This window comes from Danio rerio, chromosome 1 (genome assembly GCF_049306965.1).
Source record: "Danio rerio strain Tuebingen ecotype United States chromosome 1, GRCz12tu, whole genome shotgun sequence".
NCBI classification, from domain to species: domain Eukaryota; kingdom Metazoa; phylum Chordata; class Actinopteri; order Cypriniformes; family Danionidae; genus Danio; species Danio rerio.
The window spans coordinates 29,444,807-29,588,985 of NC_133176.1; the positions used below are offsets into that span (position 1 = coordinate 29,444,807).

Sequence of the window (144,179 nt, forward strand, 5' to 3'; positions counted from 1 at the left end):
TTATTCTAGTGATTGGGCCAGGGAGACAGCCTTCTTAAGGAGAATGGGAGGTACAGTCGAGAGAGAGCTGAACGACCAGCAGCAACCCTTGATGCTGAGCACAACACAACCAGACACAGAACGTTAAATAAAAATTTGTCACTTACATCAACGCCGACCCTGTCTTCTTCTTCCCACCCAAAGAACCTTGTTACAGTGGTGCCGAAACCCGGGAAGAAGAAGAGACCTTGCTGCTAAGATGACCACTCCGTCAACCAGTCCGTTTGCGAAAGTGATCTGGCGCTCGCGGTCCTTTACTGCGAACAGCACCAGGAGATCCTGGATATACAAGCCGAGTAAGAAGAACACTTCAAAGTCCTGGTGGAGGCCCAGTGTGAGGACCGCGAGCTCGTCTGGAGCCTGCTGAAGCGGGAGATCCAGCCTGCAACAACATCAGCCACCCACCCTGCCATCACGCTACACAAAATGGGGCCCCTCGATTTTGTGGACAAGTCTTCCTGGACTTGTTCGAGCAGATGGCAGGGACGTGTGGGTGGTGAGTGGCCGAGTGGCCGGTGAGAATCATCCCGCTGCTGACGGGCGAAGCCCAGACCACCGCACAGCAGCTACCGACAGAGGATCTCCTGAACTAATATTTGCCCAGCAGCTCCGTGACGCCTTCCGCAGATGGCCTTCCTGCCAACGGCATGTTGGCATTGCGGGGGGGAGGATAATGCACCAGAAAACTGCTCCGTGATGGAGGTGGGTGCATTGGTCCGCCTGCCCAATGTGCCAGCAGTCGCCCCCGGTCACGACGGGATATACCGGATACCTGTAAGTATAAAAGGGGGTACATATCAAGGTTTGGTGGATTCGGGGTGTAATTAGACCTCCATACACCAAAGCTTGCTTCAAGACCCGGCTTTGGATACGAGCCGCACGGTCAGGGTAAGGTGTGTGCACAGCGATGTAATTCACTACCAGCTAACGGCAATAGATATTCAATTTCAGGGGAAAAAGGATAGAGTAGAGGTAGCAGTTAACCCGCACCTCAAACTGATTATTCTGGGAACTAATTGGCCTGGATTTAATAGATTATTGGGAGTCTTATGTGCGGGTGTTTCTTGGAAGAAGAAATTGTCGGATAGGGGGCGACACGCACAGCAACATGCTCAGCTGGGGGAATCCCAGGCGGTGACGTCACGCGCTGACTCAGGGGAAGGGCTGGAAATTTCCCAGTGTAAGGACTTTCCCCAGGAGCAGTCGCGTGATGATACGCTAAAACATGCACTCGAAAGTGCAGGTTATTGATGGGAAAATCCTCCAGCCTGATCGACCCCTCTCTTACCTGTATTTTGCGGTTATCAATGATAGGGTGTATCGAGTGACCCAAGACACTCAAACAAAAGAAGATACAACCCAGTTATTAATACCAAAGAGCCGCCGGAAAATGCTTTTTCAGGCGGCTCATTCTAATCCTATGGCCGGACATTTAGGTCAGGCGGCCACACTAAATCGCCTCATGACCCAAAACTTTTGGCCGGGCATTCACGGTGACGTCAGCAGATGGTGCGCTGCGTGCCGTGAATGTCAGCTAGTAAATCCACCGGCCACCCCAAAAGCGTCGTTGGGCCCATTGCCAATTATGGAGATCCCCTTGAGAGAATTGGTATGGATCTCATCGGGCCATTAGAGCAATCCGCACGCGGGCACTGGTTTGCATTAGTTCTGGTGGATTATGCAACCCGATAGCCGGAAGCAGTGGCGATCCGTAACATCTCAGCAAAGAGTGTTGCAGAGGCGCTGTTTTGGATAATCTCGCGAGTGGGAATCCCCAAGGAGATGGTTAGTTCGGACAGGGCTGACTCGTGTCAGATTTATCACATCAATCTGCTTAAGCTGTGGAAGGAACCGGAGGACATGGCGCTGGCTACGCTTGTTACTAATGAGGATGACCTGGGACCAGAGAGCTCTGGCCGGGAACGGCCGAGTGCTCTGGTCACCGGGGGCGATCATCTCTCAGCGAGCCAGCTCCTCGACATCCGGCACCTCCAACGTGAATACTCTGACGTGTTTTCACCCCTGCCCGGTCGTACTAACCTGATTCAGGACCATATCGAGACCGAACCTTGCGTGGTCGTTAGGACCCGGCCGTATCGCCTACCTGAACACAAGAAAAAAGTGATTCAGGCAGAATTGAGTGATATGTTGAAAATGGGGGAAGTAGAAGAATCCCACAGCGACTGGGCCAGCCTGATTGTCTTAGTACCTAAGACAGACGGCTCGGTATGGTTCTGTGTGGATTATCGCAAGGTGAATGCTGTGTCGAAATTCGACGCTTATCCAATGCCGCGTATTGACGAGTTGCTCAACCGGTTAGGTGCTGCTGGATATTACTGGACATTGGATTTAACAAAGGGCTATTGGCAGATCCCCTTATCTCAAATATCCCGCGAAAAAAACAGCCTTCACTACGCCGTTTAGATTGCACCAATTTGTGACGCTTGTGTTCGGGCTGTTCGATGCACCGGCCTAATGGATAAAATACTTGGCCCTCACACAACATATGCAACATCTGAGGGCGGTATTGTCAGCGTTGAGACGGGATGGGCTCACGGCCAACCCACGGAAGTGTGCAATTGGGCGAGGGGAGGTAAGGTATCTGGGCTTCCACTTAGGTCACGGGCAGGTGCAGCCCCAAATTGATAAGACTGCAGCTATTACAACCTGTCCGAGACCTAAGACCAAAAAGGAGGTGAGGCAGGATATTATAGGCGTTTTGTCCCTAATTATTCGGCCCTTGTAGGCCCATTGACCGATCTCACTAAAAAGGAGGGACTGGATACCGTCCAATGGTCAGAGCAGTGCCAACAGGCCTTCTCGAAGGTGAAATCTATACTTTGCGTAGGGCCGCTATTGCGCGCTCCTGATTTTGCTCTCCCCTTTATTTTACAGACTGATGCGTCCGATCGGGGTCTGGGGGCAGTTCTCTCCCAGGCTGGACGGCTCCCCGGCCTTAGGCAGGTGGTGGGGGTATGTGGGGAGGTAAGCATGATCGAACACCCAATAAGGGGGGTGAGCATGCTCAGAGCCCGGCGGCTAATCAGCAGGCCAATCAGAAATAACACCTGTTTATTCTAGTGATTCTAGTGATAACAACTCTTGATGCTAAGCACAACACAACCAGTCACAGAACGTTAAATAAAAATGTCACTTACATCAACGCCGACCCTGTCTTCTTCTTCCCACCTAAAGAACCTTGTTACAGCGGCGTAAATGAAAGAAAGCAGATTTAGTGACAGATTTAATGTGAGACTGAAAAGAGAGTGCGGAGTCGAAGATTACACCTAAATTTGTTTACAGAAGTAGATGTTTTAATGTGCAAGCCAGCAATCTCACAGGAGAAACTGGTGGAAATATTGCTAATAAGTTCTGGGGTGCCAATAAAAATTCTCAGTTTTGTCCATGTTGAGTTTCAGGGAATTTAAGTTAAGCCAATCATTAATATCCTTCACACAAGCAGAGATATTGTAAATTTGGGCGGATGAGGTAGGTGTACATACAGAGTAAAGTTGAATATCATCTGCATAAAAATGATAGTTAAGACCATGACATTGTAGAATCAGACCAAGTGGGATTAGGTATATTGAGAACAATTGTGTGCCTAGAACAGATCCCTGGGGAACACCTCGCTTCAGGGGGACAGTAGGTGACTGAAAATCCATAACAGAGACGAAGAATTGTCTATCTGAGAGATATGAAGAGAACCAAGAGAGAGCAGTACAAGAAATACACAGAATAGAGAGACGTGAGATAAGTAAATCATGAGAGACTGTATCAAAGGCAGAGCTGAGTTCGAGTAGAAGTAATATAGACAAGGAGCCAGAATCACCAGAAAGCAATAGATCATTCACTACTTTTACAATTGCAGTTTTGGTACTATGGAGGGGGTGAAAAACAGATTAAAAAGGGTCCAAGATATTATTATTAACTAGAAAAGACTGGAGTTGGGCAGCAACAGTACTGTCCAGTAATTTAGATATGAAACGTCAATTAGAAATTGTATGATAATTAGATAGAATCGAGGAAACGAGGTTGGGTTTCTTAAGCACAGGTGTGACGGTAGCAGTTTTTAGTGGCAGAGGAAATGAAGCATGGGTGAGAGATGAATTGATAAAGTGAGAGGTGACGGAAGATAACAGAGTGGCAGTGTTTCAGGAGAGAGGTAGGAGCAGGATCAAGGTGACATGATGATGAGCTGGATTTCAATATTAGCTTAGAGACAGAATCAGGGGTCGTCAGTGAAAAGCAGGACAGAGACTGACTGGAAAGACATGATAGATGGCTAAGCCCTGTATCAATAGGAAAGCACTGGATGAGCAGATAATCCAAAAAGGAGCGGCAAAACTGATTTATATGATTTAAGATGATCTTGGAAAGCCAAATAATGAACAGTAAGGCCGGTTCTCTTGTAGAGACGTTCAAGCTGTCTACCAGTGGCCTTAAGAGTACGGAGCTCAGGAGTAAATCAGGGAGAAGAGTAGAGGGGACATATCTGGTCTTAATAGGAGCATGCTGCTGCAAGACTTCAGAAATAATAGAGTGATAGATAGATAGTATCATAGATGGGGAAGAGACATTAATGGCATCAGAGAGGTTCGAAGAGACAATAGAAGTAGAAAATGACACAGTGTCAATAGCTTTTAAATTTCGGTATGAGATAGTAGTCTTCGGGCATTTAGAATGCAAAGGAAGATTAAGGCTAAAGTCAATAAGTTTGTGATCAGAAAGGCCAGTTTCAGAAGAAGAAATGGAAGTGATATCCCCCTTGGATATACAAATTAGATCAAGGGTGTGACCGCGAGTATGAGTTGGAAAGCAGACATGTTGAGTTTAATTAAAACATTCAAACACAGACAGTAACTGGGTGCTATTAGAGCAGGCAGTATCAACATGAATATTGAAGTTACTGAGCAGGAGGATAGGAGATGACAATGAGCAAGCCAGTGTTAGCAGTTCACTGAGTTCAGAAAAAAAGCTGGACAAGGGTTTTGGAGGACGGTAGAGCAGGATAATTGTGAGACAGTCAGCTTTGAGAACCATATATTCAAATGAATTGGTGTTGTGAAAGTCCAGTTGTTGAAGTCGTATATCATGCCGATAAATGATGTCCAGACCACCCCCTTTGCCATGTAGTCTGGGACGGGTGAGATATTTGTAGACATTGGGAGCAAGAAGATTTAACTGGAGAAAATTAGCCGGGGGTTACCAGGTTTTGGTGAGAAGGAAAAAGACGAGCTTATTGTCAGTTATGATTTCATTAAGATAAGAGGCTTTGTCCGATATTGACCGACAGTTCAGAAGTGCAAAGTGATGATGTACGGAATTCAGATTAACGGTATGATGCTGGGTGAGAGTAGGATAAATTAGTGATCGATGAATAGTATGGTCAGCAGGCAGTTATCTGGATGTGGACGGTCTAGGATTAGTCCAGATGCATGGAAGGGCTTCAGGCTGAGAGAAAAAAGTACTCCTGAGCAAACGTCGTGAGCAATGTACATATCGTGGACGCCGGATAATCCCTAAACTGCGACAGTATTCATACGTCATAGAATCAAGACGTGGATGGCAGTTCAATGCCTTTAACAGTGATGGTAAATAACCAATATCCATTACGGAAATGAGGTGCAAAAAAAAGGCAAAAAAAAAAAGGCAAGGCAAGGCAAGTTTATTTATATAGCACATTTCATACACAGTGGCAATTCAAAATGCTTTACATAAACAAGAATAAAAGAAACAAGTAAAATAAAAATAAAAACAAATAATAAAAATGCGTAAAAACAAAACATAAAAACAGGTAAAATGTGATATAAAAGAATGAAGAAGAGAAAAACATGATAGTGCAATCTGTCGGACGCAGCACAGTGCTCATTCAGTAAAGGCAAAGCTAAACAGATGTGTTTTCAGTCTTGATTTGAATGTGCCTAATGTTGGAGCACATCTGATCATTTCTGGAAGCTGATTCCAGCAGCGAGGGGCATAGTGGCTAAAAGCCGATTCACCCTGCTTTGACTGAGCTCTTGGAACTTCTAGTTTATATGATCTTAAAGATCTGAGTGATCTGTTTGTATTCAGTGAGCATATCTGTGATGTATTTAGGTTCTAGGCCATTTAGTGATTTATAGACCAGCAATAATACTTTAAAATCTATTCTGAATGTAACTGGCAGCCAGTGTAAAGACCTGAGGACAGGTATGATGTGCTCTGATTTTCTGGTTCTGGTTAGGATTCTGGCTGCAGCGTTCTGGATGAGCTGTAACTGTCTGATTGTCTTTTTAGGAAGACCAGTGAGGAGGCCATTACAGTAATCCACCCTGCTGCTGATAAAAGCATGAAAAAGTTTTTCTAAATCTTCACTAAAACAAAACATCTGATTCTTGCTATGTTTTTGAGATGATAGTATGCAGATTTACTGACTGCTTTGACATGACTATTGAAATTTAGATCTGACTCCAGAGTCACACCAAGATTCTTGACCTTATTTTTTGTCGTTTGACCTTTAGTGCCAAGGTACGCATTTACCTTGAGAACCTCATCTCTGTTTCCAAACACAATCATTTCTGTTTTCTCTTTGTTTAACTGAAGAAAGTTTTGTCACATCCAATTGCTCATTTCATCAATGCATTGGCAGAGGGTGTCAGTGGGGCTGTAGTCATTAGGCAGTAAGGCTAGGTAGATCTGAGTGTCATCAGCATGGCTGTGGTAGGAGATTTGGTTCTTTCTCAATATTTGGCTTTGAGGGAGCATGTAAAGGTTGAACAGAAGAGGTGCCAGAATCGAGCCTTGTGGGACTCCACACGTCATGGGTGTCCACCTCGACCTATGGTCACCTATACTGACATGGTAACCTCTACCTTCAAGGTAAGATCTAAACCATTTGAGGACCGTGCCAGATAGCCCAACCCAGTTTTCCAGCCTATCCAGAAGTATGCTGTGATCGACAGTGTCAAATGCAGCACTGAGATCTAACAATACCAGCACTGTTATTTTACCTGAATCTGTATTTAGGCATATATCATTAATGATTATCTTTATAAGAGCGCTTTCTGTACTGTGATGTGCTCTGAAACCAGATTGAAAATTGTCTAAACACCCCCTGAAGTTTAAGAACTTGTTAACCTGGTTAAAAACAACTTTTTCAATAATTTTGCCAATGAAAGGGAGATTTGAGATTGGCCTGTAATTGCTCAGTAGGGTGTTATCCAGGTTGCTCTTCTTCAAGAGGGGTTTAACAACTGCAGTTTTAAGTGAGGTTGGAAAAAATCCCTGATAGAAGTGAAGCATTTACCACTTTTAAAAGATCCATTTCTAAACAGGTAAACACCGTTTTGAAGAATGATGTGGGGAGTGTGTCAAGACTGCAGGTTGATGTTTTCATAGCTTGCACAATCTCTTCTAAGATTTTACCATTAATTGCCATGAAATCAGACATAATGTCTGATTTCTTAAGTTGTGGTTGAGCTTGTTTGATATTGACACAAGTTGACTGATTGGATGAGCTGATTGCCTTTTGTGAGGGGGTTTGTGAGTCTCTCTATCGTTGCAAAGACTGTACGAGCATTATTTAAGTTGCTGTTTATAAGGCTTGAAAAGAATGTCTGTCTAGCAGTGTTTAGTTCCATATTAAAGGCATGAAGACTGTCTTTATAGATATTATAATGGACTACTAGTTTCGTCTTTCTCCACATACGCTCAGCTTTTCTGCACTGTCTTTTCATCATTTGTACTCTAGGTGACCTTGTCCAAGATCCCTTTTGCCTGCCAGTCATCTTCTTGACTTTAACAGGAGCGATGCCATTTACGACATTCTCAATTTTAGAATTAAACAAATCAAGGAGAGAATCAACAGAATCTGCAGATATACTAGGTGCTAGTGATATGGCCTTCATAAACTGCTCACTAGTGTTCTCATTTATGCATCTCTTTCTGACAGAGACAGATCTGTCTTTAATAGCTGGAGTGATCAATATATCAAAGAAGATACAGAAATGATCAGATAGTGCCACATCCTTAACAACAGTCGATGAAATGTGTAAACCCTTAGTTATAAGTAGATCAAGGGTGTGTCCACGATTGTGTGTGGGTCCTTGAACATGCTGAGTCAGATCATAAGTGTTAAAAACGGTCATCAGTTCTTTTACAGCATTGATTTCTGGATTATCAATGTGAATATTAAAATCCCCAGCAATACTTAAATAATCAAATTCAGAGGTTACAATTGATAACAGCTCTGTAAAATCCTCAATAAAAGCTGGAGAATATTTTGGAGGTCTGTAGATAAAGATCAGTAAGATGCGTGGAGCACCTTTTAGTGCTATACTCAGATATTCAAAAGACAAATAGTCACCAAATGACACTTGCTTACATTCATACACATCTTTAAACAGGGCAGCGATGCCTCCACCTTTCCTATTAACTTTGCAAACACTCAAAAAGTAAAAGTTTAAAGCATAAAATCAAGCCAATTTGTGTTGATAAAATCATTGACTAAAAGAGACTTATTGTTGAGTGATCTGATGTTTAAAAGCGCTAACTTAACAGTTTTAGCTGTTTTTTTCTATAGTAGTCTCAGATCTACATTTAATAGACACCAGATTTGAATGATTTGCTATACGGCCTGATGAAGTCTTTGGTTTTCTGTCACTTAACACAACACATATCTGCTTAGAGAAAGCTACAGACACACTGGGTTCCTGCTTGTTCTAAAAACATTTGATAAAGACACTGTTATCTAAGCAGGTCCCCGACACACATCACAGAGAGCTCTTGTGTTCACCAGCTGAAGATGGGGCGTTGTTGTTTGGGCCCTGGCGGTGTGGCAAAAATCGGAGGGCTCTTCCAGGTGGGCTCATAGGTGGTTGTGGAGCAGGCCGCTTTTTGGTTGGTAACTGGGGGCTTGCGGCAATGGAGTGTGAAAGTTTAGTTCCAGCATACACCAGTTCCTCCATCTTTTTTGAAAAACCCAAGAGTGGTGAACATTGTGACAATGAGAACATGTCCAGTGACAGAGTCTGTGCATCTGGAGATTCTGTCTGCAGAAATATGTTTTCCTGAGGTGTACTGTTCTCCATATACGTCCAGTGTATACTTTAACAGCAAGCTAAACTCTCCCTCATTAACTTCACAGACACGGAATGTCCTTTTTCTCACTTTAATAAGGGCGGAGTAAAACTAGGAACAAGGAGAAAACAAACAATACAAATTACACTAAACTAATCATTAATAACTGAAATATTATGAACAATAAACATAACACATACCGACGAAGCTTCCAAAGGGCAAGGATGATTGCAGATTTGAACGGATTCACTGCTCTCCAACTTAGCAATGAAACAACCGCATGGCAGACACAAACAACCAAATGGTAGACACTAACTTCTTTGCTAGTCACATGATAATGGCTGTGTAATACTTAAAGCAACCAGCAGAGGGAGGCAAACTACAGCCTAAACATTTATTCTTATTATTGTGAACCTTAACCATTACTGTTACAGAACACTCCCCGTCTGGCACGATTGAGAGCCACCAGTCAATAATTGCCTTGATATATTACTTTAAGTTTGATTCAGGTGGAAGGAGTACAACAGTCTCGGTTACTGGCCTCAGGAACAGCTTGGTACCTTCTCGTTTAGGTATTTTTATTTCCACTTTGCGCACTTTCCCATCTTTACTTGGAAAGACCTGCGTAATGATTCCCATTGGCCATTCATTTCTTTTGCTTTGGCTGTCTTTGAGGAGCACAATGCTGCCTGGTTCAACATTAGGTTGTTCAGATTGCCATTTCCTACGTGTCTGTAATAAGCACAAATACTGTTTTCTCCACTTATCCCAGAATGTGTTTGCTAGATGTTGGACTTGTCTCCACTGACGCTGGAAAAGGTCTTTGGTTCCAAAAGCACCAGCGGGAGCAATTGGAGAACCCACTTTATGTGTGAGTAGTATAGCAGGTGTCAAAAAAAAAGGGGTCACTTGGATCAGTCGACACCGGCACCAGTGGTCTAGCATTGATGATGGCGGTTACTTCAGCCATGAAAGTAGTGAGCACTTCATGAGTTATTTTCATGTGTCCCAATTGGAGGAACATAGAATCTAGTATCTTTCTTGCCATTCCTATCATTCTTTCCCAACAGCCACCCATGTGGGAGGCATGAGGTGGATTGAATATCCAGGAGCAACCATGTTCTGCCAGGTATTTTTGAACACTCTTCTCATCAATGTTTGATGGAATCTGAAGCTCCTTGCATGCACCGATGAAATTTGTCCCTCGATCTGAACGAATTACTTTTACTGGGCCTCGGAGAGCAAAGAAACGCCTGAGGGCATTGATAAAACTGGAGGTGTCCAACGACTCAATTACCTCAATGTGGACTGCCCTGACACTGAGACAAGTGAAGATTACTGCTCATCTTTTATCATGTGTGAGACCTCCTCTTGTCCGACGTGTATAGATGGACCATGGGCCAAACACATCTAGACCTATGTTGGTGAATAGAGGATCTGTACATACCCGGTCTGCAGGAAGTGAAGCCATCTTCTGAGTTTGGAGGTGGCCACGGAGTTTTCGACAAAGGACACAGTGATACAGGATATTATTTACAAGTCTCTTGCCTCCAATGACCCAGAGACCGGCTGCGCGGATAGCACCTTCAGTGATTAATCGTCCTTGATGCTGGGTTTGTTGGTGATAATGCTTTACCAATAGGGCTCCAACATGGTGTTTTCCAGGAACAATCAGAGGATTCTTTTCATCCTGATCCAGTTTTGCGGCTGAAATGCGACCTCCAACTCTTAAAAGGCCTTCATTGTCAATGAATGGATTCAGTGAAATCAATGGACTAGATTTAGGAAGGTTTTTCCCACTCTTAATGCATGCAATTTCTGTTGCATAGGTTTCTTCCTGGACGGCCTGAAGGATGACAGTCTTAGCCTTTGAGAAGTTTTCTGCTGAGCCAGCCTTTGGACAGTAGTGCCAACTTCTGGGACATAGAGTTTCATTAGTTGCTGTTTTATGGAAAACATTGGCAATGTGAATAAGGCTTCCAATAGAACGGATAAGTGATTGCCAAGTGGAAAACCTGGAAAAACGTTCTGATCCCAGCTTCTTGCTCACAGTAGTAGTGCTCATATTCGTCACTTCAGGTCGTATCTCTGCATCAGATGCAGGATTTACGAGCTTGAATGTTTCCTGCTCTAGAGTGCTAGGAGAATCTGCATGGAACTTGGGACCCATAAGCCATGGACTGTTTGCAAGGCACGCTGCAGAAATGGACCTTGTGGCTATGTCCGCTGGGTTTTGGTCAGAGCGTACATAACACCACTGTTCTGGCTGACTGGATCTTCTTATCCTTAAGACTCGGTTGTTGACATAGACATAAAATCGTCTGGTCTGATTATGTATATAACCTAACACCACCTTGCTGTCAGTGTAGAAGGTGATGACGTCTAGATCCATGTCCATCTCAGATGAAATGAGGTCAGCCACTTCCACTGCCAAGACTGCAGCACAGAGTTCTAACATTGGGATGGTATGTTCAGGAAGTGGAGAAAGTTTCACTTTACCCATCACAAAGCTTACGTCATTGCTTCTCTCAGGGTAAGAAAGCTTAAGATAAGCAACTGCTGCGATAGCTTTGATGGATGCGTCTGAAAACACACACAACTCTCTGCACGCAGCTACTGAGGGTGATTGCTTGGAGTAGGTTCTAGGTATCTGAAGGTGTCTTAGCTCTTGTAAGGAATTGTGCCATGCAACCCATGTTTCCTCCATGGTCTGAGGCAGTGGAGAGTCCCAATCAATGCTTCCCAGTGTTAAATCTCGCAAAATAAATTTGTCTTGGATGGTTACTGGAGCCGCAATTCCTAAAGGGTCAAACAGACTGTTGATGGTGGACAAGACTCCTCTACGTGTAAAGGGCTTCACTTCATCAGGTACTGTAAAAACAAAACAGTCTTGTTTGAGGTCCCAGTTTAGTCCTAGGCTGCGTTGCATGGTAAGGTTATCTTTTTCAAGATCAAGATCTTTTAGATCACTTGCATAGTCTTGTGATGGAAACGCCTCCATTACTTCTCTCTTGTTGGAGGCGATCTTGTGCAACCTCACATTTGATCTTGCGAGAACTGTCTGTGTGCGTTTCAGGAGACTCACTGCTGCTTCTACTGTGGGAAGAGACTTTAGCCCGTCGTCTACATAGAAATCCCGTTCTACAAACTGTTGCACTTCAGGATCCTGCTCTTTTCCTTCTTGGTGGGCAGCTTTTCTGAGACCAAAGATGGCTACCGTCGGGCAATGGGCTATTCCCAAAGACATGGACTGTCATACGGTACTCCACAATGTCTTTACTGGGGTCATTGTCCCGGAACCATAAGAATCTCAGAAAGTTTCTGTCTTCTTCTTTAACAAGAAAACAATAAAACATCTGTTGGATGTCTGCAGTTATGGCAACTGACTCTTTGCAGAATCTAAGAAGCACACCCAAGAGAGAATTATTAAGATCAGGGCCTGTTAACAGCACGTCGTTGAGAGAGACACCATTGTATTGGGAACTAGAGTCAAACACTACCCGGATTTGTCCAGGTTTCTTTGGATGATATACACCGAATATAGGGAGATACCACCTTTACTCTTCATCTTTGAGAGGTGGAGCCACCTCTGCGTGACCGTTCTCAAAAACTTTCTCCATGAAGGATACAAAGTGTTCTCTCATCTGTGGTTTCCTCTCAAAGTTGCGCAAGAGGGATGAGAGCCGCTTCATAGCTTGCATTCTATATTCAGGAAGACGCTGTCTGGGATTTTTAAATGGCAGTGGTGCCACCCAACTGTTGTTTTCGTCTTTCTGAAACTCTTTGTTCATAATGTCCAGAAAGTAGTCATCCTCAATGGACAGAGCTACTTTATCATCATCTCTTGTACGTTGAAACACCATATCACCCAAGTGGTCTGATTGGTGTGTGAGTTTTCTGTTGCAACATGGAATGTGGGAACCACTATATCTGTCCTTTACCAGCAGGACATTGGGACATGGTTCAAAGAGTGAAGACCTTCCATTATTCAGAATCTTAGTGTATAGTGCGTTAACTGTTGTTGGCTTATGGACATACCCTAGGCAGACATTGCCTACAATGACCCATCCCAGATCAAGCTTTTGTGCGAATGGCAAGTTATGTGGGCCATTGAGTATTTTACGCACCTTATGCAGTCTGAGGATATCTCGTCCAAGGAGAAGTAGGATGTGAGCATCTGGATCGATTTCCGGGATGAGATGTGCTACTGATTTGAGGTGGGGGTGATGGAAGCAGCAGAAGGTGAAGGAATCTCTAACCGGTTATTGGGAATCTCATTACACTTGATTAGGTCTGGAAGTGGAAGACTAGTCTGTCCATCCATAGATTCAATTTGAAAGCCACTTGCTCTTCTTTCCGTTGTTTCCACAATCCCAGCACAAGTTTTTAATGAATATGGTAAGCTAGGGCTTTGTATGCCAAACATATTAAAGAACTCGGTACGGGCCATTGATCTGTTACTTTGGTCATCAATTATTGCATAAAGTTTCACTGCTTTACTGCGACAACCACTAGGATAGACTTTGGCGATACAGATTTTTGAGCATGATCTGTCAGTCCAATCCCCACCACAGACCTGGGTGCAATGTAATGAGATTGTAGATGCTGATGCTGGATCCCTCTCCCCGCCATACTCTGGATGGGGGGTTATGTCATGAGTCAATGGTACTGGTCCAGGGTGAAGGGCAGTATCGTGATTCTCACTATCACAATCTGTGCATTTAACATAGGCCTTGCAATTTTTCGCAATGTGCAGTGATGGCATACAGCATCTAAAGCAGATTCCATTTTCTTTCAGAAATGCTTTACGCTCTTCCAAAGGCTTCTCCCGAAAAATACGGCACTTGCGAAGAAGATGTGCCTTTTTATGTATAGGACACAACTTGTCACAGTCATTGTTAGGGAGTTTCTCTTTGTTACAGAAGACAGTAGGTGACACGTCTGTTCTGTGAACTGAAACCTCCTTCCGTGTAAACTGTTTCCATGGAGTTATCTTGGCAGGACTATCTACATGAGATGTAAAACTAAAACTTGGGTCATTTCTGATCTTTGCCTGTTGACTAATGAACCCAACAAACACATCAAAGGGAGGGAATGGGACGTTGTTTTTCAGTTTATAATCAGAGCCCACAGATAACCACCTATCCTGAAGTCCGAAAGGAAGTTTTTCAACGACAGGATTTACTCCACGAGCGGTGTCAAGTACCGCAAGTCCAGGCAAATCTCCATCAGCCTTTGCCGACTGCAGCTCCATGAGTAAGTCACTCAACTCTCTTAGTTTTGCATAATCTTTGTTTGTTAGTTTGGGAAAGCTCTCAAGACGTCTGAACAGTGAATTCTCTATCTCTTCCGGTGAGCCATAGCATTCCTCTAACCTGGTCCAAATCATTTCCAATCCTCTCGCTGGGTTATTTGCATTTACAATTCGGATCCGGCTGACATGTTCAGCAGACTCCTTTCCAAGCCACTTGACAAGAAGGTCAATTTCCTCACTAAATGTTAAGTTTAAATCTCTGATAGTATTCTTAAATGAACACCGCCAGGCTCTGTAGCTTTCTGGTTTATCATTGAATTTCAGTAGCCCTGTAGAAATCAGTTCACGGCGAGCTAAGTAACGCACAAAGTCGTTCGTACTGGAATTATTATGAACAGATGCAGCAGCAGATGCGATCCGTAATCAATCGTTGTCTTCTGGACGAAGTATGGGTGTATTGAATGGTGGTGTACGAACCTGCCCTGTTTGGTCATCAGAAAATGGCTCTACAGCGGGCATTGATAGATATTGGCTATTTGTCTTTGCTTGCTCCATGACATAATCTTTAGTGCACTGTGTTGCATCTACTGGTGTATGATCTTGCAAAAGTTTGCAACTTAATCTTTCACCACAGTTTTCAACTGCAGCTTCAAGTGCATTGGCCTTTGCAATAGCTGCAGCAGTTTCTTTCTCCTGCTTTAACATGTCCATAGAAGCTTTTAAATGTGCTTCTTCTATTTTCATTTTCATTTCCTTTTCAGCAAATGATAGCCGTGCCTTTGCAGCCTCTGCTTCTGCACGTGCTAGTGCGGCTGCAGAACTTGTTGAAGAATGGCCTGAATGCTGCGTTGAGCCATGTGATCTGGTCTTTCATGATGACGAGCTTTTCTTCGACATCGTTTATGGGATACAAGATTGCTTGCTTGATGCAGTGTAGAATCAGCTTGAACTGCGATGTCCCGCCTGACAGAGCCGTCGTTTTACTGTACTGTTCTCCATATACGTCCAGTGTATACTTTAACAGCAAGCTAAACTCTCCCTCATTAACTTCACAGACACGGAATGTCCTTTTTCTCACTTTAATAAGGGCGGAGTAAAACTACAAACAAGGAGAAAACAAACAATAAAAAATACACTAAACTAATCATTAATAACTGAAATATTATGAACAATAAACATAACACATACCGACGAAGCTTCCAAAGGGCAAGGATGATTGCAGATTTGAACGGATTCACTGCTCTCCAACTTAGCAATGAAACAACCGCATGGCAGACACAAACAACCAAATGGTAGACACTAACTTCCTTGCTAGTCACATGATAATGGCTGTGTAATACTTAAAGCAACCAGCAGAGGGAGGCAAAGTACAGCCTAAACATTTATTCTTATTATTGTGAACCTTAACCATTACTGTTACAGAACATGAGGATCATTTTTGAGTGACGAGACTTGATGCTGTTCTGATGCGTCACAGTCTGCCTGTGTTGAGCAGAGGGCAACTGATAGTGTCTCTATCAACATTGGGTGTTTTGGCTGCGTGGCATTATCACTGTCCTTGGGTGATTCGTCAGCCACAAGTCCACTCAGGAGCTGATTTGAGGTCCTGTGGTCATCTGGACATTTGCTAGGTGTGTGTGTGCAATTCAGTTCAGTGGCATACACAGCTGATGGATGATTGAGGGAGAAAAAAAATATTGTCCTTTAGCACCTTTGCACCAAGTTTGTTTGAATGAAGGCCGTCTGATGTAAACAGCTGTCTTTGGTTCCAGAAGAGATTGAAGTTGTCGATGAAATTCAGTCCTTTCTTGTTACATGTTTTCTGTAGCCATACATTTAGACCAAGAAGCCGTGAAAACATATTTGTCCCTCTTGCTGGGAGTGGTCCACTTATGAACGGCTGAACCTTCAATCTTTCAACTGTTTCCAAGAGCTCACAGAAATCTTTCTTGAGCAGTTCTGACTGTTCCTTCCGAATATCATTCTTCCCCACATGGATGATAATCCGTTTTGCAATTTCCTCAAGTTCTTTGTTTACATCAGAAACTGTTGCATGAGGAAAGCAGTATGTCATTGTAGATCTGCTCCTGAAATTCTTGATTATTGAATCTCCTACGACTAGTGTTCTTATCTCAGGTGTGATTGGAGCAGAATGCCGCTGTCTAGTCGGCCTTGAGCCTCTGTTCCATGCAGAATTAGTTGCTGAATCATGCGATCTCTGTCTGACTGCATTTGGGGATTCTTCACCCATATTACTCAAAACGTCATATCTGTTCTGAAGCTGTATTTGAGTCCGAGCTGTATTTGGGGTAGAAGACGCTAATGCGGCAGCGTATGATCTGACCCCACGAGTACCCTTTGGTCTCGCACCTTGTTTATGCCAATGCTCATTTTCAACAGTTTTTTTTCTGTTTTTCTGTGCTCAAAACAGTAGCTGGAACAGATTTATGGGACTCACCGGCTGTGTGCTGAGAGAATCCACAATGAAGCTGAAGTTCTGGTCGGATCGCAAGCAACTTCGTTTCAAGAGCTGCAATCTTTTGTAGAAGTTTGTGGCAGTTTGTACAGCAGTGAGAATCTGAATTAATCCGATCCAGAGGCATTTTTACAGCTGTGTTTTCCCGTCTCCGGAATGTAAGCAGCTGGTAGCGGGAGGATTGTTTAGACGGTAATTCCCCTCTTGTTAATAAAGCTATATTCCAGAAAGTTTGTACAATCGATGCTGATCTTCAAGCCGTGTTGTTTGAGCACTGTGCTGATAAGCTCAAGTTAAAATTAGGGTATAAGATATAAAAGCAAGAGTGCGAAGAGCGGAGCAGTGGGCAAAGTTGTCCGAAGTAGCAACAGTAGCAAAGCAGGAAGTAGTAAAAAGAAAGAAAGAAAAAATAAATAACTTTTGCCCAGGGCATGTTAGAGCAAGTGAGAGCCCAACACAAACGAAAACTATGTTAGCCAGACCCAAAGACGCCAATCCACCAAAACAGCAGACTGGCCATACACTGGCCAGAATAAAGGTTTTTAAAGCTGCCATACCCCTCATAGAATAGGCCCTTTTTGCCTCTGATAGAGAATGTTCTAGGGCCTCATAAGTCAGTGAGATAGCCTCAAATATCCACCGGCTCAGCGTCTACTTAGACGCAGATGCTCCCATGTTAGGTGGGTCATAAAAAAATGAACGAAATGCATTCAGCCGTCTGATGTATGTGTCTAACCGCACTGGGCAAAGCAGATTAAGATCTGATCTGTGTCATAAATGGTGGAGAATTAAAGACCTGCAGCACCGTAGGTCGTACCACCTCAGTGGAGACCTTAAAGAAGTACCCTGTTCTGGAGTACAGGAATGCTTACCATGCCAGATGAGAATTTCAAACAAGAGGGAGCTACAGACAGTACTTGTAAATCTCTTCCTCTTTTGAGAAAAAATGGCATGTAAGCGTTCAGCTTCAGACACCTCCTCAATGGGTTCAAAAAAGGGACTGCCAACAGGCCCTCAAGCACAATCAACAAAACCTGAATAGTAACTCTACTGGTGCAATTAGGCCTCAACCTCCTGGATCCATGGAGGAATCGGACCACCAGAAGGTCTCTGCCGAGACCATCAGTACCATATGCGAACATTACTGCTACATATACATAAAGCGTCATATTTAAAATGCTCCTGGATAAAAATTCCAGCACCAACCCCACAGGTGGTGAAACTGGACCCAGGTAGTAATCGGTACACCACAAAGTTAAAAAAATTCACTTGGGGGCATACAATATCCTCATGGAAGGGGCGAGTATGGTTTGAACACGTTTAGTTAAAAACAACAAGATCTATGAGCAGGGTACCCTCAGAGGCCACACCCATAGCTTGCCTGGGACAGAAGAACTCTATGAACAAGAATCTCCCATGGGAGACCATTATGGAAAGACATTAAGCCTGAGAACCTCACTCATGTAGGCCAAGGGGCCACCAATAGTAAGTTGTGCCCCCTAAATGGACTCTCTCCAGAACTCCAAGGAGCAGAGCGATCGAGGGGAAAGCATACAGACAAAGCCTCAGCAATGTCTGCACCATGACATCCAGCCAAAATGGTGCTGAGTGTGTCAGTAAAAAAACACAATGGCCATTGTTCGTTTTGACAGGCGCATATATGCATGTCGGATCTGCCGAATCTCTGTCAAATGGCCGCCACCACTTCTGGGTGCAATCGACAACCCCTGCCTCAACAGGAGGTCTGCTCCTACATTCCTGGGCCTGAGATGTAAGCTGCCTTCAGTGAGTGCAGCTTCACCTGAGCCCACAGAAGGATCTGCTCCAAAAAACCTGCACAGAGGGCGTAGATTCAGACTGCCTAATGGTTGATATAAAAGACCTCCGATGTGTTGTCGGTTTTCACTAACACGTGGTGACCTCTTACTTGAGGGAAACAAGTGTTTCAAAGCCTGAAACATTGATAACATCTCCCAGCAATTGATATGCTTGTGGTGAAGATGGTCCCTCCTTTGCCCCAATGTGGAAAGGCACCTCAGGGTCACTTCCCAACCCTCGCAAGAGGCTTTTGAGGTCAGTGCCATGCGCTGAGAGATTACTCCCAATGTAGGGCTTTGGGACAGAAACCAGGCCTGTCACTATATCGAAAAAAGCTTGTAGATAATGTCACAAGGCTTTGATTATGCAAAATCCCTGGATTTGAGCCACCACTGAAACAATGTCAGGGTAGGGGAACAGACATGTGAACATTTCTGTGGAGTCCCATAATACATCTAAAATGTGTATGCCAACTTCTTTCTCAACAAGAACTGGCACAATAACTTTTCTGTGAGATTAGCCGCAACCACAACTTCTCTTTGTAAGAAAGAACAACACCTCTATGCGGAATTGCTAAATCCTTAAACTGAAATTAAATTAGCTAGCTGTTGAGAAAATTGAGAATACAAACCCTTTGTAGCCAAAGCGAAACCAATGACACGTTAACTACTTTGAACGTGTGGGGTGAGAATGCCAGACCGAATGGAAGAACCCTGTAACCTTGTAAGCCCAAATTGTGGCAAGAAAATATCCCCAGCACCATTACACCACCACCAGTCTGAACCATTGATGGATCCATTCTTTCATGGTGTTGATCCCAATATCTGATCCTACCATCAGAATATCGCAGCAGAAATCGACTCGTCAGACCAGGCAACGTTTTTCCAATCCTCTATTGTTAAATTTTGGTGAGCCTGTGCAAATTGTAGACACAGTTTCCTGTTCTTAGATGACAGGAATGGCACCCAGTGTGGTCTTCTGCTGTTGTTGCCCATCCGCCTCAAGGTTCACATGTTGTGTGTTCAGATGCTTTTCTGCATACCCCAGTTGTAACAAGTGGTCATTTCAGTTACGGTTACTTTTCTATCAAACCAGTCTGGCCATTCTCCTCTGGCATCAAAAAGGCATTTGCACCCATAAACCTGTCACTCATTTTTTTAAAATTTATGCTCATCTTGGCATTTTCATCAACCGTTTTTTAAACACATATACAAAATTCACAAAAAATATAGGTGGATGGAAATATAGCTAATAACACCCATCGTGTCCTTTTTCTAATGGATCTGTTGTGATGAGAAATTAGAACTATATAGACTATACTAACTATACTATATGCCTACAGCGCGCGCGCGATCAGTTCTCTCCGCTCGCTCGCTGGTTCTTCTCTCTGCTCGCGCGAAACATTTCGGATTTTTGTCAGTCCTGGGGCGGGACTTGATTTACTTGTTATCTCTAACGCTATTGGCTACTCTTCCTTTCCGGAAGCTAGCCGGGATTGGACGCAGGTAAGCTAGTTTCCCCATTAAATAAAAATATATAGGATATCTTATCATAATGTCACAATGTGAAACTAATAGACTTACTTTCTCAGTAATAATAGGTGACGACTTACTTTCAATTATGAGATATTTCTTGTAATAATTAATCTCATAATAATGCCTATTCTTACCATCATGACCAAGTCATATAATGAAATATCAAAATAATGAGATATATTCTTGTAACAAACTTTATTACTTGGGAGAGAAAGAGAGAGTTATACCAGGTGGCAAAAGATCTCTCCATTAAACAGAAATTGGGGAAAATATACATGGGCTAATAATTCAGGACGAATAATTTAGACTTTAAATGTGTGTTTTAAACCATTTGATGAAGTTTAGCACCTAAATTTAAACTGAACTCAAGCCAAAAGTTTTAAAGTTTATAAAAATCTTTTTTTTTTCTTAGACTCATTGTCCTTGACTTATTTTCTATGAAAAACAAGTCAGAATAAATTTGATGGACAATATTATACAAAATAGGCTACACATGCATGCAGTGCATAAAGTACAAAGGTTTATAGTAAATATATTGCCATTAGTCTGTTATTCCAGTATACAGTTAAAGTCAGAATTATTAGCCCGCCTGAATTATTAGCCCCCTGTTTATTTTTATCCTAATTTTTATTTAATGGAGAGAAGATTTTTTTCAACACATTTCTAATCATAATAGTTTTAATAACTCATTTCTAATAACTGATTTATTTTATCTTTGCCATGATGACAGTAAATATTATTTGACTAGATATTTTTCAAGACACTTCTATACAGCTTACAGTGACATTTAAAGGCTTAACTAGGTTAATTAGGCAGGTTAGGGTAATTAGGCAAGTTATTGTATAATGATAATTTGTACAGTAGACATTCGAAAAAAATAAATAGCTTAAAGAGGCTAATAATATGGACCTTAAAATGGATTTTAAAAAATTAAAAACTGCTTTTATTCTAGCCGAAATAAAACAAGAAAAAAGTGGGCTAATAATTCTGACTTCAACTGCATATGTGACCTTTAAGATGTTGGCATGTTGTATAGAAAGTGGTATTTGTATGCCTCTGAAGTGGAATAATGTAATGGATACATGCAGTAAGTAAAGCCAAACGAAGATTGTAGAAATTAAATTGTTGCTCAATAGGTGGCGATAAACACCCATCTGAATGTCTGTCACTGTATTCTTTATGTTTGATTGGGCTAATCATTTTTGATTGAAGTCTTTATATGCAGGTTATTCAATCATTAACTAAAAATGAGATTGAAAAAAAATATATATATATATTTTATATATATATATATAAATATATATATTTTTCCACTGATCTATATTACAAACAATGGTAATAATAATAATAATAATAATATACAAAGCTGCACTGCACATATAGTATGCATTGTATGGAAAGATCTAAAAAGCAAATAAACTCTTCTGAAGACAATATTTCCAAGAAAGATCATCCCCAAGTGTAATAATGAGCACTGCTGTTGTGGTTGATAATGGGTCAATAATGAAGTAAAATACAACAAACCAGACAAGTGCTGCACGGGACAAATCAAATGGGTTCAGAAAGTCATGTTACAAGAATGCAAGTCATTATTTTAGAAGATTAATTATTATTATTTGACTGTTTCTCGAGATTGAATCCTCATAAAGTTCTCAGAAAGTTTCTTATGATTATGACTTGCAAATTGTATATATATTTAATGGCGTGATCTTTTAACCTGCGTCCAATCCCGGCTAACTTCCGGAAAGGAAGAGTAGCCAATAGCGCTAGAGATAACAAGTAAACCAAGTCCCGCCCCAGGACTGACAAAAATCCGAAATGTTTCGCGCGAGCAGAGAGAAGAACCAGTGAGCGAGCGGAGAGAACTGATAGGCATGACCTCGCTCGCGAGAGCGTACATCGTGCGCACAGATGATGATGTGCGCGCGCGGGACTTGTTTTCTCGCGCTGGATCAGTTGAGCGCACGCGTGAAGATCCCCTGTGCGCTCGCGAGCTGTAGTTTTCTCGCGTGTGAACCTGTAATCTGCTCACGGTTCACTTCTCCTCGCGCGCAAACATCACCGCTGCGCTCGATTAATATTGGCATTGATATGCCGCCATAGCCCTCTTTCTTGTATTATGCTATAGAAATAAAGGTGACAAATGTACAAGCTATGCTTTGGTAATTTTCTTATACATATGACCTTAGAGCAAATAAGTTGTTTAATTTTGTATATTTACAATGCCAATATGTCAGCATTATATGGAAGTTGAATTTTCCTTATTTCCTAACCCCAATCCTCAAACCTGATAACGACTTAAATCAGGATGGTAGAATAGGGGCAACTTTCTTTGCCTTGTGACAATGCTGTACATGGGAGGAGATTTAGAATGGAGATATGGTGTGCAGGAAAGCAGTCACATAATTTCTGGTTTTTGCAACTATGTTCAAAGATTGCAGCTAAATGCTTGTCTTCTGTGAAGCTGACAGGAAGAAGTGGGCGCTCAGTGAACCATGGCTTGGCTGCCACGAAATGACAGGAATCATTGGCATACATTTCAAACAGCTTGCACGATCCCATTAAAGTGCCACATACTCCACTTCAAAATAGACAAGAAAAAATCCACTTTGATAGATAGAGACTAGAATGGATTATTGATTTTTTTTTCCTTTCAGTGTGAAGAACTTTCCAAGAAAATTCCAACAAAATATAAGGAGAATTATAACAGCAAACTAAGATATCTAAAAAGTTATTAACTATTAAGTGTGTATGTGCTTATATATCTGTGTATGTTTTGATTATTTGTTTTCAGATTTTAAATGAAATAAAGGATACGAGGAAAAGGAATTTTTCATTCGCTCACAAATAACCCTAAAAAAACAGGATTGGCTCTTTTTTTTTTTTTTTTTGGTTTAGGGTAGGAAAACAGATAAACGACTTTAAGATGTATTATCCATATATATAGGCAGTGTCAAAATACACACACACACACACACACACACACACACACACACATATATATATATATATATATATATATGTATTTCGCCACTGTCTATATACCATATTTTCTCATTACGGTAACTTTCAACTTCCATTTGGACTGGTCTCAGCCCAGGATGAGTTCCAATGAAAGATTGACCAAAACTATGAAGCTTTGCATGGAGTTATGGCCATTATTGATGACTTTCTCATTCATGGAATGACCAAAACTGAGCATGACAGAAATTTCTGTGTGATGCTTCTTCGTTCCAGAGAGAGAGATATATGTCAAACTTAATCCAGAAAAATTCATTATCTGTGCCACAGAGGTAAGCTACTTTGGAGATCTCCTCATGTGTAATGTATTCAAGTGAAATTGATATTAAAAACATTTGGTGTTTAAAGTCTGTGTGTGGTCCATTAATCACCTTCCACAACAGAAACAACCTGGGGGCTGTTTCATAAAATTTGTTTAGAAAAGTGTGGATTAAAGTCAAAAGCCTGACTTCAATGAGCCAAACTAAATGTCCACTCTTAAAATGGTTCCATAACAGCAAGTTGAAGATCATTTGATCCAACTAATCTGAGTTCAGTTTAAATAATCTAGATAACTGCTCTTGCACGTTACTGTCGTGAAACCTTAAAGGTCAAGCAATAGATACACCGATTATGTTGTGTGCTGCTAAGGCAACTTCAAGAACTGAAAAGCTCTGAAATGAGACACAGCTATGTTTACAACGAGTAAACAGCATTAGTTTTTGGATTTCAAACATTTGAATATTTAAACATAAAAATCAAATAATACGGCTTGCAAGGCTGACAGGAAATTGCAGATCGTCTCAATAGGCTACATATGTAGCAATATATTTTAAAATATAGGCAATTATTTGGGCCTATTAACATTTAATAAAAAAATTGTCATAATACCTTAAAATTGTGCTTAACTGCGCGCGCAAGAGAGAATATGCACTTACTGCCAATTGTTGCTTGCAAGGAAAAGTTTTAATGCCTTGCAGGCTCTCTGTAACATACAAAATGTGCTAAATGTAAACACATTAGGTTTAAAATAAATAAATAGCCGTGCACGCACAAGCGTTGGGATTTTTAATTTGCTCCTGAAGCTGCTGCAAATTGCTACTTTCTCTTTGACTCATGTGTTTCCTGTGGCCCGTAGGAAAATATCTTTACATTAAAGTGAGACTACTGCTTAACCTGAATCATCTCCCGATTATTCCACTCAGTGTTTACAGCTTTAAAGTCATTATATGAAAAATGTACATAATCTACTTCTTTATATCAGTCAGTGCTTTTTTTTCTCCCGTGTTGGTGCAGGTTTCCTCCGGGTGCTCCCGTTTTCCCTACAAACCCAATGACGTGGTATTGGTGAATTGGGTAAGCTAAATTGTCCGTAGTGTATGACTGTGTATGAATGTTTCCCAGTGATAGGTTGCAGCTGGAAAGGCATCTGCTGCGTAAATCATATGCTGAATAAGGTTCATTCCACTGTGGTGACCCCAGATTAATAAAGGGACTAAGCCAAGAAGGAATATATATATATATATATATATATATATATATATATATATATATATATATATATATATATATATATATATATATTTTATATATATATATATATATATATATATATATATATATATATATATATATATATATATATATAGCTAATAACACCCCTCAATATTTTCTACAGGATGCTTTCCAAAAATATATTTGTGCATATACATTACATTATTCAGTACCAAACAAAAATTGGAACTGATCTAACAAAAAATAAACTAAAAATCAGTCCAAAAATTAGTACAATCAAATCATTTTGTTGGGAATTTTTTTATATAAAATTTTAATCAACAGGGGGAAAAAAATCTACAGAAACATAAAAATATATAAAATTTAGTTGAAGTGTTGTAGTTTGTATTTGTTTCATTTGGAATAACTTATATGAATTTAAATATATTATTGTTTTATTTTTAAATATGCTTGGTGCATATATATATATATATATATATATATATATATATATATATATATATATATATATATATATATATATATATATATATATATATATATATAAGTGACCGTAAAAATTTTATCATTATTAAGAGGTTAAGTGAATTAAAATGGCATCAAGAAATGGCAGGTGAATGTAAACATTACTTTGATTAAGCTTGAACTAGGCTATAATTTAATATCATTAAATATTACGATATATAATTTTTCGATAAACGATAATGACAGTTGGGTAATTGTTATTATTACAATATTGTTATTGTTACAATATTTACGCACTATGCGTAATGCTGCGCAGGCATTTTGCAGCATGCCTTACTGGATGCCACATGCAGTACAAATTTACAGCCATACAGTGTTAGTTGCACTTAGAGGAGTGAGAAAAAAATAAGGTAAAAAAGGTCAGAGTCACAGACTTGAAATGTCACTAGACATCAGTCTGGAGCTACTTAGTTTTTTGCAATCCGACAAATAACAGAGCATAACGTGCACTGCAAACTGTCATCAAAATGTCATCAAAAGCAGGCAACACCACACACCTGTTTCATCATTTAAAACAACATCACCCTTATGAAGATGCTAACAAAATTACAGACCCAAACAAGTGTTTGTAAACTAGTGCAACTACCCGGCAGAGTTTCATTTCGTGTCTTACGAAAAAAAACACCTGAAAAAGACAGAAGATATGACAGACAACACAATCTCAATGAACACTTGATGCTTGCTGTAAACTACAGGCTGCATGTTTAAGGGCATTTGTTATGACATTGATTTTTGTTGTCAAGCTTATGTTTCTTTTTTAATATTGAGATATTTGTTTTGAAAAATCTGCAATACCACTATATCCTCATCGACGGTAAAATAACCTTTATATATTCAAAGGACATAATCACTGAGGAGATATCAGATGCTTACGACATAATCTTTATTACAAATGCAGCAAATATATCACAGACGTTTACAACAGCAGTGGATCATTGATTAAATCCTTATTTTCTACGGAGTGAAACATCATTCACCCGCAGTTTTTTAAGATGGGCACAAACTTAATATATATATATATATTTCTTTGAAAATGTATCTTTTTTCAACAAAATGCGTTTTGTATAATGCGTAATTTAATTTTTATGTATTTTTGTTGGTCAGTTATCTACAGCATAAACAAGAAAAACGAATAACATCTAAGGTGAAGCAATTAGCCCGCTATGTAATATGATTTAGCGCTAAAACAATCCATTAAACTATTTTCATGGTTCCACTTTAAATTCATTCACGAAGCGCGGTTAGAGCAGCATAACAGGGTTTTATGCGTTCCGCAATATGTGATGTCAAGAGGGTGACTCCATAATAAGGTAAACTGCACACACTTGATGATATAATGTGTGGACGCATCTCAAAGCACAAATTAAACCTTTAAATGTCCATGCTTAATCAATCATCAATTAAAGCATTTTGACAATCAATAGATTATCATGGAACCGTTAGCATCCCTAAATGAAATATATTAAAGGATATTTCACCCTAAATTCCCCATACTTATCATTAAAAGGAGAGTTCATCAAAAACAGAAAATTCTGTCACCATTAACTCACAGTTTACTTGTTTCAAACTTATTTTTTTTCTGATGTTCATATCCAATAACTTGTAGGTAATGACTTTGGTTGTTGAAAACTTGAATAGTAAATGCTGAATTAAGATTGTTATTTTGCTTATTATTTTATTTATGTTGTCAGACAGCTAAAACCTTTTACAAAATGTTAAATCAGCTTCACAAAGAGATTTGCATGCTGAAAATCCCATCAAATTGATAGATATAAAGATTTTACATTTATCGTGATTTTTTAATTTATTTTTTTTGCCATATCGCCCAGCTCTAGCTTGAACTTGTAACGACCTGTGTATGGAGCAATATGGATAGTCCTCAACATGAACAAAGTTTGCAAAGATGATTTTCCCTTAGTAGTAGTTTATTGTCCAGAAAATGAGTATATTGTCCTTTACAAACTAAATGCCGCACACAGGGTTACTGAAGAAAAGGGAAAATAAACAGAGTACATTACACTCATATACAAACAGGAGCTCATGTCTAATGCAACTATAGCAACAACATAAAAAAGGGTGCGTGCTCTTAAAGAGCCCATATTATACATGAAATAGGGTCATATCTTGGTTGTAAGGGTCTCCAACAACAGTCTAATATGCATGCAAGGTCAAAAAACACTTTCATGGTCTTATAATCTGCATTTATTTTTACCTAATTATCCCAGCGACTCCTGTATGAATCGTCCAAAAGTTACACACTTTTAACACCCTATACCGACCAGAGAATACAGGGGCAAGCTTGGCTGTAAAGTTTGTTTTTGCATCAGATTTTGGGTGTGTTTTAACCCTCACCAGGTCATTTACAGCAAATGAAACCGAACGGTGCTTCAGGTCAAAGTGCTGTTGCCCTCTGTACTGCTTTTATTTTGACCCACTTAGAAAAGTAATTGACAAATACGAGAATATACTTGTTTTCATTCTGAGTGTGAGGGAGAGGGCCCTCAAAGTCAACACCAGTGTATTCCCATGGTTTCTGTGGTTTAATTGGGACCATCAAACCTGCTGGTTTCTTTTGACTAGGCTTTGTCAGCTGACACACAGTACATGAGGTAACATACCTCTTCACATCCTCAGCCATTTTAGGCCAGAAGAACTTGAACTTAAATCTGATCAAAGTTTTGGTTAATTACTAGGTGTTAATTACTACTTGGTTAATTACTACTTGGTTAAATACTACTTGGTTAATTACTACTAGGTGTCCTGCAATGGGGTTGTCGTGATAGTATTATAACAAGACACCTCTAATGGAGGCCGGCACATAAAATCTAAGCTGTTTCATTGGATGCAGTCCACAAGCCACTTTTTGTTCTTTGACATAAAGCAAACCATCCTTAATGACATACTTATCATCCAAATCTTTTCCATCATTTTCCAAGTCACACAAAATATCACTGATCACTGGACTATTTTTTTGTAGTTATTTTTTTGTGCTTTATCCGTCAGCACGACTGAGGACAGGCATCAGAGGTCCATCCTCCCAATAAATCCATAGTCAGGTAAAATGTCCATTGGTGTAGCCTCACCCTATATTAGGTTACATGACAAAGCATCTGGCACCTTGTTTTGAACACCTGGCCTATGTACAATACTAAAACCAAAGTCTTGCAGGCGTAGGGACCATCTTGCCAGATATCCTGAAGGGTTTAGACGGCCCATCAACCATCTTAGACTGTTAAGGTCTTTGTAAACCATCACATTTAGGCCCTCTACATAGGGTCTGAAGTATTCCAAGGCCAAGATTATTCCTAAACATCCCTTTTAGGTGTTGAATAGGGTTTTTCTGCCTTGTGTAGAGTCCTACTTGCAAAAGCAACAACAACATCCTGGCCCATGTCATCCTTTTGCATTAAGGCTGCCCCAAGATCCAAAGAGAAATCTGGAAAATGCTAGATTGGTGCTGATGTAAGGGACTGTATCAACTAATCCATGGCCGTCTCTCAGTTTTCGTCCCAGCAGAAAGTTGTTTCTTTTCTGATAAGATGGAAAAGGGGCTCGGCTTTACTCGCATAGCCTGAGATAAATCGACGATATTAGCCTGTGAGTCCGAGAAAACTTCTGACATCCTTCACGTGTTCTAAACTCTTTGACAGCCTTTACTTTTTCTAGATTGGTGCTATATTTTCTGCCGTGATACGGTAGCCAAGGAATACAAACTCACTCAGACAGAATTGGCATTTTTTCAATTTCAATTTGAGAACAGCTGATTGCAATCTAGACAGAACCTCTCTAAGGTCATTGAGATGTTGCTCAAAAGTTGGCGAAGCTATTACAATATTGTCTAGATACACTGCACAGCATTTGTAAATCAGGCCAGCAAAGACAGTAGTCATGACCGTTTGAAATGTGGCCGGGGCATTGCAAAGCCCAAATGGAAGGACTTTAAAGTGCATTAGAGAGATACAGAGGGAACGAGAACCCCCAATGAGGTTCTATATGCATCAACAAGTTGAAGCCAATCCCCAGGCAGAACTTTGCCATCTCCTCTGAAAATTGGGGGCTCAAGTTTTGACTTATTTAGAACTGAGGCTAGAGCTTTAGTTGTGCTATTCAGGAGTAAGGATGTTTGAGCTGAGTCTGCTGCGGTTCCAGATGCTAAATTACATTCAACAGCTATTGCTGAACGTTTTGGCTTGTAAACAGGCTGGGCCTGAGCAAAAGGAGTGGAAGATACTACTGATGTTATTGTTTTTAGCCATAGTATTCTAAATCTTCAATTAGCAGACTGCTTTTTATACCAACAATTAATAAAAAGCAGTAGAAAATGCAATACTCAATAAAAGGCAAAAAAACAAACAAGTAGTTATTATAATAAAATATATCCCCACAGATATATTATGACAGCAAAGTTTAACTAAACTGACTGAATCAAAAACAATCTGTCAATCTAAAAAAAATCCCCAAAATAAAATGTATACGAGAGCTTGACTAGTAAAACCTGTTGAACAGTACTAATAGCACTGTGAGACGAAAAAAAAGGTCTAAATCTTGTGAAGATTCAAATGAATCAATCTGTAGTTGAACTGCAAGCTTAACAACGAACAAGTGAACAGAAAACGTGCATATAAACAAAAAAATTTTTTCCAGTTTCTAGCAAAAATCGCAAACCTCCTTTTGTAGTTTATGAAACAAATGTGCATAATCTGTAGTTGAACTGCAAGCTTAACAATGAACAAGTGAACAGAAAACGTGCATATATACAAACATTTTTTTTCCAGTTTCTTGCAAAAATCGCAAACCTCCTTTTGTATTTTATGAAACAAATGTGCATTTTCATTTAGTCCACCGGTTCAAACGACTCCTCAAATGAAACAAAACGAATCCCGCATGCTCAAATGATTCTCACGTGGCAGGGTGCAAACTGTCCAGTTTTTCTCTGAACTTTATTGCATACAAAATCAGTCGATCCAAAACGAAGAGTAATAATGTCCTGAATATTTCAGATGAATTGCTGCTCAATTGATACATTCAAAGTGAATTGCATGTATGCTCATATGAATCACATGTGTCCTTGCACACATCACTCACGTGCATCACGCTGCTTTAGTGCATTGAAAAAAAAAATGTCCTTAAATCCACAAAGGAAAAAAATAATATCCTCAAATGTCACTTATATTGGGTTGATCTGAGATTTAAAGACAAAATGTTTGGGCGCCACTTGTGTGCCACCCTCAAAATGAACAAAGTTTGCAAAGATGATTTTCCCTCAGTAGTAGTTTATTGTCCAGAAAAGGAGTATACTGTGCTTTTCATACTAAATGCCGCACACAGGGTTAATGAAGAAAAGGGAAAATAAACGGAGCAACAGAGTAAATTACCCTTACATACATGCAGGGGCTCCATAGCAACAACATAAAAAAGGGTGCATGCTCTTAAAGGGGCCATACACGTTACTCGTTACAATCTTAAGACGTTTCACACCGCAAGCGTCAGCGACGCGTGAGCAGAGCGTGAGCAGCGCATGTGTTTTCGGCGTCCATGTTAACAGATTAGAGCTTTTATACCTCACGCAGCAGCAGTGCGTCAGAGCGAGGCGTGAGCGTCGCCGAAGCAGCAGTGCAGCGATAGTTTCGGCGCTCGGTCTATTTTTGACGCGTTGCTCACGCTCAATTAAAGTGACAGTGCATTGATAATGACCGAAACACATTGAATGACAGTAAAAAGTAGCAATTTTACCAAATAAATGCGTTAATAATGTCAAATGGTTTATATATAGTCATTCAAATTAACTTAAAACGATTAAAAACGGCAACAAACATTTATTTAGGCCAGAACTACAAAACCAAATGTAAAACAATTTTAGTATCAGTTTTGCTTAAGTTGCACACTAGTGTTGTAGTAGAGGGGAAATAGAATATTTACTGCATTTGTAGCCCATAGCGAAGTGTATTGTGGGTAGTGTAGTTCGACACGCATGCTGGATTATTTGAGCTTGCTGTGTGCTGTGCAGCTGAGCAGAGCAAGAAAGTTTTAATCGGCTTTGTTTTATGTTCACTCGAGTTATTCCTACCGGGAGCTGTTTGCACTGTGAATCTGACAACACGAAAATAAGTAAAAGAATGGCATGCATTGGTTACTTTTGTCCGTCTCATCCTCTGCACGAGCATGAATTAACGAGCTGTTATTCTGCCGCTGGACATCACTGAAGCGGAGAAAGTAACACTAGTTTGATCATGTATAAATATCATTATAACTATATTGTATAAATATTATTATTACTAGGTCTACAGCAACCTGATAATCAAAAAACAAATGACATGATATCACAGGCGATTGTCTTCTGACTGTAGACACTTCTCATATAAGTTAGCTTAAGAAGCATACAGTACTATTAGATCTATAAAATTTGTAAAATAAACATTTGCAGGTTAAAGAAACAGCAAAGGAGGGGCCTTGGTGCAGATGAAAAGATTAAAAAGTGTATTTGTAAATAGACATGGGTAACTAGATAGAATAGACAGAGATAGGTTGATCTCAGCAGCAGCTGCCGAAGAGCTGCGCGCTGCAGACGGAGCTGGTGTGAAAGGCAAACGCCTGCGTGCTGCTACTGCTCGACATATGCGCTGCGCACGCTCTGCTCACGCGCTGCTGACGCTTGCGGTGTGAAACAGGCATTAGAGTAAGCCTGCCCCAGACCAGGCTAGTTTACCGGCATAAGTTGCAAGAGTAACTAAGATTGAACTATTAAAAATTTGATTTATGAAACCGAATCCGCCTTTAATAAACTTGGACTTACCAAAATAAGCCTGGATATTTCTGTAAGCTTGGTTTATGCAACAGCCCCCGGTCTCCTATAGCTTATTACCCGTGTTGTGTACATAATAATTTTAAAGTAAAATTCTCACTAAATGGGAGCTTTCTAATGAATACAGGGAGTCATCACTGTAGTCAGTCAGCTTGAAGTATTAGTGTTGAAAGCAATGTTTGAGTGGTAAATAAAGTGGGAAAGGGCCTTAACCTTTAAAAAGCTGGAGCCCATTAAAAAAATAAAACCAAAATAAAATACAAAAAACATTTAAAACACATAATTACTTGCTGTGTTGCTCCTATCATATATCATTCAGTCCCTTCTAATTAATGTCTGGAAACTCTATGAGAGAAGTGTAGATTATCTACTTAAAGTGGATGCTCAAAAGTGATTGTCTCATTTCCATCTGACAAAATGATGAAAATTAAATTTGAGCCTTAGGAAGATAAATGTGTATTTGAAACAGTAAAATCCATGCACAGACACAGAGCATTATTAAACAAGTGTCACACCAATGTTTTTTTTTTCTTTCCAGCCATTATTTCTACTTACAGCATTATGCATATTCTTTTTTAAAGAAAATCAGCTGATGAATTTTATGACTAAAACTAAAGTCATTATTTCTTAACATTTTACTCTGCTCAATTTGAGTGTTACATTTTGGTCTTTCTCTCTTTACTTGGGTCCAGTGACAGGGTTCTATCTCCCAGCTACACTTGACTGAGTTCCACTGACACTCAACTGTCAGACCGGCAGCCCTCAAACCACGACCCTCACATGCTCTACAGACTCACCCAATTAACTCACTTTAACTTCACACTGTGGCAAAGAGCTTCATAATAGGTGGTCAAGGTGCTGCGTGTCTGCTTCGTCTATAAGACAGCTCACAAACAGTGAAGCGGTCTCTCTCACCTCACAAAAGTCATGGTCTACTTGTAGTGACAGAAAGACTGCATAGACCTAGGCATAGACTTAGAAAATTGGGTCATTGTATGAAACTGTTTTTTTTTTCTAAATGTAAAAGGTGATTTCTGAAAAAGTTTACATTTAAAAAGTGAAAAAAACAGTACTTTTACTGAGATTTTTTTATTAAAGGTTTTAAAGAAAAGCTGTTATTTATATTGTATGCATTTCACTGGGTTAATTACACTACAACATCAATAATGTGACAGCACTAAAAGTTATGTTGAGAAACACTGTTGCATAAATATTCTCTGGCCACTGAATATGAATAATCATTAAAAAAAGTGAGAACGAAATTTTGATTTGAGTGTTGTTAACCCTCAAATGTTTTCTGTATTCCAGGTGATATCAGCTGTCTTTTTTTTAAAGTCAGTGCAAAAGAAACTCATAAAATTACATCTATTTTTGTCATTTAGATAACTATTATACATTTAAAAACTGTTATGTGTTTTTATTACTTGTGTGCACCAATAACAAAAACGCAAAGTTTTTATTATTTTTTTTTTTAAGTTGAGCATTTATTCCTCATTGAAGATCAATCTAAAACAAATCCAAAGATAAACTTAACTCAGTGAATTCTTCTCACACAAACATGAGTGTGCTAAATGCTAGAATGTCTGCTTTTAAACGATGTAACTCAAATATAGCATTTAATATTCTCTGTTTATTTAATGTTGGGGAAAGCAAGGAAACTCACGATTGATAAGCTGCACACAGTCCACCCCTGCTGTTTTCACGTGGAAAAAAGCGCACACATTCTGGACACACAGACCGCAGGTTGAGCAAATAAAAGCACAGCAATGTTATGCCAAATAAAAAAGTCTGCTTAATAAATACCTTATGGCCACATGGTGGCACTATAACATCACAAAAACTCTTTGCAAATAACCAATTTCCTGATTGACTTGGCATGGAGTGTTAGTGTCCAAAGTGGAATGAGGGTCTATGAGGACTTATCTTCAAAATTATGGCCATAGGTTAATGATGATATCGAAACAAAACTCAGTGGGCATGTTTGACAATCACCAGGGGACAAGCTTGAGTGTGTAATTGATTGTGTCCAAGATTGCAGACATAAGTTAAATTAGCATTGATTAAATGTTAAAACATCAACCAAACTGTCATTGAAACAACAATGAAAGGTTTTTTGCACCGTGAAATAATGTTATTTTAATAGTGATAAACAAATCAAAATGATCACAAAATCAGCATTTATTCAACTATAATTAAATCAGTATGTACTATGAGGTGCCCTGTAGGATTTAAATCAAACTTTGCTTATCAACCTATACATAAAACATGTTTATATACACCTATAAATTACTCGCATATACACCTATACTACTGGATGTTCAAAACAAAATAGATGAAACTTGAGTATATACATATAAACTTAATGCATGCACACATCCACATACACACGCGTATACATATAAACTTGATTCTCACATAAACACCCTATTAACACACACACACATACATATAAACTTGCTGCATGCCAACACACCTATACACATTCGCATATACATATAAACTTGCTGCATGCAAACACACCTATACACACTCGCATATACATATACTGTAAACTTGCTGCATGCAAACACACCTATACACACTCGCATATACATATAAACTTGATCTATGCATATGCACCCATAAACTCTCACATAAGAATGTAAATTTGATGTGTGCATAAACACCCAAATAACACTTGTGCAAAAATACAAAACAAAATTCACAAACATATATACAGTTAGTTGTGTATGTACATATATGCAAGTGATTTTATATGTGTGTATGCATGAATTCTCACTATAAAAGGAGGTTATTTCACTTTAAATGGAAGTAGTTTAATTTCAACGTAAATGTCCTTTGAGCATAATGAACAAGATTATTATTTGTCATCAATCAAGTTATTGCAAATCTTAGGAAACAGAAATAATGTGATTAGTAGAGGAATTACATCTGTTGAATTATGAAAATAGATTATGCTAATTCTAAAAAAAGATTTAATAAAATAAAAAGATAATGCTAAGGAATGCTCCTGCAAATTTAATGGTTTGTTATGCAATAAAATTATTGGAAATGTTATTATGGTTTAATAAATATAAGGTTGCTTGAATAAAATTTTGAATAAAATATGTTTGTTTAATATTAGTTTTTAATGTTTGTTTTATTGTCGGTGTCACTATTCGTTAAGGGTTATGTTATGTCCAGCAGGGGGCAGGAATGCACTTAAGTGGGTTTTCCTGTCATCAATAAACAGGTTATTTTACCAAAATGCTGGATGCCAGCTGCTGTAAAAAAGATTAGTAGTTATTAAACACAAAAGGAGTGTCCAGAGGATATAGCTTTTCCATGGGGGGTCAACTTGACCAACATGATAAACACAGACTTTTAATTAGCGTTTTTTTTTTTTTTTTTTTTTTTGTATATGCTGAATAATTACCAATCAAAATGATACCAAAATCTTGCAATTTTGACACCAACATTGTAAAAACCTATAAAAAGCATAATAATTATAAGAATTTAAAAAACAAAACAAGAAGACTATAGGTTTAGTTTAGTTCTAGTTGCTTTTTGAACGTCCTTTAAGGGTTCTATCTGTCCATTTATATTTGTGTATGTAATTACCTAATTAAATTAAAAGGTTTAAAATAGAAATATTTCTTATTTTGAATAGTCTATTTATATAGACTAATATTTTATATAACATATGTTCATAATTTAATATATTTAATCCCTCTATTAATCGCATTCTTTCTATTTCATAAGCTTTGCAATAACCAGATTTGTGATAAACATGTTTGTGAATATTATTATTTTTATTTTTGTATGTTTGCGCAATGTGTTATTTTGGGTGTTTATGCACGCATTGAGTAATATAGGTGTATATGCGAGTAATTTACAGGTGTATATACACATGTTTTATGTATGTGTTGCTAAGCAAAGTTTGATTTAAATCCTACACGGCACCTCATATCATACATAAGTAACATAATGCATTACGCAATTATTTATGTCTTTGGGGGAGTAACTCAATATTGTAATGCACTACTTTCAAAAGTAACTTTCCTCAACACTGTTAAGTATCATGTTTAACAACTATAGTGGAATACAGATTATGAAGGATATTTCTTCAATTTATAATTTTAATATTTGGAATACCTTAAATAAGTGTAGATCATATTTAAGAGACATTTATAGTATTGGTGGTTATTTTTATTTATTTATTTATTTATTTATTGACAAAAAGGAAAGCATTTCTGGACTTATTTACCCAGTTTATTCAATTCTTTTTTAAATAAAATCAATAAAAGCTATAAACCAAGCTAATTTTATTTTACCTGTAAAAGAAAAATGTATATCAGAAAAGGAACATTGGTCAAAGAAAATGAAAAAGAAGGTTAAAGACCTTGACATTGAATGTGTCAATGATACAATTAAAATAAATTGGCTTAAATTCCTAAAAAGATCAAATAAATTAAATCAAATTATATGTATATCCCCAGCCTATTTTTTTATTAATTAAGATGGTATCCATTTTTTTTTCCTTAGATGTGATTATGACCTTAAAACACTGTTAATAACATCTAAGGAAAATAAATGGACGCCTTCAGTGTTTCATTAACAGGTTTTACTTGACTGGAAAATTATCCAAAAGCATAATTTTTGTCTACGTAATATTCCTTTATGGAAATGTAGATACATTGTATATAGGAACAAATCTTGATTTTACAAAAACTGGTGGGAAAAAGGAATATGGTCAGACATGCAAATGTTAGATAATAACAGAAAAAAAAATGTCTTTTTAAAAAGTATTTATTTTCAAATTGTATTTATTTGACAGAAAGCAATATAATAATATCATCAAAGCTATCCCACAATATGTATGTCTTGTAATCTATCTCAAAATAATATAACAACTTGTCTTCCTTAGCTTTTGGTGATTAGAGATTTGATTATTAATAGACATTTATCCAGTACTGTTTTACGGTATGTTTTCTATTAATGTTTAAAAAAATGCACTATTTCTCTAAGGAAAAAAGTTAAATTGTTATGAACTAAATATTTAAAGTTTCCAGTGGCACCAAAAGTATAAAGAAACTCTATTTTAAAATTCAAAATGGAGTATATCCTTCTAAAGAAAGTTTAAAATTTGATTCTGATTCCAACAATTTTGTGATGATCAAATTGAAACCACAGCATCTTTTCTATGATTGTAAATTTGCTTGTGCCTTTTTTGGGAAGGTTTGCGTAATTGGTTATTTACGAAGTTTCAAGATTTACATTGCTTTAACAAAAGAAAATGCACTATTTGTATATTTTTAAACAAAACACATAATTTACCAGTAAACACAGTTATTATTCTTGGGAAGTTATTTTTTTTTACATATTCTTAAGAATCCCTCAAAAATGTTATGTATTTAACTATGTCTTTATTTTCTATCGCTTAAATGAATGAAGAAATAGAATACCTCAATTATCTGTGATTGAATAGAACATAATGAACTTGCTGACAACCTTTAAGAGTTTTTTCTTTCTTTTTTATGATGCTCATCTGTCCTCTGATTAAGGAAGCTTTCATTATGTACCAGTAAATCATATATGTATTGTTGCTTTGTTCAAAGTTGTTCAAAAATAAATTAAAATGCAGAATTTTTTTAAGAGCGTTAAAAGCAACCATATCCACTACAGCATAGAAAGAAAGTGAGCAGATTTTAGTAAATTATTTTCTAGGATATTGCTCCGCACTCCAGTTGGTGGCGGTAATGCGCCAGATGTTGGCTTGCCAACCGCCATTAAGTACCATTAGAAGAAGAACAATGCGGGGACTGGATTCGTCTCTGTATAGGATGTTGAGCTCAGTTAAATGTGGGTTAACATAATAGTAAACAGTGTAATTCACAGTGTCTATTATTAAATTTTATTACAACAAACTAGAAATCGAATTGAGACAGTATTGTAATAGTTACAGTTAGGTCTGCAGCGCAATGGCAAATCCTAACCTAAAACAGGTGAATATTCAAAACAATGCAACATTCCCTCATCAGCAGAATGTTACGCGCTCTACGGAATCTCCGGGAGACCCTAAGGAAACGATGGAGGCAGTTGCTCCATCACCACAAGACCCCAGTTCTGCAAACTCTGAACCTCAAGAGATGACCGTAGACATCAAGAACTTCAGAAGACCAGGTGAAAAAACCTTCACTCAGCGTTGCAGATTATTTGTCGGTAATCTACCTTCAGATATGGCGGATGAAGATTTCAAAAAGCTCTTTTTCAAATATGGCGACGCAAAGGAGGTGTTCATCAACCGAGACAGAGGATTCGGCTTTATACGCCTGGTAAGACACCGTGCTTTGCAAAATACAAATAGCCTGAAAATCAAAACATGGATCATTTTAAAGAACTTAACGTTACGTTAGTAGTGTGTGGAAGGGGGGTCGTTGACTGTTTGAAATGGAAACAAACAAATAAACATTTTAACAAACAAATAAACAAACAAATAAACATTTTAATTGCGTAAAAAGTTTTTTTACGCAATTAGTTATTTTGTTTCTTGAGAAATATATTATTCTGTTAGAATTGTTACAAATATTATAAACTACGTTATTGCTTATTGCGTTGCTTGAAAAATATATTGTTAAAACTGTTATAAAGCTGAATATGTGTGACCAAAGGACAGAAACAATACAGAGGAAAAGAAACAATAAAGAGGAAAAGAGGGTGCATACCATACAGACATTTTCTAAAATTATTATTTTTAATAATACATTACTTATTGCGTGGCTCCAGAAATATATTATTATTCTGTTATAAAATATACTTTATTACTTATTGCGTTGCTTTGAGAAATATATTATTTTATTAAATATATATATATGTATATGTGTATATATATATATATATATATATATATATATATATATATATATATATATATATATATATATATAAAACAGTTTATATATAAATATGTATGTATGTGTGTGACTGTGGGGGACAGAAACAATACAGAGAGGAGTGTGCGTTTCATTCAGATTTTTTTTTTACTGTGTAATTTTGTTAGATCTGATAATTCAGTCACTAGGTGATTCCCATGAAAACCTTGTTTTTAAATCTTGTTCTTGACTTAAAAAAAAAAAAAACAGGCAAGAACGTTGTGGATTTTTTCTGGAAAAGCCCATTCACACATCCATTCCAAAATGCCAGTAAATTCTCACATCATTAATCAGAAATTAGCTCTAAACAGCTGCACTTGTATTTGTAAACATAGATGGGGTTAGGCTTTTGTGTATGATTGATGATACATAATATGTGTGTGTGCTGGCACTCACTCATTCCTGCACTTCATGTGCACACGTGTCAAGCAACTGAAGCAGAGCTTGAAGGTAAACAAACAGCAGTTTATCAGCCTGTATTAGCCGAGAGTGCTTTTTAAGTAGTAGGAGCCTTTCATTTACTCACGGCCCGCACTGACATTACATTCGGGCCTGGGCACGCTTACGTCATCAATGATGCGCTGTTCTGTAGAGAAACGCTTCTGCTCAGCACAGTGGAGATTTCTTCAGTTATTTTGTTTTAGTCGTTTGGTATGCGGTGACACAGTCAAATATTTCACTGAGCAGATCAACCACTTTTGATGCTCATAAACCACTATAAAGTCCTTGTGCTGCAGGAATTAGTAGGTTTGCTAAAGGTACATTGTGCATTGAGCGGTTTGCGTCTTTAATAATCTTTGACAGTTTGCGTTCATTGAACAGTAAGAATGATTGATAAATCCAGATGAAACAATCCCGTAAAAGTCGCATCTCATTTTTAGTTTTGGGCTCAGGCGTGCTTTGCACTAACAAGCGTACTGTGCCAAAGCCCAAGTGAACCGTATTCTGGCACACCTCTTCCAACCAGGCCACGGCAAGCCAAGTGAATCGTACCTGAGCCAGATTCAGAGCACTCACACTTCACAAATGATCCGGGAAACATTTCTGCTGTGAGTTGGGTAGCTGTGGTTTTATTTTTTGTGTACAGTCCGGGTTAGCACTCAGACATTCCTTTCAGACAGCTTACTCTTGTGTCCACCTGCTGTTGGTTGTGGTTCATCCTTTTTGGTAGTATGCTGACAATACCTTGGGTACTGTAACTGTTGATACTAGGGCTGTCGCAGTCACAGAGGAAATTTCTCCTGCGGTAAATCTGGATCAAGGTTATAATAGTTTTGAATTTTTTTGTAGTTTTAGTTTCTATTTCGTTTTGACTTTTTGTTTTTAAATTCAGTTAGTTTTAATTAGTTTTAGAGGTAGATTTCCTAGTTTTTATTAGTTTAAATATTTTAAATGTCTTAATTTTAGTTAAATTTTTATTAGTTCCAGTACTAGTTTCAGTTTTTTTTCTAAATGAGAATATTTGTTAGGTGCAAGATTCAAAATCAACAGGTTAAATAATGTTTAATAAAATTGCAGTCATACATTTTTTGAAAGGTATTCAGAGGACACATGAACACTATCATCTACCACAACCATCTACCCATCCTCAAATTCAAATACAGCAGCCCACAAGATAGCAGCATTAAGTACAATATGTGTGCAAGGTTGTTTTTGAGGTTAGGCACACAGTAGTGATGGGCAGGGCCAGATTAACCAATAGGCATTATGGGCACAGGCCCAGGGGCCCGTTCGCATTTAGATTTTGCCTACTCTTCATAACGAGGAAGACAAGTAGGATTCATTAATAAGATTCCTAGAACTGGATTGGAGAGGTGTTATCCAAATCATGTGCATTATAAGTTTGTAGAAGTTATACATTAAAAATACCCTTAAAAATAAATTTTAGTACTGCTTTAGTGAACTTGAACAAGTATATTAAAATCCATTATTTTCCCCTAGTTGTATTAGTGTTTTTTTTTTCAAAGTGTGCTTTAAATGCTTTAAAACTAAGTTAAATCTTTGTAGACTAGAAATATATGTACTGTATATCATTTATTAAAAAAATGTGGGCAATACATTAAAGATTAATTTTATTTAAAAAATATTATATTAATCTTATTTTTTTATTCAACTACATTTACATTTAGTCATTTAGCAGACGCTTTTATCCAAAGCGACTTACAAATGAGGACAAGGAAGCAATTTACACAACTATAAGAGCAACAATGAATAATGCTATAGGCAAGTTTCAGGTCCGTAAAGTCTAAGAAGAAAAGTATTAGTAAATTTATTTATTTATTTTTTTTTGAGTACAGTTAGTGGTATATCCAGAGAGGCAATTGCAGATTAGGAAGTGAAGTGGAGACTAAATAGTTGAGTTTTTAGTCGTTTCTTGAAAACAGCAAGTGACTGCCATTCTGATGCGGTTAGGGAGTTCATTCCACCAACTGGGCAGATTGAACGCGAGTGTTCGGGAAAGTGATTTCTTCCCTCTTTAGGATGGAACCACGAGGTGACATTCATTCACAGAACGCAAGTTTCTGGAGGGCAAATAGATCTGCAGAAGTGAGAGCAGATAAGGAGCGCAGCCAGAAATCGCTTTGTAAGCAAACATCAGAGCTTTGAATTTGATGCGAGCAGCAACTGGCAGCCAGTGCAAACGGATGAGTAGCGGAGTGACATGTGCTCTTTTAGGTTCATTGAAGACCACTCGTGCTGCTGCGTTCTGGAGCAGCTGAAGAGGCTTGATAGAGTTAGCTGGAAGCCCCGCTAGCAAAGAGTTGCAGTAATCTAGTTCGGAGAGAACAAGAGCTTGAACAAGGAGTTGAGCTGCATGTTCAGATAAGAAGGGTCGGATCTTTCTGATGTTATAGAGTGCGAATCTGCACGATCGAGCAGTTCTAGAAATGTGGTCAGAGAAGTTTAGTTGGTCATCTTTCATTACTCCAAGGCTTTTCACCCTTTTGGATGCAGTAATGGTTGTCCCATCTGTCTGGATTGAAAAGTTATGGTGTAGAGTCAGGTTGGCAGAAACTACAAGCATTTCCGTTTTCGCGAGGTTCAGCTGAAGATGATAATCTTTCATCCAGGCTGAGATGCGAGCTGGAATCGAGGGGTCATCAGGATGAAAAGAGAGGTATAGCTGGGTATCATCAGCATAGCAGTGGAAGGTGAATCCATGTTTCTGGATGACTGGTCCTAGAGATGTCGTGTAGATGGAGAAGAGAAGTGGCCCATGAACAGAGCCTTGAGGTACCCCAGTGACAAATCCAGCAAGATGAGGACTGATGATTTTTTGTCTGCTTTAGCCAGTCTGAGATCCTCCACGACTGAGAGCAGGGCAGTCTCAGTTGAGTGGCCTTTCTTAAAGCCTGATTGCTTGTTGTCCATGAGATTGTTTTGAGTAAGAAAGTCCAGGACTTGATTTAACACTACTTTCTCCAAAATCTTGGCCATGAATGGAAGCAGGGATACCGGTCTGTAGTTTTCAAGTAGCGTATGGTCCAGGTTGGGTTTCTTTAGCAGTGAGGTTACCCTAGCCTGTTTAAATGAAGTGGGGAATAAACCAGAGTCAAGAGATGTGTTAATTATGTGAGTCAGTGTTGGTATGACTGCAGGAGAAATGGCTTGCAAGAGATGAGAGGGAATGGGATCAAGTGGACAGATGGTTGCATGGCTAGATAGCACGAGTTTGGACACCTCAGACTCAGAGAGCTGAGAAAAAGAGGTGAGTGTGTGTGGTGTTGGTGTTGTATCTTGCGTGTTTGTTGTAGGTGCAGCAAATTGAGCACTGATTTTTGCAGTTTTGGTGCAAAAGAATGTAGCAAAGTCATCAGTAGTAAGTGTGGAGGATGCGGGTGAAGGAGGAGGATAGAGAAGGGAGGAAAATGTTTTAAAAAGTAGGCAAGGATTAGTGGCATTGTTGATTTTCTGTCAGAAATAAGTCTGCTTAGCAGAAGTAACCTCAGCCGAGAAAGAAGACAGAAGAGTTTGGTATGGTAAGAGCTTTGCAGGATTTTTAGTTTTCCACCAAATTCTCTCTGCAGCTCGAAGTTTTGAGCATCCGAGAGCCAGGGTGCAGGAGGACTGGCACGGGCTGGCCTGGATACAAGAGGACATATTCTGTCTAGACATGATGCTAGTGTTGAGCAGAGTGTATCAGTGGCACTGTTCTTATCAAGTGCAGAGAGTTTACAAGATGGAGTAAGAGAGTCTGAAACAATGGTGGATAGTCTATTGGGTGAGAGAGAGCGTAGGTTTCTGCGAAAGGCAACCGGAATTGGAGTGTGTGGTGGCTCAGGAATAATGTGGATGTTGAGGGACAGAAGGAAATGATCCGATATTTGTAGTGGAGTTACTAGTGTTTGATCAGCGAAGCAATGTCATGTGTAAATAAGGTCTAGCTGTAACCTGATTTGTGGGTAGCAGAAGTAAGTGCTCTTTTGAGGTCAAAAAAGGCAAGCAGAGTCTGGAAGTCAGCAGCTTGCGGTCTCTCAATGTGAATGTTGAAGTCACCTAACACCAACAAGGGAGTGTCTTAATTAGAAAAAGATGAGAGAAGAACATCCAGTTCATCTAAGAAGTGACCTAATGTACCCGGTGGGTGGTAGATGACAACCACATTTATGTTGAAGGGGTGGATAATGGTGAATGCATGGAATTCAAAGGAGCTCATTGTTGGGAGGGACGGTCTTAGAGTAAATTTCCATTCTTTGGAAATCAGTATTCCAGTCCCACCCCCTCTCCCTGTCTGACGAGGAGTGTGGGAAAAAGAGAAATTAGCAGAAAGAGTAGCATGTGTAGCAGTGTCCTCTGGCCTCAACCAGGTCTCAGTTAGAGCCATGAGATTATAGTCCGAATATGTAGCTTTGGAGGTAATAAAATCTGCCTTGTTAACTGATTGCTGATTGACAATTCCAGAGGCCCACGGAGAGAGAGTTGTGAAATAGCAGATACATGTATTGAACGAAGGTTGTGAAGATTACGCCTGCAGCGTACCTCCCGTGTTTTGCGAGTGTTAGTAACAACAGGAATTAGTAAACACATAATAAAAGTGCAATGAAAACAAAAAATAGGTGTAAAGATAAAGTAAAAAAAGAAAGTTAAGTACTCAAGTGCTTTGTCGGTGTCTTTGCTTGGTGGAGTCGCGCAGGTAGAGTCGATGGCGAAGGTAGAGTCGATGGTCTTTACACTCATCGGTCTTCACACGAGGCGGTCTTCACACGAGGCTGCTGCAGTGAGACTAGTTGCTTATATACACCCCAGAGCACTAGCTGATTGAATTCAGTTGGACACCCAGAGCACTAGCTGATTGAATTCGGCTGGACACGCCTCGAGAGTAAAACAACGGCCGAAACTGCGGCGGACGACGCAAAACCGTCCGCATTCGACTATAGGGGTGCGGCTATAAGGGGCCTACAAGACATTGTCCCCAGGAGCCTCTGAATTATTAATCCGGGCCTGGTGATGGGAAAATCAGATTTCTAACGCAAATATTAGGACTCAACATTATGTAGTCAGCAATAGTAATTTCAGTCAGTTAAAACATGACCATGATCTGAAAAATGTCTTACAGTAAAGTTTTACTAACTGTAAACCCAACTGAATCATGATTGACTTATTTATATTCCATTACGATTTTCTGTCATGAAATAAAGTTACGTTTTTCACCAGTTCCTCGCATTCAAGCCCTCGGTTTACTCACGCTGCAGTTACTTCAAGTTCAGTTCAGACACACAGCTGGTTGTACTTAATGTGTTTGGTTCACTGAATCACGCATACGCAGTATTATTGGTTCACCGCTTCTCAATGTAACGTTACTGTTCTGATAATTGCATGAGAGTATATAGAGTCAGAGAGGGGCTATTAGGCTTGTTATAAAGTAAGCAGTTGGTGGATAAGTGCTTACTGGAGACGCAAATCATTTCAAATGATTCAGTTCGATTTGGTGAATTAGTTCAACAAGTACACTTAGAAAATCCGGTTAAAAAGATTCATTCGCGATCACGATACAGAAATAAAACCCATTATTGCGCACAAATGTGTTAAAGTCTCTGTATTTAATGCTGTCACCGTGCTGCTGTCATGTCCACTCTTTGTATTTATCACGGGATGCAACAGAGAGGACTGACTGGAGGAGAACCGGCTCGATCTGGCCAATGACAGCAGGAGACTCTGATGTGCGAAAGGGTCAAACACAAACACCTGGGGCCTCATGTATCAACGCTGCATACGCATAAAAACTTTGTGTACGCCAGGTTTCACGCTCAGAATTGCTCACGTTTGGATTTACTAACAATGAACTGAACGTGGGAATGTGCGCAGCTTCACGGCAGCTTTCTGGCTGGCGTACGCACATTTTTTGTGCGTGTCTGTTTTATTTCCATTGGCGACTCCTAGAGGCAGTTGTGTTAAATTCCTCTCTACAAAGTGTCTGAGCCTTGCAATGGCAGCTGTATGAGACGGGTTCATCTAGCAGGTATATAAGGTTTCAATACCATATAGTTGACCAGCTAAACATTAAAGCACAATTTGCAGCGGTCGCCTGTTTTCCCAATGTAATCTGAGCGATCTACCGCACGCACATTGCTATAAAGACACTATCTGAAGATGAATTTGCATGCGTGAATCAGAAACATTTCCATTCAATAAATGTGCAAATAAAATATGATGCACAAACTTATTGATGATTCCTACTTGTCTTTCTCGTGATAAATAGTGGGCAAAATCTGATATGTAGCGGGGGAAAAAACAAAAAACAAAAAAGAGTTCATCAGACGCTGAATTCGAGCCGAGTTCATGCTCGAACGTGTCAATACATGATCACATGCGTCTTACGAGGTGCGCCACTGAGACTGTTAAGGGTACTGCAACATTTTACACATATAAACCACACTATTTCTTTTTTTAATGCACTCAGTGCGTTGTTCAGACCCAACTGTGTTAACTGCATCAGCTAAACTCTTCCACTCTATTTTTTTCTTTTGTTGTTAATTCCGGAGAACAAACTTGCAAATAACACCGCTTTTCTCCGGTCTATCTCTGAAAGCAGCACCTCCAATTCACATTCTGTTCAAAGTTTCTCTTTTTGCTTGCTTTTGCCTTTGCTTTTTCATTGGGTTTTGCCATTAGCATAGTCATTAGCATATTCATACGGGGGAGGAGGCAGGGAGGGGTTTTGTGCTCGTGCATGTTGCGCTCAGTTTCACGTTCATTCGGATGTACAAAAGAATATGCGTGAGATTCGGCGTATGCAGTGTTTCATACATCTGAATTTTTTTCTGCGTACGCACATTTACAGCTTTGTGCGTACGCAATGTTTTAGTAAGATTTCCACGCAAGTCTTCGTACATGAGGCCCCTGCAGCGCAGGTTATATTTACTTCTAAAAGGCTTACTTAAGACTTAAGATTATGTATTAAATACATTTACAAATACGAAAACAAAGGAGGTTTTTGCTATAATTTTAGTTTCAGTTAGTTTTCTTTGTACACAATACAGTTTCAGTTCTAGTTTTTGAAAAAACTCTCGTTTTAATTTTTATTTCTGTTAACGACAATTATTTTACATTTCAGTTTTCATTTTTTTGTTTGTTTTCGTTAACTGTAATAACCTTGATCTGGATGCTTATTAGCGCAATGATCGGTATTTCCGCCAGACACACCCGCAAGTAATCTACGCATGCACCAGTGGTGTGCGCTGAGGTACTGACTCTTTCAGAGTCCGATTTACAAATATATGCACCCTATATATTTGCCAACTAAACTGTTTCATATCTCATAACAGCATTCTTTATACTGTATACACATAGCAGGTACACATTGGGCCAAGCAAGAATGTAAAATGTAGAGCGATATATGCTTCCCAAAAAACACCAAGGTGGATGCAACAGGTGCTACCTATAACTAGCGACACACACACAGCACTGCGGGCCATGTGGGCACTCGCTTTCACTCTCACTCATAAATACAGAGGATAATGAAGAATGAAGTATTAAAATGACTTGAATTACTTTGAAATTACTTTAATTACTTTCAAACGATCAAGTTATCTTCTGCTCTGTACTTTGAAGCAAGCCCTTTAGCTCCGACATTGGTTGTCCATTATTTATTCACGTTTTAATTCAAGATCCAATTTTTAGAACTTTTCGAGCTGAGATATAAAATCTGCGATTTTTGCAGTCAGTCAATCAGGACAAAACGAAAAATAATCCTGTTGAACTGTACGTTTGAGATGAGCAACCACTGAACAAAAATGACCGTGAGCTCACACAAGCCCCCTTTATTGTGGGAGAGCTACTACCTGCCCCACCTCATGTCTTTTCAGTGGCTTTATGTCAGATTCTAACTCAAAATTAGAAATGCACTGATATGGATTTTTTGGCCGATACTGATAATTCTTCAGACTTGGAGGCCAATAGCCGATTCAACAATAAAACAATTCAAAATGTTTTATTTTTATACAGCAAACTTCATAAAAGCTGAAACTCCGCTCTTTTGAACTGAATAGCCTATACTCAAAGCAAAAAAGCTATGATTTTAAAATTGCAAGGTGATATAGAGCCCTATATAGACACATATTTACGATTGCACACGAATCAGCTTACAAAAAATACATCATTTCCTTTTATTCATAGCAAATTAACATGCAAATTGACTGGTGCATAAAATTAAAAAGTTTAAATAACAAAATGGGATTTAATCAACAAGCAAGTTAAATATATTTTAAACAAAATGAAAATGAAAGAGCTAAGGACTAAAACCAGCTCATATGTTCTTAAATATAACGTGTTACAATAATGTACATGTTTACAAATATGTCATGTCCGAAAAAGCCTTTTTTAGAGGTGTTTGGACAGTTCATAGCCACAGTTCAAGTGAAAAGCTAGATACTGAATGTATTATTTTAGAAAATGCGACATAAATTCATCGTATTTGGCGTTTTAGATTCTTTTGAACACGTAGCATCAACGTTTCTGTGTTCGTTCTTGATGTCAGTCGCGGGGAAAATGATTGATGAAAATTTTATGATAAACCGCTGTGAGGGCGCAGATTTGCCCTCGGATTTTGATACAAACCTGATCATTGAGCTCAGATGACTTTATGACAAACACAGAGCAGAATATAAAGACAGAACGTGTGGCCCGTATGCTGGATTCAGTGACCGGTGCACCCAGGCTCTCCCCTGTTGATCTGTGAAGGCTCAAGATTTGTGTGTGTGTGAAGGCTGTCAGATCTATGTGTGTGTGCGCGCGCACGGTGAAAGCTCTCACTCGGGCTTGTTATAATCAATATGAATATTCCGATCAAACTGAATACAATCTTACATCAACAACACATGGCAACCAACGCGTTGATAATAACAAACAATTATATTAGATTAAAAACCTTCTGAAAAAGTTTTTGTTTAGCGCGTCACGTGTGCAGGTCAGTTTGGTGCGTGTGTATGATACAAGTGAAGAGGGAGAGACAGAAAAGAGGAGCGCTTTTTTCACAATGAGACCAAGTTACATGGGTCCTCGTTCATTCCCCGGCTGCAACTAAAAGAGTTCACCCCGAAACTAATATTATTCGGCCCTGGAGTAATAAGTAAATCTTCCTGCTATCTCTAACACAACAACAACACACAAGTTATTAACGCACAGCAATACCACGTGAAGAAATGACAGACTTTGAAATAATCGGTGTGGATAATTGGAATAATCAGTGTGTGGAGAGATCCATGAACAAGTCTGAACATGTTCCGCCCACGCTTGCACAGCAACAATTACGTAATTTATCGGCTTAAAGATATCGGCCTAATTTAGACATCGGATCAATAACAATAATCTTAAAAATAGCATTCATCGGCCGATAACGATATGGCCTCCGATATATTGTGCATCCCTACACAAAATAAGTGATAGACATTCATGAAATACATTACCTATCATATGCAAAGTGAGGACACATAGTGGGGTTCAAAAGTTTGGGCACACCAGGTAAACATTTGTATTAATGTACATAAAGCCAAGGAAAGATGGAACAAATTCCAAAAGGCCTCCAATTAGAGAGTAGACGTTCTTATAATATGTCAAAAAAGTCAGATTTTATTTCTGTCATTTACACTTTCAAAACAACAGAAAAAATGGCCTCTGCAAAAGTTTGCAGACACTAACGATTTACTAACGATGAAATGAACGTGGCAATATGCGCAGGTCCACGCCAACTTCATGCCTGGCGTACGCACATTTCTTGTGTGTGTCTGTTTTATTTCCATTGGCGACTCCTAGAGGCAGTTGTGTTAAATTGCACTCTACAAAGTGTCTTTGAGCCGTGCAATGGCAGCTGTATGAGACGGGTTCATCCATATGTCTAGCAGGTATATAAGGTTTCCATAACATTGCAGTTGATCAGCCAAACATTAAAGTGCAATGTGCAGCAGTCGCCATTTTTCCCAATGTAATTGGAGCGATCTACTGCACACACATTACTATAAAGGCACTATCTGAAGATGAATTTGCATACGTGAATCAGAAACATTTCCATTCAATAAATGTGCAAATAAAATATGATGCATACACTTATTAATATTTCCTACTTTTCTTCCTCGTAATGGAGAGTATAGGCAAAATCTGATATGTAGCGGGGGGAAAAAAAGCATGAGTTCATCAGACACTGGATTCAAACCGAGTTCATGCTCTAACGTAGGGGTGCACGATTTGGGAAAAATATCACATTGCGATTATTAAAGGTAAAAATTGCGATTGCGATATGATAAACATGTGGTATGACTCAACTTGCTTGTTATTAAGAAAAATGCACACAAAGATTACTAATAATGCTGAAATTTTTATTTTTCAACTGAGATACAGTATACAGTGCAATCTAGCAACAACTAGAAATGAACAATGTTTTCAAATTAAAACAAAGTTGTACAAAATTAAATAACAGTAACATCTTTACATTACTGAAATAAATTCCATTAAATTAATTTTAAAATAAAATTAAAAAGTCAAATGTACAGATAAATAAAACAAATACCTATTTTTTTAAAATATTTTTTCATTACTACTTTTGGCTTTTATCGTCATGCATTCATTATACTTTTCTCTGTGCTGCTTCAGGTGCTGATATAAATTTGTCGTGTTGCCACGTGATGTAGCAATTTTAGTTTGGCAAATTTTGCACTGTACCTCTTTCTGCTCAGTGTCCGATATCCTGTAGCCAAAATATCACCAAATAACAGAGGTAGCATTTTTTTCCTGGGCACAAGTTCATTGTTGGTCTGTTCTGTATCCATTTTCTCCCGTCTCTACACTGCGTGTATAGTCATAAGAAACTAAATCGCTTTTTGATCAACTACTAAAAGCTGGAAAAACATCTGATAAATAAGCCAATGAAATTAACATTATTGCTGAATAGATTCAATATTTACACATTTGCTTGAGGAAGAATTGATGGGGGAAGTTACATTACTATTACTGTTTTCCATAACGTCTATGCCCTTCCATAACATTAGCTGATGTTAAAACTTACAGATAGCACTATAGCTATTTATTGATTAGCAATCTGTCAATGTTGAGATGTAAAAAATATGGTATAACAAATAGCTTCAAATGATAGAATACATAGCAAACAAAATATTGACAATAAATTAAAAGGTTTAGCCTATTAAAATCAATGGCCTATACAGAAATTAAATAAAGCTATAAAATCTTTGATTGTATTTGCATATTGATTAAAGTTACTATAGTTATTTAGTGAAGAGCAGCAAATGAATCTCTCATTTTGTTTGATAACAGAGGTGTTCATGTGAGAATGCACAGATCTTTAATGAAGCATTCGACTACTTTAGTAACTGTTTGTGCTCATTTAAGAAAAAATTAGTTGTGTTTAAAGTAAAACACGCAGGACGGACATGTTTACATATTTTTAAGTGTATTGTCTGTTTCAACACACACCTGAATCTGAGCGGAGAAAAAAAAAAAAGAAGCACTTTTCCGATGGTCCCTTACTAAGAGCTCCTCTCAGTGCGAGCTCTCCTGGCTACACATAATGCGACTGCTTAAACGGAGCAGTGCTCATTATGTCAAGCGAAAAAAAGAAAAAGACAGCTGTGAAACATAACCAGGTTTGTCTTTTTGTAGGAAACACACTTTAGAAGAGGTTTTTGAGTTATTGCCGTCTAACACTGAATGTGTCAGGAATATCGAAAACAAAACCAATTTAACTGCGCTCATTTCTGGCGACCTCCCCCCCTCCCCCCCCCTCCCCCACTGGATGTACAGTGCCCTTAGCATTTGCCTATACTGCCTATGCAGCGGGCCTTAGTGCAGATAAAACATTTTTTTAAAGGTGTATTTGTATATAGAGAGATATATGTAACTACATAGAATAGACAGAGATAGATTGATCTCTGCAGCAGCTGCCGAAGAGCTGCGCGCTGCTGACGCAGCTACTGTGAAAGGCAAATGCCTGCGTGCTGCTTCTGCTTTCCATACGCGCTGCTTACACACTGCTTTCGCTTTTGTTAATTTAATATAATCGCATGATTTGCTGTAATGTAATTACATAGGCTGACATCGCGATTGTGATATGATTAATCGTGCAGCACTACTCTAACGTGTCAAAACATGTTGCCATGCGTTTTACGAGCTACGCCACTCACGCTGTTTAGGACTCTACAAAATTTTACACCTTTACATCGCACTATATCTTTTTTTAATCCACTCAGTGCGTTGTTCAGACCCAACTGTATTAACCGCATCAGCTAATCTCTCCCACTCATTTTTTCGTTTATTAAATTCCGGAGAACAAACTTGCAAATAACAAAGTTTTTCTCCGGCCTTCCTTCGAAAGCAGCACCTCTAAATCACATTCTGTTTAAAGTTTCTCTTTTTGCTTGCTTTTTCGTTGGGTTTTGCCAAAGTAGAGTCATTAGCATATTCATACGGGGGAGGAGGCAGGGAGGCATGTTGCGCTCAGTTTCACATGATTTGGATGTACAAAGAGAATATGCATGTGATTCAGCGTACGCAGTGTTTCATGCATCTGAATTTTTTACTGCGTACGCACATTTACAGCTTTTTTCATACGCAATGTTTGAGTATGATTTCAACGCAAGTCTTCGTACATGAGGCCCCTGGTCTTTCCAGACAATGATCGAGAATAAAGCCTTACATTGTAGTATACTCTGAATGAGCAAAGGGCACGCACTAAACCCAGTTGCCAGGGGATTGCACTGTCTGACTGAGGCACAGCTCAGTACTACCTCACCTCGCTTCCTACGCTGTAATTAAACAGGAGATGCGCAAAATACAGCAATTATGGTCATTAAAATGATTGAAATCAATTAAATTATACCGAAATTGCATTTATAGCACAGATCAGTGGACAAATATTTGTTTTATCCTTATACATCTCATGATTGCAGGTGAGGATGATGCGGTTTGAGTTTGGTCTAAAAAGGAAGGTGTTCTGAGGCGCACTGCTGGCTCGTTGCTATTTTGAGAAACTAAAAAAGATTTTTCACTAGACCAAAACAAACCCGGTCTAAACTCCGGCGCAGTTGCGCCTAGCTTACACACTGCTTAATACGCAAAAGAGAGCAATAAGCAAATATCTTTACATATGAAAAAAATTTTATATTAAGGATATAATAAGAATAGATATAGAATATAAATATAAAGGATTAAAATATTACAAAACATATTATTTTCTAGCCTACATGAATATGAAAAACCACTGCTTTTATGCCTTCTTCATCTCGGGAGGCTTTTTCAGTTCATTCATAACAATTTGCTTTTGTATAATGTTAATATTATTAGCAGTATTATTTATTATATCCATATTTATATTTGTTTTATTAAAAACAAGCTTAGATTTGCTTATCTGCAGGTTTTAGACCATACGGTGCACAGCATGTGTTTAAGGATATAACTCAGGTTTTTAAGCACACTTTGATATTATTGTTCATTTATTCGTTTGCTGAAATAGCTTTGAAACTAATATTTGCGCTTAACAAGTGCAATTAATTATTTATAGACTAATTGATGTCTGTGCAAAGGTTCCCCTTATCCAAGAGCGAAAGTGAAAGTAGATCCATTATCTCTCATTCTCCCGCAGTAGATGCTCTGTTTTACAGTTTTCCATAAAAAAAAAAACTGTTAACTGTTTGCTTGTGAAATGCTCAGTTTTTCCACTTAGACTTACTTTACGTCCTGTAAATAGCGAATGCGCTTGGCAGGACGCAGCTGGCTCTTAAAGGGAATGGGAGATGAGACTCTAATTGGTTTATTCTCAAACCCACCTATAACTCATTAAGAAAATAAACTCAACCCTTTTAGACCATGCGCCCTGACGCAAAGCGGAATTTCCCGTCCTTAAATTAGCAAAAATGCATTCTGACACGCCCTGAAAGTGTTTGCGCCCTGCGTTTTGCGCTCTGCGCATGGACCGTAAAAATAAAGCCCTTTGTGTCTTGGTCACAGATGTGACAACAGGATGTGCACCAACCATTTGTCCTCTTTTAAACTGTCTTTTGGCTGATATGTCACCATAATGTTGTGTGCATTGCAAGATTTTTAGCAAAATTGTGCTATTACGCTAATTAAACCTTCACACTCTGCTCTTACTGCTGGAATGTGCAATCAATAATGATTGGCCACTAATCTGGTCCAATTTAGCCACGAAACCTCCAACAATTAATTGGCCAGTGTTTCAGTTTAATGTCCAACCCCTGTATATGCAAATTTGTACATTTGTAAAATGCATTTTATTTACTAGTTACTTGGCATTGAGAAATCGGAATGAGTTTAGATACATAAATTTGTAAATAGTTTCCAGTGTTTAAGTAACCATATTTGAATTTGCCAACTTTTTATTATTCAGGAAACAAGAACATTAGCAGAGATTGCTAAAGCTGAGTTGGATGGAACAGTACTTGGAAACAGACCCATTCGTATTCGCTTTGCAACTCATGGGGCTGCACTTACAGTACGAAACCTTTCTCCAGTAGTGTCCAATGAGCTTCTTGAACAGGCCTTCTCACAATTTGGCCCAGTTGAGCGGGCAATTGTGATAGTTGATGATCGAGGCCGGCCCACAGGCAAGGGGATTGTGGAGTTTGCTAATAAACCTGCTGCCCGGAAGGCCTTGGACCATTGTGCAGATGGGGCCCTTTTACTTACAACGTAATAACTTTTCTTTTTTAAAGGTTCATTCATTTATTTATGTTTGTTTGTTTTTTTGCATGAATCTGTATTTATTTTTGGTCCTCAGGTCCCCTCGTCCAGTCATTCTTGAGCCAACAGAACAATATGATGATGAAGATGGGCTACCAGAAAAGCTGTTACAAAAATCTGCACAATATCACAAGTATGTCTTGAAATCATTGACGGTCCTTGTTTTCCATTATGCTTCAATTATATCTAAAGGGTAAAAATTGTCTTTTGTACATTTTTAAACTAAAAAACTTCAATGAACTAATACAGGGAAAGGGAGCATAAGCCACACTTTGCACAGCCAGGCACCTTCGAGTTTGAGTACTCCTCTCGCTGGAAAGCACTTGATGAGATGGACAAACAGCAGAGGGAACAAGTAGAACGGAACATACAAGAAGCAAAAGAGAAATTGGAGACTGAAATGGAGGCTGCCAAACAAGAACATCAACTAATGATGATGCGACAAGGTATAGTGCAGATTTAGAACATCAACCAATTTATTTTGTTTATTGCAATATTATGAAGAAAATACTTGAGTATTTCAAAATAATGTTAATTGCTTTTAAAGGCAATTAGGATTTTTCTATTATATTATTACTGATTAAGACAAAAGAGATGAGTATGCAGTGACGGTGATATTACATAGTAACTGTGCGGTCACATGTAGCTCTTTAGAGAATGTAGTGCTTATGTTCTTAAATTAGTCAATTGTAATATTTGTTGACTTAAATCAATAGATCTCATGAGACGTCAAGAGGAACTACGGCGCTTAGAGGAGCTCAGGAATCAGGAGCTACAAAAACGCAAGCAGATTGAGTTGAGGTATGCTTTTTTACCTTTTTCAGCAGAGCCCTTTACTGCAGAAGGCATGGACAGATTACTTTTATTAAAATTGTATTTATTTAAAAAGCATGTAAAGGCTAAAATGAGCACCTAACTCGTTGATTTTGGAGAAAATCTAAACTAATGGTAACTTAGCAGTGAAACTAGCTCTTAAATTGTTAGAAGTTGTGAAGAGGCCTCAAACTGTCCTAAAATGGCTGTTGCTATCAATTTTAGAAACAGTTGGTGATAATGAGCTTTTAAGTGATAATGCAGATAATTTGCTAACAAATGCAAACTTGATTATGTTGACATGCTAGGGCTGGGCGATTTGGCAAAAAAAAAATCTAGGTTTTTTATAAAGTTTAATTGATTCATGATTGTCTTGACAATCCACACAGACGTGACTCAGACTAATGCAACAAAGAAAATCCTACATGACTTCACGCTTTAACAGGAAGTCAACCAGGTCGTACACCAGAAGCGCCATTACACGGCGTGCACAAGACAGTTTAAACTATCACACACCAAATGTGCACATTCGCATGATATTTAACATGAAACGAATCAGATGGCTGTCTGTGGTGCGGCTGTAATATGAACTGCTTTGTGAATCGTGGCTGGGCGGCGTCGGTGTGTGTATAGAAACCTGTTTAGAATTCCAAAATTCATAGCGCTGCGTGGTGCCGCGCGACGTGTCGCCGAGAGGCGCTTCTGGTGTGCTTCCCGCTTCATACAGAGGGTGAACCAAAGCGCATTGGTGCCATTATAATGTATTAAATATATGTTTTTTTTTTTTTTTAAATCGCGATTTCTCTATTTGATTCAAAATTAAATCGTCTTAAAACGTAAATTCGAATTAATCGAAAAAATCTGAAATATCGCCCAGCACAATGACATGCACACAAATAATGTTATTATTGTATTACATGCTTTTTTGGAGCCATAAAAATACTTTCAATGAGCTTGTCTGCACTACCCTTATAAATAGGGTAAATAGCAAAGACTGATGGCTGCTAGTTGTGTTAACAGTATTCAGCATTTCGGAGTGGAGGGAAAATTTCAGGATACCATGCACATCACTCAGGTTTTAGATATGTGAGCTTGTTGATCTTCGAACGAGTCAACAGTAGGCATGGGCCAGTAAAAGATTCTGAGTGTATGATAAGCTTGGATAAAAATATCACTGTTTCATGGTATTGTGATTAATGCTCTAAAACATGTTCTCAAAAAACAGCTTTTTATCCCATTGAACACAATGGGCTCTATCATACACTCAGCGCTATAAGGCTCAGGTCATGTAGGGCATGATTTGTTGCTATTTTCATATGAGCGTAGGTTTTATTTTTACGTTTTGCACCATGTTGTTTAAATAGCAAACCCATTTGTGGACACATAGGTGTGTTGGTCTGAAAAGGTTGGTTAAGGCATTGTTTGTGCATTGTTATTTGGGGCAACTGAGATAGACTGTGGCATTGACCAACAAAAAGCAGCAGGGCTTAAAGTATTCCAGCAACATGCCCGATCTCCGACGTGCGGCCGTGAGGAAAAAAAATATTTTAGAGCCTGCGCATGCGGTTTAAATATAGGGATGCTCAAAATGACCGATTAACCTTTAACCGAAAGAGTGCGTTTGTAACCGATTAATGGTATCAGTTATGCAATTAAAAAATATACTTTATATATTTTTTAAAGTTTGGCTACATAAGGGGCATCTGTTGAATAGTATACTAACGGCCGCGAGTGTTTTACTGTTGTGAGCGGTGTGCTCGAGCGGAAAAAGTGTGTTACCTCAGTCGCGTCTTTTTCATTCTTTAATCTAATGAAAGCACTGCTGAGTTTCTATTGAGATAATAGCAGTGTTTGAGTTGACAAGGCGACTATGGCAAACTTTTAATGATGAAGAAAAGACTTGTGGTTGCTGTTTCAAGTTATCCAGAGCTGTATTACTTTACAGATCTTGAATATCACAATATTATAAAATTTACAATTATAACATCAACAGCAACACGACTCGTGCACACCAGCTGACTTAGTTGTTTCCTAGTGACATACATTAGACCACCGCGCTTCTTTTTTCTTGTCACAAATTTTCTGTTATGTTGCCAAGGACTACATTTATGAATATAATGTTAGAGGCGATTCAGCAAGTTCAAGTTCAGCCATGAACCTCGTTGGAAAACCTATATTACATCGCAAATCTGGGAACATTTTGGATTTGTGGCGAACGAGAAGGGTGAACCAACAATTTGGATGAAGCTATTTGTAGGGCTTGTTTTAAAAAAAAAAACAAGCGTTAAATGGACAAACACGTTGAATCTCCATCTGGAGCCATTCATATGCGGAGCCAGCTCCAATCATGTCATCTTCACAACGCAAACACCCAACTAGTCAGCCAGGTATTGCAGAGGCCTTTTCAAAAATGTACAAATACAAAAGAGAAAGTAATAAATAGTAGACGTAGACAACAAGAAATGGAGCAGCATATTTGGAAGCTGATAACACGCCGTTCCGCAGTGTAGAGAAGCCAGCTTTCCAAGCAAGATACCCTCTCTTTGCCACGGTTGCGAAAAAGTATCTGCGCTACAGGCACACCGTCTGAACGGGTATTCAGTGCTACTGGAAACATTGAAATCCCAATTAGGTCTCCGCTTAAACCGGACAAAACCAACATGTTAGCTTTTCTGGCAAAATGTTTTAAATATAAATAGAAAACAAAAGGCGGAGAGACACTGTTTTTTCAACATCTGACTTATATCGTTACGAGCCTAATAGGCTAATATTTTTGTTCTTTTTCTTATTATCATCAGTTACTATTTATATTATTGATTAGTATATTGTCATTTTAAACTATTTGTGAAGTTCTTAAAATGTAACATTTCATTGTTATTATACTGTTTCAAGCATAAAGTTGTTTAATATTTAACTATGTTATTTAAGGCTGTATTGTGTTGTTTTATCAATGAAAGTTAAACAATAAACACGTACGTTTGTACAGATAATTAGATATTAAGCATAATACTTTGGTCTTTGTTATTTCTTATTTTTTGCATAAAATGTAAATTAACCTATGTAAATTAAATCAAATAAATAAAACAGCTTACGGAAAGGATGCAATGAAGAAAAAGCATGCTCTTAATCATTCTTCATAATCTTATTTTGCAGCCTACATGGAATAAACCCATATTGCGCTGACAAGAACAAGCTCCAAAAGTTAAAGTCTAAAGCGAGTGGAGTTATTGATATGTTATTAATATTAGTTGTTAATATTAATGATCATATACATGATCTGCGTTGTATAATAATTGCTGTCACGGTGTCGTGTCTGCGAATTTTTTTATTTTTTAAAAATTTTTTTCTCATTGAAGAGCAGATAATTCATGTTATCGCCGTCTTCCCAGCCAGGTTTTCATCCACAGTTTCCACTTTTGTTTCTGTTCAAACAATGAAGTATCGTCATAGCAGGCCCGGCGGCAGGATGTCTTAATTGAGAAATAGTTTTGAAACAAATCTTTGCGCTTAACTAACGAAATTACGTACAACACGTTTCCTTATCCACGAGAGTGAAAGTGAAAGTAAAGAATGAGGAGGCTCATCTCTCATTCTCCTGCTGCAGGTGCTTTGTTTAACTATTTTCTTACTAGTGAAACCCTCAGTTTTTCCACTTACAAAGTCCGTCATGTAAATGGCAAATGCGCTATGGCACAAAGAGAATAGGAGATGAGACTCTGATTGGTTTATTCTCAAACCACACCTATAACCCATTAGGAGAATAAGCTGAACCCTTTTAAACCATGTGCCATGGTGCAAAGCAAATTTTTCCATCCTTAAAATAGCAAAAATGGATTCGGACACACTTAATGCTTTTGCGTCCTGCGCTTTGGGCTTGGATCCTCAAAATAGAGCCCTTGAGGTTAATTGTCATTTTCTTTCATCACACGCAGCGCACACACACATGAACCAAAATAAGTCATAATCATAAGTGATAATCTTTAATCTAATAACTTTTATTAAAAATGTTGACTAAGGTTTTGTGAAATAATAATAACAGCAGAGCATTAATTAAATGCATATTTCCTGTGGAACGATCGATTTAAGGTAGCCTGATATTTTTATTTAACAAAAGAACAAAATATGATTGGACAAACAGCAGACCCTCATCCATTGGACAAGCTCCATCTTCTGGTCCAAAAAAGAAAGAAAAAGAAAGAGTTTTAAGGACTTACAACCCAGAAAAAAAAGAAAAAAGAAGTGATAATGGTCTTGATTTCACTTCTAATCTTCAGTTTAGCAGTTCAGTTCTTTAGCATTTTATAGGACTTGCATTTTAAGCACTTGATATTGTTTAGAAAAAAAAAAAACACTTCATTTGACAGTACTTTTAAATAAGTGGTGCAAAGCATAATCTCATATTTCAGGTTCAGTTTACCAGTTTTTTAAGCACTTTAATCTCTTGTTACTTTATTTTTGTTATTATCGTCAATATTTTAAGCTCTTCTGTGCAGTTTCTCTCCACCAAAAGTTCAGGCTCAGGATTTATTATTTTTTCCCCCCTTGCATACTAGGGATGTCCCGATACAACATTTTCACTTCCGATACAATACCGATATTGCAGTATTCAGTACAAACCGATATCGATACAAATCCAAAATCAGCACAAATCATGAATATTTTACCTTTACTGATTTTTATTGAGTGGAATGTATGAACAGCTAGATCAAACTGAGAACAAAAGTCAGCAACAGTAAGTATGAAAAAAAAAACAATTTATTAACTATTGGTTGCATAAATGTGAACCTTTTACATAAGAATATATAAAAATAATTAAAGAATAAATATTAAGACCCTGAAAAATATCTTTAAAACAAAACAAACTTAACCAAACATATAAACAAATATATATATATTTTTAGTGGAAAATACTAGTTAAAGTATTTTTACTATCAGTAAATGGTAGAAACAGCTAAGAGCAGGAACATAAGAAGAAGAAAAAAATATTTTTTTCTAGTTATTGGAAGTTATTGTTATAAGTTATTGTTAGGTTTCTAAAAATGTGCAGTATTATAGTAGAAACATTTACATGATCAGATCTATTTAATCTGTGTTTCATAAGAAGATTATGGCTGTATCAATGTTCCCAAACAAAACATTATTAATTTTATAACAATATATATTGCACATATTATCTTTAACATAAATATACTTGCAGTAGCTGAATTGAAACACACATTTCCTCCACAGCACATAAAATAATGTGACTTTTAAAAATAATTTTATTTATCAAAATGTATTTTATTTGCATAATATATTGCACAGATTCCACCCTACTTCCCACATGGGAAAAGTATGACAATGTAAAGAAACACAGAGCTGCAAACTCATGTGCAAAGCTGACACTGTTTATCAGAGCACTTTATCTTTCTGGGCTTTTAAAAGAAAAGTTAAATATGGGAATGCCCATTAAATTTTCCTTCTGCCCGAAAGTAACACCATTCTTTCTTTTAAACTATAATGGCCCTCAGCAACAGAATGATTTCTTATTCTTCTTTAACAGAAAATTAAAACAACAAAAATGTTTAGCATTTAACACATTTTACATGACAGCTTTAGAAACCGAAAGCAACTCCCGGACTTGTTAGGTGATTTAGAAATCCTGGCTGAATGCATTTTTTAAGTCCCAAATAGAGGACATGTCCGGGAAAAAGAGGATGTATTGTCACCCTAAATAATGAGCTAGATCGGTCTATTTAGTAAAAGACTTTTCTTTTCAGCGTGTCCTCGCACTCTTCTTAAAGCTACGACCAAAGTCAGAACAGACCCAGCAGAGCATCCGAGTCTGTGGAGTTTCTCACGCACACAGAACCGGGCTGCTGAGGTAAGTCTTATGTGTGGGAAGCGCTGGTGTTGAATTGGGTATAACACTGGATGAACCACGACATGCCATGACCGAATTGTAACAAACGTTTTAAATGTGGCTCGCACGATATGTGCTAAGTCGCCATTCGGTGCCTTGCGTTGCTTAGCAGCATGTACAAAACAATGTAAATATCGCTTGACGTGAAGTAAATAAACCTGAGATGTGCCATTGATGGCGTCAGCATGTACTACGTCACAATAGATTTCTATCATAATACACCATAACTTAGTGTGAAGAGCATGGTAAATATTAAAAGGACTTTGCTTTTTACTATTTCGGATATAAATATTGGATCTGGACATCCCTACCTAATACATACAGGATCAGGGCCGCAGTGGGACTCCTTTTCAGCCTGGAGTTTCAAGCATTAGACCGGCCCACCTCAGTTCACGACTGACTATATTAAAATAAGGTCATTTCCAATTCAGTTTCTAATTACACTATCACATGCTGCATTTTGCTCATGGGGCTGCGAAACAATAAATAAAAAGAGCAGAGCTGCGGCAAAATAATGAATAAAAAGAGTGAGGCTATTGTCAAATAAATAAATAAATGAAAAAAAAGTGCAAGAGAGTGCAAGCAGCTAGAAACACTGCTTGCACAAAAACGGACCGGCCCACCTGGAACTCTCCCGGTCCGCCCAATTGGCCAATCCGGGCCTGCACAGGATGTACAGCAATACACTAATATCTTTTCATATGAAAAAATAATTAACTATTAAAATGTCAAAAAAAAGTTAAAAAAAATAATTGTATGCACATAAATATAAAACCACTACCTTCTTCCATTCTTCACCTTGGAGACTTTGTAATATGGCTCTGTTCTAGTCAATTTTTCATGACAGTTTGCATTTGTATAATGTTATACAATGTTATTCGTTTATGTGTTTGCTGGTAATTAAAATTGAATTTAGAAGTAGTTTTGAAACAAATCTGTGCAATTAACAAACAAAATTACCAAATTAAATATGTAGGCTAATGGATGCCTTCAGTGGAGTGAGTTCTCACCGTTTCCTTACTCCGTGAAAGTAAAGGAGTAAAGTAAAGAGGCTGAATGGAGGAGGCTTGTTCTTTATCATTGTTCTGTAGATGGTCTGTTTAACTGTTTTCTTGCTACTAAAGCGTAGGGCTGCACAATTAATCATATTATTATCACGATAATGATATTGATTGTGATAACCCACAATCAATCAATAAATATTGTCGCGATTTTACATTATAAAGACCAAGCCGTTATTTAATTGGGTGGAGTTTACAAATTGTACCACATCACAAGCATGAGATGACTGCATCTGGATTACATGTGTTTGAGGAATTCAATGTGATCAGGCCTTTGCTTCTGTTTAGTCCAAACTTCCCAAGGTAACACAAAAAACCTCATTGACCACCTTCAAAGCCATCACAAAGTGTCTGTCATCAGTGGGTTAATGAGCTCAGGAGAATTCTGCCTTACATTTTTCTATGCATTACTAACATCACTAAACCAGACAACAAAAATTTTAGCACATCGAAAGTAATTAAATTAACTGTCTTTTGATTTAAAACTTTATGGAAAGGATTAGGAATTAATCGCAAACACCAAAAAAGCAATTATCTAACACATGCATTGCTGTCACGCTACGTTTTCGAGGATAAATTCACATCTGAGTGCTGCTCTGAATGGAATAAAATTATTAAAAAAGACATTAAGACTATACACTTGAAATAAAACATTTACAACATTCATAAAACTTTCGTTTTTAAAAGAATCAAGCAGATAAAAAAAAAATTTGTAAAAGAGAAATGACAGGAAATTTGCAAAAGAAAAAGATTAAACATATCGGGACTGTTAAAACAACATTTTATATTTTTTCGACTCCAATACAACAGCTAAGATATGATGAATGACAGAGTGTAAAGCTGTCTCTCCTGCACTCTTCAGCAGCGCAACCCAATGTTTATGTATAAGGAGGCAGAGAGAATGCGCTGTTTATTTTCACCTCAAGATATTGAAATAAAAACACTGAACTGCTCATCACACTTAAAGTTAAACTAGAATGCACAAGTTAATGCGCAAGTTAAAATGTTAAACTTGGTTGCACCTCTGACCTGCTGTTTAACTAACATTTGTTCGTTCGTTAGTATTATTTTAATTGCCCGCGCTCGCCTACCTTGCCATAGTAGTAAATGAAAAAATCACAGCTTTTAAGATTTGAAAATTGCACCTTTTTTAACTCGCGATTTCAGTTTAAAATCAATTAATCGTGCAGGCCTAGTCTGCTCACTGTGTGTATCTTCACCATGCTCACCTGGGTTGATATTTAAACATGCTATGAAGTTTGCCACACCTACGCAGTTGCACACTTCACATTTTCTGCGCATTCCAGTTTTCACAAGTAGGGTCTGTCTGCGGACTGCAAGGCAGGCGTAACATGAAGGTCTAACCACCTTTGGGGTGTAACTTGTCATACGTTAGAGGCGTAATTTAACTTTTAACGATGTTAAAACTATGTTGTTAGCAAGATGGTGCTGCACATCAATTATTAACGTCTACATCTACCTCAACCCTAAACCCAACCATTAGTTAATAACGTCTATACCTTCCCTAAACCTAAACTCATCCATCATAGTTATTATTGTACAGCCGTGAGTTGCGGAGGCTTTTATACCTCATACACGCTTGCCATTGTACTGTTATTTGCAGCCACAGGGGGCGATGCCGAGTAGGCTTACTGTCATGACAAAACAGGTGAAGTCAGCGAGTGAAGTTGCTAAATGAATTGAAACATTTGGTGAAAAGTATTTCTGCCATCTTGCCAACATCTTGTTGGTTCAATGGGATCTCGATAACTGCAAGTTACGTCTCCAACTTATCACAAGTAATGCCTATTCATCTTACGCCCCCATCTTGCAGTCCGCAGACAGATACACTTGGTTCATTCACAAAATATTTCAACGTCTATACTATGCAGAAAACAACAGCCAATCACATTACTTACCCAGTTGCATAAGCCATCAAAACTACTTCTGTGTGCACACTGAAATCTGCTTCTCAAATAGCAAGCAGGTACCAAACTGAGTTCTCAGTTCAACATGCAACTTGTATACATACACTAAAGGTGCTTTCACACCTGTGGATTGATTCACTTGTTCCAAACCGGAATTAAAATTGTTACAATGACTACGCTTGCATGAACATCAGTAATCAAATTATTTGCCTTAATCTGAATAAGTCAATATTATGATTAAGGCATTTACATGAGTTGTTTGTTGAATGTTCGGTAACACTTTATAATAACTATCCTAATAGTTCATTCATTAATAAAGTGTTAGTTAATGACGTATTAATGACTTGTTAAATAAAAGTTAATAGTTTGTTAATTATTTCTAACTGTGCCTTATTGACCTTATTCTCCGCAGACGAGCGGGCGCTGCCATTTGAATCTTTTTGGCACGAGACTTCCGGTCTCATTCACTTCCATTCATTTTTAGACATTAAAAACTGCTCGTTTCGCTGTTTGATGTTGCAAACTGATATTTCCTTGTTATATTATTCTACTTGGTTTGTATAGTCATGCAAACATTTGTTTGTAGAGCAAGTAGTTTGACCGTTTTTTTCCGTTTTTATTCCTTGTCATTTCTCCCATAGGCGACTGAAACGGAAGTTCTAGGACAATCGCGAAAACAGGCGCACTTTCGCATTTTAGAATAAGGTCAATAGATAGCCAATAGATAACTTACAAGCTGTTAGTTAACAAGTTGTATATGACGTTAATTGTATTTAATGATTTTTAACTATACCTAGTAAATTAGTAATTGATCATGAACAAGCTGTTTATTGTTTATATATGTTATTGGGAGGTTAGTAGTTGCAACTGTTATTACATTTATTACCTGTTAGTAAATGAGAAATAGTTGCAACTTTAGAAAAACGTCCCAATCACATAAATAAGCTAATGTGAGTTATTGTAAGCTAAAAGTTGGAACTATTCCTCATTTACTAACAGTTAAAAAATGAAGAATGGTTGCGACTAGAATAACGTCCCAATAACATATATAAACTGATACTTAACACGTCTTAAGTAATTAACTAACAGCTTGTTCATGATCTATAACAATTTAAGAGGTATAGTTGTAAATCATTAAAATACAGTTAAGTCATTTATAACCTATTAACTAACAGTTTATTAATAATCTATTAACTAGTTATAACGGATAGTTATTCTAAAGTAGGGTTGGGTATCGTTTGGGTTTTTTCGATACCGGTGCTAAATCGATATTTTTAAAACGATTCCGGTGTCAAAACGGTGCCTGAGCCAATACTTTTTAGCCACAAAATGATGGTATCTCTTTAAAAATATTTTATTTGACAAAATATAAAAAAAAAACTTTTTAATAAAACTTTGTAATTACAGTTTAAAGTAAACATCAATTCATATTGTATTACATTAATACATTTCCTTTGATCATTTGTTGGTTAGCATGAATTTAAGATTTGCATTATGAAATTACATTAGCTTACTATTAACCTGTGGGGGGAGGGCAGGGGCAACGTACTTTTTAATAGCACATTTCAACATATATATATATATATATATATATATATATATATATATATATATATATATATATATATATATATATATATATATATATATATATATATTAGGGTTGGGCATCTAAGCTATAATGCCGATCCGATACGCATCTCGATACAAAGAATACGATCCGATATATTAGCGATACATTTGTGACATATTGCGATGCAACACGATACGATTTACATCCATATCACGATACAATGCGATAATTCAGCACTAACTAATTAGATCAAGTTTATGAGATTATGTGAAAGAGGATGCTGTGCCATTGAATGAGTTTGATTGATTATTTATTAACCAAGCAAAACCAAGACTTTTTTTTACAAACTGGCTTTTCTCTCAGAGCCAGAGTGTCAGTTTACAGTAGAGGGCCATTTTAGTACATATAGCACATATTATTTAAGTAGTTTCAAGATAAACAGAATGTATAAGTGCAATATATATTAAAATATATATATTTGCACTCTTTCAACATAAAGGTTTAGCATTGCACAACAAGAATTGTGATTTAACTTTTCAACTATGAAAACAAGTTTTACAAAGATATATTTTGCCACTGAATATTCAAAACTTAAGGTCGTGAACTAGCAGTGTTATGCTGCTTTGAAACATCACTGTCACTGTAAACAACAGGCTAATAAAAATATAACAAACCAGCAATCTTCTTGCTGTGAGGTGGTCAAACTACCCACTGTGCCACCGTGACACCAATTATTTTTATCATTATTATTATTAATATTATTATTATTATTATAATTAAATAAAAATTAACAGAAGTAGGTGTTCAAAACCTTCGTTCTCCGTGACACTAGGCTGAATATCTTTGCAGATGAACAGGGCCGGCACGTCCATAGAGGCGACCTAGGCGGCAGTATAGAGAGGGCGGCGTCCGCAACACCCCCCCTTACCACCCGCATCCTCAGTTATGTCCGCGACACCTCCATCAGCGCCCGCTTGTCCTCAGTTATATCCGCGCATAGGGTGGCAGAATAGAGGTCCGCGACACCCGCGTCCTCAGTTATATCCGAGCATAGGGCGGAAGAATAGAGGTCCGCGACATCCGCGCGTCCTCAGTTATATCCGCGCATAGGGCGGCAGAATAGAGGTCCGTGACACCGGCGCGTCCTCAGTTATATCCGCGCATAGGGCGGCAGAATAGGGGTCCGCGACACCAGCGCGTCCTCAGTTATATCCGCACATAGGGCGGCAGAATAGAGGTCCGCGACACCGGCGCGTCCTCAGTTATATCCGCGCATAGGGCGGCAGAATAGAGGTCCACTGGACGATGGAGCTTTCACAACAACACCGTGACGCCGCTTCAAGTAAGATTTCAGATTAGTCGCACTGCCCGCGTATTTTACAGATGCGCGGCACACTTTTGCAAATTGCATCTGTCCTGTCATGTCGTCCATCCTTAAATCCATAATGTTGCCATACTTTAGATTTAAAACTCAGTGTGGAATAAAATGTTTGTTTTGCTTCTCGCGCTTTCTGAGGGCGCACCACTAGCTTCATCCGCACACCTGATACAGTTGTAGTGTAAGTGTACACATCCGCAAATCCGTTAGGCTTACTTTATGTAGGTCGATTAAATTATGCGCCAAAAACAGGTTGACAACACTTGTTAATAAATAAAAAATACATTCTATATTAAAAATATAAGCTTTATCTTGGAAAAACCGATGCATCTCGCAAAAACCGATGCATCTAGATTTGCTTCCAAAATTTCATTCATCCTCTGCTGCTCAACCGATGCACTCGCATCGTGCACGCGCATGACAGCGTATCGATACATATCGATTAATCTTCCCATCCCTAATATATATATATATATATATATATATATATATATATTTATATATATATATATATATATATATATATATATATATATATATATATATATATATATATATATCACAAAATGCTTAAAACATTATTGGAAGTCATTTGTTTTCATGCATCACTCTGCAGTCTTCATAAACAAGATAATTAAATGACTTAAACTCAAAATAATCTTCCTTGTTCATTTATTTGACAAGTAACGTTGTACTGGTGTAGGAGAACACATTTCTGACATTCAAGTACATCAAGGCACATTGCTGCACCTGTAAACTTTAACAGGCCTACAGTTGAAATCAATTTATTTTGCCCTCCCATTCATTTAAAATAATGTTTCTGAAGAAGTTTCCTAAAAAATAATTATTCTGGAGTCATAAAAAGTTATATTTCTTATTGTTTATTTCATGAATAAAAGCCGTTTTAAAGGGTCACGAAACACCAAAACACATTTTTTTGAGCTGTTGACAGTCGTATATGTGTCCCACACTGCTAAAAACACTATTAGGACACCTTTATTTCACTAAAAAGTGTAAATTGGTTGTTTTTGCGTTATTTCAAGCAAATTCGTACTTCCGGTTTGAAACAAATTTTGAAGCTGCGTCATGGCCATGACATAATAGCGTGTATTCCAGCGTGCAGACTGGGCGTCTGTACCAGAGTGAGTCTTATTACGTCTTACAGTGTGATGCATTAATGCATGAGTAAGGCTTGGTTCAAACCAATCAGCGCGCTCTATTGTGCAACTTCATTAATATTCATTACTGTCACAGTTAGACGGCAGAGACGCCACATTGTATTGGCAAAACAAGCGTGAAGTGTTGCTTTAATAGTTTGCTGCAGTTAGGTTTCGTTTTCATTTTCTCTCTGTGAGAGCTCATCTGGAGTCAGGCGTGGATTAACAGTGTACGCGACGTTCGACAACAATAACTTACGTGTCTAAGGAGGAACATTGTTTACCTGAGAGCTGTTCTCATCTGCAAACGCAGAGATCCAGATTCGCTTGTAGTCTTCTCTTCATAAAGACGCGTCTCTAGTTGCTGGTGATTGTCCTGTCTCTACAGATTTGGTAAGTGAGCGACCAGTGCTCTTTGTTTATTCAGTTTGTTTGTATCGAACAAACTATTGCACCGAGTGTAAACATGTTACCACCACAACCAAACTTTAATCTCATGTAGGGTTTTTACCGCATTGAGTGACCGGAATAACACATGCGGCTTTCTGACACTACTTGCCGTGTGCATCTAAGTTTTCGGGAAATGCTGAGGTTTTTTTTTTCTCTCATTCGCCGTGCGGTATCAAACATTGCATGAAAAATACACGCTTAGAGCAGTTCCTCCAATCAAATATCTCGTTTGTCGTGAGGGGCATGAATGAATTCCCTGAATGAAAGAGCCAAACTGCAGTTAAAGTCCACCATTTAATAATTTGGCAAATAATTCGACTACAGATGTCCATATAGGTTAAACACCATCACTTTCTCCTGTGTGTGTATTTTGACTCTGTAACTCAGCGCGTGCCCAAATAGACACTCCCACACCATCCCACTTTTCTTCCTCCGACCCTCCCCCCTAAACAGAGCTGGACACGCCCACTTTTCTGACTTTTTCCAAAGTAGAGGTGTGAAAACACCCTGCTGAAACGAGGGGGTTTCATGGCCCTTTAAATAAAAATAAAAATAAGGTCAGTATTATTAGCCTCCTTAAGAAATATTTACTGTATATTTTTGATTTGCACAACAAATCAGTTACAAAAAAAATGTACTAATTATTTCAACTTTCGTAGTCAACTGATTAAGTCTAAATTACACTTTAATCTTAATAAAAAAACTATAAAATACTTAAAGGGACTTTGTCTAAATACAACTGTCTTGCAAAATATAGTAAAATGTTATGCACTGACTGTCAACATGGGGAAGAGAAAACAGTAGATATTAGAAATGAGTAAGTTAAACTATTATATTTAAAAATGTGTTGTAAATAAATCCTGTGTTGAAGTCGGAAATGAAGGTAAAACTAAACGAGTTGAATATGACTGACATGAGCGCGACTGAAAAATAAATTTGATCAATGTTTTACATCTGTTTTTTGGTACATTACTTGCCGACTGTTTGTAAAATCAAGACTGCATTTCCTAACGTAAAACCATGTACACTAGATTTCTGATGAATAATGGTCTCTGCATAGCCGAGGACTTCCTATAATAACAGTGTTAAAATCGAAGTCTAATATCATCAACGGTGGAAATTTTGATAGTGTTTCACAACATAAACATGCCTGAAGTTTAATCTTTTTATTACCTGTGTCAATTTGGGCGTCAACTTCTGACGAATGCGGGGTTCTGATGCTCGCAGCACCGTCACAGAGATAGCAAGTGCCACGAAAACAGAGGGAGTGAGCATAAGCGAGTGCCCGGGGGAGCGAATTTGCTCGTGCATTAAAGCACGCGAGAGAGGCTCTGACTTTGAGCCCTCAAGTCAAATGTGTCATTAAGTTTGACATTTTTCCCCCTTACCGCTGATTCCAGGCTGATTACGTTGTACTGCTCGCGTTGTGTGCGTCTGTTCCCTAGCGACAATAACAATCGCCTGATATCGTCTGTCCGTATTCCTCAAAGTTGTTTAGAATTAAATGTTTAGTGATGCTGTGACACAACGCTTATGTGTGCCTTTTTTCATTCACCTCTTACGTCCTGGCTGCAGCACCAAAATTAAGCACCGAAATTCATACTCTGATTTAATACCGGTACATACTGGTTACCAAGGTACCGGTGCTATAATGGCACAGGGTTTCAGTTCCCAACCCTATTCTAAAGTGTTACTGAATGTTCCTTTCATTATTTATTCAACTTGTTATAGCAATTAATTCGATGAACGTCATTGCGTCTCTACGCTATCTGCATTTTCTCCGGAGTTTCATGTAATTTCAGGTGTTTCATTTTTAATTTCTTGACTTTAACTGCAGTTTGGCACTTTCACTTTCATTCGGAAACATTAAATGCATGCTCTCCGTGACAAAGCATTTTCATGATTTATTTAACAAATTCTCGCTCAGCTGTCATGCTTCTCTATTTTAATTTATAACGATGAGCAATAAGACATTATAAGCGAAAAGCTGCATTTTAATTTTGAATGGTGACACCCACATACATCGTCACCTTATATAAATCAGAGGTAGGACTTTTGGCCCGTTTCCACTAACTGGTACTGAATGGTACCATACGGATCGGTACGTGTCACCTTTATCAGGCTTGTGTTTCCACTACCAGCTCTCGTCATTAGTTAACATGCTTTCACTTTCGCATTTACCATGATATGCACATTTACCGGTAGGAATGACATCTTGCCCTACTCATAATTCTCTCTTCATGTAACCGTATACAGTATATGCGTTACATATTCATAATAAACTGTGATATATAGCCTGGTTTGGATTGTATTGCTTTCTTGCTTTCTTCAACCGAGCCGAGACCACCTCATTCAGGCAATCTCGGACTTCTGGATTTTGGATTGTTTTGACGAGATCCGAGCATGATTGCTGGATTCTAGGGATGGGAAGATTAATCGATATGTATCGATACGCGGTCATGCGCGTGCATGATGCGAGTGCATCGGTTGAGCAGCAGAGGATGAATGAAATTTTGGAAGCAAATCGAGATGCATCGGTTTTTGCGAGATGCATCGGTTTTTCCAAGATACAACTTATATTTTTAATATAGAATGTATTTTTTATATATTAACAAGTGTTGTCGACCTGTTTTTGGCGCATAATTTAATCGACCTACATAAAGTAAGCCTTAGCAACGGATTTGCGGATGTGTACACTTACACTACAACTCAGTGTATCAGGTGTGCGGATGAAGCTAGTGGTGCGCCCTCAAAAAGCGCGAGAAGTAAAACAAACATTTTAGTCCCCACTGAGTTTTAAATCTAAAGTATGGCAACATTATGGATTTAAGGATGGACGACTTGACAGGACAGATGCAATTTGCATAATGTGCCGCGCATCTATAAAATACGCGGGCAGTACGAGTAATCTGAAATCTCACTAGAAGCGGCGTCACGGTGTTGTTGTGAAAGCATCTTCCAGTGTTTCTGCATCCCCATTCCTGCACTGCTTCAACTGTAGCTACCAGCTCCAAAAGTGGTGAGAAAAGCATTGCAAGTTTTTTTTCCATGCGCAAAAGTTTTGTGCGCTCTATGCCAATAACGGATGTTATTGCATTGTTCATCTGCAGGGCGGGAGCAAGCTGAACTGCTGCTCTAGGCAGAGGACGATCACGTCGCCCTCAACCCCAATGTGAAAACGAAAGTGACCGGTTATGAAAATGAAGTGACGTGTCGCGGACCTCTATTCTGCCGCCCTATGCGCGGATATAACTGAGGACGCGCAGGTGTCGCGGACCTCTATTCTGCCGCCCTATGCGCGGATATAACTGAGGACGCGTGGGTGTCGCGGACCTCTATTCTTCCGCCCTATGCGCGAATATAACTGAGGATGCGCAGGTGTCGCGGACCTCTATTCTGCCGCCCTATGCGCGGATATAACTGAGGACGCGTGGGTGTCGCGGACCTCTATTCTTCCACCCTATGCGCGGATATAACTGAGGACGCGCGGGTGTCGCGGACCTCTATTCTTCCGCCCTATGTGCGGATATAACTGAGGACGCGCGGGTGTCGCGGACCTCTATTCTGCCACCCTATGCGCGGATATAACTGGGTGTTGCGGACGCCGCCCTCTCTATACTGCCGCCCTAGGTGGCCGCCTAGGTCGCCTCTATGGACGCGCCAGCCCTGTCCATATGCAAAGATATTCAGCCTAGTGTCACGGAGAACGAAGGTTTTAAACACCTCCTCCTGTTAATTTTTATTTAATTATAATAATAATAATAATATTAATAATAATAATGATAAAAATAATGGGTGTCACGGTGGGTAGTTTGACCACCTCACAGCAAGAAGATTGCTGGTTTGTTATATTTTTATTAGCCTGTTGTTTACAGTGACAGTGATGTTTCAAAGCAGCATAACACTGCTAGTTCACAACCTTAAGTTTTGAATATTCAGTGGCAAAATATATCTTTGTAAAACTTGTTTTCATAGTTGAAAAGTTAAATCACAATTCTTGTTGTGCAATGCTAAACCTTTATGTTGAAAGAGTGCAAATATATATATTTTAATACATATTGCACTTATACATTCTGTTTATCTTGAAAATACTTAAATAATATGTGCTATATGTTCTAAAATGGCCCTCTACTGTAAACTGACACTCTGGCTCTGAGAGAAAAGCCAGTTTGTAAAAAAAAATCTTGGTTTTGCTTGGTTAATAAATAATCAAACTCATTCAATGGCACAGCATCCTCTTTCACATAATCTCATAAACTTGATTTAATTAGTTAGTGCTGAATTATCGCATTGTATCGTGATATGGATGTGAATCGTATCGTGTTGCATCGCAATATGTCACAAATGTATCGCTAATATATCGGATCGTATTCTTTGTATCGAGATGCGTATCGGATCGGCATTATAGCTTAGATGCCCAACCCTACTGGATTCACATATGCCAAACGAACCATGCTAACTGGGGAAACCCGCCAGGTTCCAAAACAAAAGTCTATGTGTGAAAGCACCCTAAATCTAAAATTATGTCAAAACGTGTTTGTGTGTGTTGAATAAACTCATTAAAGGATGATAATGTTTTCAATGATTGTAAACAGCTGATACATATATTATATCCATGGTTACCCGCTGTTTGTAACTTTAGTGTAAATCAAACAACAAAGGGAAAAGAAAGAATCATTTAAAGGGCAAGCTTTTTTTTTACCCCTTTTTAAGATTTAAGAGAAGTCTTTGGTATCTCAAGATTGTGTCTGCAAAGTTTCAGCTCAAAATACATCAGATTATATATTATATCTTTCTGAATATGTGAATTTTGACGTCTGAGGACACTGTAGCTGTTTTTGTTGCCTTTGCCTATTATGCAAATGAACTGGTTCACTCCACCCACAATTGCCATACATCTCAAAACCATCAATCTCCATCTATGGCTCTGCGTGTCTCTGTCTCCTGCTGCATCTCACATTAGATAAACAGCACAAGACAGACATGAAAGAAGCAGATCTCCTGTTAATAAGAAATACCGCAGTACATATTTTTCCAGTGGTTATTTCATGTATTTGTTGTGGCTTTAATTTAAGCTTTTCTGCAATGTCACACAAAATGGCGTTACAAATTATGCAGTATATGCACACACACACACATTTAACTTTCCACAGTTTTTTGTATTGCAAATGTGACAGGATACATGTTAATATACACTGCTGTATGGATATCCGTTATGTTAATGTACAAAAATAAACCTGATTTGATGTCCACATGTGTGATTGAAGAGTCTTTTTTTATAATTGTATTGACACTATGCAGCTGTGGTGATTAATTACAGCGATTTTATTGTCTTTACTTTGTAACAAACATAGAGGTTAAAAACCTTTAAACTTATGAAAGTCATTTTTGAGGTGCAGCTGATCACGCAGAGTTAAAACAGATCTTTGCAAGTCCTGATTTAGATCAGGAAATATAAAAAAAAGAGACTTGTTGTGTTTAAATCAATCCAATATGACTGTGCACACAATTTACTCACACTTAGTTCTGTCTAAATAGCTTCCTAAAGTTGATTTTTGCATCATCCTTTAAAGAATATATTTTTTGTACTTCTTACCTAAATACTATTGCCAGAAAAAAAGGGATTTATTTCACTAGAGTCTATTTTTATTGTATCCATCACTAGTGGCTGTTTTTAAGAGTATGCAAAAAAAGGTGATTGACAAAACACTTTGGCATGATTGTATTGAAATTAATACCTGTCATCTTACCTGCCACTAAGTTGTACTTGAGATTTACAGTATACAACCGCAAATCAGTTTACAGCATGGTTTCGCAATTAAAGTGTCTGAAACTGTTAATTACTGTAAAAAAATAAAACTTAAGTAGACAGTTTGACACTAAACCTTTTTATTTGTCCTAAATGTTTTATGTTTAATTTTTTCAATATTATCTTAAGGGCAGCACGGTGGGGCAGTAGGTAGCGCTCTTGCCTTACAGCAAGAAGGTCGCTGGTTCGAGCCTTGGCTGGGTCAGTTGGCATTTCTGTGTGTGGTTTGCATTTTCTCCCTGCGTGGAGGAAAATGTGTGAACGTTACATTAGGCCAGTGGTTCTCAATTCCCACCATTCACGTTTTATAAGCCTCTTATACCTGACACAAAGATCAGTTCATGGATCTCTCTGTTACTGAGTTGATGATCCGAATCAGGTGTGTTAAGTAGAAGGATATACAAAATTTGCAGAGCAGAGGGCCCAAAGACCAGAATTGACGACCACTGCATTAAACATTTAAATTAAAAATAAATTAATAAATTGTGTGTGTTTGTGTTTGTGTTTGTGTGTTTGTGTTTGTGTGTGTGTGTGTGTGTGTGTGTGTGTGTGTGTGTGTGTGTGTGTGTGTGTGTGTGTGTGTGTGTGTGTGTGTGTGTGTGTGTGTGTGTGTGTGTGTGTGTGTGTCTGTGTGTCTGTGTGTGTGTGTGTCTGTGTCTGTGTGTGTGTGTGTGTGTCTGTGTGTGTGGATGTTTCCCAGTGATGGATTGTGGCTGGAAGGGCATCCGCTGCATAAAACAAATGCTGGATAAGTTGACATTTCATTCTGCTCTGAAACCCTAGATTTATAAAGGGACTAAGCCGACAAGAAAATGAATGAATGAACTGCATATTGTTGAAAAAATGAATATTAGTAACTATTAGCTGACTTAGAAAAACTTGAAAATATTACAAATTCTGGTGTAAAATGCACAACAATGTCTGAATTCACATTCAAATGCAATTTATATTTCAATAATGATTTTACAATGTTGATCAAAGATGTCAAAGCAGCTTAACATAAATGCCAATGTAGTAGATTAAAACTGCTTTGCTCCAGTTCAAGTTCAGTTTAGTTCAGTTCAATGTAATGTAAATGTCACTGCTGAAAACCCAAACCCTGAAGAGCAAATCCAGAGATGCACAATTACACCAGTAAAAGCCAAGCAAGCCAGTAGCGAAGAACAAAGTGTAGGAATAAGAAGCCTTGAGAGAAACCAGGCTTAGTTGGGCACAATGAGTTTTTCTGCGGCCGAACTTCTTGTGTAGAGCTATAGTCTAGGTGCCGGAGGCTGGAGAACGCTGGATGTCTGTCATAGAGAAACTGCAGGTGTGAGTAGGTTACCACCAGCTGTTCAGGCTAGACTACGGGATCAATGCGGAGACTCGTCTGTCACTGGGGTCTTTCAGGAATTAGTCTCCCGCTCTCCACTCCTCCATGACCATCACAGCATCTGGTTAGGAAACAGCTCGATCCGTGATTATGGAGGAGAGGGAAAAAACCGACTAAGGGGCCGATTACACGAACGTGCTTTTACATTCCAAAAATGCAAGGCGCACCACACTGCCTCAACGAAAACCCCGCCTGTGCTTTCATTTGTTTGAAGAATGAAAAAGATGCAAGTGACGTAACGCACATTTTCCGCTCAGAGTTGACTTTTTATCAGCTGCGAGGGGACAGCATGCAAGGGCAAAAATGCAAGGTGCGGCAGGCAGTTAAGACGTGAGATAGGCAGGGTGCATAAGCAGTGCACAAAATGCTCACTGCCGATAGTAAATCATTCAAAAAAAGGCACCTCTCAACACAAAGCGCGTTTGGTGTGATCGGCCCCTAATACAGCCCATATGCCGGCAGGTTCCCAGTATTCTATATTGAAACCATAGAAAATAACAAAAAAAAAATTAACAGATAAGAATACAATCTACAACCTTCACAAAACATTTTTTAATCTGTTTAGCTTGATTGCTCACTAGTCTTTTTAAGCATATGTCTGTGTCAATCAAGATGTCCCTCCGAAATGGTGTTTCTTTCTTCAGACAAAACCTGTAAGCACTGCTGTGCTGGTTCATGTTTAAAAAAAAAAAAAGAATTATAAAGGTAAAAAAAACATGTAACCAGCAACCATTGACCTCCATAGTAGAAAGTAGTAATGGTGTCTAACAGAAGAAATAAACTCAAACAGGTTTGTGACAATTGAAAAGTGAGTAAATGATGACAGAATTTAGAATTTTATGTGAACTATGCATTTTAAATTTGGTCATGCTCTACTTGTCGAGCTCTTTTTGAGTTTTTCTAATTATTTTCTTATATTTAATTTAAATGTTATCCCATGTTTGTGCTCTGTTCTCTAAGGCTGTTGTTTTTCTACCATTTAAGTTTATTTCTTTAACATTAACATTTTACATTTTAAAACTGAAATAAAAAAGTCTGTAATATTTCTGCAGAAAGACTCATCTGAGTTTATATTTAATACTTTAAGTTCCTTTTGATATTTAACAATTCATGAGTTCATATATGAACTCATATTAATTATATCTGAGCATACAAAATACTTCCTTTTGAAGCGTTTAATGCTGATTATTTTTGGCATTTGCAGTTTAATTGAATTTGAGTTATTTATGTTTAGGCACGAGGAAGAAAGACGTAGACGCGAGGAAGATATGATTCGTCATAGAGAGCAGCTAGACATAAGACGCCAGCCAGATGGATTCAAGTCCAGTTTCATGGAAAGTGTGAGTACAAAAAAAGGTTTCATTCTGATATATAAAAGATTTATTTTAGCAAATGTTGTGGCCTCAAGACAAGCAGTACATTCATAAAAGCATATAGAACGATGACCACTTTTCTTGCTCTTTGTTAGTAGGGACAGGCTATAGCACTAGTGTCAATCTCAGCTCCTGAGATCAGGGCTGCAGCTCTGCACAGTTTAGTTCCAACCCTAATTAAACACATCTGATCAAACTAATTGAGTGTGTAAGAGCAGGCTAGAGTTGACACCCTTTGGCTATAGGATTAGCTATGCAAAAAAGTCTAGAAAAAATATCAGGAGACTTAGGAGTATCTTCAAGCAGCTTCATTTATTTACAAAGTGTAACTAGAGATCGGCACATTGTAGTTTAGAAACTTTTCATGATGCAGAAATGCTAATTGGATTAAAAAAAGCAAGTGAGGGTTTCCGGTATGGCGTCGACACGTGTAGCAGCATAGAAAGAGCGCTTCCATACACACTGGTATTAATCCTCCTTTTTACATCATATATGATAACCTAAACCACAGGTGTCAAACTGCACAGCCCTGCACAGTTTAGTTCCAACCCTAATTAAACACACCTGATCAAACTAATTAACTCCTTCAGGCTTGTTTGAAACCTACAGGTAAGTGTGTTGGAGCAGGGTTGGAACTAAACTGTGCAGGGCTTCGGCCCTCCAGGAATTGAGTTTGACACCTCTGACCTAAACCATATTTAAATAACATGGAGGCGGACAAAAATAAAAAGGCTAGAACAAAACAACCAATGAAACCTGAATAAAACGAGAAATCAACAAGAAAAATCTGAGACGGACAGGATAGTTGATAGCCTGTCAGCTAGCATTGCAGCAATACACACGGACATCAAAGCTTCCCTTGTGGATATTAAATCCGATTTAACAACCTTCCAAGATTCTCTCACAAAAGATGTGAAAATGGAACTAAGTAACTTTAAACAAGCAGTCAAAAACTGGATGGCCTTATCACGGATCTGAACGCAACGGCACAAAAGGTCAATGAAGCGAAGCAGCGAGTTAGAGAATTGGTGGAGAACTAGGGTTGGGTATACCGGTGCTAAATCGATACTTTTAAAACAGTACCGGTGCCAAAACAGTGCCTGAACTGATACTTTTTAGCCACAATTATTTGACAAAAAAAAAAAAAAAAAAAAAATATATATATATATATATATATATATATACATATATATATATATATATATATATATATATATATATATATATATATATATATATATATATACATATATATACATATATATATATATATATATATTTACATTATTATACATATTATACATATTTACATATATTTACATTTACATTTATATATATATATATATATATATATACATATATATATATATACATATATATATATATATTAATCATTGTAATTGAACAATATAAATATATATTTTTAATAAGTTTATAATAATCATCAATTCATATTTTATATATTCAGATTTCATTAATATATTTCTTTTGATCATTTGTTTGTTATCATGTACGCAAGATTTTCATTATGCTATTAACATTACGTTATCAGGGAACACCTTTTTTCTTGGTTTAGGGCTTGTGACTACTTTTACATGGACATCATCTAATGATATTTCTTAATCTGAATGAGACAATAATATGATTCAGGTGTTTACATGAGTTGCTTTTTGAATGTTACATTCATGATTCTCAGTTACATGTTATAGCACATAGATCTATTATCGTCATTGCGTCACCAGCCTATAAATATTTCCTCTGCAGTGTGTCTATAATCATTTAAGATAATCAAAATTCAATGTTTACGTGGTAGACTCTGTTCAGAGTATTGTCTTAATCATGTTAAAATCTGAGTCTTGGTGTCCATGTAAACATACTCACTGAAAGTGCCAGATGATGTCACAAGCTGTCAAAGACAGTCCATTCCTCACCTTTCATTCCATGAGCCCTCACATTTCAAAAGTTACACGCAACTTTTGTAAAGCATCTGCTGCATGTTGGTGTGTCAGAATTCTTGCTTGTAAAATATAGCCATACTTTAGAATGCTAAGTTTAAGCAATTAGATGAATGTGTTGATGAAGGGAGTCGCTCACCGCATGCGCCGTACTGTGCCCTTTCATGGTGCTACATGTGCGTTGCCGAGCAGCTTCTGGTGTGCGACCTGCTTTACATTATTGTCGCAGCACCAGTAGCACCGGAATTAGGGACTGAAATTCATATACTGATTCAGTCTGGAGCATACCAGTTCTACCATACCGGTGCCATAATGGCATCAGGTTTCGGTACCTAACCCTAAAGCCTGATTTATACTTCTGCGTCAGGTGACCGGCGTAACCCACGGCGCAGGCAACGCGCGTGGCTGTGCATTTATACTTCTGCGCGCTGTCTCTGTCGGTCTGCATTAACACTTCCTAAACGCTAGTTGGCAGTGAGGTGTAAATGTTCCTCTGTGTCGAGTTTCTTCGCTACTTTTTTGCTTTTCCTGAACACTTCCGGGATGTAAAAGTGGCTCAAACTCGCTCATTTTGAGGCAGGAACCGGTGGACGAGCAACAACTTTAACTATGAGGTAAACACAAAACAAAACTTTCCATCCGGAGCTCCTTCACGGGACTCCACACTTGTAAACAATCGCTCGCGCGGCGTTGCGCAATTCGCACGGCTATCGGTCCCGCCCAGACTCGTCAGCGCTACCGAGCCGACCAATCACAGAGCTTATGCTACGCGTCGTTGCGACGTGTAGTTAAATTTTTTGAGAGGTGCACGTCAGTGACGGCGATGGCCACGGCGAAGGGCTATGAGTCAGCGCCGTAGCATACGCCGGTGTTTGACGCAGAAGTATAAATCAGCCTTAAGGAGGAAAACGTTGCTGAGGTGAAAGCAATGCTCAATCAAATCATCCAAATTCAAGAAGATTTAGAAAAGAGACTGTTAGATCTAGAAACACGTTTGCCTAGAAATATTATTCAGATTTTTTAAATCCCTGAAGGGAGTGAATGGAATAGTATCCAAGACTTGGTCATGGATTCCGCTACATTCATTCTTCCATTGAGGGGCCTAACGTCAAAATTGATCCCACCACGGCTACATTACAGCTTTTCTTTCCAACATTCAGTTTTTTTTGTTTTTTTTTAATAGCGGGTGATAATTGCACCAAAACGCATTAAACGGTAAGTGAATTATAAAAGTGCAAACTTTTCTATAACTGTAGTAGTGCTTTGTGTTATTTGTTTAACCCTTTAAGGTAGCGTTCTGACTGACTGACAGGTGCGTGATGTGTGAGGCCAGCAAACACAACATATAGCCGTTTCACTTTACTTCAGGACGCATTAATGCCACTCCGTAGGTCTATTGGAGACTTTCATAAATATTCCTAGCAAATCTAATAAATGTTGGAGACATTAACGCACATAAACGCACTAAATCACAATTCAGCAGCATTTATTTGAGAGCGCACAAAAAGATCTGCGCTTGAGCAGCGTATATTTGAGGGGGTGTGCAAAAAGTTTTGTGCTCGAGCAGAGGAAATTGGCTCGCAGGCAAAGAGATTCGCATGCTCGTAGGCTACTACATAAATGCGATCTCGACTTTTAATACTGTGCTCAAAACATGTGTCATTGAAATATTGCCACAGGTAGCTGATAATCGTGTAAAAAAAGGCCTGCTGCCACAGCTGAATAAAATCCTAAAGGAAACACTGTTGGTGAAAACGATCATCAAAACAGAGCTGTCACTCGACGAATTGGACCTTAAAATCTAACGGTGTCAAAGGGCACTCGGACCAAAGCCACCCACTGATGCAAACCCTAGATGAGTGGTGGTATTCTTCCTAAAATACAAAACAAAGGACCCAGTCCTCCGCTGTGCATAGAGGAAGAAAGTAATACACTGCAACGAAAAAAGGATTTTCTTTGACCAAGACTACCCACCTTAGATCCAACAAGAAAGATGGACGTTTGCTCAGATATATAAAATTCTGAAAGAAAAGGGGATTAAGTTGCAAACACCACCGCCGGCGAAACTTAAAATCTTTCTGGAAAACAGGCCGGTCATGTACAATTGAATAACGGAGGCATCAAGACAGAAAAAGTACTGATAAATGAAATGAAAGAAAAAGACTGATAAACAGCGAAGAAGAAACTGTTATAGTAATCTCTAAAAAAGTGAAACAAGGACCTTGGCAAAAAGTTGGAGTGACATTGAAGAAAAGGAAAAACATCAAGCAAAGATCCGGGAAAAACTGAAATTTAAAGGGACAACACTAGCTCCATTTGAAAGAAGGGTAAAACTTGACAGATCCTAACAAAGAACTCTAACAAAGAAGAGAGACTGGTAAAACTTCTTGACTTAATTCAACGATGATGGACATCTAAATCGTTTAAAGAAAGAATGGTAATTAATCGAACTGACCAATGACACAAGATGAACGATTAAAGCACACCAAGACTCAAGTCATTGAGTAACATACTAGTAGGAGGACATAAAAGGATTCTAATTTATACACTTAAATCCCTTGCTATAATTAGTAGAAATACAAGAATATAATATTGCCAGCTATGGACGCTGAATATATTCATTAACATTTTTGTGCAATAGGCATAGCAAGGAGGGGCCCTTTAGAGAAGGAAGGCTTTCCCTCTCATTAAGAAGTTATTTAAGACTTCAAGGTTTGGAGACCTTTTTCGTTATGTTTTTTTTATGTGGTTCAAGATATTCATGTTTGTGTTTTTCATGTTCCGGTCACCGTGATCTTCGCAATAACATCAGATTATAGTATATGCAAAAACAGGAACATAGAGTAATTACTTTGAAAATTAATGGGTTACTAAATCCGATAAAAATAAGTAAACTTGTGGCTAAAATGAAAAGAGAAAAGCAACAAATAATCTGGCAAGAGATGCATCTTTCTGATACAGAACATAAGAAATTTAAAAAAAAAATGGGATTTAAGGTTTTGTTTTCCTCATATATTAATGGTCGTAAATGGGGAGTAATGACATTAATCTTAAATAATAATAAAAATTCCTTACATTTTAAATAGATCTTTTCTGAGCATTCAAAGCGCTTTACACATAGGGGGCAATCTCCTCATCTACCACCAGTGCGCAGCATCCACCTGGATGATGCAGCGTCAGCCATTTTGCGCCAGACCGCACACTACACACCAGCTCATTGGTAGAGAGGAGACAGAATGATAAAGCCAATTATGATATGGGAAGGGTTAGGAGTCCATGTTGTACAGAGGCCAGTGGGCAGAATTGGCCAATATGCCAGGGTTAAACCCCTACTCTTTTTGAAGGGCATCCTGGGATTTTTAACAACCACTGAGAGTCAGAACCTCGGTTTATCATTATACTGGGGCATAAGGACCCACACATACCGCAGGTTGGGCGCCACCTGATGGCCTCACTAACACCACTTCTGGCAGCAACCTAGCTTTCCTATGTGGTCTCCCATCCAGGTACTGACCGGGCGCAGCCCTGCTTAGCTTCAGTGCAGAGTTGCAGAGAGCTAGCTACCGGTTATGTACTTCCAATTAATTTCTGAAATTACTGATAAATAAGGACGATAACCTAATTAAAAGACCTATTGACCAATAGTGATGGGTCGTTCATGAACGATTCGTTCATTTTGAACGAATCTTCAATATGACTCAGGAACTACGAGTCCTCTCAGGGAGTTCATCCGCCGTGCACACATGTACAGTATCATGCACAGTATCATTAATTTCAAGTCTTCATCACATTGGCAGAAGCCAATCATATGCGTTTAGAGCCGGAAAAAGAATTGATCCGCTCACCTCTCAAGTCCTCGATCGGGTCTGAGTCACTACTCGTTCATCACGGGCCAATCATACGCATTTAGAGCCGGAAAAAGAATTGATCCGCTCAGTTCTCGAGTCCTCTATCGGGTCTGAGTCACTCGTTCATCATGGGCCAGTCATACGCGTTTAGAGCCGGAAAAAGAATTGAACCGCTCACCTCTCAAGTCCTCTATTGGGTCTGAGTCACTCGTTCATCATGGGCCAATCATACGCGTTTAGAGCCGGAAAAAGAATTGATCCGCTCACCTCTCGAGTCCTCTATCGGGTCTGAGTCACTTGTTCCTCACGGGCCAATCATACGCGTTTAGAGCCGGAAAAAGAATTGAACCGCTCATCTCTCGACTTCTCGAGTTTGAGTCATTCTGTCACATAAACAACGAACGATCATGGCTCCGATCGGCTCAGACTGTGCATTGATTAAGATTATATGTGACTGTCAGTGTAACGTGAATGAACCCCTGACATTTAAAGACATGAAGAGGTGAGCTGAGCAAAGAGACAACATGCCTTCATAGACAAAAGAGCAGGTAAACATTGAATTATTATTTTCTCCTTCTTATAGTATTCTAGTTATGACATATTTGTCATGCAGTCAACCTTTTGGGTTAGTTGTAGATGTGTTTGAAAGCAATTCGTAACATTTTAATAATATTTTGGCAAATTGAACCTAAATGATCGAAATGACTCAAAAAGATTCATTCATCTTGATAAACGAGACTCAAAGATCCGAGTCAGTAAAATGATCCGAACTTTCCATCACTATTGACCAAAACGAAGTTAACTTAGTTGATATATATATATATGTATATATATATATATATATATATATATATATATATATATATATATATATATATATATATATATATATATATATATATAGACCACCTGAAAAAGACAAAGCACTTCTCTGAAAAAATATTTATGATTACTATTATTATCAGCTTCAACGCTTCCCTTTCACTTTGAATGGGTGATGTCTGGCATTGCATGTAAGGAGAGACATATACCCTTTTAAAAAATAATATACTTCTCTTTTGCCCACATGTTTCATTCTAGAATTGATTATTTTTGTGTTTGGGTCAGATTAACATAAAATAAAAGACTGTTTAAATAAAAGACAAGGGACATCTCAGACCATGCAGGAGTAAATTTAACAGTGTACCTGGACAATAAACCCAAAAATATGGTAGTAAAAAAAGATCCAGATATTTTTCAAAACATTAAAACTCAATAAAATATTCAATGAGCAAGTATAATTAAACATTACATTTTTAAAACAAAATCTTTATGAAAGTGGTCCAAAAGCAAAAAAGCTCCTGGCATGGAGGATAAGGAAACAACAGGCAGAGAGGCATATATTTAAAATGAAAGATCCCAAAACTAGAAAGATATGTCATAAATTGGAGGAAAAATACTATAAGGAGTTACATACCTCAAAAGATAATATTGAACTTGTAAACATGCAAGCATTTTTACACACGTTAGATTTACTATCAATTGGATCAATACAAAATAAAACCCTAGCTCAAAATATAACTAAAGAAGTAATAATTAACGCTATATCAAAACTTAAAACATCTAAAGTACCAGGCATAGATGTCTTCTCTACAGAATGGTATAAAATATTTAAAGAACAATTGATGTTAATGCTTTTTGAATACTTCAATCATACCTCACATGAGGGCGACCCCAGGAGAAAAGCTATCATATCTGTGATTCCAAAAGAAGGAAAAGATCCACTAGAGTATTATTCATATAGACCTATTTCAGTCCTAAATATTGACTATAGACTCTATGCATCTATATTAGCCTATTAGCTAAACGATTAGAGGACATGCTTCCAGACCTAATAGATACTGATCAAACAGGTTTTGTAATACAAAGACAAACATGAAAATATATGGCGAGCGCTTCATGTAATAAATTATATATCTCATAACAAGATTAACACTCTCCTAATTAGATATGCAGAAAAAGCATTCGATTCTGTGATTTGGGATCTTTTATGTTTAGTTCTGCAGCGATTTGGATTTGAGAATGAAACTAAATTTTTTTAAAAATCTTTATATTTAACTCCTACAGCTAGAAATTATATTAACTGAGATATTTCGGAACATATTATATTAGAAAGAGAATGTTGACAAGGGTGCCCATTAAGTCCTTCCTTATTTGCGTTATTTATTAAACCATTGGTACAACTAATAAGAGATGATATAGAAATAAGGGAAGTGAAAATTAAAGAAATAGATCATAAAATTTGTTTATACGCTGATGATGTCTTACTGTTTCTTACATACCCAGAATTTAGTTTACCCAAGGTGATGTATTCTCTTGAAAAATTTGGATTAAATTCAGGATATTACTGATATTTCAGGATTAAATATAACACACTACTAACAACTAGCACAAAGGAAATTACAAAAAATGGCTAAAGGAAGATGCTCCATCTGTAAGCAAATGGTATGATATTGTTAAAGAGGTGCATGACACCTGTTGATCTTTGACACGTAACCCTTAGCATAATATTATATAGCAACATTTTATGAACGATAAATACGAATTGATTGTATTCGATGACCTTTGACACTTGTATGTCTTTTTTGTTTCCATGTTCCTTTAAAAATGTCTCTTTGTTTGTTTGTTTTTCTTGCTGTTTTTTATGAACTTTTTTGAAAAAGGAAAAAAATTAAATATTAAAAAAAGCAAGTGACAACACTGTAAAAAATTATTTTTATTATTTTTTTACAGTTTAAAACTGTTATTTTACAGATTTTTCTTAGATTATGATCAAACACGTTCAATGAAACTTTTGCTATGAAATGGTTATTGTATAGATTTACTTTTTGATGCTTTTTTAAATCAAACATGTTCAATAAAGTAGCGTTCTTAAGGGTTTGCAATAAACACTGTTATTTTCTGGATTTCTCACACTAACATACTTAGTTTAGTTAATTTACAGAATATTCAGATTATTACAGTAAAACACCAATGAAGTGGCAGCATTAAAAGTGCAGTAGAATATAAACATACTGCATAGAATATAAACAAGCTCAAAACATATTGATAAATCTACATTTTTTTTTCTTTTTCATGCCACTAATGATCCTAAACATTTGAATTTATTGACATGTAAATTTATGTTATAAGCAAGTTCTTCTCAAACTGTTTTCAGAGAGCCTAATATTAGCATTTCTCTGCTAGAGTTGACAGTTTGGTTAACTGTCACGATAAGGTCATGATTTCTGTTCAGGTCTATTTGTTTAGTACTTTTCACAATATAATTATTGTTCCAGAGCAGCTTTACAAAAGATGCACATTATTGTCACAGAAAGGACGGGATGCAGGTAAGTGATATAAACACAGTTTATTTACAAGACGGCAGATACAAATAGCAGGTTGGTAATTTTAAAGCAGATAGTCCAGATGTGAATTGTATAGAACTGCATAGAAGACGTGGTCCCAACAAAAACTGTCCTCATCTACTCCAACAAAAAACCATGGATCAATGGCGGAGTTCGAACACCCCTATCAGTGCGAGCACCCGCCTATAAATCCAGAAAAGCTGAAGAACAAAAACAAGCAAATTACAACCTCAGAAAAACCATCAAAGCAGCAAAACGTCAATACAGAGACAAGGTAGAGGGTAAATTTAACACCAATAATGGAAGGAGCATCTGGCAGGGACATAATTACATCACGGACTTTAAAAGTAACAAACCCGCCACTGTAAACATTGCTGCATCTCTCACGGAGGAGCTCAACTCATTCTACGCCTGCTTTAAAGCCCAGAACAGCACGCTCCTGTGGTCGAAACCGCCAGCACACTGTCTGTTTCTGTAGCAGACGTAACGAGATCTTTCCCATCGTGTGAACATCCGGAAAGCTACGGGCCCAGATGGCATCCCTGGACGTGTACTTAAAGCATGCGCACATCATCTAGCGGGAGTTTTCACGGACATCTTTAACCTCTCGGTCTGTAGCTCCCACATGCTTTAAGACAGCTACTATTGTGCCCATACCGAAATCAGCTAAAACCACATGCTTTAATTATGGCCTCCAGTTGCTTTGACACCCATCTTCAGCAAGTGCTTTGAGAAAAGCACATCTGCTCTGTACTGCCCGCTCACACTGAGCCTCTGCAATTTGCATACAAGAATAACCGCTCCACTGATTATGCAATTACTTTCACCTTGCACACTGCTCTGTCTCGCCTGGAAAACAAAAACAAAAATGTGAGAATGCTGTTTGTAGACTACAGCTCAGCATTCAATACCATAGTGCCTACCAAGCTGGTGGTGAAGCTCCAGGATCTGGGTCTACTCTATGTGCAACTGGATCCTAGTCTTCCTGTCAGGCAGACGCCAGGTGGTCAGAATGAACCACATTACATCATCCACACTGATCCTCAACTCTAGTGCTCCACAGGGCTGTGTTCTCAGCCCACTCCTGTACTCCCTGTACACACATGACTGTACAGCCAAACACAGCTCCAACGTCATTATTAAATTTCCTGATGACACAACGGTGGTGGGCCTAATCACAGATAATGATGAGATGGCCTAAAGAGAGGACACTCTGACACAGTGGTGTGAGGAAAACCACCTCTCACTCCACATCAGCAAAACCAAGGAGCTGGTGGTGGATTTCAGGAGAGAGAGGAGAGAACACACCCCCATCACCATCAACGGGACACCAGTGGAGAGAGTCAGCACTTTTAAGTTTCTTGGAGTCCACATTGCTGAGGATTTGACATGGACTACTCGCACAGACACAGTGCTGAGGAAGGCACAACAACGCTTCTTCTTCCTCAGGCGTCTCAGGAGGTTTGGAATGAGCCCCCACATACTCCGCTCGTTCTACACCTGCACTTTGGAGAGCATCCTGTCTGGCTGTATCACCACCTGGTATGGAAAATATCACCAGCAGCAATCGCAAAGCCCTACACAGGATTGGTAGGAGGTGAGCTTCCCTCCCTCCAGGACCTTTACACCAGGCAGTGCATAAGAAAAGCCAAGAGAATTATCAGCGACTCCAGCCACCCAAGCCATAGACTTTTCTCTCTGCTACCCTTAGGCAGACGATTCCGCAGCATTCGGTCACGCACTAGCCGGCTGAAGGAAAGCTTCTTCCCTCAGACTATCAGGCTGATGAACATTTAACACACCCCATACAGACTCTTCTATACCCCTCACTGCACACCATCAATATGCATGCACTGCACCTTAACCAATCGATACTTGAAACAATACTGCCTACAACTATGTGGACACCTATTCATTGTACATAATGCTGTCAGTTTTTTTGGGGATTATGCTGTTGTATTTTGCACTGTCTGTATTTTGCACTCTCATTTTATTTGCACTGCCTGTATTTTGCACTGTATTTCTGTATTTGGTACTGTCTGGAGCTGGATTCTAAGCTTTTCACTCATCATAGCACACGTGCTGTTGATGATGTGACAATAAAAGTGATTTGATTTGATTTGGGTACATGACACAGTACACAGTGAACAGGAAGATGACCAGACAAGGAACCAGAAGACATCACAACTAGGTGAGACACAAAGACACTGGCTGGACGCATATCGTTTATGGGCAGCCGAATGTTTTGGCAAACTGTAAACTCCAGGGTTCGAGAACAAAGAAGAGCTGCTGAAGTTTTGTGTCTTATTATGGCCCATTGAAGATGATTGTCCCACACCCCCTTACTCTCCCGGAACAAATAGTCAACTACAGGGACGTCAGATGGTTTTTGAACCAGGAAAATAGTGGCGGCTGGTAACAGAGTATGCTTTGGTAGGGTGTGAGTCCAGTGGCGGGTTGGCAAAGAGAGTTCTGAGCATACCATAGTTCTGGTGGCTGTGGCAGAAGGTTCGGAGGAATTGCCACATTTACTGCATCTTTCTTTCTTTCACTCCGTCTGTTTATTTAAGGATGTTATCCTGAGGTTACATCTAGGCACAATAGATAAACCAATGACCTCTATTTGAAATTATATTTTTAGGTAATCCAAAGTATCGACATACATGATTGAACATTGCAGCACCCCTGCACGAACCTTCTCATGCCGTGTGGCATTCCTGGCTTTCAGTAGTGATCTTTGAGCAGAAACAGGGTTTCATTAGCCACTGGGAGACTGATTATAGATACGCTGATGGCTTGTGTGAAGGCGTTCAACAGACTTTGGAAGACTGTTGAAGTGGCTTAGTTCCAGGTAAGGGATTTTGATTTTCCTCTGAGGAGACTGGTAAGATTACTGGGAATGGTTCTATAGTGTTCTAAAAACAGTTGATAAAAATTCCCAAACCCTAGAAATCTCTGGAGCTTTTCTACTGTGGTAGGTTGGGGCCAGGGGATTTTTTCCTTGTCCATCTTTACTTTGTTCATCGATCACAGAGCCGGGTGAAGTCCTCCACAACATGGTGGTAATTTTAAGCGAGTAGATTAAGAAGAAAATTCAAATACCTTCAATATAGACATTGACAGTTTGTACGGGAACTGCTACAGCATCTTAAGTCCTGGAAGACAGAGGGGGCATTAGCTAATTCATAGGGCAATTACAAGAAGCCTGCAATAATCATAGAGCTCTTTTATACATGTTTTAAAAAGTCCTTTGTCATTTGTGTGGAGACACAGATTGGAGGATACATGGGGTGCAAACTTTGTCACATTTTGTCAAAAAATAAAAACGCGGGTACAGAAACAGTGTTTTCCCTGGTGTCGGGGACCTTTTGTGAGGATTTCGGGGGTGTAAATGGATTTAACTATTGGTCTTTCATCTATTCATCTATTCTTTACTGACTGACCAATTACAAACAGGGGTGAGACATCTGGTGGAACTAATGAACATGAACACACAGCGGGGAAACAGAACAAAGATGTCACATGACAAACACAAGCACATGGAAAACAGCACATGACACAATACAGATGCATCACACAGTGACATTAACCCCTTCCACTTTTGAAGGCTTGACTACATGGAGGATGCGGGCAGGGAGGAGACGCAGGAAGGAGAAGCAAGGAAGGGAGCTGGAGCCATAAGACCCAGGACACAGCCAGGAGGATGGCCTAGACTGGAGTCAAGGGATGGAGGAATTATAGAGGAAGAGTAGTCACTGACTCCAGGGATGCTGACGTGAGTCCGGAAGTCAGCGGTGAAGTGACAGAGAACCAAGGTGTAGCTGAAGGGAGAAAGGAGCTCAACACAGCCAGCAGGACAGAGAGAAAAAGAATAGCAGCCAGAGGAGTGGAGGCCAGAGGCGTAGACAGGGCGATGACTGCATCTAGGGGTCCAGGATTAGGTCACTCTCAGGTGTAAGGAGGTAGGCAGGACTCTCGCTCAGTCCCTCGATGTCTGTTTGGACTCCCACTTTAGGAAATGTTGCCAGCTCACACACCTGGTCAGATGATCTGTTGAGCTTCTCCTCGGTGGTGGTTCTTCACTCTGTTGCTTATAGTTGCGATGGCTTGTACACCGCAGGTGGCTCTCTGTCTGTGATGGGCTCTGGTAAGCGGTCTCTGCTGACAGGTGATGTTGAGTTGGTCTTTGAGTCTAGAGTGGCACTGTCAAGGTTTTCCCTTCGCATGGACGATCAACGTTGATCCATTTCTTACTAGTGTCCACTCCACATAGGTGGCGAAATTGCCTTGAGGACCATCTTCGGATGACAGTGCTCTTCAGGCGGTGTGCAAGCTGGTGTTGTAAAACTTGCAGAGCACATCATCTGTATAGCTGGTGTTGTTAGCCATAGACAGGTACAGTCTTATATGGTCCCCCAGACTATTTAACCAATTAACCTGATTACTAGCCCTTAATTGCTTTTGTCCCAACTTTTTTGCAATTTGTGGCAGGTCTGAATGACAGAAAAGGATGTATATTTACAAATAAAGTGAAGTTGACCAGACAAAACAAAATATTTTGTGTTCATGTTGTCTGCAATGAAATGCATGTTAAAGTAAATTTGTAAGTAAACTTTCATTTTTTTATTTACATTTTCCATTTATTTGCACTGTCCCAACTTTTCCTGATTTGGGGTTGTATAACAAACTATTAATTAACTGCTGACTCCTGTTTTACCAATAATATTACTTATTTGGATATTGTTTAAAAAATATATGTTTTTTTTTATAAGTCAGATTGTTTCATTAATTTATTTGACTTTTTATTAGAAATTACATTTCATAAAATTAAAAAGTCTGATATTGAAGGATTTTTTTGTACAATGACAAAAAAAAAAAAGTAATTTTTGGTCTCGGGTTCACAGATTAGTTTATTTAGAATTTTCATGATTAAATCAACTCTTTTAATTTAAGTGCGTTTCTACATCTGTCATGGTTTAGCTCTCTTCACAAATGCACAGGATCGGAGGAGTTATCAAAAATGCATATTTATTCATAACACACAAGAGACACTGAAACAAACACACGCAGAAAGCATTAAGGGTGAGGATAGTTCAATACCAGACAAAGGAACTAAGCAAACTCAGGGGTACAAATACATGGATATGATTAACTCTGATAACACAAAGGGAAGGAACACATGTGAAACTCAAGAAACTGACTAGTGGTGGGAAAACAGAACAAAGAAGCACATGATCACAACAGAAACACATGGAATAATAAACTGGGATGTCACATAACACAACAAACACAGGAACAGAAAATGACTACATCAGACATTTTAAACTGTAAATCAGAAAAAAAACTTCTAGGACAACGGTCTGAGTAACAATATTTAATCTTTGAGAAACAGATGCACAATTAAATTACTTGATTAAAAGTTTTTAGCTTTATGTATATTCAATTATATTTAGTTACGTTACTTAAGAAAACAGTTTAAGATTTTTTTATGTTTTACACTATTATTAACTCTATTCAAGAGAATGATGTTGTCAATATTATTGAAATATCCAGTGATAGAGGGTTGATAATGTTCATGAGATCTTTTGGAGGTGGTTGTGCTTTGAATGTGAGCACACAGAAATCAATCCATGATTGCTGAATTGAATGGCCTTCTTGTCTTGTGGTTAAATGTTTGGGAATGTTTACAAATGATAAACTGACAGTGGGAGTTTAGACTAGCTATGGTTGTGTATTTTGAAAGAAAGAAGAGAGAAGAGACAGTAGTGTTTTGCTATTTGTATAATAAACTTGAATTTTTTTTTTACGTGCACACACATGGAGACCATTATATGTGGATAATTTTTTTTTTTAATCAAATTAATCAAGTAATGTAGTGATTGATTAATCAAATTAAAATATTAATCAAGATTAATTCAATTAAAAAGCTCTTTAGAAACTTTGGTACTTGAATATTGACAGACTGGTTATAAATGCATTTTATTTGTTTTGGTTTGTTTTGGTTATTGGCAATAATATACATATTCCATAAATCACATTTATATTTAAGATTTCCCTATATACACTTTATTTAATCTTTTTTATTTTCGGTACTTTTATATGATCGAAAGAATGTGAATTTACGCTGTAACAGCAATTGCTTTTTATGAACTCTGCATTATTACATTGGTTGAAAGCGAATCTAAATTTTTCTTTACAGAGTTGTTTTCCCAAATTCTGTGTTGATCAATACAAAAACATCTCCTTCACTTTCAGAGAGAACAGGATATGAGAATGAATGAAATGGGAACACGTGGAGCCATTAATATAGGAGGTATGACTGTAATAAAAATGGTTTTAATAATGTTATTTATTTATTTATTTATTTTTATTATTTCATTTGTTTGGGCCAGTACATCACTTGCATATGCATTTAAGTGGAGTCGATGCTGTTTTACACATTTTCTTTAATATTTTCATCATCATTACAATTAAATACACAGATTGTGATGTATTTCTGAAGGATTCTGAAAACAATTCTCGAAAATGCGTCCTCTTGTTCTTTGGACTATTATGTGGACAATTATAATTTACCCGAATAAGTTTACAATATTACTTAACTTTTTATATATATATATATATATATATATATATATATATATATATATCTGTTTGCTTATTGAAAATAAAATTAGAATTAAATTAATGATGGAAATAATTTCTTCCATGCTGTGGTGAATAACAAGGACTGTCATAATCATTCAATGTAAATGAATTTTACACTCCAGATAGTTGCTGATTCATTCCTCTCTTAATGAACGTTAAACATTACCCAAAAGAAATTGTGCAAAGAGGAATACAGAGAATTGATATTGTCAACTATCTATATATAATAAACACAATGCTATTTTTATTTTTTTTTTGCTTTTGAAAAACACTTGTATTAAACAGTTATAATCTGTAGTTCAGTTCATATATTCTTGCATTGTATCTTTTTATTTTCTTTCGTATTCATTTAGTTGTTGTTTTTTTGTTTTTTTACTTCAGCCTCACATGTTCTTCACTTCACTGCATTGTGTTTGGTGTGAAAGGGCATCTACATTACACTACATTATGTGCTGTTTTAAAAGAAATTTTGCTTGCTGCATGTTCACTATAGATTTCTATGATTGTTGAATGAATTTGTTCTGTTTTGTATATAATTGTTTTAGTCATCACTGTCCTCTGTTGTCCACTGTCCTCTCTGTTTCGGTGGGTTACAGGAACACAAATTTTTATCATGACATGGGTATGACCTAGGAATTAAAATGTTTAGGTGGTTTATGTTTGCATGTCTTGTGCCAAACACTTAAAAATCATAATTAGCCAGGTTTCATGTGAGGGCTGGGTTTAGGAGTAGTGTTGTATTTACAGTTTAAAATACATTATGCCAAAAGAGAGTCCTCATAAGCCACCAAAATGTGTGTCTTTGTTGTTTTGTTTGTTTCACACATCATTGGCTCATGTATGTAGTAAATTCGATATAGTTTCAACACATTTCTCAGTTACTGTGTGAATGCCATCTATGTTGTCTTTTGTAGATTCATTTAACCCTGTGACAGCAATTAGTGGTAACCAAGGCCCCACACAAATGATGGGCATGGGAGGCAGAGTTGGAGCCATGGGGCCGGATGGATCATCGAAAATGATTCCAGATAATGGAGTGATGGTAATGTATTCAAATAATTACACAGTTTGATATACACACACACACACATATATATATACATACATACATACATACATGCATAAATACATATATACATATACAATTGAAGTCAGAATTATTAGCCGCACTGTTTTTTTTCCCCCTATTTCTGTTTAACGGAGAGACTTTATCAACACATTTCTAAACATAATAGTTTTAATAACTCATTTCTAATAACTGATTAATTTTGTCTTTGCCATGATGATAGTAAATAATATTTTACTAGATATTTTTCAAGGTGTTTCTATACAGCTTAAAGTGACATTTAAGGCTTAACTAGGTTAATTAGGTGAAGTTAATTACTAGGTTAGGCTAGGAAGGTTAAGGTAATTAGGCAAGTTAATGTAAAAGGATGGTTTGTTCTGTAGACTATCGAAAAAAATTACCTTAAAAGGGGCAAATAATTTTGACCTTAAAATGGTTCTTAAAAAATTAAAAACTGCTTTTATTCTATCCGAAATAAACAATTAAGACTTTCTCCTGAAAACTTGCTGTCATACATCATTTGGGAAATATTTAGAAAAGAAAAAAAATTAATTTTATTATTCTAATAATTCTGACTTCAACTGTGTGTGTGTGTGTGTGTGTGTATATACACACACACACACACACACATAATTTCTTGGTATATCACGTAAAAAAGCAAATTTTTAGAAAGTTTGCATTTTGGAGAGAGTTCACATGGATATATTGTGCTCATGTACTTATTCCAAAAAAATGACCTAATGCCTAATATATGACAATAGGACATGCAATGCTAACGAAACATTTCTAGAAAGGAAAAAAAAGCAAAAGCAGCAGATTACAAAATTAAAGCAAGAGTTTCATTTTCCAAGCTGTATTCTTTAATAGATTTTTCAGTGTGCATTTTATATTGCAGTTGTTTTGTTTTTAATTAAGGTATATTCCTCTGGGATTTTGATTAGATTTTTTGATGTTATTGTTCTTGTGTAGATAATACAGGATTTGCTTTTCTTTATATACATGTGCTAATTATGTTTTTTTTCTTCTTTTTCTTCTTCTGGGTGTTCCTGATCTTCACTTCTTGTCTTACTTATGTGTTGAACCTTCTGGGGAAAAAACAAAACATATTTGTTAATATTTTGGACTTATTGTTTTACAACAACTGAACTACTTCATGGTCGATTTAAAATTACAACATATTCCAAATGCTTGCCACAATATACCAATTTATGTTTACACTTGATTACAGCCTAATGAGCGATTTTCTGAAGGAGGACCCCTTCAAATGGGTTCTCCTGTTGGTGGGCAGACTGGTGTTGACTCCCCTCAGCCACAGCAACACTCACCCATGCTGGTTGGGGCAGGTTCTGTTCCTGGTGTGCTTGGCCAAAGTGGCTTTGGGAGAGGAAGTCCAGTTGGGGGCAGCTTTGATGGGCCTAACAACAAACGACGTAGATATTAAAAAAATAAATAAATCTATAGTAATTGTGCTCAGATTGGATTATTCTGACTCATGATTACTTATATATAATCATATATTACCTTTCAGTCATTTTGACAAGTACATTTATGTATAATATAGACATAAATTGAATGAGCCAGACCTTGTGTTAATGTGAAGCACTGTTACAAATGATTAAAAGCCATTGAATTAGCTTGTACTTTGCAAAATATTGTAGCTAATTGTAGATTGCTTACTATTACTGTATTCATGTCTTTTATTTAAATATCTGAAACTAAGCAATGTTTTCCTGTGAATGAGTGTTTTTTTGGAAATTGCATGTTTTCATTTTTATTCTATTATTATCATTTTCATCTGTATGTTCAGAGTTGGATTTTTTAATCAGTCCTTTGAATAAAAGTGTGAATATTAGTGACACATAATTACTTGCAGTAGTAATTAAGTTTGATTTAAATAAGAATTCCCTCCTGTTACTTTTGAGTAATGTCATTCTTGTTGCAGATGACTGGTAAAAGGCAAGTACAAAGTGTTTAATGTGCTTATTATATATAAGCATTATATATAAGCATTATATATATATATATATATATATATATATATATATATATATATATATATATATATATATATATATATATATAGAGGCATATCAGGTCTATAGCCAGCCTGGTGAAAGGGGTGGTTCTTTTTCTCCAAAGTTGGGACCTTTTTGCAGTTAATCTCTTTATTTCATATTTAATTATGAAGTTTAAATACTACATTTTAGTGAAATTTCAAACAGATTTTTGCTGGATTAGCTTTTAAGCTGATATCATTATATACATGCTTTTGATGCACCAAATGTACTATTATGTCATAGTAAATGGTAAAGAGTATAAATACTATTTTGTCAGATTGCTATTTCACTGTATTATTTGCTTCTATATTACCCCCAAAGATACCCCTAAAATCAGAAGCTTGGGTTTGACTTTTTTGTACTGATCAGCTCTGCCCAGGGGCGGACTGGCCATCTGGCAATTCTGGCAAATGCCAGAAGGGCCGGACCAATTTTTAAATGTGGGCCGGTCAGTTTTTCAAATTATTTTTTTTATTGTTTTTACGTGCAGGCAGCTTTTATCTCTTGCTAGATGTGATATTATGATGATGATAAATAAAAAACATAAATAATAAAAATAAATAAATAAATAAAAAAGAATAATAATAATAATAAATGTTAAGCATTTGGCCCAATCGGCGACGGCCGCCTAATTTCAAGATGGGATGACCCAATCCGAGGTTACCCGGACATAATCAAAATCTGGCAAGAATGTCATATTATTTCACCATCTGTACACCAAAATAAATGGTGTATGTGCGTGTCCGTGGGTGGGGCTGTGTCGGTGTGGTAATGTGGGCTGATGTGACTAAAGTGCCAGGGCTGAATTTTTGTCCCAGTCTGCCCCTGGCTCTGCCACTAGTATCAGTGATTTAAGGGGCAATTCACATATTGTGTGTGGAAAGCGTGATATGTGTCACTTTTTTCACCAATTAAAATTCACCTTGTGCAATGATTTATAATTTTTTCCATAAATAAAACTTATATGTGCAAAAAATTTATATTTATTGTCCCCTAAGGGGAACAATTTTTTGTGGACTCATAAGTAAACTGTTTAAAAAAATTAATTGAACACTTAAACAACAAAATGTAGCTCCAAGCATTTATACTCCCTTAATGTTATTTTTAGCAGTATATTTCAGCATCGCCTGATACTATAAAGAAATTAAAAAACACAAAAAACACATACATAGATATTGGTGACACTGGATTAAAGGAGTTTTTGAGCCTATTCCACTTGCATCATGGAATTCTGTATCTTCTGCCAGAGGGTAGGATATTATAACATGGGTACAGTACATGAGATGGATTGCTCAGCATTCTTATCTTGTCAAAGTGCATTGCTGGTATAGAGTCTGAGTGCTGGTATAGGTTTTTAGTCCTATAAGTTTCATAGCAATTTAAAACAAATTTATTTCAAATTTACAGAAGGATTACTCTACCATGTGAATAAACCATAAACCTGATATCCAGAGATGGGAAGTAACAAAATACTTATGTAGACTTTTCTGGTATCAGTACGTTACTCCACTATTTTTTTTATTTTTTCTGAGAACTTTTTACTTTTAATTATAACATTTTTACCCAAATATCTGTACTTTGTAAATATTACATTTTTTAACCAGGCTGGTTACTTTCGTTTTAGTCAGTTTAGTTTTGTGATCTATATTATTTCTTGTCATTGCGCAGTTTGAACTTTTTTTTGATTAAGTTTTTTTTTTTTTCACTGTGCGCAAGAGCACAGCTTTTTCAACTCATGTTGATCACGTACTGTATAATGTGGATGAGACTGAGGGAGGAGCTAATAATATGTCAAAACAATCAAAATTTGAATTGTGTTCATTTGAATTATTAAAAATTGTAATTTAATAAATCAGAAATATTTATGCTGTTGAAAAAATTGTTTTGAATTTTCTATCCATCAGGTGAAATAACTAGGATGGCTTGTATATACATGAAATGTACATACAAGCCATGCAGACAAATCTCTCCATACCTCACTCTTAACTTCTTTATTGGGAGCTGTCCTAACTATCTCTCAGTAAAACAGTTCATAACTGCCAATGTGGGGAAAGCAGAACATGTGCATTTTTTTCTCCCCATGCATCTTGAATCACTGTGTGATAAAGGACTAGTATTAAAAGAAATCAATTATTTTATGTATTTGGCATTTTAGAGCTGAAAAAAGGTCCAAGTTACATTTTCCAAGTCACATACATTTTTTTTGTAACCCGATTAGACAGGATTTTTCTGCTGGAGGAGAAAGGTGGAGGGGAGGAGAAGGCCAGATGTCCTCATCTGGACAACAGACATCCTGAGGTGGACAGGGTGAAGTGATTTGAGGTTGAATAGAAAATGGGGGTTGAGGTGAACTGATGTTTCCTGATTTTTTTTTTTTAAGTATTCTTGGCCTCTCCTCATGGTGGAGTTTCAAATGATCAATGCTGACCTTTTGTGTGGACTGTCCTATAGAGTTGACAAGATCCCCCTTTTTGTCATCTATTTTGGTCACTTGATCCTGAATTTGGTCACTTAATTCAGGATCAAGTTTTCCTCCCTTTCGTTGTTCACTGCGAACACTTCTTCTCCATACCCTGTCCCCCTCCTCAAGGCTTTGGCATTGCCTTTTTGAAAGTCGTCGTCTTGTTCTTTCATGGGTTTTTTCTGGTGTTTTTCTCCACTAGACCCAGAATCTTCTCATGGCGCCTCATAGATATATACATTAGATGTCGCCTACCCTGTTTTTGTCTTTTAGAAGGAATGCGTCAATAGAGCCGCCATTTTAGTACAGGGTAGCGCTCCTTTGAAATTAATGCAGGACCAAGGTGCAGTGGAGGACTGTGGTCATCCAAAGCCAGAGATATACACATTCATACATATATTTATGATTCGGAGTTTTCCCGCTGTTCAGTATGCATTTTTTTTTTAATGAAAATTATAACTTTACATTATTTTTCTACATTGATGGATAAGTGATCGCACCGGTATTCCTGATAAAAAGCTCATGTTTGTGTGTATGGAAATGAACTATCCACCCTCCTTGTTACATTTGATCTAATCATGTCCTGAAACACCTCCTCACCTGCTTTAAGTTTTCATACTGACGGAGGGAGCGATTCGTTTGTGAATGAATCTCTGTTATTAACGACTTCTTCACTAGCTGACAATAATATAAGTTTCTGGCAGCGCAGCATCTCGTCATATTTTTTTTTTGCATTGTTTGCTGATTTTATTCAACAAAACATTAAGCCGAGTGTTGAGTGTGAGCTAGTGCTGCTTTGCCCTATTATCGTATTATTATATCGTATTCGTATTATCATCTTTAACGTTACCTGTTTAGCACAAAAGTTCATAACCTACAAAATCGTAAAAAACTAAATCTTACCTATGAAATGTTTTGCCTTTGTGCTTTGTTTTCTTTGTTTGCTCGTTATTACACCCTTAGACAGTGCTAAAGTCCAGCATCTTCACGTAATAACACTGTCTTGACTAGTGCGGTTGAATGACACTTATCCTGGGAGCACTGTACAAATGTGGCGGCGCTATTGAAACATGCTCAGGGTCTCTATGCGATATCTAGTGTATATATCTATAATGGCGCCTGATGTCAATAGCCACCTCTTCCTCACAACACACTGCTTCAAATAAAGAATTAACCTTTGGCAACATGTTAATGAGAAATGTTTTATCTTCATTTCCATATGTAAATAAATATTTTTCACTTAATAGTTTTCTGGGAGAAAGAAGGGTATCTTTCTTTTCTCCCAAACATAAAAAAGGAGAAAACCTTATGGTTTTTCAGCCTGAACTAGTAAGTATTTTACCTTTTGCCAGTTTATTGGCTAATTCGAGTTCAGTCGTACAAAAATTTATGATTTTAAAAAGGAGGCGTGGCACCTAACCCCACCCCTAAACCCAACTGTCATTGGGGGATGAGCAAATATTACTAAATTGTATGAATTAGATCATACAAATTCATACGAATTAACCACTAAATTAAAAAGTTACAAATTGTTGTGAGATTGTGTTGGGTTTTTTGGTCCACACACCAAACATGGCTGCATCTAAATATTGGTCCCAGTTGCTGGGTTTGTCCTCCACTAGCTTTGCAAGTATACTAATAACATTAAAACATAAAAGGTAAATACATAAAATGAAAATGTAATTAGTAAAATGAATTAAATGTTTGTACTTTTATACACATAAGTCTGTACATGAAATGTTTCTGCACAAACAAGTGATGCATGTGTTGGGTTTTGGATGTGTTAATTGCATTTGTTACCTTTGAATTGTACCATTGAGCCTTTCCATCCGCCAATTGGTCTAAGGGTGGTTAACAGTTTAAATAAACCAGTTTATTAGTATTGTAATTTATAAATATTAGCCCCCAACGCCCACAAAAATATTTTTATAATTTCTTTTCAACAAAAAGATTGTCATTATTAAACAGTTTGCCATGATGACAGCACATAATATTTGACAAAATTCTCAAGACTATTCATATTAAAATGTACAATTTGAAGACATAACTGGGTTAATTAAGGTAACTAGTCAAGTCATTGGATAACAGTGATTTGTTCCATAGAATACATTTACATGAATGAAATGCTGTAAAAAAAAAAATCCTTGTGCGGAAAAAAAAAACAGAGGGCAAAAACATTTTGACTTCTACTTCAACAATTGCATCTGCATTTAAGGATTTTTTGTAAAAAGGATACAAATGCTTGACAAACTTCCTTCCTTGTTCTGTTAAGATCCGTTTGGGGACTTAAAACTGATGAATACATTTGAAAATAGATTGTGTTTCTTCTGCAGCAGATTTAGTTTTGAGCGGATATACCTGTGCCCTTTTTGTACAATAGTCTATAATGACTAAATTTTACTGATTTTGCTGCTCAGTTTTTACCAGCTTCCCTATCAAATCAACTCCAACAAGCTCAAATTGAATCTTGGTCTGTCAAACCAGACAAAAACAGAAGGTTAGCATTGACTATTTAGACAGTAATAATATATTTTGTTAGAGGTATGCAAAATATATGCATAGTTCACCCAAAAATGAGAGTTACCTCACCATTTATTTCCAGTCAGTCAGTTAGTTTTTTTCTAAGGAATGCAAATGTGTTTTGAAAAAATGAAGGGTGTATAAAGGATGGCAGAATGTTCCTTTGGTGAAGCATCGCGTTAATACAAAGCTTACATTTGTAATGTTGTCAAAAGTTTAATTAAACAACGTTAGAACCACGGATGTGGTACCTTGATTGGTGCATAATCTGGTTCGTGTTTAAGATCTCTCCGGTTTTTCTGGCAAAAAGTGCACTGTGAAACCTCAAACAATGATTATGTAGATTAAGTTAAAAGTAATACAATTTTTTAATTTCATAAAGTCAGTGAACTGAAGTATTCATAAAGTGCATTAGCTTACCCATTACTCGTAGTCTTCTGACATGCCAGGCCAGTAAAATCTTTAAGAACTCGCATCTCTTACCCAAAATGTGCACCCTCGTTGCTTGCATGAAATTCTTTGAAAAGTTGGTCAGCCACTTCTGCGATACGCACAACTTTACATTTCGTCTTTGATGTTATATATAATGTCATCTGCAGAAAGTATATATTAAAAATATATCTAAACCCAGCTCTTACTCCTATACTGGAACAAAATGGTTTCTCAAATATACATGACCCTGGGCCAAACCAAAATATAAATTGTATGGATCCAAATTATAGATTCTTTTCTTTATGAGAAAAAGATTATTAGGAAAAGATCATCTTCCATTGAGATGTTTTGTACATTTGTAATTACACATGTAATATATGAAATCTGAATTTGCAGTATTATTTTAATAGTTGTCCTAATTGTCCTATCCTTTTACATGCAGCACACAATGCACACAGTTGTTTTATTTATCTATAAGTTATGCCAATTTCCTTACCAGTCATAGTGAAGTTTGATGCACTCCTCTTTAAGCTATATCACTGGTGTTTATTAGCATTTTTGGGGTATTCAACCAAAAGAAGTCAGGCCCTAAGCTCAGCTAGGAAATTACATTTACATTTTTCAGTGTAAAATACAAGGGATTTTATAGATACTTGTATTAAACAGACACAAGCTGATTGCATTAACTCGCAAATACTATGTGCGCGGGCACCCAGCGTGTTCATGCGAGAGCACACTATTTGCGTGTCCATTCTACATGTGGGAGCATTTTCAACATGTTTTTCAAGCCAGCGCCTCACAGAATACGATTGTCACAGAATTTGGTGTAACACCAGAAATGTAAAACTTCCTTTTTGCACACGTAAATTAAAATTCATGAATGCAAAAATTATATTTTGTTTTCACAAAGCTGTTTATGTTTGTGCAAATCTTAAATTCACAGACTCGAGTTGAAAGCCATTAGTTTGTGGATGTAAAAATGCATATGCAACATTAATGGAGCGCGGATGACAGAGTGTGCATTCACAAATAATATGAGACAATAATCATCCCATAGTGAATGTCATAGACCTTCTTGGGAAAGGCTTGAGAGATAGTCTTATATTCAGGGCCATTTTAAGATTTTTTTTAGATCACTTGGGATTAGGTCATAGGATTTAATAGAATTTTGATGATTCTGTCCATGTCTGTGCTGAGGAGCTGACACACAGCAACAGCTTTGGTCTGGCAACTGATGCTCTGAGATGGATGGGTCACTTCCACAATATATGGTCACTTTCCAGGTTTTTTTCCCCCAAGCTAAATAGATATTCAGATCCCCAACACAAGTGCATGAGAAGTACAGCAGGCGGCGGTAATACTCCCAAGGAGTGAATGGCCATTAAACGAAAAAGAAGAAGAGGTAGACATGTACTCCTTACTCCGTACCAGCCGGTGGCAGTAATGCACCAGTTTGGTGTTTTCCAATTGCCCCTCTACGAAAAAAGAAGAATGCGAAAGTGTTGCTCCGAATCGAAAGTGCTGCTTGCCAGCTGATACAATAATGGAAGGGAATCGCGATGAAGCTAAAAAATGTTTAAATATTGCAGTTAAAGCCATCGAAGACGGTAATAAAAACAAGGCTTTGAAATTTCTATACAAAGCAGAAAAACTGTATCCAACAGAGAAAGCAAAAGGTAAGGTATTTTCAATCGTCACACAAGCTAAGTTAGCTGATGATCTGACATAAACAGCATAGAACATAAATGTATACATTATCAACAGACTGTCTTTATCGATTAAGTTGTGTCAAATTTCCTCAACTCGCCGGTAATTCATATGTTAGCAGAGGGTCAGGACAACACACACGCATTTCGTTGTGTTGTATATATATTATTTTTTTCGATGCTTGACCATGGTAAATTGGTATGGCATGGTAAACTACGCTCAAAATTTGTAAGGCAATGACAGCATGAAAGTAATAAAGGCTTCAGTAACTGACATGAAATACAATTAAAAATGAAAACACAATTTGTGTATTAATAATTATTATTAATTAAAATAAAGCATATAAATTATTATTTATTAAAATAGAGCAAACCAATTCAGTGCATTGATCATTTTGTTTTGGTGTGTATGGTGCAAACGTTTGATGCTAGTTTTGGTTGACCTCTGAGTATAGAGTGTACTTTTGGTTGTTAGTGTTAATTTGATTAAAGAATGAATAATTCAATGCTGAATGATATTGGATAAAAAATTTCCAATAAGACATTGCTCTAATTTATTTATCTGCTGTACAAATTATATTAAGTATATTTCCTCCAAATGAAATGACTAGCTCTATTCAGAAAGAATGTAGAATTTTAGATAGTTTGGGATGATTGTTTTTGTAGAGGAGTGCATCTGCATAAAATATTATATATTTCACATCCTCTAAATGATTTAATTCACAATCTTTATATAAATTATTGTTCTTTTGGAATCTTTTTTTTTTCTTTTCATTTTTAAATCTATTTTGAGGTTCTGTTTCCTAATACTCTAGCACTCAATTTATTTGTGAATGTTATGGTAAGAGACTGGCTTGGTTTCAGTTTCTTTTATTATTTGAAGCATGAGAGTGTTTAGAGGTCAAGGTGATGTCAGTACTGAACATCTCGAACAGCCTTTGCAATTCAAGGCCAAGGTGCTTGGTAGTCAGCTTTGCATTTAATTAAAGAATTACTAAAGTATTATGCCCCAGAGCAATTTTTGTGTCTAATTTATATGTTTTGTGGCAAGTAGCTCATGGTTCAGTCCTAAAGATTTTTTCTTCGTCCGTGGGGTTTAATGGCAACACCCCCCAGGTTACTACTCAAATTCCATAACTTTTCCAAGATTTTCAGGCAAATATTCATGACCTAATGTTTCATGTAATGTCTGTTTATACATAGTAAATAATAGGATAAATGAATGTTTAAATGTATCACAGCAGTGTATATAATATGGGACAATCTATATAGTTTATATTTATTTGTATCTCTAAAATAAATTTAGATAATGCTTATACACTGTTAGATACAATAATGTGAATGTATTTGATTGGCCAAGGACATTTGTACACAAACTATTAGAATAATGATTGAAAATTACATAAAATAAATGACAGAACTAAATGACAGGTATAACTACAATACTTTTATTTGACAAAACGGCAAATAAAACATGACTGATAAAACATTATGACATTAAAATTTAAAACTTAATCTAATGATAAATATAAGCAACTTATTTCTGAATAAATAAGCATTTTACATGTGACAAAACAGAAAGTATTATGAATACTCAATTTTAAGCTATTTTAGTTTTCTAAAAGGATTTAACAATTTAATAATGGCGAATCAATATGTTCACTGCCGTTTCCTGATATTATTATGACTAACAAATTTCACTTTACATCAATAATTTTTTTTTGAGCAAAGGTAAAAACCTGTCTTTTGTAAAAACTAGACTACTGAGTATTCAAGAGCTCCGCTAGATGGCGCTACTCACTCGTGAAAAGCTGTCTGCATTAACACGCATGGTAAGCATATTTGAAAACTGGTGCTTTTACATTACTTTGTAAAGCAGAAAAACAGAATCTGCCTTGTGTCCTCTTTAATAGCTGTTTAAAGCGTGATTGGTTTCACTTTCTCTAGATTTATTTATTCTCTCAGATTTATGTATTTTACTTGCTCTATTTGCGAGTGTCTATAGTCTACTTAAACTTAATTATAATGTGTGCGTAATTATTGAAATGATTCTGACATCCTTTCAGAAATGGACAAACATAGGGCTGGACGATATGGCAAAATAAATTAGCCTGATATTTTTCATATCAGTCGATATCAATAGTTATTACGATAAATGTCAATATTTATATCTATCAATTTTAAAGGCTTTTCAGCATGCCAACTTCTTTGTGCAGCTGATTTAACACATTTTGTAAAAGGTTTTAGCTGTCTGACAATATATATATATAAAAAAGACATTAGCCTACAAGTTAATGTAGAACAAAGTTAAACAGGTTTGGAATAAGTAAAAGGTGAGTTAATGGTGACAGAATTTTCAGTTTTGGAGGATCCTTTTAATGGTGAGTATGGTAACTTTAGAGTGTAGTGATAATTGGATTTATTAAATATTAAAATCAATATTTAGGTATTGATATTAAAATTAATATTTTATCCTCACTCGGGGCACCAAATAATGTAGAAATAACAGATAAATAACTGCTTTTAAATGGGGCATCAGACAGCTTTCCTATGTCAAAATAACAATAAAATATTATTAATTAAATTATACAAATGAGGAGTGTAATATCTGGCCAAATCTGAAGGATAATGAGATCGTTTGACTTGTAGAACCTTTTTCTGTATTATCAACCCAAGGAAAACACAATTGTAATAAATGTGTATTTATTAACAAAATGGTAATCAAGGGTAACTACAACTACTAAATGTACAATGAGTGAAGTGCATAGGTAAGTGATGAGGGTGATTAAGTTAGGGTAAGGTAAACTTTATTCTACAATAACAAAGAATTGAGGAAGGCTTTTTTTTTAATAATGAATTTCAGTTATAAACATCTAATTAATTAGAATATTTTATACTGAAACACACTATGCCAAGGTCTAATTTAGAGGGTTGGAAAGTGGAGTATTTACATTTCTGCCTTTGATGGCTGTGGCTCGAAAAAGCTGGATCTTCTTGCAAACCTTGAAGCATGAAACTAACAGACTTGGCTCTCTTGAGCTTTGAGAAGAAGAAATCTGTAGTTTCTGGAACACGCAGACTGGAGATTTCTGTAGTTGGTGGTTCGATGTCGGGGACATGCCGACGTCTTTATCCTTGAGCATAGAAATCTGTATATTGTGGAACAAGCAGAAATTGGAGATCTCTGGAAGTGGTGGTTCGATGTCGGGGACACGCCGACGTCTTTTTCTTGTAGGTAGAGTTCTTGAAAATCTGGGACATGCAGATTTCTGGAGGTGGTGGTCTTGAAGCTATGGTTTCAGATGGCTTGGAAAAAGTACTGTGAATCCAATTACTAAATCCCACGCAGCAAAAGTTCTGATACCACTCTTTGTTACTACCACTCTTGCTCTGAACTGAACCACACTTCTGAACAGAACCCCTCTTCTAAACAGAACCACCCAAATTTAACCTCTCTTTAGGACAGAAGCCCCTCTACCACCATGAACCACCTTTTGGCCACTCTTTGACCACTATTTGACCACACTTTCTCTTTCTTTAAAAGAATGTCCGTTAATACTTTCTCTGGAATGCGGGATTAAACGGATATCACCTTTCAAATCCAACATTGTGATTGGATGATCCTGTGAGTTAGTCACTGGGAGGTGTCATCCCTAATGTGACCTGCATTTGGATAGTCATAGTCCACCTAGTTAACTATTATAATATTTAAGGGTCTTAAATATTTTCCTATGCATATTTCACTTTCCAAACCACATCTAATTTACCCAAGGCATTATTTACATTATATAGAGTCTAAACATCACTATGTAATGTTGGTCTTTACCCAAGCATTCATATATAAACCTTAATAAGCAAAGTTTCATACAGAGTAGTATTTAAAGCAGTGCATATTAAATATATACATGATCATTTGAATATACAGGTATATGAAGTGAAATATTTCATTTGTGAAATGTTAGTTTTCTGATCCATGTGTCTCCCTGTGTCTTGAGACGATGTCAAAAGTTGATTGGATTAAGAAGCAAGTTCTGGGCTCTTAACACCTTTGTCTTTTAGATAAACAAAAGACAGATGGTCAGTGTCTCAATTTCCACTTTCAGATGAGCTTAAGAAAAGGGTCGGAGTTTAGTGTTAACTCTGCAGCATTTGATTATATTGGAAATGAATTTCCACAAGTTAATTCCTTAAGTTCCTGGCTTTACCACTGATCATTACAAGAGTGAAATATTCCTTGGAAATATTTTATTTAGGGATGCTAACGATTTTTTGATGATTGATTGATTGTCAATAACACTTTAATTGATAGACATTATTGATGACTGAAGGATGGACATTTAAAGGTTAAGTTATGCTTTTTGCTGTGAGATGCGTCCACGACTTTATGCATTACATAATCAATAATTAAAATATACATTTAAAATACATGAACATATAGAATATTGACATATACAGTATAAGGGCTGATTATTTTACTGTTGATGAGGGACAATTACAGATTTCAAAGAAAATATCTTAATATTAAAAAAGAAACATAAGCTTGACAAAAAAATTCTATCAATGTCAGAACAAATGTCCAATAAATAAAGCAGCCTGCAGTTTAGTGCAAGCATCAAGTGTTCATCGAGATTGTGTGGTCTGTTAGCCTATAGTGTCTAATTATCGTTATCGAAATATTATTAATTATTATCATTGCCTTTTGGACTTATATGTGCTCGGAATGACGGAATTACTTTTTAACAAGATGTTAACCTTACATGTGCTGATAAAGAATAAAGATGAGAGGTTTGTACTGACTGTATATGTTTTGTATTGTTTATGAACCCCCAAAAGAAGGACTAAATGTATGTTTTGGGTATATTATGGAAATTTCAAATAAATTGTCTATTGATTAGTAAAAGTCTAAGTCCTGTAAGGTTTACTTCGAAAAAGATTTCATTCTTTGCAAAGAATAGATCCGACAGTCATACAGGAACACAGATTGCTACAGAGTGCGACAAACAGGCTAACTAGACACTAGAGCTGCACAATTAATCGAAAAAAGATCGCAATCTCGATTCGACCCCCTAGACGATCTTAACCCAGCATTTCTGAGATTCTGTCAATCATATTTTCAAGATCAGGAGAGAAGAAAAGGCGACTGCATGAGTCTTTTCATTGCTTTACACACGTTGCTCAGTGACATGCACACCTCCAAATTATGTTAATAGAGTCACATGCTCAATTTATAAGGTATAATTCACCCAAAAATGTCATTTTTGTCTATACATAATGATGTATTCGCAGCCGGGAAATCACACGTGACGTGAGCTGCTGACTGTGCGGGTGATAGACACGCGCGTGTCTACTAGTGAACAGAACTCGCAAATGCTGAACTCACGTGAGTAACGGGTAATAAAGTTGTAAATAATATTCAGTTTGTGGCACAGAGTGGTCGTTTAAGAGCAGCGCGCAAAGTATGAACAGCACTTAGCCGTGAAAATAAAACCGAAAGCCTGCACATATTTTAAATAATCATATCGCATTTTAGAGCTATGACTGTGACAAGCATTTGAAATGTTTTTTCTTTCATGGCGAACAAACACAGAGTTGTGCATGAAAATAAATGTTTACAGTGTCAGTATAACTACTCAAGTTTTTTGTTATCTTAGAAACAAGATATATTACTTACACATTGTATATATATTATTTACATAATGCTTACAGCATATTATAACAGCTCGTCACCCAGTGACAAGCACAGTGATTCAGCAAAATTAACGTTAAAGTGAGCGGCGTTCATCTGACAGCTCCATTTGCGATAGCACCCTCCCAATAAATATTGGATAAGAAGAAGTGACCAAGCATCCAGCCCGAAATATACAATCTCAATGAAGCTCCTAGTGATTTTAGTAGAGAGAAGTTAAAGGTCTACAAGTCTTTGGATGCCAACAATGTTGTTCTTTGAGGTCATGTGCAATAAATATTGCTCCATGATGACCAGATTCAAGAGCTAAACTCCGAGATTCCGCCTAGCCAAAGACAAGGAAACAAGACGATGCTAACGTTATACAAGGCCTGGGTAATTAATCACCAACACGCAAAACGACTGCATTCTGACAGTGAACTTCACCTGTACGGCAGGGTATGTGAACCTACACATAAAGGTAAAGTTGGCACATTCAGACTTTCTCCTTAATAATATAATTTCATAAAAATATTATTTTGCAAACTCTAAACAGCGAAATCATATTAGCAACAGCCAATGACTATCAAAGTACAACATTGTTCACAGTCAAAACAGTGTTAATGTTGTTTTCAAGTCACACTTGCAGGTTTTTTCAGACCGAATATTCAAAGTGCCGTGGTAAACAATATAGGAAGTTTGTCACAAGTTGTCACTGAATGAATGTGTGAATATGAAAGTAAGTTTACCTTAATGAACGTACCTTTTACGTTTCATTCTTAGCATTCAGTGTCAGCAGTTTAATTAACCACATGTAACTGTTTTTGCTGAAATCATTTCTGCAATCAAAAACGAGTGATGTATATGATTCAGCATAGCGTGAACTTACCTGATATGACATGAGAACTGCAGAGTCCAGCATTTCTATTTAGCTCCTTACTGCATTCAGCTCCCATTTAGCCAAAGACGTCTGCAGTCGGTATTAAAGCAGTGTGTGGTGTATGGTAAAAGTTAAGTTTTCCATTTTTGGACTCGAATTCTGCATCCTACCGCCAAACACGACATCTTTCCCATTGCAGCCTGTCTGTTTTTTGCAACCGGGGACCCATGTGACGTCATGTGTGACGTAGGTTGGTAATTGGTCTATATAATGTTGACTTTACCAGTGAATCAAATGGTCTAATAATGTTCTCAATGACAGATTGCAAGTATAGGCCTATATCTCAAACATAATTCAACATCAGAATTATTATTAGTAGAATAGAACTATTTATAGATACCACTAGACTTACACATAATATTAATGTTGTTTTACCATATGTTTGAGAAAAAACAATAATCTCATATTAAGCTTTATTTTTATTTTTTTTAAATTGCTATTCTAATTTTAGCCAGAATCATGCAGCTCTACTAGACACTAGGTTTAATCTTCTTTCCTCTGCTTCAAGGCCCCCTTCGTCACAGATAACACCCAGCTCTCTATAGCATTCCTCCTCTGAGGATCAAGATATGGCTCCCAGGATTTACACTTATTGAATGCATGTTTTAAAGTGGATGACCACCTTCAGAATGACCTTTTCTTGTAATATGTTTTTGTACCATATTTTCTTAGAAAGCCATATGTTTCTTAATCTGTGGTGTTTCTAGTAAGAAAGAGAAGTTTTTGTATAACTCAATATTTTAGTAATCATAAAAATGATTTTTTTTTTTTTACCACTGGTATTTATTTTTTGTAACTGGTAACATTTGAAAGGTTTTAAGGATCTATACTTGTTCATAATTGTTTTAAATAAGCTATTATTTTATTAGTAAGCCATTTTACATTATCATTGATCTGTAGCTATAATAAAATATTTTTAAATTGAATAATTAAGATTTATACATAAGTATTTATGTATATAAACTAAAGCATTTGTTTAGTAAGAAGTGCTTCTCATATGATATGTGAACTCCAAGCAAGAATGACGTCAACTGCAACTTTTCCAACTTTTCACCAAAAGGGTACCACTGGTACCATATTGCAGTAGAGACACAACTCTGATAAAGGTGACCCGTATAATACAGTTCCACTCAGTGGAAACGAGGCATATGAGAGTATCTCAGATCATACAATGGGAAGACGACCTGCATTTTTTTTTTTTTTTTTTTTGTTAAACCCCTAGTGTTTTTCTAAATTAGATAATAGGATCATTTAATTTGCCAGATAATTTTACTTTTTTTTTTACATTTTGCTTGTTTGGCTTTATTGGCAGTATTGTTGGAAGCTTTGCTGAACAATGGAAATTCGACAGGAAACAGTACTGCATACTGTGGGAAGTCATCAAATGGATCAAAGCCTGGATCACAAACCCAACATGAGGCACCAAAGCAAGACTCAGCAGCTGCAGATTTAACAAAAGGATTTACCAAAGAGCAAGCTGAAGGGGTACAAAGGCAAGTATTCTTGTGTATTCATTAATAGGTCCATAACCCAGAAAGTGTCGTAGTCCCTATTGCATTCCTTTAGTCAGCGCTTCTCAGCCAGGATTCAAGAGCCCAAAAGATTGATTGATCAATTGACTCGTTGTCAGATTTATTCAAGAATTGAATAATTTTCGGAACTTAAGCACACCTAAAATAGAACATTCCAAATTTGCTTGCAAGATATAGCATCTCTATACATTAAAATCGTGTGTGTGGGTGTGTGTTGGTGTGTGTGTGCGTGCGTGCGTGCGTGCGTGTGTGTGGGTGTGTGTTTTTTTTTTTAATATGCAGTTTATTTTTCAAAAATGCTAGGGTCCCATACCTCTATGTTTTCCAGCAAAATAGTGTGATTATCGCCAGCTGTTAGTTCACCATGTCCTGCATCCCAGTGCATGTTTGCATTTTTTATGTGGATTTAGATTTCTTTAAAAACTAACATTTAATAACTATTCCCATGGACTTGGCCTAAATGCATCAGCTATCTGTGTTGTGATTGGCTGATTAGATATTTGCTTGAGTGGATTATATAAAAAGCTTCAAAACTGTCAAGGTCACTGTTGTAATAAAAGGATGTTTTAGATAAATGATATTAGCTCTGTAAAAATTTAATTTTGCTTTTGTTGTCATTGTTGTTGACTGTAGGATAAAGAAATGTAAGAACTACTATGAGGTACTGGGCATCAGAAAAGATGCCAGTGATGATGAACTAAAAAAAGCCTACAGACAGCTGGCTTTGAAATTCCACCCTGACAAAAACCACGCACCAGGAGCAACAGATGCCTTTAAAAGTAATGCCATCTCTAAAGCACTTATTTTATTCCAGGACTATTTTAAATCGTTGATTAAAATAAAATATAAAACAACAATTGCTATTTGTTTTTGTCTTTCTCCAGAAATTGGAAATGCTTATTCAGTGCTCAGTAACCCAGAAAAGAAGAGGCAGTATGACTTAAGTGGAGGAGAGGAGCCCAGCACCCCAAATTACAGCTCTCATGAAGGATTCGATTTTCACAGAGGCTTTGAATCCGATATTACACCTGAAGATCTCTTTAACATGTTCTTTGGAGGCAGCTTTCCATCATGTAAGCCAATTTGCAACTCATTTATTATTGCTAGACACTTATATTTACCCCAAAGTAGTTGAATAATCTAAACAACATTCACTTTATGCATTTCAATATGAGGGGCTTTATAAGGGATTAAAGGTGCAATATACAGCATTGATTCAACAAGTTAAACTGTTCTCTGATATCAACACTGTAGATATGTGGATTAAGTAAATTCAAAATATCTCCAGAAATGGCCCAGAACCAGAAGGTCCTTATAGACTATATTTGGAATGATAGTGAATATTATTTAAATTTCTGCTTTGATGCAGCTCAAAGTGCCTGCTCTCTCTCTCTCTTTCTCTCTCTCTCAAATTTATATCGAAATACCAGAAAAGGGTTTAAAACTCATATCACCGTTGTTGATTTTTTTTTACGACGATATATATTGATATCAAATTATTGTCCAGCCCTAGTTGTGGATAAAATCTATGCTACAATTTATTATTATTTATGATTAAACTCTGCAAGCAGACTAACAGAGATGTTGTTTATATAAGCTATAATATCAATGAAAGCACAGTCAGGAATTAATGTCAACCACTGCATAAAGAAAGTGTATTTAAAAGTTAGAGTGTATTAACTGTACTTTCACTTCACTTTCACAAAAATGACAGTAAAATTTATTGCACACTGAATCTGAGGTTTTCACATTAAAAAAATAATTTTACCTCACATTGTGTCAATCATATTGACACACTGTCTCCAAAACTTTGCCATAAAAAAAAATAAAAAATTTCAATTTGTCACATCCGAAAAATCGATTTAAGAGGCGTTTTGACAGTTTAGAGCCACTGTACAAGCGAAAGGCAAAATACAAAAAGCCATAATTTGAGCCACAGATAACTTTGACAAACACTGTGCACAAAATAAAGACAGAACGTGGCAGATATGTATACTATTTATTGACTGGCGCAGATCTCAACTCTAGCTTTTTAAGGTGAATGTGAATGTGAGTGTGTGTGTGTGAGTGTGAGTGTATGTGTCCATACATTTTACATAAGCCTACTGCTCATGATCTGCTTTAGTCTGGTATGTCAACATGGCTGCCATCTGTTATAATGTCAATAGGTGCTGCCAGTCTCTGTTCAGGGTTTGTAAATGTGTGAAGCATCACATACAATGTATGAAAATTCCACTGATTTCATGAAATAAACCTTGCATTTGGGGATAATCCCTAATAATTTCTACAATGGAGAAGATAGGAGAAGAAAGAATCAGAGTACATACTGCTTGAACTGACTCTGAAATGTTTTGCGTTTTTTCAGAATGGATTAATTAATGTGCATTGGACTCAGTGTGCAAGGTTTGTGTACCTGACAATTTTTTCAGATATGAATATGAAAAAAACATACAAAAATCAGACTTCAGTGTGCAAAAAATTCAGACTTTATTGTGCAAAGACCTTAAAAGCTGAATGTGTTTGTTGAAACATATACAGCAAATTTCACAATAAACACAAATTAACAACAGAATAAAAAAAAAAACCTTACGCCTCTGTTGGAGCTGAATATATTTATAATCCGCATATCCTACATTTTGTGACTTGACGTGCATGTGAACAGGTGGCTTCTGCTGCGGCTGTTTGTTTTAGAAAATATGGGAGGAAATGATTTTTGTTATAATCTCACTAGGAAATGTTCCAATCAAACACTGCCTTTTCACATCACTGTGAGAACTGATTTGAGTGTTTTTTCCACAGCTTTGAGCACTAAAATAGTCAAAAAATGTTTAAACTATTTAAGTGCAGAGGGACATTCGCAAAGTCAGCCCCTGTTGGTTGTCTTGGATGTGAGTCCCAATGGGTGGTTGCATTAACTCCATTCTATCTTGTCTAAAAATTATAGGCATTGCATTTTTTTTTTTGTTAAGTAATATGTAATTAAGTGATCAATGATTTCATCTGTCTCTTCAAAATGTTGTCTCTGTTAAAATAAAATTTCAGCGAATCGACTTAAGAAGATCATTTCACCAACAGAGATCAGTGTGCCAAAATGTTCTGAAGAGTGATTTTCTGCCTCTCTGTGATCGTACTAGGGTGCACTAAGTTTTCTTATTGACCTCAGACTTTTGGAGGCCAAACGTTTAATTGCACATGTAGACACCTAGACAAAGGTCTGGATAAGAAGTTTAGAAGCAGCATTTAGGAAGGACTCTAGTCAGAGTTAAGTTAGGACTTGTTTGACAAATATTTATGACTTGACTTTGACTTGAGTTAAATGGCTTAAAATTTGTTTTATTGGTGTTTATATGTTCAGAATAATTGTTCACTTTTGTAGATTGTTTTATTTAGTTAGGTTTTTAGTTCAGACAAGCTAAGTGGCAAACTTAAGTTTCTCTTTGATCCTGGTATGCACAGGTGCCCTTACACAGAGTTACAGCTTCAGAAGATACAACTGCCAAAATGATTTGTTTGGTATATGAAGGGAATATCCAGGTAAACATTTGCTTGTGTGTGTAAAACATTTTTGCCAGACTAATTTTTTACGATTGGGCAATATGAAGCAAAATTGTATTTAAAGTAGTGCTGTCAAAATGTGCGTTAACGCATGCAATTAATTTGAAATAATTAACACGTTAATAAAATTAACGAAGTTATTAGTTTTTTTTCCTGTTGTGGCCGTGGTGTGTTTAACATGCAAAGAAATATGGATAAGACCAAGAAAGCACTTTTTTAGGGCAAGTTTTAGTATAAAATAATTAATGTCGCATTACCAGGCATTCCAGCGTTTCCTCCAGAGTTTCATGTAATTTCAGGTGTTTCATTTTAAACATTCGACTTCTGTTTTAATGGAATTTGATACCGCATGACGAACAGAAAGAAAAACCTCCGCATTTTGGGACTCAGTGGTCCTTTAAGGTAATCAAAAATCCCTGTTTTTACATGGTAGACTCTTAATAAGAGTATTATCTTAATCATATTAAAAGCGGAGTATTGGTGTCAAGTAAATGAAGTGCCAGATAAAGTCGCAAGCTGTCAAAGTCAGCGCATTCCTCAGCCCTTCAGTATGCGCCCTCCAATGTTTCATTAAGTTTGACGTGTTTCCCGCTTTAACGCAACTTTTGTAAAGTGTCTGCTTCACGTTGTTTTGTCAGAATCCTTGTGAAATACAGTCATACTTTAGCACGCTTCATTCATTCATTTTCTTGGCGGCTTAGTCCCTTTATTAATCCGGGGTCGCCACAGCAGAATGAACCGCCAACTCATCCAGCACGTTTTTACGCAGCGGATGCCCTTCCAGCTGCAACCCAACTGTGGGACACATCCACACGCACACTCATACACTACGGACAATTTAGCGATGAGTTATGAGTAATCCACCTGACAGATTTTTTCTGTCCCGCTCCCACAAAAATATATATTTTCTCCTGCTTCTGCCCGCAAAACATACAAATAGTTTTATTTTCAATGTTTCTTCCAGCTACTGTTATTCGCTTCACTTGCACAAATGGAACATGGAAATACAGTCACAGAATCATTAGAAATAGAAAGGCTAATAATTCAGGCTAATTGCACTAGTGTAAATAGCTGCTAGCCTGCTACCATATTTTCTTACCCTGTTGGCTGAGCATTTGAAAATAAATAAACTTAAAATATTATAATTATTATCATTTAGTTTTTTTTTTCCTGTTGTATACCATTAAAATAAATGTCTCATTAGTTCAAATAATAAATAACATTGACCTTAAAATGGTTTTGAATTATTTTGACTTAAGCTGTGAGTATATAATAGCATATCTTCGCGAGATGGGCAGGGCTTCTGTCTGCCCGGTGACTCTAGCTTTGTTGCTAAATGGCTAACATGGATTTTATTGAGAAAATAACTGTTTATGTGCTTTGTAAAGGTTAAAAACAGCGTTGATTCATTTGGAATAGTGTCTGAGTCCACTAGACGCTTTCAGAGGTGCATCCAACTCTGGGAGCTCATAAACTCCTCCAGAAAGAGAGCTTGTAAACTCCTCCAGAGCCGAGCCCAGTTTGATGAACTTTTGTCGATTTAGGCAGGTTTTCCCCCAGAACACCTACAACAGGTGCTACGTCATAAGCATGCCCCATACAAGAGCAAGCTCCTTATTGGTTAACGTAGTGCGAACTGTGCGTTAAGCGCGTCAAATGCACAAAAGGATCAATTCGCGCCATGCCATAAATTTGATCAATATTTTTATTGTAATTGTTTTAGACAAATTAATTTCTCAAGACAAATAATTTTCCTCTTAGCACTCATTAGAAAATAATTGCTTATTATAAATTATAATCTATAGAAGCTGTTTCATTAGTTTAGGTTTATGCTAAGTGCTCATGCTTACTTCAAACCCACATGCTAAACTATGTTATGGCTGGTGCATTTTGGTACATTTCTCTGTTTTGTAGTGTGCCTAAGTTGTGAAAGCAAAAAAAAGACATTGGTTTCCCAGCAAAAATATGTCAGATGTTTTTGGTTCTAAATGCAAAGACTTTTTATCCTAAGGCAGCCATCTACCTTTGCCAGAAATTGCCAGAAATTTTAAACTGACTAAACACTTACATATATTTCTTGTACAAGTTTAAAGGGCACCTATTATGAAAATCAGCTTTTGTAAGCTGTATGGACAAAACTGTGTGTAGGTATAGTGTGTCCACTGGCATATTGAAGGGATAGAAAAACAATAGCTCTTTTTTTTTTTTTATTTCTTGATGTTTAAATAGGATCTAAATCAAGACGTTGGAGTGCGATTTTGTTAATTATTATTATTTTTTCCTCGCCCACTGAATTGATCGACAGCCGAGTATGAACATGTCACCATAGTAACACGTATAATCATATCTACAAGAAAGGAGGAGCGCAAAACAACCATGATTTCACACATGCATGTTTGTAATAAAGACAGTAAAATTGCTGTAATTTATTACCACAGCTGCATGTGAAATAACTGTTGGGAAAGTTCTTCCTGTAGTATGGGAGATTGGTTCATTCTTGTCTGTGACTGTGCTGCTAATGCCTGAGTCGCAGCAGAAGAAGGACACACACATGGGAATTGTGGGCGGGGAGAACCACCTCATTTGCATTAAAGGCAAAGGCAAAAAAAAACAGCCTCAGTGTCCTAACAGCTCAAATTTCTAATATACAAAAGGTAATACATAATCTGATGGTTATTTTGAGCTGAACCTTTAGATACACATTCTGTAGACACAAAAGACTTATCTTAAATTTTGAAAAAAAATAAAATGGGTGCCATTTAAAGTAAAATAAAATGCATATTTATTACTATACCACAAATGCACACACACACACTTGTATTCATGGTTTACAGGGACTCTTCTTAAGCGTAATATATTTTAAACAGTAAAAATTACTTCTAATATGGCCCTATCCTAGAAGCCGTGTGGCAGATTTTAAATTGTAGAATGGGGAGAAATCTTTCTTCTGTTGAAAATAAAATAAGATATTTTAATTAAAGCTGGCCACTTATATCTATTGACTTCCCTATTATTTATATTACTTGTTTTTCCCACATTCTAAATCAGTGGTTACAGGTTTTCAGCTTTATTCAAATTATCTTCTTTTGTGTTGAACTGAAGAAAGAAACTTGAGTAAATTGGAGCAGTTTTTCATTTTGGGTGAATTATCTCTTCATTAAAAAACATCAGTTTAAATAGTTTGCTTTATTCATAAATAAACTGGATAGTGTGGATATTAGTTCACCAAATCTCTGTATTCTGGCTTAATCTCTGACTGTGAAGAACAAGTTCAAGTGTTCAATCTTTTAACAAATATCATTTGTGGTAAATGTCATGCAAGATGCAGCTATTTAAAAAAGTGTTGTTTTTTTTTGTTTTTTTTACACTGGATTTGTGTTATAGCTGTATCAGATGTCAGGTCATGTTAACCAAAGTTTTTCAGTAAATGTTGTCATTTTGTCATCACTTTGACAAATTTGCGCTCACAATAGTTTTGTAAACGTCTTCTAGTGATAAAAAAGCATTGTAGATAAAAAAATAATAAAACAGCACACAAGATCATTAATGTGCATGCTGCATTTAACTGCCAACATCTCTTTAGTGAGATTCTAACAATGTTTTTATCTTAAATATCGGAAGGCAGGGAGACAAAAGTATGTAATTACAACAGCGATGTAGTAAATGATACTTAAAGTTGAAATGAAAATGAACTTTTTTAGATGTATATTATTGTAATTACATCTGAGCTGTATGTGGCGACCTTTATATAGAAATCTTTATTTCTATTTCTTTATCTTTATTTCTATAGCACTTGTTACAGTGGAGATTGTGGTATTTAAAATCAGAATGTGTAATTCACATAGCTTCAGTGACATCTTTAAGGAATGTGGATGGTAGCAAATTTAATTCTTTTAAAGAGGTTGCCCTACTGACCTTAATAACATTGAAAACCTAAAGATTAGAGCTGTTTCATAAGACTGGTGTTTGGCCACCCAAAGGAAATAGTTTTACCCTTGCATCTTTGCAAATTTCCCTAAAGTCATTGACCTTATCCAAAGTTTTAACAAATATGCATACCAACAGCTCTCTGTCTGGTACAGTCATAAAAATCTGTAGTAACTCACTCAAATCAGTGAAGGTGATAGTTGACTATTGCCAGGCCTCTTTGCAGTGCCTGAAATATTTACTATTAAAATAAATAAATAAATAAATAAATAAAAACAAATGTACATGTGAAGGAGTAGTCTGTCACATTATTTATTGACGTATAAAACTAAAGACTTTCAGGAAAAAAAATGTGATGGAAGAAGAAAAGATTCAAAGATTTTGTGTATCACAAAGATATCAAAATGAACAGTCAAACAATTACCATTTTAGAAATAATTTTGCATTATTACTTGCATATGGAAAGTGTTTAAACAATGTAAAAAAATAAACAATTTGTTATTAATATGATATCAATTTTAATAAACATTAAAGAATGTTAAACAATACAAAACAAATATTAAATGTTGTTTGGCTGATTAAGGATAAAACTGATGAACATGGAAAACGTTTTTTCTTTCTCTTCTTTCACTTCTTCATTTTAATAGTCTGATTAAGTGTTTAGATAAGAAATATGTGAATTCTTTTTTTTTTTTCAGCTAATTCACATGAATTCACCAATGGCCGAACATACAGTCATCATACAGAAGAAACCAGAGGAGAAAGAGTGGAAGAGAGGGGAGATGTATGAACATTTTTTTCTGTCTTGTATATTTATACAACAGTTCCATTGCATAGATTATCTGAACAACATTTCCAAGAGTGTGGATATTAGTCTATATTAGTATGCTTGTCTGCATTCACTGTATCCAAGGCTGCTTGTTCAGATATGAATAGAGCCTGTTACAAAGAGTGGGCGTGACTCCATAAAGTCATTTATCATACTGTTGATGAAATAGAAAACCTGCTGGTTGCTGGAATGCTTTGAAGGTTGGTCGCTTGACATTGTGTAGCTGTCACTATGAAGTCCTTGAATTATCAAAACCATGCTACCAATAAATTAGCAGAGAATAATTAGATTCAAACGGCATCCTAAATGCATTATAAAAATAATAAAAAATGGAATAATGGTTAATCTGAGCCTTTAAACAAACTCTACATGCTACATGTTCAAAAGCTCCTTGATTTTGGTGTGTCCAGTTAAACAGGTCTTTCTTTCCTCCCTGATCATCTGCAGCTTCAGCAGTGATAACTTCACCAGAGAAAAGAAAAAATGCATTTCTGCTTGGTGGACCAGCATCTCCACTCAGGGGAACATTCAATGAAGAAAAGAGGGCAGTGGGCATACTCCTCTGTGGGACAAATTTCAAGACACTCCATCTTAGAGTATGAGACAACTCGTTAGGAACAACACTATTTCTGGACCTGTCCACCCAGCCTACCAGCAACTGCTGGTCTGTGCATGAAGGCCATAATTTTCTTTAAACAAAGTTCTGCTAGCTTTTTTAATGCGTGTGACCCATACCTCTCTGATGACTTATTAGGCCACTGCCTTTTTTTTTAAATGCTAGACAATCAAGCAGTGCCAGATTAACAGCCTGTTTCTGTAGGAAGTTTCATTTGCTTGTCTTTTGAATTGTACCTGAAAATACACCTGAGTTCCGAGGCAAGGATCTGTGGATTATTAGAGCTCTATCCAAAGCAGACCACTGTTCTGAGGGAGCTAAGATGATTGTGCTTTTGAATGGGCACCGTTCAGATAGAAACACCACAGGCCTAAAGGCATTTCATTCATTTATTTTCCTTCGGCTTAGTCTATCATTTATCAAGGGTCGAAGCCACAGCGAAGTGAATCATAAACTACTCAGGCATATGTTTTACCCAGCAGATGCCCTTCTAGCCACGGCCCAGTACTGGGAAACACCCATACATTCTCACATTTAAACAAACACTTACTATGGCCAATTTATTTCATCCAATCCACCTATAAGGTGTGTCTCACTCAGAAAACCAACATGAAAATGCAAACTCCACACAGAAATCCCAACTGGCCCAGCCGGGACTCTTTTTGCTGTGAGCTGAAAGTGCTAACCCTAAAGGCATTTAAAAGGAAAATGTCGCACTCACCATAATACTGCAGGGCAGTGGCAGCCAATGACCTCAACTGTATGCTGCAGATGGCTTGTAGATGGAAGAAATCATTCAAAACAGGCAAAAGGAAGTAAAGAAAGAAGATTTAAAAATAATAGCTTCAGGCTAATGAATTAGCCAGACCATCCTACACTTCATGCTTTTGGTCAATACTGTGATTTAATCAGGCTTCAGCATTTTAGAGATGAGTAGTTTCAAGATAACATAGTGTCTGCACAATGTTGAGAGACCAACTCCGAAAGAAAATTTACCATATAAAGCAAAAGCAAAGCAAAAGTAACAGTAACCAATTATTATAGTAATAAGAGTCAAACACTACTATCTACCTCTTTATAGAACTATTGAAGTTGTGAGATTCAGAAAAAATACTGCACAATAATGAATTGTGAAAGTACTGTTTTTATTGTATTTGATGTTGCCACTTGTCTGTTTTTGTTATGCTAGCCAAAATTGTTCCAAACAAAACACATCCAAATGAAAATAGTGGGGTGCTCAGTTCTGGAATGTTTATGTAACAGTAAAGTGATTAATTGGTAATGATCAATCGAGACCCATGTCTTTTGAACTAATTGTTTGAATTGGTGTTATTAGAATGACTCAATGAGAAACGTTAACCTACAGAAAGCTCCTAAAATCCCATCTATCAATGCAATGTCTGTCTGAAAATCACAAACAAAGACAAAAAGACTGGCTCAGTTTTCAGCGCTGTTGGCCTATTGTAATTAAACTCTAAATACAGACCAGGGAACCTCAAGTCATTCTAATACCTGGATAAATAGAATCCTGGGTTGTCTTTTATACTGAATTTACTCTTTAAATGACAAAACTAAATGTAACATTGTCTTTTTTTACTTAAGTTAACATAATTTCTGTCACCATTTGACGTTCTTGTATATGTACTCACATGGTACTCAATAGCAAGTGGATTAGCTTAGCAGTACGGAAGACAAGTATAAACCTTGTGTTTCAAGATTTATAGATTAAACCTTGTGTTTTCAAGATTAACAATTCATCTAAAATGTCCATTTTGAATGTTTCTTTCTATTAGTTTTGCTTGGAAGTAACACACAGATCATTACTAATGCTGCTTCTGTTTTTTAGGGTGGGTTTTCCATGTTTATTCAGCTGATGCCAATCGTTGTGCTGGTCTTGGTCTCAATCCTCAGCCAGCTGCTGGTTTCCACACCACCTTACAGCTTATACTCCAGACCGTATGTCATTATGCCTTGTAATTCATCCCTTCCTTACAATACCATATAGAGTATTGTTTTTTTTTTGTCCTAGTTTTTTGTCGTGTAGCCAGGGATGAGAAGTAACATGCAACTGTGTTAATTATTGTGTGATAATTACATCAGAAAACAAAGTATTCATTTCAATTACATATTTACAAAAAAGGGGAATATTATCAGGATTATGTATTGTCGATGATGGCTGCTAAATTGTTGTTTATTATGTAGGTTTGTACCTAACTCAATACACAATATCCTGGTAAAACATGATATTTTATGTGCTAAACTGTTTGGCAGCATGGTGGGGGGGCTGGAACTGCTAAAAGTGGCAAGTTATCAGTGCAACAAATGCAAACACATTTACAGTGTAAGAGTCCCCTCATGGATTTTGTCCTTATAACAACCTAAAATACGGTTATTTTGGTTCATACAGATACAGTAAGAGTAAGAATCATTTAAAACCAAATAAAATGTGCCTTTGTACAGCAAAGAAAAACAAAATGCTTTTCAGCCACTTGCAGCTTGTTAAAAAATAATTATTGGTGAAACAAATCATATCAAGTGTTAAATGAATTAAGACATTGAAATATGAATGTGTTCAAATCAAATGTAGTCTGCTGCTTGGTCATCATGTAGATGAAAAAAAATCATCAATGCAATGTATGTCTGAAAATCACATTGCTATTTGATCATATGAGACATGATTTTGTACTCTGACTCTAAATACAGTCCAGGGGCCTCGTGTACGAAGACTTGCGTTGAAATCATACTAAAACATTGCGTACGCATAAAGCTGTAAATGTGCGTACGCAGAAAAAAATTCAGATGTATGAAACACTGCGTACGCCGAATCCCACGCATATCCTTTTGTACATCCGAATGAACGTGAAACTGAGCGCAACATGCACAAGCGCAAAAACCCTCCCTGCCTCCGCCCCTGTATGAATATGCTAATGACTCTACTTTGGCAAAACTAAACAAAAAAGCAATGGCAAAAGCAAGCAAAAAGAGAAACTTTGAACAGAATGTGAATTGAAGGTGCTGACCGGAGACAAACGGTGTTATTTGCAAGTCTGTCCTTCGGAATTAACAACAAAAGAAAAAAATAGAGTGGCTGATGCGGTTAACACAGTTGGGTCTGAACATCGCACTGTGTGGATTTAAAAAAGAAATAGTGTGATTTATAGGTGTAAAAGGTTATTGGACCCTTAACAGTCTCAGTGGTGCAGCTCGTAAAACGCATGGCAACATGTTTTGACACGTTCGAGCATGAACTCGGTTCGAATCCAGCGGCTGATGAACTTACTCTTTATTTTCCCTGCTACATATCAGATTTTGCCTATATACTCTTTATCATGAGAAAGACAAGTAGGAATCATTAATAAGTCTGTGCATCAAATTTAATTTGCACATTTATTGAATGGAAATGTTTCTGATTCACGCATGCCAGTTCATCCTCAGATGGTGCCTTTATAGCAATGCGTGTGCAGTAGATTGCTCCGATTACATTGGGAAAACTGGCGATCGCTACAAATTGCGCTTTAATGTTTGGATGGTCAACTGTATGGTACGGAAAACTTTTATACTAGACATGCGGATGAACCCGTTTCATACAGCTGAGAAGACACTTTGTAGAGTGCAATTTAACACAACTGCCTCTAGGAGTTGCCAATGGAAATAAAACAGACACGCAAAAAAATGTGCGTACGCCAGCCATAAAGCTGGCGTGGAGCTGTGCACATTCCCACGTTCAGTTCATCGTTAGTAAACCCAAACGTGAGCGATTCCGAGCGTGAAACCTGGCGTACGCAAAGTTTTTGTGCGTACGCAGCGTTGATACATGAGGCCCCAGGTCTTTTCAGGGCAACTCAAGGAGCACATAAGCCTTAATGCTAATAAAAACACTTATTTGGTTTTGTGTTTTTGAATTCTGAATCATGGTAGATCCTTTACCTTGGAGAATGTTTTGCCATTTCTTCTCTCTGTACCTTGCTGTAAACTCAGAAGGTAAAACTGAGAGACTCTCTGCTATCTTCAAAAAGAATTGTTTATTAAAGGGCCATGAAACCCCCTCGTTTCAGCAGGGTGTTTTCACACCTCTTCTTTGGAAAAAGTCAGAAAAGTGGGGGTGTCCAGCTCTGTTTAGGGGGGAGTGTCGGAGGAACTAAAGTGGGATGGTGAGGGAGTGTCTATTTGGGCACGCGCGAGTTTCAGTCAAAATACACAGGAGAAAGGGATGGTGTTTAACCTACATGGACATCTGTAACGTTAGTCGAATTATTTGCCAAATTATTAAATGTTGGACTTTAACTGCAGTTTGGCTCTTTCATTCAGGGAATTCATTCATGCCCCTCGCGACAAACAAGATATTTGATTCGAGGAACTGCTGTAAGCGTGTATTTTTCATGCAATGTTTGATACCACACGGCGAATGACAGAAAAAAAACTCTGCATTTCCCGGAAACTTAGATGCACTCGGCAGGTAGCGTCCGAAAGCCGCGTGTGTTATTCCGGTCACAAAATGCGGTGCTAACATGTTTGCACTCAATGCAATAGTTAACTTATTTGATACGAACAAACTGAATATACAAAGAGCACTGGTCGCTCACTTACCAAATCTGTAGAGACAGGACAATCACCAGCAACTAGAGCCGCGTCTTTATGAAGAGAATACTACATCCGGAATCCGGATTTCAGCGTTTGCAGATGAGAACAGCTCTCAGGTAAACAATAATCCCCCTTAGACACGTAAATTATTGTTGTCGAGCGTCGCGTACACTGTAATCCACACGTGATCCAGATGAGCTCTCACAGAGAGAAAATGAAAACGAAACTTAATGGCAGCAAACTGTAAAAGCAACACTTCACGCTTGTTTTGCCAACACAACGTGGCGTCTCTGTGGTATAAAGACGGTGACACTAATGAATATTAATGAAGTTGCACAATAGAGCGCGCTGATTGGTTTGAACCAAGCCTTACTCATGCATTAATGCATCACACTGTAAGACGTAATAAGACACACTCTGGCACAGACGCCCAGTCTGCACGCTGTAATACACGCTATTATGTCATGACCGTGACGCAGCTTCAAAAATTCGTTTCAAACCGGAAGTACGAATTTGCTTGAAATAAAGCAAAAACAACCAATTTACACTTTTTAGTGAAATATAGTTGTCCTAATAGTGTTTTTAGCAGTGTGGGACACATATACGACTGTCAACAGCTCAAAAAATGTGTTTTGGTGTTTCGTGACCCTTTAAGAACTTGCCTGTGCACTGCAGGCAGTGTTTCTTTCTATTTTATAACCATTCAGTAGGCAGTTCTTAAGGGTGTTGACATTACACAGCCTCAGCACTGAACCCTTAACCAATCTGTAAATTGCAATAAAGGAAACAACCCTTGTGATGAGCTTCTAGCAATGATAGTCCCTTCAGATAATAATACTAGATCATTCAAACAACAACTGGTTGTGAGAACTTGTGACAAGTGATATTCTAACACTCACTGGAAGCTGTATTGATTCTAATCAGTCCATTCATGTTTTTCTTAAATGCCCAATGCAGTATAGTTCATAGATGCATGTTATCAACAGATGTAGATCTTGACCAAATTCAAACATTTATAACAACCAAGCAGCAAAGATTAAATTGATATTTCTACAACCTCATGAATACACATCATCTTTAAGGCTGATTAAGAACTGGCTCTATTTTGACGATCCAGACGCGAAGTCCAAAGTGCAGGGCGCAAAAGCATTAAGGGCGTGTCCGAATTCACTTTTTTTTTTTTTTTAACGGCGGAAAAATCCGCTCTGCGCAGTGGCGCATGATCTAACAGGATTGAGCTTATTCTCTAAATGAGTTATATGTGTGTTTTAAGAATAAACCAATCAGAGTCTTATTTTCCATTCCCTTTAAGAGTCAGTTGCGTTGCGCCATAGCGCATTTGCTATTTACATAACAGACTTTGTAAGAGAGGAAACTAAGCGCTTCACTTGCAAGAAAACTGTTAAACAGACCATCTGCAGTGCGAGAATGAGCCTCCTCATTCTTTACTTTCACTTCCACTCTCGTGGATAAGAAAACGTGTTGTACGCACAGACATCCATTAGCCTATACATAATTAATTTTGTTTGCTAAGTGCAAAGATTTTTTCAAAACTATTTCTAAATTCAGAGTTATTTGCAAATACACTTGCTATGTCTCATATGGTCTAAAACTTGACAGGTGGGTAAATCTAAAATTGTTTTTAATAAAATATAAATATGCATATAATAAATAATACTACTACTAATAATAACAACATTATACAAAAGCAAATTGTCATGAATAAACTGAAAAAGCCCCCCGAGATGAAGAAGGCATGAAAGTATGGTTTTTCATATTTATGTAGGCTAGAAAATAATAATTTTTGTAATATTTGAATCCTTTTATTCTTGTTTTATTTTTGTAAAATACTTGCGTGTTGCTGTACATCCTGTGTGTATTAAGCTATGTTTAAGCAAGACGCTCAACTAACGTGCTCTGCACTGGACTTCAGACCTGCTCTCAGCTGGTCTGTTGTGCATTCTATTTTAGTTCCTCAAAATAGCAACGCGCCAGCAATGCGCCAATAGTTAACGAAAACTAACGAAAAAATGAAAACTAAAATGTAAAATAATTGTCGTTAACTGAAATAAAAATAAAAACTAACTGAAAACTGTATTGTGTACAAACAAAACTTACTGAAACTAACTAGAATTATAGCAAAAACGGTTCTCCTCGAGTCATCTTCTCTGTTGCTCCCGCGACAAAAACAAGTGGACATGACAGCAGCACGGTGACAGCATTAAATACAGAGACCTAAAACTATTACTTTAACACATTTGTGCCCAATAATGGGTTTTATTTCTGTAGCGCGATCGCGGTGAACCAATAATACTGCGCATGCGTGATTCTTTGAACCAAAGCCTGCTGTATGACTGAACTGAACTTAGAACAACTGCAGCGCAGGTAAACCGAGGGCTTAAATGAGAAGATCTGGTGAAAAACGTAAGTTTATTTCATAACAGACAATCGTAATGAAATTTAAATAAGTGAAGCATAATTCAGTTGGGTTTACAGTTTGTTAAACTTTACTCTAAGACATTTTTCAGATCATGATGATGTTTTAACTGACTGAAATTACTATTGCTGACTACATAATGTTGAGTCCTAACATCTGCGTTAGAAATCTGAATTGCCCATCACCAGGCCCGGATTAATAGTTCAGAGGCCCCTGGGCACAATGTCTTGTAGGCCCCCTATAGCCGCACCCCATTGTTTAATTAAAAATAATATTGATATAATATTTGTTAAATAAAATTATTCTATAATTTATTGACCACATTTTTTAAATAAATGATATACAGTACATATATTTCTAGTCTACAGAGATTTAACTTATTTTTAAAGCATTTAAAGCACACTTTGAAAAAAATACTAATACAACTAAGAGAAGTTAATGGATTTTAATATACTTGTTCAAGTTCACTGAAGCAGTACTAAAATTTATATTTAAGGGTATTTTTAATGTATAACTTCTACAAACGTATAATGCATATGATTTGGATAACACCTCTCCAATCCAGTTCTAGGATTCTGAGTCCCCCATAATACACACACTTATTAATTTTTCCTACTTGTCTTCCTCGTAATGGAGAATATGTGCATTATGTGTCCATAATGCCCATTGGTTAATCCGGCCCTGCCCATCACTACGTCTAAACTCACAAGCAGCCTTGCACACATATTGTATTTAGGGCTGCTTTCTTGTGAGCTGTTGTATTTGAATTTGAGGATGGGTAGATGATAGTGTTCATGTATCCTCTGAAAACATGTTTCAAAAAAATGTATGACTGCGTTTTTAACAATACAATATTTATCCTGTTGATGTTGAATCTTGTACCTAACAAATATCTTCATTTAGAAAAAAAAAACTGAAACTAATACTGAAACTAATAAACACTAAAGACATTTAAAATATAGAAACTAATAAAAACTAGGAAATCTGCCTCTAAAACTAATAAAAACTAACTGAATTTGAAAACAAAAAGTCAGAACGAAATAGAAACTAAAACTAATGAAAAATCCAAAACTATTATAACCTTGCAATGCGCCTTAATGCATCTCCTTTTTTAGACAAGAACGCCTATGCATTGAGTGCAACATGAGCGGAAATGCATTTGCTATTTAAACAGCGTGGTGCAAAATGTCAAAATGACTCTTGTACTGGCCAAGTATATATTCTCTTAATCATAAGCATATTAATCTTGGTCATTAACAACCACTATTCTAGGTGGTAGAACTCTACTCTTCTCACTGTTGTGGGGTGTGGAGACTGTTGTCTATGTGCTTGTATTGTCCATATGTGAGAAAATCAAAGTATTTGAAGTTTCTCACAAAAAGTAATGGTTGTAATCTTTTCTCCTTTGCATCCAGCTCCACAGGACAAACCGTTAAGAGACAAACAGAGAATCTGCATGTGGACTATTTTGTCACCACAGATTTCAAATCCGAATATAAGGGCTCAGCTTTGCTAAAGATTGAGAAGAGCGTGGAGGAGGATTACGTTTCCAATGTGCGCAACAACTGCTGGAAGGAGAGGCAGACAAGTATGTGCAGTTATTCATAATTACCATTTTATTGCTCCATTAGGGGTTAGTTCATCTGTATTAATGCAAATGTAATATTTTGAACATCATGTCACCCCCTTCAGAAACAGACCTGCTGTATGCTGCAAAGGTCTACAGAGATGAAAGACTACAGCGAAAGGCTGAGCTCATGACCATGGAGAACTGCAAAGAGCTGGACCGATTAAATGACCTGTTCCGTGGAGGATAAACCACAAATTGAGACTAATGGACCCTTAAGACAATAGGACATCTTATGTATAAATGTATTATGTGTTGTTTATTTTTTGAACATCTTTATGTTAAAAGTCAATCATCTTTTGTTGCAATATGCATTGCTTCTTAGTAACAGTGAATCGTAAAAAGTTCCATCACTCCATTTCTATAATTTATATCTCTTTAATTGACTTAAACTGTGAAACTCTACATGTAGATGTTTTACACTTTCTTTAAACCAATTCTATTTTCTTCAGAGTTTAACTTAAGTAATTACTCCATGTCAGTGCTCTCTTGAAAGGTTTTTAGCAATTCTAATAATTTTTTTTTTTAAATCTGAAACAGATCAGATCAAATATACATTTTTAAGTGGAGGACTACTCTGTTTTTTTCTAGAATATGATTAATAACTTCACCAATCATTTTTGTCCATCCATTGAAGTTTCACGAGTCAGAATATTTAATATGAATCAAGTGTATCAGGCCAAATAAGGCAATGAAACACTTGTTTAAAAATAGAGCTCTCCAAAATAGTGTAAATGGCAGCCCTATAGTGAATGCTTGATGTATGAGATCAAATCAGCTGTGGATAAATTTTATGGCTTTTTTTTTTTTTTTTTTTTTGATGTTATAATTTTTGGTTTTGAAGGCTTTCTGTGGATGTACAGAAATAATGACAGAATATTAAGAAATAAGTCTATTATGTTCTGCAGATGATATTACATGATGGGGAGTAAATGAATACATGCTTTAATTTCTGGCTAAAGAATGTTAAAAGAATAAACTGATATTTGATATTTCTGGACACAAGTACTTCTCAAATGTGTTCTAATATGTTATTTTAATTAAGTGGTACTTTAAAATTGTTCTTAACCATACAATGCATTTGGGTAAAAATAATTGTCTAATTTTTGCATTGTGTATGTATATACTGTATACTTTTAAAGTGAAAGGGGTCTGCCAGTACCCCTTTAACAGGTCGAATTTACTTACGAATTTAGCAGCACCTACTTGATCCACACAGTGTTAGACTCTGGGAAGTGGAAAAGCATCAGGTTAAGAGATCTTATTTATCTTTCGATAATTTGTACACAAAGTCGATATGTATTATCAGATTTTTTAAACCAATAAGCAGGGTGAATTCCAACTAGAATAAGATGGTTTTGCTAAATTATTATCAAGCAAATACTGAACCGCAGCCTCTAACGCCTGTTGCTTTACCAGTGGCCCTCAATAAAAACGCTGACGAACAGGTGTTGCGGCACCAACATCCACGTCATGTTCGATCAGATGGGTGCGAGATGGAACATCACCAAACAAATCTGGGAATTTGTGTACCAGCTTTATCAATTCTCCCTCTTGAGAAATAGTTAGATGGCTCATTAAATTCTCTAAATTAAAAAGAGTCTCTAAATTGGATAACATCTGTTACAGCACACAATCGGAGCACCAACTTTCTCCATCTTCGGCACAATTTCATCTGTCCGAGAAACAGTTAATATAGCAGATGTTTTACAATCAGTCTGATCACGGGAAAAATATGGTTTTAATAAATTTACATGGCACAGCTGCTCAGACTACTTTCGATCTGGAGTTGAAATAAAATTATTTAACTCAGACATGCGGCAAGTAACTATATAAGGCCCTGAAAATTTTGCTCGGAAAGGCGAAGCAGGCAAAGGCAACAGCGCCAGCACCTGATCCCCTGGAGAGAACTCACGCACATTAGAATTATGATCAAATAACTGCTTCACTTTTTCCTGTTTCTTCTTTGAATTCTCTCAAACCGTCTGACCCGCAAGAACCAATCTCCTCCTAAACCCATTAACGTAGTCCAAAAGACTTCTCGGCAGCTTCTCCCCCTTTAAACAATCTTTTAAAAGTGCTAACGGGCCCTGAATTTTATGTGCAAATACCAAATAATTTGGGCTGAAGCCCAAACTAGACTGGATTACCTCTCTAGCTGCCAAAAGGAGCCACGACAATCCCTCCTCCCAGTCGCGGTTCAATTCAGTGCAGTATGCGCGCAGAAAACTCTTTAATAACTGATGGAAACCCTCAAGCGCGCCCTGACTTTGGGGATGGTGCGCACTCGACTGCTGATGACGCACTCGCAGTTGCTTTAAGATCTCAGCAAACATTTTAGAGAAAAAATTTGTTCCTTGATCACTTTAAATGAATCGCGGAATACCAAAGATGGCAATAAACTGGGAGAGAGCTTTAACTATTTTTTTACGCAACGGAAACGCAACAGAATAACAAGAATTTTGACACATAAAGGTCAATATAATTTTGCTTCCTGATCTTGAAGGATGCAAAGGTCCCACACAGTCAATCAATAAATGCTCAAAAGGCTGCCCCATCACTGGTATGGGACACAACGGAGCAGATTTAAGTGACTGGTTAAGTAAGGTTGGGCTTTCCTGTCATTTGGCATACATGGCACGTTTTAATGAATATAGAGACAACCTTCTTTAACAAAGGCCAATAAAAAAAATGTCACAGTATTCGTTTATACGTTAACACCTAAATGTCCTGCAACAGTACTATGTGCTACTTCTAGAACAGCCGTGCGCATTTTAGCGGACACCACAATCTGACTAGCTCACCCCCACAAATATCACTTGGTGATAACTTGGTGCCTGTTAATTTATAATTATCAACAATGACCCACAGCTGTTGCTGCGAACCCAAATTTTAAGGTGCATTGGGTGATTGTCTTCAGAAACATTTTTTGTTGTGCTGGTTGAAAGTCTCTTCACAGTCCAATAGTAATGATTACAGTAAATGATCTGAATGTTTTTATTTGTATTTTTATATTCTGGGTAAAGCATAAAACTAAAAAATGTTCATCCAATTAAATAGAGTCGGACCGTCATCTCCCATAATTCTGATAAGCAGGTCAGACTGTCTGTCAACAAATGTAGGTTCGGACTTCTGCGCATCTGTTCACACAGATCTGCCATTAGCGTGTGCCCATCTGCATCACAAACACATGTGCGCGAGCGAGCTGCAGGCCGCTTGCTGATGCCGAGTCGGAGCCGGAGGCGCCGAAGGACAGCCGAGCTCGGGCCGATTACTGTAAAGCTAGGCGCGAGTATAATTCCCCCTTAAAGCGGCCGCACGGTCACCGGGAGAAATCAAATACTGAATTGAAACTTTTAAAAACCTGAATCAATATTGGAGTTACTTTAGCACGCTGGAGGAAGGAAGACACCATGGCTGAAGTATTACTGTTAGACAGGTAATGTTCTGTTTTTAAACTATTTTAGTCAGGCTAAGCTTATGTTATGCTTGTGTTAGCCAAGCATGTTCTGTTATGAATGACTTAAATGCACAGACGTGTTGCTTAGCGGTTAGCATTTTGGCAGATCACCTACTGCACCTTTTACTTCTCCTCCGATGGAGAACTACCAAAACTTCCAACAAAATCATCCCAAAGAATAAACTTACACAAATACAGTACTAATAAATACCTACAACTTAGATCTAAACTTCGGACATGAGCATTTGGCTCATAATCAAACAGGCTACATTTTCCACTAACTAAACTTACCTAACTCTTCTGTGTTTTCCCGAGAGTCAAGCCTCTTTAGGCAGCTGATACCGGTGGTGCACAGCTGAATTGTCGGTCTAGAAATGCAACCACGGCCGTGCACTTAACCCAGGAAAACACCAAAATTAAAATAAAAAAAAGCAATAACCTATCCGGGGATTACCAAAAAAATATTTTGAGCTGAACTTTCCTGTCCGAAGCCAAACAAATGCTCTGCCTAAACACACACCTGATTCTGCTTAAAGAGCCCATATTATATATGAAATAGGGTCATATTTTGGTTGTAAGGGTCTCCAACAACAGTCTAATATGCATGCAAGGTCAAAAAACACTTTCATTATCTTGTAATCTGCATTTATTTTTATCTAATTATCCCACGACTCCCATATGAATCGTTCAGTGATTCATTTGTTCCCAAACCCCTCCTTAGCGCGAAGCTAATCTGCGCTGATTAGACCGATGACAGTCTGTTGCGATTGTTCGACACTGGCTGCCTTCAGCACAAGACAGAGTGGAATGCCCAGCAGCTAATCAACAATATAAAATTAGTCACAGTGCATACACGCTTTATAGTGTAAGGCGTGGATTTTGGCTGCCAGTGGGTGAATGTAAATACAGACGATGGACTTGAAAATACAAACGACGAACTATTTTATTGAGCAAAAACTCCAGGAACTGGCGAGGAGATCTCCTAGCTTGTCACACTCTGCTCTCTTCACACACACACACACACACACACACACACACACACACACACACATTGCCCACCTCGGAGGAGGACACAGCGCGCAGGAGGACACTGCACACACATACACGCATTACCCTCCTCCACGGAGGTCCATAAACAAAGCAGCTTCTGTTTTAACATGATATGAGAATATAGATCACAACTAAATGCATTTGCAAGCTAGAGTAAATGAGGCAACAACTTTAAATCGCACTTACTTACACTTGAGAAATGGAGGAAGAAACCGATCCATGTTCTGACAAAGTCCATCAGTAGTCTTTACTGATCCTTCCTTTAACAAACGGTCTATAAAGAATTCTTTGTAGCATGTAGTTTCCAGAAGCACTCAAACTGCTCAAGACTGGGCTAATGCTGAGGTTTCATCTTTGGGTAGAGACTCAATAATATCCATCTGCACATTGCGAGTTCATTTGACAGGCGTGTTTGTGGTTGTGTGTGTGGCTTTTTCTGTGTTAGAGGGCGGGGCCGAAGGTTTCAAATCTCTCGGGTTTGCGCATGCAACTACTTGGTTTCGTTGTCATGTCATATCGAAATACCTAATGACTCGTTATCAAGACGACTCTTTTATAGATGAATCAACAGTTTTAAACACTGTAAACTTACACATTTAAGCCTTAGGTGGATATTTCACTTCACTTAGAGCCGTGTTACACACTACATGGAAGAGCATTTTCAAAAACCCCTATGTGGTGGGGAAGGCATGATCGAACACCCAGAAAGGGGGGAGAGCAAGCGGAGACACCGGTGGCTGGTCAGTGGTCTAATCATAAATAATTATTAACACCTGTATTTTCTGTAGTGATTGGGCCGGAGAGACACCTCCATAAGGGGAGAAGAAGGAGAACCTGTCCACCTGCAGACTCGACACACACATACCCACACAGAACATTAAAATAAAAAGTTTGTGCTTACCTGATATCGCCGACCCTGCCTTCTTCCCTCAAAACGAACATTATTACACCCTAATATGGGCTCTTTAACAAATACTGGTCTGCATGCCTCTTAATAAAACAAGCCCCCATATGTTACAACCGGTTCAAAGTTGCAACATTAGAGAGACAATATGGACCAGGTATATTGAAAAGAGAAATGGTTTATTATTATTAGTTAAACATAACTAACAAAAATATTTAAAGCAATCAAAGTCAGTATAAATGGAAGTCAGTAGTGAAAAGCATGTGTATGGTAGTTAACTGAGCTCATGATCCAAAACAGACTAAAATAAATCAAAACCACCAGGCAGGTACCTCCATCTAATTGAGCTCTCCCTCAAAAAGAATATTGGTTTCTTTATAGGAAACACATAATTGGACTCAGGTGAGATGACCCACCCACCAATCTGCAATCATGCAGGCTCTGTAAATCACAAAACACAAACAACAAACAGGTCCCACATGGGACCCAACAAGTGAAAACATTTCACATTCAATTTGGAATTTCATCAATCCTACATAGCAGTATGAATATTTTTCTCTTTAAACTGAAATAATTTGAACGTTTTTCTACAATTAAGTTCAAATTACTAAACTTTAATTTTGTTCCATATAGCCAACAGTTTCAGAACTGGCTTAGTTTGCATTGATTTGTAATATCATCGCACAAACATTTGAATTTGCATTTGTTGTCAATCATATACTGTTGTGAATTTGGCCCAGTAGCCTGGAATTTGACACATGGTTTAGTTAAAATAATTAATTAATTATATTGTGAGCTTATGTAAATATTATTTGAAGTGCGTACAAGCAGTATATAAAGCATGCAGGGTGTCAAACTCTACACATTTTAGTTCTAACCTTAATTAAACACACCTGATCGAACGTATTGGGTCCTTCAGGCTTGTTTGAAACCTACAGGTAAAGCCTCGGTCACACTGCAGTTTTCCCCAATAGACTTCTATTCATACGCATGCACAGTGAGGGGCAGTGTTTATGAGACACTGTATTTCAAATGTATTTTAAATTTAAAAAAAATTTATTTTGTCATTTGTATTTGGTAGGGTTTGTGAAAAATGGGTTAATGATTTTTATCAAAATACTAGAGTCTTGTATTTTTTGGGATTTTAAAGTACTGTTAAATACTTTTTAGGAATGGACTTTTTTATAATGAGATCATAAAAATGTGTCCCAAAATTGATGTTTACTAAATTATTTCCCTAAGTTTGAGATCAGACCAGAAAATTGTTTAAGAAGGTGGTCAATACTTGGAGTATGGATGGAAATTATGCAGCACCCATAAAGAAAATAACAGACAAATGGCATGGGTATATTTGAGAGCAAGTCAACAATCATTGAAAATGGGATAATGCACAATGATAAGACCCGTCATATGTAATAGCAGTGTAGTATACAATTCGGCGTCAGCAGTTTTGCTTAGGAAATGAAATGGCATAAAATATCAGTCCTTAAGAACAGGATGTGGAGCTTAAGAACAATCAGTATCAGTGCTGCTGCAGGTGGAAATGCAGAGGAAGTTTAGAAGTATAAAACCGCTAAAGATGGTGTACTGTTGTTCACTAAGGGGGTAAACTGAGGCTCTTGGGAGAATGAGTAAACTGCACAAATAATATTAGTTTTAGATTAATTGCTGATGTAGATGCCAAGAAAATAAGACAAACAACATCAAAATCCTACAGTGGCAATACTTCATTGCCTGTTTCAAATGCCAGTGGTTAATAAAGAGGAAAGATATCTGCCTAAATATGTCAGTAATACAGTACAGTGCATCCTAAAAATAGCACTTCACTTTTTCCACATATTTTTGTGTTACAGCTTTATTCCAAAATCGGATTAAATTAATTTATTTCCTCAAAATTCTACAACACAATACCCCAAAATGACAAGTGAAAAATGTGAAAAAATATATATATTTTTTGAAATTGCACATTTATTTAAATAAAAAAACTGAAAAATCAGATGTACATAAGTATTCACAGCCTTTGAATTGAGCTTAGGTGCATTATGTTTCCACTGATCATTCTTGAGATGTTTAGCAGCTTAATTGGAGTTCACCTGCGGTAAATTCAGTTGATTGGACATGATTTAAAAAGGCATACACCTATCTATATAAGGTCCCAAGGTTGACAGTGCATGTCTAAGCACAAACCAAGCATGAAGACAAAGAAATTGTCTGTAGACCTCGGAGACAGGATTGTCACGAGCCACAAGGCTGGAGAAGGTTACAGAAAAATTTCTGCTACTACAAGTTCCAATGGGCACAGTGGCCACCATCATCCGTAAGTGGAAAATGTTTGGAACCAGCAGGACTCTTCCCAGAGCTGGTCAGCCAACTAAGCTGATTAATCGGGGGAGAAGGGCCTTAGGGACTTGATCAATAACCCAATGGTCACTCTGTCTGCACTCCAGCGTGCTTTGGAGAGAGTTGAACCTTACAGAAGCACAACCATCTGTGCAAAATCAATCAGGCCTGTCTTGTAGAGTGCCAGACTGAAGCCACTCCACATCTTGCCATAAGGCATCTGAAGGACCAAAATTCTCTGGTCTGATTAGACTAAAACCACTAATCACCAGGCTAATACTATCCCTAGAGTAAAGCATGGTTGTGGCAGCATCATGCTGTGGGGATGTTTTTCAGCAGTATGAACTGGAAGATTAGTCAGGGAAAAATGAATGCAGCAATGTAAGAAACATCCTGAGTAAAAACCTGCTTCAGAGTGCTCTTGACCTCAGACTGGGGCGATGGTTCATCTTTCAGTAGAACAATGACCCAAAGCTCACCGCCAAAATAGCAATGGAGTGGCTTCACAAAACCTCTGTGAATGTCCTTGAGTGGCACAGCCAGACTCCAGACCTAAATCCTATTGAACATCTCTGGAGAGATCTAAAAATTTCTCTACACCATCGCTTCCCACCCAACCTGATAGAGCTTGAGAGGTACTGCAAAGAGGAATGGGCAAAGTGGGAAAAAATGGGAAAATTCCCAAAGACAGATGTGCCAAGCTTGTGGCATCATATTAAAAAAAGACTTGAGGTTGTAATTGCTGCCAAAGGTGCATCAACAAAGTATTGAGCAAAGGCTGTGAATACGTATATACATGTGATTTTTCAGTTTTTTTTTTATAAATATATAAAGGTGAGGATTTCTTGCTGAAACATTGTAAGCTCAGCCATGGAATAAGGGCACATCGCTCTTTGGTTTCCAGTGTGAGTGCAACGGGATCCCCAGTCTTTGAAGAGGAAAATGATGGCACGTCTCTGAGGTTGTATATACTTATATCAAATTGTAGCTTTCATTTATGTAATCTTTATTGCTCATCTTTATTTCGCATTATGAGCCTTTTATGCAGTTTTGTTGTATTTCAATTAATGATATTTATGACTATGATTCATAATTATTGAATATTATTGATTAGTATCATGTATGGACATTTATTGGTGACTCCTCTTGTCGATTAGCACACCACTTTTCTTTTTTTACTTGCATAAACAAACCATACTAAAACCTTTTTAGTATGCTAAAACAATTTACATATTAAAATTTGGGGCATACTAAAACAACTGGTCAAAACTCCAGACTCCCATTACGCGGCAGCAGCAGGATGTATATGAAGAGTGTATTTGCAAAATGGATAACTCAAGTTTTACGTTGTGCACTGAAGAATACAAATGGAAAAAAACATGACTTAAGGAAATGAGTAAAACTGAAAATTTTCATATTTGCACGAAATAAGTTTTTACATTATAGAAGATTTCAATTGCAAAAAAAAAAAAAAGTTTTCTTTTTAAAAAAGTATGTGAACAAAAATATTTAAATAACCTTTTTAAATATCACTCTTTTAAAAAAATTAGACTGTTAAGAGATAGTGTCAATTTTACTGGCCACGCAAGGATAGAAACACAATGAAGAGATATAGTGTATAACTCATTATCTACATTAGATGGTTTTTACAGTGATTAAAGAGACATGACTTTGTGTATGATATTTGTACAAAATGTTGACTAAGATGAAAGAGAAACAAAGGTTCGTGAATACCTCTTCATGTTCAAGAGTAGAGGTGAATGAGTTGGCAAAGACGCTAACCTAAACGACAAGTAGTGCTGTCGCCTCACAGCAAGAAGGTCACTGATTCGAGCCTCGGCTGGGTCAGTTGGCGTTTCTGAGTTCACATAGGTTTCCTCCGGGTGCTCTGGTTACTCCCACAGTCCAAAGACATGCAGTACAGGTGATTTGGGTAGGCCTAAATTGTCTGTAGTGTATGAGTGTGAATAAGTATGTATAGATGTTTCCCAGAGATGGGTTGCAGCTAGAAGGGCATCCGCTGCGTGAAACATACGCTGGTTAAATTAGCAGTTAAATTATTCCGCTGTGGCGACCCCAGATTAATAAAGGCAATAAGCTGAAAAGAAAATTAATGAATGAATGAATTTTAATGTATTTTTGGCCATCCTATTGCTCAAGTTTTGCAGTTTGCTGCAATGTAAAGTTCAAGCTTGGTGAACTCTGACCAGTGAAATCACATCACGTGACTGTGTGAGACCAATTGAAAATCTAAACTTGACCTCTCAGGATAAACATTTAAATTACTTGCTTTTTTAATGTCTTATCATTTCACATGCTCAAACTCTAGTGTGACTGTGGCATAAGTATGTTGGAACTAAACTCTTCAGGCCAGTGGCCCTCCATGAACTGAGTTTTATGCCCATGTCCTGTGGTCAGAACCCTCTGGGGTCTGACGGTGTTTTGGGGCTCAGTGGTCCGTTCTTCATACCTCGCTTAAATGATCTAAGATTATATGGCAGATCCTGGATCTTTTAATCTTGATAACTGATCTCTCGCTAATTTGGTTCTTCAAACAAGTTCCCGAATCAGATTAGAATGTCTGGATAAACTGATCTGAGATCGCTGCATGTGTTGTGAAGGACAGATCTATCAATCCTCGAAATCATGATCAGCAATGCAATGATTGGCTGACGGCACAGCAGCGTAATGACATCTTCAGATTAATATTCAATTATCCATGTGAGCAAAATTACATCAAATTATTAGTAAACGGCTTGTTAAATATGACACGCAATAACCTTCCACATTTGTTGTGAGCTGCAGGCTTTACACTTTCATGTGTCAAGAGTATTCATCATGTATTTCAATGCAAATCAATGTATTTAGTTCTACATTTAAAAAAGATTTTCTTTATTATAGTAGCCGTTTTTTAATCGGTGTAAAGAATTACTGGTTGTTTACAAAAGCATTTTCATATTGGTAAAGGCGTCTGCAACTTTTGTGAAACATCAAATCACTGGTATAATAACTATCAAAACATGTTTATGACTGCATAAATGTATTATTGGTTTAAAAAAAAGTCACATATTGTGCATTTCTATTATACAAAATTTGTACTAAAGCGATTTAAAAAGTTCAAATCAATAAGTTTTCTCTTTGCACCACCAGGTGGCAGTCTTTGTACTTTCATTTCGAGGGTGCAGATTGCATACATTTTATTAATATGTATAACTTAATTTATTTTATTAATGACTAAAATTTTATATATATAGTTAAAAATATGTACCATTTTCCCAAGTGTATAACTACTACTGTAAGAAAATATCAGAATTCGGAACATACTTTCTGTATTATCTTTGCTTGAACTAAGCCGATCTAATCCTGTTTATATGAATTGAACCTGCTCCCGATCAGGTTTGACCTAGCAGAACTGTTGCTATGACAACAACTCTCGGATCAGCTTTGAAGAATGAAACGATCCTGTATCGTGTCAAATCGTCAATATCCAAATCCAGCTACTGAGTAATTCACGTACAAAGAACGGACCCCTGGAGAAGTTTTGACATGCACTGACATTTGTGTTGTTTTCAGTATCTTAAAAACATATTAATGGCTGAAGTGTGATAACACTGTAAACAGCACAAGCTGGGCTACAATAATACCTAAGCAGGATGTTTGTATGTGTTTGTGTTTTTGAGAAAGAAACGTTTATGCGTGGTTAGTGAAAAACTAAAATTTTGAAGACACTAAAACAAGGCCGTGAAACACACAGAGAACATTTGTGCACAAGACTTTTGAGAACTGGATCTTGTAGCCTAGTGTTTTTGGTTCAAATAATTTGAGAATCATCTTGTTTACTTGCTCACAGAAAACAATATAATGAATTAAAATTTCTAAGTCACTTTTTAAGTGAAATTGGTCTATGCGAGAAGGCGTGAAATATAATTACTATGCAGTGAGTCACACCTGAGAAGACAAAGACCTGCATATTGATCTGCATAATGAGCCATCAGACAGGTATGTGACTAAAGCTGCGTTCACACTAGTGTTTGTGTGTGCGAAATTTTGTCGTACGACGCTGCGAAAAGGGACGGGATTAAACAAGATTATTAGACATTAAAAAAAGTGAGCGATTGGTCCATGTTTTAAATTTTTGTCCAGAGAGGTTGTTTTAATCCTCGATTGGTCTCACAGTCAAGTGTTGCGATTTCAAAGGTCAGAGTTTACCAAGCTTGAACTTTGCACCGCAGCAACCAGCGAAACTTAACGCATGACCCTGCATTTCCGGTCTGATGCATTCGCGTGAATGAATGAATGAAAGCCTATGGGGAGAAAAGTCAAGTGTGACCACAGCTGTAGGGAAGAGTTTCAAGTAAGAATCTGAGAAAAAAAATAAGTTTATTTATATATATATATATATATATATATATATATATATATATATATATATATATACACTGTTAGACCTTACCGGGGTTTTTTACAGTAGAATACTGGCAACACTGTTGCCAGCTACTCACTGTAAAAGTTTGGTTACAGTAAGTAACTGGCAACAGTGTTGCCAGTTAATTACTGTGACTGAACCATTACAGTAAGTGGCTGGCAACAGCGTTGCCAGTATTCTACTGTAACTAAACCATTACAGTGAGTGGCTGGCAACAGTGTTGCCAGTTATTTACTGTAACTGAACCGATACAGTGAGTAGCTGGCAACAGTGTTGCCAGTTAATTACTGTAATAGAGCAGCAGTGGTAACTAACTGGAAACTGTGCACAGTTAATTACTGTACTGTAGTGTTACAAATCACAGCACTATACTGCATACACATTAATAGTATGTCATATATAGTTATTGTAGTGTTACTAAAATGAATCAGTATTCTTAGCTGTTATATAAAAATAGAAGGCATAACATTTTTTCAGACAAATTTATTTTATTGTTTTGGCACCAAACAAATAAATAACAGAAAATGTTTAACAAAATTAAGAAATCAGCAGATATAAATATTGTCTTGCATATTACAGGTCTGTACAGTAAGACTGCGGTCACACTAATGTTTGAGCATGCAAAATTCTGTCATACTGCACTGCGAAAATAAACAAAGCGAGTAGTGGAATTAAACAAAATAATTAGAGATTGAAAAAGCAAGCCAGAGAGGTAATGTTTTGATCTTTGATTGGTCTCAAGCAATCACATGATGTGATTTCGCATTCAGCTTTCTCCAAGCTTGAACTTTCCAATGCTGCAAATTATGAAATTTGTCGCATGAGCAATCATTCCAGGTCTGCAGTACTCACATGCGTATGAATGGAAGTCTATAGGGAGAAAAGTGCAGTGTGACCGGGACTTTAAGCTGTAACTCTAATTAAACACACCTGATCAAACTAATTAAGGCTTGTTAGAATTCTACAGGTAATGTTGAAGTAGGGTGGGTACTAAACTCTGTTCTGCAGATTTCAGTTGCTACCCATATCAAACACACCTGCCTGTAATTATCACGTGGTGTTCAGGTCCTAATTAATTGGTTCAGGTGTGTTTTATATGGATAGCAACTGAAATCTGCAGGAAGGTAGATCTCCAGGAACAGGATTGAGAACCCCTGGTATTAGCAATACTTTTAAAGCAACTGCCAACATTTATCACAATCACATAATAAACACACACACACAAAGTGCTGCAGTGAAATGTGTTACTTTCTCCTCAATGCTGACCATGCAAAAAAAAAAAAAAAAAAAACTGAACAGCAAAAAACACAAAATAATTATTTTAAATTTTAAAGTTTTAAATAATTAAAAACTGTGTCAACTCTCAATAAAAAGTTTAAAATAATTGTAGAAAACAAAAATAAAGTTGGCAACACTGAAAAACCAAAGGATCCAATATTTTATTGTTATAATTATCTCATGACAACAAACCTTTTTTATTGTTTTTAATATAAATTCATAGATGGAAACACAGCTCTGAAAAATACTTGGCAACAAACTCACAACCTGGGACCGGACAGTGGAGCTTTTGTGTGTGGATGGCTATGTGTATCATGTTTTTGTGATTCCCTGTGATGATGTGCACATGTTACCTTACAGAGATGATGGAATTTAATTTTGGCTTAGTTGCCAGAAAGATACAAACAACTGTTAGCATCTGTACATTATGGCAGTATGCAATATCCAATAAATACATATACTGTACTTAAACAAAAGCAATGTAAGAAGTTATATGAGGAGAGGCTAACTAGCTAACAATATAGCTTTCAAGTACACAGTTGAAGATAACAACAGTATATCTTAAAACACAGCCTTATTTTAGAAACCCTCAAAAACATTTGAACACATTTTACTTACTCATTGTAGATTCTTATTTAAAGCCTAAAACATATCAGACTCTACATCTCAATTGATGGACATTGCAGAGAGCACAATCAGCAGTAAACAAATCAAACACCTGGCTCCCTTAAAGGGCCGGCATTTTCTGAAAACTTTCTAACACCTTTGTGTTTAGAATTAGACGGACAGCCTGTGGGAGTATGTGGTGATGCCTAAATCATTGTTTTTTTACAGTTATTTACTACACAATCTACAGAGTAACAGTGCAGTTATACTAATTAAACACACCTGATCAAACTAAATCTAAAGGTAGTGTGCTGAAGCAGAGCTGGAACTAAATTCTGCTGGGCTGCGGCCCTTCAGGAGTTTGACATCCCTGGTACATAGCATATTTTCAAAGAAACTGCCTACATTTATCACAATCATGCACATATCATTGAATAAAAACAATAAAAATATAAAAACTTCATCCAAAGCAAATAAATAAATAAATAAATAATAATAATAAATAATCTGATCCACATGTTGTTCCAAACCTGTAGTAATAAAAATAAATAAATAAATAAAATAACCTGATTAATACATTTATTTAGGAAAGCCTTTATACTATATTGTTAATGCCACTTTTACCTACTTCATTTGAAGTTTTCCAGACAAATTAATTGAGTCTCTGCAAAAATGTATGTATGTGCTGTTTAAGATATTTTTTAAATAACACATTTTTACTAGTTATTTAGCAAAATACTAAAATTTAGCTTAAAGTGCAATTTAAAAGCTTAACTATAGGCTAAACTAGGCAAATTAGATTAATTATAGAATAGTAAACAAAGTTATAAAAATGATTGTGATAATTTGGTTGCTCTGTGTGAATATTTTTGCCTTTAAATGCATCTCGTCGATATCTTTACTTTTTAATTACCTCTGTGACATTGACATTGGTTGACTCCTGATACTCAATGTTAAAAACATAAAAGGAACCAAAGAAAACACAAAGATGGCTGCAGAGAAATTTAGCTTATCATTAATGCATTGTCTCACTTTCTCCTCAATACTGACCATACACATACCAAAACTGAACAATATATATATATATATATATATATATATATATATATATATATATATATATATATATATATATATAGCAACATAAAGCATCAGAGTACATGGGGTAATAATGGTTGAGCAGTAATTTACCATTTATTATCACAGTAACTATCTGTAATGGGTACATAAAGTAAATTACTGTAATTTATTCTTTGCACTACAAAATTTCATACAAATCCTGCTCCTTTTACAGTAAAATACTGTTTCCTTTTATTACAGCAAAACACTGGCTATTTTACAGTTATTTACTGCATAATCTAAAGTAAGGGTTAAC

The 144,179-nt window shown here is 37.2% G+C and overlaps 2 protein-coding genes across 6 annotated transcripts; both read left to right on the top strand.

Annotated features, from left to right (window-relative positions):
- The first annotated feature begins 37,820 nt into the window (after window positions 1–37,820).
- On the top strand, window positions 37,821–95,718 carry pspc1 (paraspeckle component 1). 4 transcript variants are annotated; one of them, NM_001045258.1, is given in 9 exon segments: window positions 37,858–38,338; window positions 53,787–54,088; window positions 54,177–54,272; window positions 54,389–54,585; window positions 54,856–54,940; window positions 76,817–76,922; window positions 92,400–92,457; window positions 93,704–93,831; window positions 95,084–95,718. In NM_001045258.1, coding segments are annotated over 9 exon segments (1,539 nt in total). In that variant the 5' UTR covers window positions 37,858–37,984; the 3' UTR covers window positions 95,297–95,718.
- A 7,121-nt stretch (window positions 95,719–102,839) lies between these two features.
- dnajb14 (DnaJ heat shock protein family (Hsp40) member B14) lies at window positions 102,840–129,740 on the top strand. Of its 2 annotated transcripts, NM_001077787.1 has the most exon segments (8): window positions 102,843–103,001; window positions 110,949–111,129; window positions 111,802–111,947; window positions 112,053–112,241; window positions 119,349–119,434; window positions 121,942–122,051; window positions 128,529–128,701; window positions 128,806–129,740. In NM_001077787.1, coding segments are annotated over 8 exon segments (1,143 nt in total). In that variant the 5' UTR covers window positions 102,843–102,868; the 3' UTR covers window positions 128,931–129,740.
- Window positions 129,741–144,179: the final 14,439 nt, after the last annotated feature.